Source organism: Clarias gariepinus, chromosome 1 (assembly GCF_024256425.1).
Source record: "Clarias gariepinus isolate MV-2021 ecotype Netherlands chromosome 1, CGAR_prim_01v2, whole genome shotgun sequence".
NCBI lineage: Eukaryota > Metazoa > Chordata > Actinopteri > Siluriformes > Clariidae > Clarias > Clarias gariepinus.
Genome location: NC_071100.1, coordinates 26,871,777 through 26,992,301, shown reverse-complemented (window position 1 = coordinate 26,992,301; position 120,525 = coordinate 26,871,777). Strand labels below are relative to the sequence as shown.

The following is a 120,525-nucleotide window of genomic DNA, read 5'->3' as shown; positions in this document are numbered from 1 at the left end:
AGACTAGGAACATCCAACAAGAGCTGCAGTTTTGGAGTTGCTCTGACTCAATTGTCTAGCCATTACAATTTGACCCTTCTCGCAGTAACTACATTTTAAATATCCGATTACAATGGTTCCTGCAAGTGGGTGGGGTATATTAGACAGGAAGTGAACCGTTATCCCTGAAGTTGATGTAATGAAAAAATGGACAAACATAAGGATTTCAGTGACTTTTACAATCTAGGTCTGAGGACTAGGTCAGAGCAACTCCAAACCTGCAGGTCTTGTGGGATGTTCCTGGTGTACAGTGGTCAGGACATACCAAAAGTAGTCCAAGAGGGAAAAACAGGTGAACTGGTGACTGGGTCATGGGTGGCCAAGGCTCATTGATGTACATGGGGAGTGAAGGCTGGTCCATAGTCTGATCCAATAGAATTGCTATTAAATCAAATTGAAGAAAAGGTTAATGCTGAATGTGACAGAAAGGGGTCAAAACACACATTGTATCTATTATATTACAAATATGCTGTTTTTTTTTTGTTTGTTTGTTTGTTTAGAAATCTAGCAAAATGCTGATGGAGTGCAAAAATTCTTTAATTAAGATACACAAGCCTGGTTTGACTATGGTGCTCATATGGTACCTCATGATAGCTGTGGTCACCAAACTGTATGCCTCATTGGTTTTATTGTGGTATTTAATAGGAATTGTGGTTAGCTAATGAACAGATTGATTTATCTTAAGTACTAACTGCTTTATCATGGTTATGGCAATGGGTTGAATCTGGCACACATCCAGGAAACATTGGATTAGAGGTAGGAATACAAACTGGATGCAAGGCACCATGAGCATGTGCATTCATACACTTTCCCATCCACTGTAGGAGTAAGGGCGTTGCCAACAAACTGATCAAAACAAAACAAAAAACTGAAGAAAAATCATATGTATCATTTACCCAATAATATATATATATATATATATATATATATATATACTTACTTACTTAGCATTTCATCTTCTGTACCATTTATCCTGTACAGGGAACTGGAGGAGCCTAAAGTCTATACCAGGAGACTTTGGCATAAGGCGAGGTAGTCCATTGATGAAGTGCCAATCCATTGCAGTGCACACATACACACAAACACACACACTACAGGCAATCTGAGAACACCAATTAGCCTAATATGCATTTCTTTGGACTGTGGGCGTACCCAGAGGAAATCTAACAAGCACAAGGAGTACATGCAAACTCCACACACAAGGACCTGCGGCGGGAATCAAACCGGAACCCTAGAGGTGCAAGGTAAAAGTGCTACCCACTGTGCAACTTATTTATTTATTTATTATTGTTTCCTAAAACATATACTTATTTGCCTGGCTAACTACATACAGTTGCAAGAACTAAAAAACTTAATGGGTTAATGTTGGTCTTACTAAGTGGCCTAAAACCAGTATTTCTTAACCCTGGTCCTGGAGGACCCCTCCACATTGTCATGTTTTCCCTGCTCTGTTACACCCACTTTATTTCAAAAAAGGCTATTAATTGGACGATTAGAAAAATAAAGTCAGCTGGGAGCTGACAAAACAGTAAAATGTGCAGGGCAGGTGGTCCTTCAGGAACCACTGCTTTAAAAATCTCTCCTTTAAGTGTAACTCTTTGCAGCATCGCTCATGAATACCCAAATTAGTCAGATAGTTTATGCTGTTTAATTATCCAGCCTAGTAGCCAAAATTGTAGTGTTCACGTCATGAATGCTGAAGAGGGCAACAAACACTGTAGCCTTAGACTTACTAGTACAGCGTATAATGTACTTAAAAGAAACTACATACAACTCACATGTGACCATACTTTATAACAGCCTAAAATAATTGTTGTAGGTGACATAACATTTTATTAAATTTGTCAGTATGTGTTTTTTTATGTAGCCAAAATGAACATACCAGATCCAGGCTGCAGCATAGCAGCTTGACTTCGTGGGGCATGTTTCCTGACCCTCTGATTTGAGTTGGCCATTATGACTCCATCCAGCTGGGAACATAATGGCCCAAACCTCAAGGTGTCCAAATCTCATGGGCTCATAGATCAGTGACAACCTGCTCCTGTGCACTGAATAGCTGGTTAAATATTGGCAAAGATATAAGATCAGTGACACTAATGCAAACTGAATCCTTAGCATGCACTTCTCTCCCTTTTAAAATGTTGACATATTAGACCAGTAGAATAAAGCACAGTAAATGTTGTTGAATGTGTAATTATCACCTGTCAAACTGTGATTGGTTTTAATAATATATCCTAACACAATAGCTAACACTTAAAATGTGCCTCTATCACAAAACAGTTATGTATTAACTGCCATTAAGTGCTGTGTTTTATATTAAATGCTGAAACATTTGTTCAAATTGTGCTGATATGATGTTATGGGGTTAACGGTAAAGTGTGACCCATGTTGTTTGAGATCAATGACCTGGCCGAAACCATACCCTTATTCTGGAAGGTGTTTGGATCACATAATTAGTCCTAAGGTAATAACTTAAAAATCAATAATGAATGGATTCAATTATTGCCACTTTGACAAACTTTAAACCACATACATATATACACACACACACAGACACAGACATACACGCACATTATAAGTGGGGTGTAGTAATATGAGTGATTTTTAGTGAATGCATTGATTTAATAGTCAATGATTGAAATGACTCGAGGCAATCATGAATCATAATCATGAATCAGTAATTATTCATTAGAAATACTGGGAAAAAAAGAAACGTCCCTTTTTCAGGACTGTGTATTTCAACAATAATGTTGTAAAAATCCAAATAACTTTACAGATCTTCATTGTAAAGGGTATAAACAATGTTTTCCATGCATGTTCAATTAACCATGATCAATTAATTAACATGCACCTGTGGAATGGTCGTTAAGACCTTAACAGCTTACAGAAAGTAGGCATTTAAAGTCACAGTTCTAAAAACGCAGGACACTAAAGAGACTTGTCTACCGACTGTGAAAAACACCCAAAGAAAGATGCCCAGGGTCCCTGCTCATCTGCGTGAACGTGCATTAGGCATGCTGCAGGGAGGCATGAGGACTGCTGATGTGGCTAGGGCAATAAATTGCCATGTCCGCACTGTGAGACGCCTAAGACAGCGCTACAGGGAGACAGGAAGGACAGCTGGTCATCCTCGCAGTGAAAGACCACGTGTAACAACACCTGCACAGGATCGTTACATCCGAATATCACACCTGCATGACAGGTACAGGATGGCCACAACAACAGCCCGAGTCACACCAGGAACACACAATCCCTCCATCAGTGCTTAGACTGTCCGCAATAGGCAGTCCATGAGGAGGAGATGCACTGCAGTACTGACTGGTACTTTTGATTTTAAGCCTCCCTTCATTCAGGGACACATTATGAAACATTTTTAGTTTATGTCTTATGGTGTTGACTCTTTTAGTGTTCATACAAATATTTACACATTAAGTTTACCGAAAGTAAAAACAGTTGAAAGTCAGAGGACGTGTCTTTTTTTTTTTGCTGAGTATATATAATTGCTCTTTGTGCAATTCTATCACAGCAGACAGAGAGTATCATTAAATATTGAATTATGGCCTTATGAATTGAAATCAAGTCATATTATGTAGAATTTTACACCCTAAGTGTATAACTGCTCTATTATGATGCCATAATAATATTAAATGCTATACAAATTACATTCCATATTATTTAGATAATATGATCCAGTGCAATGTACTGTCCATATTTTTCCTCTCCATTTTTTTGTTATCTAGGAATGACAGAAAGACAAACAGAGAAAAGGATTTTGCTGGCCCCAAACTCCTATGAATGCAAATCCACCTGCCTGGCAGGACAGCCTGTATCACTACATTTCATTCGGATGGCTAAAGATAGCATACCATCAGAGAAACATAGCATCAATGATGGTGAAATAACTCCCATCTAGCAATCTACCCGCCCTTTCATTACTGTTGGATGTGACAGTTAAATACACTCCACTGCACATGGGCCACATGTGATGATATGAAACCACATTACCACAGTAAAGGACACACCAAGGAAGGAAGAGATGGGAATAGAAAGAGGGCAGGTAATGACATAGGTTAGGACAGAAAGAATGAAAGACCTTCAGAGATCTCCCTGTAATCTTACAAGAACATGCATGGAGGTCTGACTGGGTGGAACCTTCCAGCCGCTTGAAAATTCAAACAAGCCTTGGCAGTTTAGTCTATGTGCCTAGTGTGTTAGATCTTATTCTGGGTTAACTTTAAATGCATATCAAGTGATTAATCCAATCCTCCAATGCATGTTTTAAATAATTCCATGATAGAGATCTTTTGATGCATTCAACATCCAATTTGATACGAATTGAAGGCAGCTTAACAGTTTTCTGCTCTAAGTGCGTTTTACTAACAGAATGAAGCAGGTCAGATTTCACAGCTACCGTAAGCATGGACTCAGCAGGAGGTTGGTCGTCTGCCACTGGATCCAGAAATATCTACGTTAAAGGCTACACTCTGAAAGGGTGAGGCAAGCTGCGTATGTGTATAAATGCCTGATAATTGCATGTGTCTAAAAGCAGTGAACATGGCAAGCTTTGCACTCAACCACAGACTGCAGACACATGAGAGAGAGAAGAGTGTTTCCAGCTCTGCAGCTCAAACTACATTTACTGAACCACAGAAACTAAAGTCTGTAGTTACGAAGAAAAAAATAGCATGTATTGGTTTAGACATGGGGCAACAGAGATTTGCAGAAAAGTATGAGGTGTGCAGCCAAGGGCATGAATAGTAAGTGGGTTAGTGTTCCTTAGGATTCTGTGTCAAAGCATGCAAGAAAGTCCTCTTTTCCTATTATTATAATGAGTTGCTTATTCATTTCTTTACAAATTAGCCATTATTTGTTTGTTAATTTACTGTTTAAAAAGGTGAGAATGTGAAGTGTAAAGTGGGAGTGTTATGATTTTCTTTTAATGAATTAATATGTAACTATAAAAAAGAAAAAAATTAAGGGCATTTAATAAACAAAAGTAGGTGCTAATTCTACTAATAGTGATTGAAGAATCCTAGGGTTAGGGTTGGTCAATTCATGTTGTTCATTTATGGGTAACAACTAAGAAGAGAAGTAACAGACTCTTGTTACATGAACTGTACTGTCCTTGTCATACAGTGACACCAAGTGGACACTGGGGAAACGGGGTCTACTTCTGACCTTTGTTGCATTTTTTCCAAGCTCTGGGTATCCTATACAGATACTAATAAGGTATTCTACAACTTTTTTATTAGTTGACTTAACTACCAGTAACTACCAGTTTAAATTATATACAATATCTAACTATTATTCTTTTTTTTTCTTCTTACAATTTTCTACCAGTTTGACCAGCTGGAAGCTGGGCATATTAAAATGGCTGGGTGGCTATTCAAATCAGATTATTCATATATGTGAGGATCATCCCCATTAGCCATATTGCCATTTTAGCCTGTAGAAGTCATCGAGGATCGTCCCCATTGGCTGTAGTGTTTTTGGCCAGTTGAAGGTATGCGGATTGTCCCCAGCAACCTTATTGTTTTACCTGGCGGAGCACTGTGAATTGTAATTACATTGGAAAAGGTGTTTTACTGTAAGAAACTTGCCAAAGCTTATTACTGTAATAGCCTTGGCAAAAGTGTATTACTCTAACAACCTATCCAAAAGCATATATTACTTAAATACCCCAGACATGAGGATCATCTCCTCAGGCCCTATTGTGTTTACCCAGGTGAGGGCGTTGAGAGTCATCCCCACCGGCTGTATTGTTATTGGGGACAATAACCTTGCCAAAGGTGTATTACTGTAATAACTTTATTAAAAGTGTAAGAGAGAGGAGTCATTTAGAAAGAGTAATCATTTGAAGAGAGGATTCTTGGAGGACTAATTTTGGGAGAAGACATGTTTAAAGAGAGAAGTTGTTTGGAGAAAGGAGTTATTGAGAAGAATTAGTCATTCAGGAAGAGAAGATGGGCTTTGGTGACTCAGGATAGGTTTCTCACCTCCCATGCGTAAGGCCTGGACCCAATTCCCACCCACTATCCAAATCTCAATCACTGGATGCAGCCCAGCATTTATTCAAAAAGAAAAGACATTCATGGACAGGAGTCATTTAGAAGAATAAGTAATTGTTAAGAGGGGGGAGTAAAATTACGGAGAGAAGTTTGTCATTTGGAAAAATGAAAAAGATTGGCTCATTCAGGAAGAGGAGATATTGAGGAAGAAGTTATTTGGGGAAAGGAGTCAATTAAAATAAGGAGTCATTTAGAAAAAAATACATTTAGAGAGAGGAGTTATTTAGAAGGAGGTGTCATTCAGAGAGAGAGATAGAGAGAGAGAGAGAGAGAGAGGGGGTAATTTAGGTAAATTAGTCATTTAAGAGAGGAGTTATTTGTACAAATTCTTCATTTAAGGAAAGAGGGGTCATTTAGGCAGAGGAACTGTTCAAAGGGAGGAGTCAGAGAAAAATGAAATTTAGAGAAAAATTTTAATTCAGAGAGATTATTCATTTATAAAGAAGTTTTATTCTCATGAGGAGGATTCATCGTTAGAAGTGTTGATCAGAGTAAAGAGTCATTTAGATCGAGAGAGATTATCTGGTTTTAAAGCAACTACCTATTTTTGCATTAAAACATTATTCAGTCTCTGTAAGATGGGTTTGTGAGTAAATACAAACTCTACACATGTACACAAGCTGTACAAATGTAATTTTATCCCTTAGAAATACAAATGCACTTTGGAGAATTGGAATACATTTTAGTTTATTGTAGGTTCTTGGTCACCTCCCTGACTGAGGCCCTTCTCCCCCGATTGCTCAGTTTAGATGGCCGGCCAGCTCTAGGAAGAGTCTAGCTCTGGAAGAAGCTTCGAACTTCTTCCACTTACGGATGATGTAGGCCACTGTGCTCATTGGGACCTTCAAAGCAGCAGAAATTTTTCTGTAACCTTCCCCAGATTTGTGCTCGAGACAATCCTGTGACATAACAGAATGTGGAAAAAGTGATGCGCTGTGAATACTTTCCGGATGCACTGTATGTGATGTGTACATTTAGTGTATAAGCTGCCCTTGGTATAGTAGTATGCAGATAAAAATCGAAATCCTATGAGTGTTCTAAGGAACAAGGAGCAGTGTTTATTTGCAGTTATACTGTACGCGTTTGATGTTTTCGATTTGTTAAACCTCTCCTTGGCATAGAAATGAGTGGACTCCGTATGCACAACTAAAATGTTTGTTCTCAGGAACAAGGTAGACAGTATATAGGTTCCCAAATGCATTGTTAATGTCAGTATTTGCGCATTTTAATGAACGTGTAAACCACCTATCCTAGGCACGGCAGATATATCAAGCAATATATCTTCTTCTTTTAATTAGTGTTAAACCTAACACTATAGCAGCATTAAATATGATTTTTAACATTTTTAGTAATACATTATTATATAGGTATTACTTTGTTAATGTTGGCAAAAATAAAACCTTCAATAAGCTTGGCAAAATGTTTATTTTCTTCATAACCCTACCAGAATTTTATTATTTTTATTAAGCATAGAATTTAACTAGCTGCAACACTAGCTACAAAAGTTGTATTAATGTTCTTATTGTTGTAGTTATGTTAGTGAGAAACGTTTGTATTCAAACAAAGTAGCCTCTTGAACCTTTTGAACTTAGAAAATTTAATGTTGAGGGATTACATAAAATAATAAAATGAATTTTTTTTTTTTGGTACGTATGCAACCATACACACTATGTTTAAAACTGTGGCAACCCCTCGATGGGAGCAGCCGAAAGACTTACAAAAATTTACAATTTAAATTTATTTTTAAATGAAAACAGAAACCTGGCTATCTGTCCTGCCAGAATTTGTCACAGCATCACAAAACTGGCTGGACAGAATTCAATAAAACTTAAAGTAAAAAATGCACCATAAATGAAATCAAAAGGTTGAGTAAAGGTGAAGTTATGAGCGGTTATGTGCTAAATTTGTGAACCTCAAGTTTTAACAGTTTACTAAAAAGCGCATGTGTCAAATTGTGGGTGCATCTTAAATTGAACACTTGATAGAATTTAATGAAACTGGCAGTACTGTACTTGGATATCTGATTTAACTTTAACCTGCACCATAAATAAAAAAATGATGAGTAAAAGCGATGTTATGAACAGTTATGTGCCAGATACAATACTCTACTTTACAACACTACTAATAAGCTACATGCGCAATGTAAACAAACACCAATAGGTATTAATAAGAAAATTAAATTGAATATTTTTACTGGGATGACTTAATATTTTCACCAGTAAATTAACAGTTTCTAAGTAGTATGAGTGAATTTTAACACGCTGGAGTAGACCAAAAAAGACAAAACCTCATCTTATCTGATTTACTTTACCTAAAAACTTTTTTTCTAATCAACGACAGGTATTAACGCTAGTCCAATCTAACCTTCCAGCATAATACTACTTGTTAACTTCGACAAGTACTACATTGCCCACCAGGTGGCAGTATACGCTTCAGTTTGCCTTAACTCGAAGAAGAAGAAGAGGAAGCTTGTTCTAGAGAGTTCCAAGTGCATTGTGGGAGCGTCACCCGGCACCGGCTCTTCCTCTTTAGCCTGCAAAAATGATGGTAAGTGTCTAGTCATGGCTGTTTTATCAACTAATCCTAATCCATCCGTGTTGAGAGCTTCTCACAAATCACTTTTCCGATACTATAACGCGTGGAGACGGTATGATGTCCAACCTTGTGGGTTCATTTTCTCCGTAAATGATTGGAATCGTTCATTAGATTGTGTTATATTCTCGCTCGCGCTGTCGCTCTTTATGTGCCTCTGTGTGTGTGTGTGTGTGTGTGTGTGTGTGTGTGTGTCTTTCGGGTTTGTAGTGTGATAATAAATACATTTACGCATATTTGCTTCTCAGTGTGTGTAAGTGATATCTATAATAGTGAGGTCTGTCGCTGAAGTGAGAGAAATGTCAGTTTATTGTGTGTTTTGTTTCTATTCTGATGCTGTGATGGGGATGAAAGCCCCACCTCTTCATGGTAACAGGCTAACGGGGAAGAGAGTGCTAACGGCTCCAGAAATCACTGGTGGGCTTCGGGCTTTATCCCTTAAGCTTATTCTCACTCTTTTATTTAGTCCAAATCTGAAGTTGGTTCGTACGGCTTGGAAGCTACAACTAAATTATGATGTTTCTCGGACAAAAGGCAATAGATTTACGTTGAGATTGATTCTGCATGTCAAACAACTGGACTATAATGTCCTGCAAGGTGTCCAGGAAGAACAAGGGACAGAACAGATGATTCTGAAGAGATCAGAAAGGTCGTCAATATAGTCAATGCAAATATTGCTATTATATAGACTCTGAGTTTTCAGTATTGTTCACTGTATCAAGTAATGGTCTCTTACAGGGTTTAAATACAGTAAAGGGGTGTTCAAATCAAACCAGGACTTTTGATGGCACAAAAGTTATGACAGTTAAAAACTACCTTTGTTTCTCTATATAATCTGCTGCTACACCACTAATGCAGTTATTCCAGTGTTTTACTGGTGCTTGGATACCATCAAGGTAGAACGTTTTTCTCAGTACATTGGAGTCCTAATCAGACTGCCTGTTTTGAAAGTCTAAAACCCAGGCCTCCCAGGAACCCCTTTTAATTTCCCAAATATGTGAAAATCTCTTGGACTGTACAAAATAGTGTGGCAATAACTCCCAGCCGAGGTCCCATACTGTGCAAGTGATGTTAGATTTATTGTATGGGCATTTCCCAAAGTGAGGTGCATCTCTTGTGCAAGGTGTCAATTTTCAAGGATCACTGTCTGAATGTTCACAGGAACAACTATAGTGGGCTTTGAGCCTTAATTTAGACATAAAATCTTCTTTAAAACGTTTGCACCAATCAAGATGTTTTACTGCGGCTAAGGGTGTTATCACCGCACTGTCCTTGAAGTCTCTTGTAAATGTCTAGCAGTTTTACACCTTTTGTTAATTAGTTTATCATGAGTCCCAGATTGACTTGGACACCTCTTTCTAAATAAATGTTCAAAATAAAATGTCAGCATTAGTTTACATTTCTTTGCTATGTTATGCTTGTTATCTTTCCCCCCTGCTCCAAAGTGCTTGCATTTCAAACATATGGTTTTTGTGTTTGAGAACATTGCCGAAGATTTCTAAGTCGGCCATATTGATATGATTGCTATGTGGGTCAAGCTGAGAGCGTCAGTGCAGTTTCCTTTATGAACATGATAGTTGGGCAGTAGCATTTCAAGGCACTATAATTTTGCTTACATTTCTGTGATCTCACTGTGGTCCTTGGACAGTAAGTGTGCACATCCCTTACACATTAGTAGAACTAAGGATAGGCGGGTCTAGATAAACAGTATGAATCAGATTGCTAGTTTATAGATGTTTAAATAACCTGCACTAAGTGTTAATAGATAATGTTTTTAGAAATCATAATTGCTGACAGAATTGATTGTCAAGTTGTGTTTGCATGTAGGCTTATACTGAAATCCTGTTACACAAGTCACATTGAGACCCCCATCACCCCCTGCCCTTTGTACCTTGCTGTTATAGCTATAATAACTTGTTTATTTCTTTCATCCCCACAGCCCACACCGGTAATCCTTTTGAAGGAGGGGACGGACACGTCCCAGGGCGTCCCCCAGCTTGTCAGCAACATTAATGCCTGCCAGGTGATTGCTGAGGCTGTGCGCACCACACTGGGTCCCCGCGGCATGGACAAGCTCATCGTGGACAACAGAGGTGAGAATGAGATGGGGACCCCCTGTGTATTTTTGCGAAGTTATCAAACCTGTCCTTGGCAGAGTTTAATTAAGGCAGAGTCACTTGCGTTTAACTAATACTAAAGCAATGATGAGAAATAGGAGCGTTGAACCTGTATGTTTGTTTTCAGGTAAAGCCACCATCTCTAACGATGGAGCTACTATCCTGAAGCTGCTGGATGTGGTTCACCCTGCAGCGAAAACCCTGGTGGACATTGCCAGGTCTCAGGATGCTGAGGTGCAGATTAAATATGACTCAAATTTTGATAATGCCTTATGATATTAGGAAAAGCTTATATTATTTTGTGTCTTTCTTCAGGTTGGGGATGGCACCACATCTGTAACACTGCTTGCAGCCGAGTTTCTCAAGCAGCTGAAGTCATATGTAGAGGAGGGATTACACCCACAGACCATCATTCGGGCTTTCCGCACCGCTACGCAGCTCGCCGTCAAAAAGATTAAAGAGATCGCGGTCACCGTCAAAAAGGATGACAAGCAGTGAGTCCGAACCCAAATGTGGTCATTAAGCTTATAAGTGCTAATATTCCCACACTGACATCCTGTGTGGTAGGAGTGAATAATTTTTTTTTTTATTATAATTTTTATTTTTTTTACAAAAAATCTTACATTTTATGTAAGTAAATGTTACTCTTGTATTTAAAATTTTGTGTTGTTTAAATGCTGCCCTTGGCTTTTAAATGAGAAAACTAATGCCATGAGAAATGGCCTACATTTAATTATTTATGTTTAATTCAGTTGTGAAGCTGCTGAATAACGCTAAGGTGTAAAACTTTTGAAAAGTTGTTATAAATCCAGCTTTGAGAATTGCAACAAAATCTTAAATCCACAATTTAATCAGGATGTTTATATATTTGTTATACTTACAGAATTAGGCCTTGTTTACACGGGCATAAAATTAAAAATTCGCTCTGAATGTCCTAGACGTTTATGTTGCGTTTTGTAGTGGCACTCGATTGACTTCTATACTGGCGTTTGTTTGGCTCTGTCTAACGCCAGCCTGCAGCCCAAATTGTAGTTTGTGTGTTAACCTGTAGACATTAATCTTTAAAAATTCTCGTAATACGGCGGCGTAGGGAGAGAGAAAACCGCAGCCGCTACTGGGTTCACCCTCTGACTGATTAACGTCGGATTAAAGAAAGTTTTTTTGTGGTTTATGAAGAAATGCAAAATTTTTATTTAGCTTTTTTTTCCCCGCAGTTCCCTATGTATAGCATGTAGGATCATGGGATATATCCGGTCCTCCGAAGCGTAAAATTACCCTGAAGAAAACATACTAGAAGCGTTTTCCTTGCGTTCGTTGGGATTTGAATGGCAAGAAAAAGCTGCATGCAACATTTTTTCGACGTCGTATAAACGCGCAGACGGACAAATGCACGTCACCAACGAACGCCAAAAAAACACTATTTTAACCATGTGAACAAGGCCTTATACATAATGCAGAACTATACATAATTGAATTATATTAGTATTATGTCATATCAGGTGGTGACTGATGATTCCCATCTCATGTTTAATTAGTTTTAGGACAGCTAGTAGTGGAATATAAGTAGCAAAATATAATTGTTTATCCTGCACCCTTTTCTCTCTGTCTGTCTTTTTCTCATTCTCTCTTTGTCTGTCTGTCAGGGAGCAGAGAGAGTTGTTGGAGAAATGTGCTGCCACAGCGATGAACTCGAAGCTGATTGCTGGCCAGAAGGACTTCTTTTCCAAGATGGTGGTGGATGCAGTGATGATGCTGGATGAGCTGCTGCCACTCAAGATGATTGGCATGAAGAAAGTTCAAGGTGGAGCTTTGGAGGTGAGAATTTTGTCGCTTCTTTTCCATAAATAAATAAGAAGCATATTGTTTAAATTGTCTATCACAGTTACATGGTGTTGCCAGATGACTGTTAGTTTGTGTGTTTAATAACTGATTAGTAAATTAACATGAATATGTTCAACAGGGTTTTTCAAAATAATCTCAGAGGGCTTACATTTCAAAACTGAAAAAAGCCAAATGCCTCCCTTTAGCTGTTTTAGCATCCACATGATTTTAATCAGTAGTTTTTGATTACATTTACAACAGTTATAGCCAAATCATTCAGCTGTATGTGTGTTGTGAGTAAACCTGTTTGTTTCTGTAGGACTCTCAGCTGGTGGCTGGTGTGGCCTTTAAAAAGACCTTCTCCTATGCTGGCTTTGAGATGCAGCCTAAACGTTACGAGAACCCAAAGATCGCCCTTCTCAACATCGAACTAGAGCTAAAGGCAGAGAAGGACAACGCTGAAGTTCGTGTTAACAATGTCGAGGTATTTATGCCCTTAAAATAAATGGTCCGTTATGTTTTTACAAAGAAGTTCAAGGATTGTCCTGGGGTATGAGAGGGATTGTTAACTTGGTCACTGTCTGAATCTACATCATTGCGTCCTCCAGGACTATCAGGCCATTGTCGACGCTGAATGGAACATCCTGTATGATAAACTAGAAAAGATCTACAAGTCTGGAGCCAAAGTGGTGTTGTCCAAACTGCCCATTGGGGATGTTGCTACACAGTACTTTGCTGATAGAGATCTGTTCTGCGCTGGCCGTGTCCAGGAGGAGGATCTGAAGAGAACCATGATGGTATGAAAGTTACATTTGTGCGTCTTGTCATTGGTCTTGTCACCAATACGTTGGTGGGTTTTTTTTTTTTTTTTTTTTTTTCTTCTAAATTGTATATTAAGATGTATCGTAATAACTTTAGATGTAGTCATTATGACTACATTTAGTCCTCGCCGGTGTAAAAGTACCTTGCAGGAGTAAAAGAATTAGTCAAAATGTTTAATGGACAGAAGGGCTCTACACGATGAATGCAGGGATAAATTTTATCTAAATTGTAAAAATTTGTGTGTGGCTTTCGAGTGTTCTTTTCTGCATCTTGTATAAATGACTTGATCCCAACGATTATTAGAAGGAAATGTATGTTTTGTTCAAATTTATTTAATGTAGTTTATTTAGACATTGGTCCCATTCTGATTGTCATTTATTTTTCGTGTTTGCATTTAAAATTGGTCTTAAGTCTTAACACAAATATTTGTTTACGGATTGATATAAAATAATGCTGAGTGGCTGTGGTTTCTCCTCCAGGCCTGCGGGGGCTCTATTCAAACAAGTGTCGGCTCCCTCACCAATGACGTCCTGGGTCAGTGCGAGCTTTTTGAAGAGGTGCAGGTTGGAGGAGAGAGGTAAAAATTGTTGATTCACGCCCTATGATTTGTACATTGTAAGTCATGTAGACGGTAACTTACCTACACCAGTGAGCTCCAACCATAAATTCATTAAAAACAAAGTAATATTGTAGGTCCACCAAAATAAGGCATCTGTAACTGTATACCAAAATAAAAACATGCAGGCGAAATTACTTTATGTCCATGTTCCTAGGTATAACTTTTTCAAAGGCTGTCCCAAGGCCACCACGTGCACCATCATCCTGAGGGGTGGAGCTGAACAGTTCATGGAGGAGACCGAGCGATCACTGCATGATGCCATTATGATCGTACGCAGAGCCATCAAGGTGTGTTATCACAGCTAACCCTAGCCTCATAACATAACCCGTAAAAAGTTTTAATAGATTTGAAAACACTACTGTTTACATCAACTTCAAATTATACAGTTTTGTTAAATTACACCTGCCTGTTTGGGCCCCAATTTTTAATCTCTTGGTTACAGAATGACTCCATTGTGGCTGGAGGTGGCGCCATAGAGATGGAGTTGTCAAAGTATTTAAGGGATTATTCCAGAACCATCCCAGGCAAGCAGCAGTTGTTGATTGGAGCCTACGCAAAAGCACTGGAGATCATTCCCAGACAGCTGTGTGACAATGCCGGCTTCGATGCAACTAATATCCTCAACAAGCTCCGGGCCAAACACGCTCAGGTGAGGGTGCTGACACACACACTCACACACACACACAAAATAAGCAATATGTGAGAAATAAACTGACTGAAGCTGTAAGTTAAATATTGGTGGTTTGATTACGTTTATCACCGTAAGAAGGTGATTATTGGAATGATGTTGCCAATAGGATTGAAGAATTGTTCTTTGGTTGGTCTTTTGCAAACACAGGGCTGGCTATATTATTGCTTAAATAACATTAAATTTTTAATAGAGCGATCTTGTGAATTCTTTTTTGTTTTGTTTTTTTAATGAAAACTGTGCACTGAAGTGCATAATTACTTAAATTCTGGTCAAATTTGTAGCAAAGAAAAAAAGCGTATAAAAAGATTACACACACCATGGATAATGGCTGAGATTGTGAGACTGATACATTGTTAATTACTGTCAGAAAAGCACCAGTGCAGACAAGAAAGTTTCCATTGTGGATCGTCCTCACCATAATAACCTTGATATCCATATAGTGTATGCAGGATTAATGCATTAACGAATTGTCTTTCTGTCAGGGTGGAATGTGGTACGGTGTGGACATAAACAACGAAGACATCGCTGACAATTTCCAGGCTTGTGTGTGGGAGCCAGCCATTGTGCGCATCAACGCTTTGACCGCTGCTTCCGAGGCTGCGTGTCTCATCCTCTCTGTGGATGAGACCATCAAAAACCCCCGCTCTAGTGCCGATGGCCCTCCAGGACCTGGCGGTAGAGGCAGAGGGCGTGGTAGGCCCCATGCCCACTAGAATGCTCCCATACACACACCACCCACCAACCATGGGCACAGCAGCTCTTTTTTTTTTTTTGTAGCTTCTGGACTGTTAAAAGATCAACAAGATGCAGTTGTGGTCCCATTTTACTTACTAACAGAATGTCTACAAGGTTATTAGCTGTGTTGTATTAGCTTCTGGCTGTAGATGCAAAACAAAGCGCAGTTTGCCCAAATGCATTACTAATGCTTATGTATGTGGTTTTGTAAGTAAAGTGGGATTTTAAATGGAAGTGTAGCTGCTTGTTTTGTAACAGTCTGATCACACACAAGGACTTTCTGATTTGTGAAATTGTAGAAGCACTGATCCTGGACGTGAGCCAGACTGCACGATGTTCCCATGTTGACATTCGTTGGGACTATTTATTGGACCATTAAAATCCATACTTTCACATTTCATCTCCTGTCTTTGTTTATTTATTTAATTCATTTATATGCTGATGCTTTAAGATTTACCAACATTTTATTCTTATGTTCTTCATATACCTATTGACTGCATGCATAGTACTGAATTTTAACATGCATGGGGGGGGGTTATAGCAACTCTTTGGACTGTGTCTACCAAAGAGGAATATTGGGTTAGATTTGTTTTGTTCATAATATGTATTGGGTACATATTCAAAGTAAATGCATAGGGAAAAAATACTATTCAAAGGAAATATTAGAAAGTCGGTTTGTGTTTGAGAGTCCTCTTTATGGTGAGTCTTCTTATTTATCGTCTTTATGATGAGTCCTTTTTAGTACATTCTGTGACGTCACTGACACTTTCTCCCCAAGCCACTAGGTGGCATTGTTGGTTTAAAACAAAAAAAAACATTTAAACAGCCAACAGTTTTGATAGGAAAACAATAACAGGACAATTTGGATAGTAATAATTCTCATCGATAGTAACAGTATACAAAAATAAAGTATTTATGTGGTTTCTTGTAAAGAAATAGCATGATAAACTGGGACAAAATGTGCCAAACTATTTCTGGACCACCAAAGACTGGATACTGAATTAGTCTTTTAAATTGTTCATATATTTGTCACTTCAGCATAAGAAATTTAGTTAGAGAGGAAGTCAATGGAAGCCTTAACCTGTCTCCCTGTGGCCATGTCAATTGCGGTCACTTTTATTTCGGTGTCACCAAACTGCATGGTTGCTTGTATCTCCCTGCGCTCAAGCGCTGCACTGTTTGCGGTGTTGTTAACGGCTCCTGCTTCTGTTTCAGGCAGATCCAGAGTTACAGTACCACACTTCCTAACTCCAGCATCTGTAATGTACACCACATCATCACTGGTGCAGCAGTAAATATTGATTATAATCTTCCTTTGGCCCACTCTGGCTGGAGTGTAGCTCCTTCTCACCACCTCCCCCAAGGCCACAGACTGGTCAGTGCAAACGAAGCGGTCAAGGATGTCTGTGCACCACTGCCGGCCATCTTTGATGAGAAGCTTCTCACTTGGATGACGACCCTCAACATAGCGGTTTAGGACCCCAACACCATAGGTTAATGGGCAGCGACGGACTCGCACCACTGTGGGGTCTAACCCAAACAGAACTGCCCCTTTCAGAATGGTTAGACCCACATCCTGAGGAATGATAATGCGGCAGTGCTGTCCCAGGACATTCTGGACCGCACGCTGGAGGATAGAAGACTCAGCGAAGCCACCCACCAAGAACAGGAAGCGCACATTCTTTACTTCCTCCTTCTCCATCAGGGCCTCTGTTGGACAAGAGTAAAATTCATTTCTTCAGGTGTACATTTGTTTTTCCTTTCAAAGTGTGAGTATGGAGTGTGTCTTACCAATGTGTTTGATGATCTTGCTGATGGTAGGTTGGAAAAGCTCATTTGTAGCCTCTGTTGTGAGCCTTAGCATGCCTTGAGAAGACCATTTTACTATATTCATACTGAAAAAAAATTAAAATGGACATTTCAATAAGCTGTGATTAAAACATCTTTGCAACCGTACAGAAATTACATTACATTAATCAAACCTACAATCTATATTTTAGGAGACATTTTTACATTTGTAAAAACTAGTTTTTTGGGGTTTTTTATTTGTTCCTATCACAACCTTCCTGACCAGTGAGACCAGCCGTACTTGCTCTTGCGTAGTGCCGTCTCCACGCTCTGTCCGCAGTGTCTCTTGTAGAAGTCGATGAAGGAAAAGGGTAGCGAGATGTTAAGGGTTCTGCTTGGGGCTGCCGTGCGTTTGCGAGCCTCGAAGGCGATGGTCAGGTCGACCCAGGCAGCCGGACGCTTGGCTTTAAATGTTTCGATGAAGTCTTTCCCAAATATCTTGCACAGCATGGCCTCGAAAGCCAGGTCTACACCTACTGCACCATACGGACCTCCTAAAAAACAAAAAAAATGCAATCACTTGACTGCTTACTGCAATCTATTTGATTGTAATATTTTCTATGAAAAATAGAAATAGTATGTTGGTTTATGGGTTAGTTGGCTGTTAGGAATATCACGATACTAAAAGAAAATCTCTTAATTTACAACACTTTTGACATTTGACAAATTTCTCTTTCTTAGGAAATGGACACAAACCTGTTAATTTTTATTCTCTTTTTTAACTTCTTTTATTTAAACCTGAAAAAACAATTTAACAATTAATTTTCCTAATGATGGTGCATGGATGCCATAAAATCTAAGAAAGGTATAAGTAACTAGAGAGTGTCTTTTCTGTATTGCAATAGTGTAAGAACAGCTTCAGCATGATTCTTATCTTATTAGTTAACAGTGTAGTGTTACTGTATAAATATCAGTACATAGCACATTTTAAACGTTGTATGAAATTCACCAGCTGGCCTAAGACCCCCATTGTACGCAAGCTTTGTAGTCGAGGTCTTTTTCCAAGTGCAGAAAAAAGTCAAATTCTTTTCTTCGGTAATAACAGTAGATTGAGATTAGATGAAAAACACTGAGGTATGTCTTTCATTTTTTGGTTGTTTAGTTTGAACAAATAAGTAGTACTGCCTTTTAAAAATTATATAAACATATTCTATATCTTTTTTTATTAATATAGAAATAAAGTACTAAAGCATAACATCCAATTAGCCACGCATTACTGACAAGACTGGATGTTCGTAAACAGGCTGTTTAACAGTAATCCTATATATAGTATATATATGTATACTCTGAAAAATCTACTGTGACACAATGCCTCTCAGTAACAATAAGCGTATCTTTCACTCATGCTCTCACCTGATGCTTTATACAGCTCTTTCAGTGTTCCCTGAGGCTGTTCGATCTGATGTACCGTGAGATCCACCGTCCCACCTCCGCAGTCTGCCACTATGTACTTATCACCTACAACACACACAAGGCATCATTTCTCTATAGTAAAGCATGATGTTTCATTTTGCACTGAAAATGCATTTAGTTTAAGGCTAAACTTATATGTAAAAGGGATTCTAGAGACACTGGCGAAAGCACTAATGGGAAGAAACATAACGGGTATAATGTGAAGGGATAAATCATGAAAAGAAGAGCGAGAGGAGCACGCTGCCTCTTATTTATGTGAATTTAGTCAATCCATTTTTTTTATATAGCTACCGTATCTTTCTTTTCTAAGTTTCTTTAAATGTTCTAATCATCTCACAAACATTTTTATGCTGCTTCACTTTAGAGGCCTCTATTCCTGGGGGACCACCCACATCCCTCTTACTAGGAGAGTGTCTTGAACAGAGCAGTCAAAAACTGTCTAATGGTCATTTATACTAGTATTTGGGGGTTTTGTGTGAGGAGCTGGCACTTAATCTGCATTTCTTTGTATGTGAGTCTCTCTCTCTCTTTTTTTTCCCTCTCTTTCTCGCTTTCTCCTCCTCTCTCTTGGCAGGAAACATCTGGACCCGAAGAACTGATTATTTTGACCTGGACCTCCTGAGCTTGCCTGCTGAGAAATAGCATACTTTAAAATGCACACACCCCCACAAAGCACCTCCATGGTGATACAGCAACCACAGCCAGGAATAACACACACGTGATTACCTACACATTCAAATGGGGGTTTGGAATTATAGCAGAGAAATATGTAGATGTACGGATCTAAAACAGCAGGAATCGCTTTTGTGTTCTAGTTCTCTCAGATTAAATATTGCATTAAACATCAGGTAAAGGAAGTGCAGGAAAAGCGATCGGCTTTTCGTGTCCCTTGTGCAATAGCTAGATATTGTTTACCACCAGGATATTACTGCGTTCTCAGGAAATGAAAAGCCATGTACTCTGGTGTGTGTTTGTGTGTGGGTTTGGTTTGGCTGGTTTTATATGTTGAAATAGTCATGGTTGGGAAATCTGATTTGTGTTTGTTGTATCGGTGTCAAACATGTCTGGTTACAGTTCTGTTCACTGGCTTTTTTTTTTTTTTTTTTAAATAAGCTGTTCCATCCCATGTATAAATGCCTCTCTCAAAACTACTGCAAATCTAAAACAGAGACTATGGAGCTGTAAGATGGCAAGAACACCAAAGGTACCACATCCTACAAATATATACGGTATGTTGCATATTTGTCAATTTATACATTTTATAATTATATATTATTAATTATATATTAATACTGTAGTGTATACGTGTTTGTGTGTGCGTGTTGTTTTACCAGTCTGCATCTCAGACCACAGTTCCCCAGTTCCACTCTCCACAAGGAACGTTCTGCTGTGTCTGGACCTGCGAAGCTGTTCACGTGCTGAAATACACAAACATACACTTTACTCTGTAATCTGCGATCCGTCGTTACTAATCAGCAGCACATGGCCTTCATTAGCAAAAACCACATTACAGCATGAAGTAAGGGATAAGGGGGGTGTTTGGGGGTAGTCAAGTCCAGAACCATAACAAGCCCACATTTTTCATGAACGTGAGCTCTTTTTCTTTAACACTCTCTAATGTTCAGCAGAGCTGACCTGGCTACATGGTATTTGTGTGGTTTATAAATCACAGCATTAGTTACAGTACATGTTTAATGATGACCTACTCAAGGGGGAATGATCTCTGATTCTCATTCGGGCTGAAGTAAATGAGTGCCTGTATTCCACGGGGAATGTTTTTAATGTTGCTGTAAAACAAAGCATTTCCTCACTTAACGCTCGTCATATTAACTGCGACCCTTCTTTTCAGTTGGACTTCAGCCAGTTCATTTAAGATACATCTAATCCAATTGTACTTTTATAGTTTACATAATAAAGTTGCAAGCCACGGAAATTACTTGCTGAAATCATGATGACAGAACAGAAACCCTTATCCAGAGCAGACTGCACAAGCTCTTGGGAGTCTCTATCAAAACATTTCCTCATGTACTGATAGGTCAGCGTATAAGAATAGCAAAGAGATTTTTTTTTTGTTTGTTTTGTTGCTTGTTGAAGACGGAGTGACCTGGGTCATGCAGTGATGTTGGGCTGCAGATCTGGGATGCATATGCCATTCAAATTGATCTCAAAGGTGTTCAGTGAGGTTGGTGGGTCAGGGCTTGTTGGTCATGTTGGTAGACCATGTCATTATGGATTTCGCTTTTTATGCACGAGCTTTAACAGCTTTAGGTCTCTTCTTTCCATTGAAGGGAAATTGTAAAGCAATAGCATACAAAGCGGTTCAAAAATAAAACGTGTCCTTATAACTTTGTTGCAATAACTTTTTTGCATTTGAAATTGCATATTGGTGTGATAGTCAGGTGTCCACAAACCTTTTTGGCATAAAGTGTACCTCCTTCTTGGATCCTAATGGACAGTGGGTCCAGTTGAGGTTTAAAGGCACTATGGTGCATTGCATAATAATTTGAACTTAATTATCCAAAAAAAAAAAAAAAAACCTCAAAAACCTTAAACCTTTAACATTCGACAATCAGATGTCTTGAGCATAGGATATAAATTATCGCAGTTGGGTCCCAAATTCTTTATACATTCCAGAGTTTCAGAACCAGGATGTTTTTACTACAGCACTAAGCTTTAGACCCAGTCTGGAAACCATTTACAGTATGATTTTTTCTTTTTTTTTTTTAAAGAAACAAGAGACGGGAAAAGAAAAGAAAACAAAAAAAAATCTATTTGAAAACTAATGACTTCCAATCCTGGCTGACATCACTGCAGCCAATAGCTGAGCAAATCTGTCAGTTTCACTAAATAAGGGTAGCCTGAATGTGTAATATAAGCATCTCAGTGTGTGTGAGTGTGAATGTAATGATAATCTGTATTGAGGATTATTCTGAATCATGGTAAAAATGTGTGCAATCAGACCAAGCACAGTGGAAGGTTATGAAGTGCACGCCTTCACGTGGTTGGTAGACTTTCCATTGTGCTTGGCGTACTCAGCTCTTTCTTTATACATGTCCCGTAATAGACAGCTCCAAAGACGTTTTCTTTTTTTTTTAAATTGAGAATGAAAGAGTTGGAAGAAAGGAAAGGGGGGATATCAGAGGGGTGCATGCAAACCTGGAATGGTTTCAATGTCAAATGTGTTTTTGGGACTGAAAGAGCAGGGAGCCATCATTCAAACGCTTGTGCAATTTAAAGGAAGAAAAGGCAGGGGCAGGGGTTTGAAGGAAAGGGCGGGTATAAAGAGAAAATGTTTGACTGAGCAGACTAAAGGAGGCTGAGATCATGGTCGGACTGCACCTTGTTCCAATTATGTGAGTGCTGTGGGGGGTATAAGCTTTTTGTCTGTATAACATGAGTGTGTTCTTAATCTTATGTAAGAGAGAAAGCTGAAAATACTACTAGTTTTGGAATGGCTGCATAAACAATACGCGATCCTATTTTTTTTGTAAGAAAGATGCTGATGGTGGTTTATTTGACAGATGCCTGATTTTAAAAGGGAAAATGAGTCGCCAATTTCTCTCTCTCACTCTCTTAATATAAACCACATGCTGTTTTACTATACCTCTCTGACTAAACCCCCTTTTGCGCTATCTGATCCTTCATTTACCCTGACACACACACCAAAGAACGACACCATGTTTTGTTTTTTTCCTAGAAGACCACAACCCCACCAAGGGATGAAAGCCCATCTTGATTTCCCAGATCCTGAAGATGTTTTGCATCCCATGTTAATGCGGGAAAGTGATCTGCTTTGTTGTGCTGGAGCTTTGCCTGGAGTGTTCTTTGCACAATCCTGTTTATCATTAAGAGTAACATTTTAAAAAAAGGAACAATATTCTGGGAAACTAAATGAGGTCCAGTACCTTGCCTGAAACTGGAGTCGAATGGACGAGAAGTGTCGAGATCGAGACCGTTGATCATTGGTCTCTGGCTGAGGTCAATGACTTGATGGAGGCGGAGCTTTCTACAATAGATTGAGGCGGCTTCGGGTTCAAGTGCAATGAGTAGCTGCTCAGCGGAGTCTCTGGGCACAAGACCCGCCTGCAGAAAGAGAGAACAAAAAGAGATGAAAGTTAAACAGTATCCATAGCCTTGAGTCGATGCTGTTTTACTGTTTTTCTGTGCTAGACTCACGAGTGCAAAAAAAATGCACTGCAATTATGAATAAGCCACAGCTATTAAGCAAGTGTCTTGTTTTTCTCCATCCTTCTTTCCCTTTTCTCCTTTTCTCTATCTCTCTGTCTCTCACATGCTTGGCCGGAGCAGGCGTGGTTTCCTGTATTTGTGCACCCGTCTCGTGTATTGTTCAAACATAGAGCCACCATCAGGAGGAAACTACGCCCCTCTCGAACCCTCAGAATCGAGCAGAGCTAAAAGGCAGTGGGGGTCAATAGGCTACCTCTATTTAAAACACCACCATGGAATCAAGTTACCACTTCGCGTAAGGAAAGTGGAGATGCATGAGGAAAAACAAACTGTACCAGTGGTAGTCGTTACTTAAGCTAGGGAAGATGAGCAGGAAAGTGCAAAGGATAGTAGGAAATCCTTAACACACCCTCTTCACACTCCGATTCTTGTGCGCATTCATTTCAACACACACACACACACTTTCTATTGTAGACTAGATTCTCAGGGGGTAAAGTCATCTTTATGTGTGGGCGTGTGTGAGAAAGAGTAAGAAACAAGCAGACAGGCATATCAGTGAGTTAAAGTGTTTCTGGCATTGATGAATGCCCTGTGGTCCTACACAGATGGTCTGAGTTCAAGTGGATTACCAGGTAAGCAGCCTCTCTCATGAACTGCTTGGCTGGTTGTCTCCACACAGCAGGAACCGTGATGACCCATCGCACTTCATCGCCTTCCAGGACCGACGAAGACTGGTCTTTCACCTCCTACACACACACACAGATTTAGGGATAGCGTTAAAATCTTCTTAAGCTTCAGGGAAAGCTCCACTTGCTTTTACATTTGTATTTAGTCTAGAGAAGGTTATAAAAAGTGCAAACAGCTGAGGGACTGAAGGATGCAAAGGTAAAATAAAAGGAAAAAGGAAAAAAACCTTAACCTAAATAAGTGGACAAAAATAAATGTTTGTGCAGGGAAAATACAAATACTGTGTAAAAGATACAGTCTGTGGTTCTTTTATAAAAAACACTTATGATAAAGAGTCGTTCACCATCAGAAGCTGGGATACTAAAGCGATGAGATCTTGTCTTATGAAGCAATGTTTTAACATCTATTGTGCTCAAGGAGAAAACCTTTAATTATTTCCTAAACATTTGCACTGATATCTAGATTATAACATATAGGATATTATAATCTCTATTTTTTTATGATCCAAAGTTGATCTCATATAAGCCACCCTGCCTTTAATAAACATGCACAAGTCTTCTTTACATAACTGGAAGTCTGAGTCACATAAGCTGCTCATACGTTAAAGAGATTAGATTTAATGCTGGCATTCAGAAACCACATGAAGAATAGTTGAGATGAGGTAGACAAGTCAGTGTGACCTTACTGTCTTCACCATCCTAGCTATGCATATCTCTCTGCACTTTTTTTTTTTACCTTTTATACTAACCTCTGTATAATATTCTATTTGCATGCTTTTTCTTCCCCACTATGAGCCTGATACTGCAGGTACTGAATAAAGATAATTGTATGTGACCATGGACTGTATGTATGGAATGTGATAACAGGCATGAAATAGAAAGAAAATTATCCTGGTTTTATACTTTACCTTTAAAGCATGCTCCCGGAAGAATCTCAAAGCATGAGCAAAAACCTCAATGGCACGAACTCTTCTTCCACTCACCGACTCCAGCTCTGTCAACATGGTGAGGTCCTACAAAACAGGACAAGGTGCCTACTTCTTATTCACCCTCTCATTCCTTAAATGAATGTTTCTAGTGGATTATCACGTGGTTACGTTTCCATAAAACAAACTTTAATAAGTTTATGTAATTCCATCCAGCACGTATGTTCATTTGTTGTGTGCCTGCATTCCTACACTAGTGCTATGAATCTTCATCTTGAACTTGTCAAAGTAGAGCCAGTGTGTAGCTTCTTCGGGATCCAAGTCATGGTAGCTGTCTCGTGCTGCAAAGCCAAAACTGTGGAAGCGTAGATCAGGAGTCAGCAGCAAGCAGGTCGGGCTCTTCTGATTGGCCACGCCTGGATCTCCACCTTCCCATCGCCTGTAAAGATTGGAAGATGACGCTGTAAAAAACAACTGAAATCCGCATCTGAAAAAGATGCTGCCGTACTGCATGACCAGAACTGCAGGATTGTCTCGTCTTTGGAGCTGTTTAAACTCATCTGCTATCCGTCTCTACAAGTAAAGTGCTGGTTGGAACGAAATAGTGAACAGTAAATATCGATGTGATCAATTACCTCATCATATGGATGACCTCTGGGTCCTCTGTGAAACTAAAGGCATAGCCACTGGAGGTGGTACCAAAATCGATAGCAACCACTACAGAAAACGGACGTGCTACAGGAGGCCTCTGGTCAGTCCTCTGCAGGAAGGGAGGGAGAGAATGTTTTAAACATGAGGTATGAGGAGGAACAGAGTAAAAATGTTCAGCTGAGAAACATGCAGTGAGGATGAGAAAAACATGGAGGGGAAAAAGGAGTCTCTCCATCCTGAACCCTTTGCTGTAACCCTTTCTCAAGAAGTTGTGGTTATCAGATTTGCAGCTCTGCCTGGTACTGATATAAACACCCTCCTATCTCTCTCACCTTCCATTCCTTTCTGTGACCCTTTTAAAAACCACATTTATGCAAAATGAACATTCCAGACTTGGTTTCACATTTAAAGGAGAGTTTCCTGGCTAAATAACATCTTAAAGCTTTCTAAAAGTACTGTAGACTCGAAGTGTCTGTTAGAGTCTACCACAGACTGCAGTGCGTATGAAGAAAGTGTGATCAACTCATGTGTTTTGTTTAAAAGCTTCATTGAGGGCACTAAGTAAAAAAAGATAATGGCAGAAATTGGAAATGCCGCTTTTTGTTTTACTGTAACTAGGCTGAGGACAGCACGGTGGAGTAGCACTGTCGCCTTGCACCTCCAGGGTCCGAGTTCGATTCCCGGCCAGGCTCGATTCCCGTCTCTGTGTGCATGGAGTTCACATGTTCTCCCCGTGCTTGGTGGGTTTCCTCCGGGTACTCCGGATTCCTCCCACAGTCCAAAGATGTTCAGGTTAGGCTAATTGGCATTCTCTAATTACCCTAAGTGTGTGAATGAGTGTGTATATGTGTGTGCCCTGCGATAGATTGGCACCCTGTCCAGGATGTGCCCTAAGCCTCCTGGGATAGGCTCCAGGTCTCCGCGACGGTGAATGCAGGATAAAGCGATATAGAGGAAGAGTGAGTGAGTGAGTGTAACTGGGCTCTAAACCAGTAGTCAGCTTTAGCTTTTGCACTATTATGGTTAACAACAAAAATGTGGATGTGGCACATGGTCTGAGATCATTATGTGGTGTTATACCGGAGAGGGCGAGGGAGTAAGAGGAGCGATGCTGCACTCGTTTCTGGACGGAGAAGGAGAACTGCTTGGAGATGTAGACCTGGATCTGTCCCCATCTGGAAAACAAGAGATGGAGAGGTTAACATTTAAAACCCAGAGTACTTCTATAGCGTGAGCACCTACTGAGCTATTATTATTATTATTATTATTATTATTATTATTATTATTATTATAATACAAAAATATATTGAAAAACTTTGCATTCCTTTTTAGTCCCCACACACACACACACACATGCATGCACACACAATAGCTCTTGATAGTTTCTTTAGTTTAGTGATAATCTTTTTCTGGCTCGCCTATATTTTTATTGTAGTTCTGCCACTTTAAAGCTGATATGCTACTGGGTTTATCACACCATGTGAAAGTGTTTATAGAGTGCATAATGGCTTTTCACACCTCCATATCAGCAAATGAATATTCTCTTACAATCTTTTCTAAACCACTTGTTGAATCTGCTTTCAACACCCTAATGATAAAAGAAAGAAAAAACTTTTAACACTAAACAGACCAACGTCAGCCTGAGGTCTTTTCCTGAGATTAATGAAATAAATGAATCCAAATGAACTTGAAACGCTGTGTGATCTTATGCCTTCATTATAATGCTTTACTGATCCCTATAGCTTTAAATTAACTACTGTATGTGAACCCAAAAATTCATACATGCGCACACTGACACATCCACACGACAAATAACCCACTCGTGAGAATTACTGGAATGTTATCACATACAAACATGCACACATATCACATGGGGGATGTTAGATAAGGATGTGCCACACCTATGCAAACCACAGCACAGCACTATTAAAATCTTTTTCATATCATTATTTATTTTTATTATATTTCATTAAATTCTCTTTACAATTGTTATATACCGTATTCATTTTTTTAGCAGCAATATCTGATAACTCTATACTTCAGATGGGCGCAACAGTTAACGTTGTGTTCATTTCATACAAGAAAGAAATACATTACCTCAATATCTTTACAGTATGTGCCAAATTATGATAAACTTATACAGTATATAAATGGTTGGTTATAATTAAGTGGTACGAACTGAGTAACATGTTTCATGGAAGAATCGTAAAAAAATGCTATAGAAAATTGCTAAATTTGCAAAATCAAATAAAATGTCTACTGTGGCCAAATTATTAAGAACAGCTGCTCCCCTTCTCATTCATGCAAATAGCTAATCAGATGTCAGCAGCACAATGCATAAAACATACATATACTGTACATTACACAATCATCAGTCACATTATCCATCAGAAAAAGGAAAAATTGGGACTCAGTTACTTGGCCATAGCATGGATGTTAGTGTAAGACAGCCTAGATTAAGTATCTCAGAAACTGACAGCCTTTAGAGTGCCAAAAAATATCAAGTGAGTAGCAGATTTGATTGTGGAGATGCTCATTCTTGCAAAATGCATAAAACAACAGGATGGTTACAGCAAGTCCAATAATCTATTACTTTTTACAACCACGGTGGGCAGTAAAGCATCTCTGATACATGCTGCACCTGGAGGCTGATGGACTATGAGAGCAAAAGCAGAATTATACCTGGGACCTGGAGACTGTTAGCGCTGGGCTGCAGGAGTTCTGCCATCATGAAGGAGACAGGGCTGTCACAGCCTGGTCAGGACAGAAGCATTATCAATACATTATCAGTACTACCTTTTATTTTGCACGCTCCTGGTCATTTCATTTTTGCATACTTTCTGGACATTTATATCCATTTCGTTTTGCACACTTTTGCACATTCTCCGCATTTTGCATATTTGTACAGCCATTACTGTGTATATTTTGTAGTGTTTTTTAAAATATATATTCTTTATATCCCATATTTTATATTATATTCTTTTCTCTGCAGTTTATCTTTATTCTAGAAAGAAGGTTTTTATATTTTTTTCTTTATTCCATTCCCTAATTTATTTTTAATTATATTGAAAATATAGATTTTAAGATCACGAGCAGTCGTATAAGCATTTCACTGCATATCGTACTGTGTATGACTGTTTATGACTATATATGTGACAAATTTGAATTTACAGTAGATCAATGTTAATTTGTTTCTATTGAGCAGAATGAAAGAAAGTATATCATTTACTCGTTTTTCTTTCCCCATGTGAATGAGATGAATATATATATATATATATATATTTATGAGGTAGGTAGATAATAGACTCTGTATATCTAAAGTCAAGTTAAAAAATCACACACATTGACATTAAAAGGGGTCATAATTCTGCATTCTGTTTGTTTGTTTATTTGTTTGTTTGTTTGTTTGTTTTATTTTCAAGGTCACATGTTCAGGTGATAGTGTAAGGTTTTGTGATGTAACTACTCTATCAATTATAATTCTATTGTCCCTTCAAGAGGGCCTTTCCCACAATTCAGACAGGTTGAAGTGATATCACTACAGAACATGGGAAAGCTATTAACCATGTCCTCCACATGATACACATGATACTAAATTTGGAATAGCATGCTAGTGGAGGAAGTGCTCCACCTTAAGGTCTCTCACTGCCCATCTTCCATTGTCCAGTTCTTTTCAACAACACACCCACAAAAAGATAGATATATACCAATATCACTATACCAAGCTTCAGAATCCCATCTTTAAGTCTGTCCATTCAAGACATTATACAGTACATTAAAGCACTACACAAAACAACACACATTACGCATTACTTTAATTCCAATTGGTCCCGAAGTTTTAATGCACTGCTCATATTAATGTTGCTTTAACACACCTGATTCAAGCTTTTGCATTAGTTTAGTATATTGTACAATAAGTATAATATTTTTCTTCTGGAACCTGGTGAATGCTTTAGAGTATCAACGTGTACTGTATAGTTACTACAGGATGAGAAAAGCTATCCAAGAACCCTTTTTTGTTATGGAACATATCAACTCACCCTTGTGTTGATGCAGCAACTCTCTGGGTTCTGTGACCAATCACTTAATCTTTTTAAATAAGGTAAAGAAAAAAAATCCCAGAGCCACAAAAAGTGATGTTTCTGAAGCCTTGGAATGATGAAATGTCCAACCGGAGATATCAATAAGTTGCATAAAATAATGGCACAAATAAGGTGTGCTTAAAGTTTGAGTTAAACATTGAATCCAGAGTAGAGAATTCCCTTTCACTCCCTGCTGGAGTGTTCCCTCCTGTGTCCGTATCCAGGCACTCAATCCCTGAACTGCACTGGAATGCCAGAGAGGAAAGGGTAATAGAGAGGGAGCCACACATACACATACGTTTTAGTTGGCTCTGGAGGCTCTCATAGTGCAGAAGAAAGGGGAGGGGAAAGTGACTTCATAGTGGATCATATTTAATAACCATGTGCATGTGCAAGTGTGTAGAGGGAGGAGAGTGTTTAGTGTGGCAGTACAGAGTGATTAAGTCATCTGCTCCCCCTTTCCTCTTCTTCCTCACTCCACACCCCCTGCATTAGACCCTCTGTTTTTCCTTCTATCCCGGCTCCCCCTGTCTTGCCTCGACTTTCTTCCTGTCTTCGACTTACTCTCTTTTATCTTTTGCCCTCCTCACTTCCTCATCCTAGCCCATCTGTTTCTTTCTGCATATCATCTAGTGTCATATTGCAGCTGTGCAATTTTACAGCCTTTGGCAAAATAAGGACGGATTGAGTTTAACTGCACCATTTGTACTCAAATTGGTTCTAAACATTTTTCTCCTTTTGGGTCACATGATGTATAAACTTTTATTAGTCGCAGTAACTGTCAGTTCTAAAATGCCAAAATCTGTGTTGTAACTTTAGCGGCTGGTCAAGCATAATGTAAATATTAGGAAAATGAAATAATTTAGTGTAGATGAAATTGCATTCTGTTCATATTAGCTTAATATGGTCATGATTAGATAAACGTATCTGACACATGAATAAAGTTAAAGTTTGTAAACTTAAACTTCAAGTTTAGGGCACATGTTTTTAATGCAGATAATAAGTAATACTTTTTTTTTGATGTATCATGCTCTGTAATACAATTTCTGCATTTAAGTGTATGTATGAGTGTATATATACTGTACTTAGAAATGTAAATAGATGGTCAAACTGATTTGTACAGATAGAACAGAAACAGAATAATGTATGTAATATATATGATCGATATTATAAATTAGACTATATTTATATACTATATGTCTGTCATTTTATGTCCTAGGAACCCTGTAGGTCATATACACACAAACACAAAGACCAACACACACATACACACAACCCTTATTACTATTTGCAAGTAGGTCATGGTAGTGTGCTGGAAGAGATTTTCGGTATTATACTCAAGCACACTCTAGCATAAGAAAAATCTCTTTGATTTGCACATTCCTGGTTTTGCCCCATTTCAAAATCAATTAATTTTGGCTAAGTCTGGAGACCATTACTAATGGCATCATGAGAGGCCCAGGTACAGGGACTCATACAAACCACTCATTTTACACTCTTTAACCACATCCAGATATATGCGGAGAACAAAGAAAGAGAGAAAGAAAGAAAGAATAATAGAAAGTGTGTGTGTGGGAACAGGGTCAAATGAATACATTAAAACCTATGACTTTTTTATGCTATTGGTGAATTTGGTGAAGTGGTTTTGGTCCTCATGTCTCTTTAATGAAACTTTTTGATGTGACTTTGAGTCACTTTAAATGAATGTAAACTTTTTCTGACTGATCACTTTTATCCTGATCTCTTTTACGATATGCTACTCCCTTCCACCGGTCATGAGAGCCACTGAATTGTTTGATGAGGTTAAAAATGATCGATGGCTTATGATGCCACGAAATGGCTTGCATAGTGACCAGATCTTAAAACAGTAGTTCATTTTGGATTCATAGTGTCCAACACCATCATTAATTTATCATTTATGGGAATATGATTAGATGGATAGATGCCATAAATGCGTTAGAGCTACACTTTGACAGGTCTGCTTTACTATGTTTATATTTAGTCATTTGGCAGATGCTGTTATCCAGAGCGACTTACATTTTTAAGGGCCTTGCTCAAGTGCCCAACAATGGCAACTTGGTGGGCGAGGGGCAGAAAGTTGGAACCTTCCAAACCGTAGTCCAATGCCTTAACTACTGAGCTACCCCTGACCCCATTTTTGTGTTGCATTTTTAGTGCATGGTCTCATGTGTGTGAAAAAGACAAAGTCAACACCCAAAGTCATAGTCAACTGGATGACACTTGTGACCCTCTCACTTGTGTTTTATCTATCTTCATCTATCAGCATGCAGACTTGTCCTCCCCACCTTTGGCTCAAATAGGAAGACAGTGAGTCAACTGACAGGAAGCGCACCGTATAGACCTCCTGAAAATTGTTCGTGCTGTACATCAAACCAGGAAGTGATTTGTCTCCGACCCAAAACCCTTCCTGTATTGTTTGCCACCCTTCCGTTTTCTAATGGTCAACACCCAGTGCAGAGCGAGAGCTGTCTGGGACATGATGTCCACAGTCTGTGAGAGCAGAGTGGGAAACAGTTGTAACTCCACTCCAATAGTGCTTTCACAGCTGCAGGAGCAAAAATCTGATTTTCTGATATCTCTGGGTGTGTTTATGTGTGAACAAATGCCTTGACATGGCAAGCAGATCTAAAGGTCTTTTTCCACTCTCAAGTGTTCCTTCCTGACCAGGTCGGTCTGTAGACTGTGCTTAAATTAAGAATCGTTCAGATTGTCCACACATATGTGTGTGGTGGTGTAATGTATTTTGTTCTCCCACCCTTCGGCTTTCCTGTCACAAATTTCCACATTTAATACATCCACACCCACAGAATCATGCAAATACACACATGTACAACTTTGTTCCAATAACAAAATCTCCTTTTCACCCGAACGAATGACTTAAAATTTTTGTTTGTGTGTGTGTGTGTGTGCGTGCGTATGTGTGTCTTTGCATAAGTGTGTGTGTGTGTGTGTGTGTGTGTGTGTGCGTGCGTGCGTGTGTGTGTCTTTGCATAAGTGTGTGTGTGTGAATATGTGTGTGGCAGCTCTGCACATGTTGGAGGAATGTATGTGTGTGAAAAGAGAGTACAGAGTCAACGTTTATTTGTTGACTTTTAGAATACGAGCTTTGTGTTGTTTGTGTATGTTACACGTGTGTGTGTGTATCACGCACATATACACACACAAACAATGCTCCAGAGAGTGACTATGATAAATAGCCCCTACAGTATGAGCATCTACTGAACATAACTACCCCCTCACCAGGCCTGTTCAGAATAAGGTTTCATAAGAATGGAAGCAAAAAGGTGCAGACAGTACGAAGCTTGCCATTTTACTCGTGTGCAGTCTGGGCCCCCTCAACAGAGACAGAATAAATCAGCAAAACACCGCCTTTCCTACCACTCTGGGAAACAACAAGAACTCTAGTGCAATTACAGCTGAGGTTTCACAGCGGGCTCCAGAAAGGTCTGCATTAAATCTCTTACGCATTACAGTACAAATGATATTTACATGTGGCTCGTGCGTCATTTTTACATTGTGGCTGCCCTGGCTTGCCCCCTAAACACTCTACAGTACAACCATTGAGAAAAAAAAAAAAAAACTCTCACGTAGAACTTTTTTGGGGTGTTAAGACCTGGCTGATTTCCTAAATTCTCTGTTAATTGCTATCTGATGATAGGATTTACTCCTCTTATTCATGACACACAGAGACATGCGGGGAGAATCACAACTTAAAATACAACTGGCTATGACGTCGATCTAATCAGCGAATGAGGGTCAAATAATTTCTATAACTTATTAGTAGCTAAGTGTTGAATTAAGTTATGATGCATTATATTTTTTATAACAGTTTCACTGTGCTTATTAAATTTCTCGCTCATACCAAAGTATTAGTTTACGCAGACATAGGTAGTTTTGTCTTAGTAGTCAGTTGCTTTGCTGCCTAAACACATACTTGTGAATGCTAGTGCAAGAAAAAGAATTTTCCGAATTCTGACCTCTCAAGCCCCTCTGATTGTTTGCGCATTAGCCACAATCCTGAGTAACTTGGAGTCTGGATTCAATTTGATCGCTGCACTTCTGTATACCAATTTTAAACTAACACTTTGTTGTACACGGTTGCAAAAAGAGACTGGTGTCAGGATAAAAGTAACACAGCACGATCATGTCACAAAATGACTGCAAAGTTTCTCAAGTTGTTATTATTGGTCCTGGTCAGTTTCTGGAGAAGTGTGAGATGTTTAGATCTGAAGGATTCCACATTGTCAGCCACAAAAATTCTGTTCCGTTAAACATACTAATCGAAAAAAAGTGTGATCCTTTGATTGGGGTAAATCGATACTTGTGCTTTGTTTGCTTCTTAGCATGGACGTATTGGTCAACTGTTACTGTATGTGTATGTGTGGAATTTCCTTTGGTTTCTTCCCACCTCTCATAGTTTCTTATACTGTACATATAATCAGAATAAGGCAAGGTGTTGCTTTTAAGATCTATAAAGAATACTGAAAAGAGACATCTGGTTTTTACGTTTATGCATTTGTGAATAAATAATTTTTTAAATAATTTTTTTAAGTTTATGATAAAATCAAACTTACTTTCATGCAGTGGTATACTAAAAATAATTTGATTACAAACAAAGAGCAGAAGGGCTGATATTCTCTTAGAGTATTCATGCATGTTATTCCAAAAGGTTAATGAAAAGTTGCAAAGTGCAAATAAATAGTCAGTTGATTCTAAATAATCGCTATTAAAAAATTACAAATAAAAATAGAAGAAGTGAGGTTGGGATGTCTTTTAAAGTACAATTGAAGTGGGATATTGGGCACTATAAGTTGAATGCAAAAATATTTGTGTGTTTACTGTTTATAGAGTTATTAGCATCCATCAAATGAAGAACAATCCAAAAACTTTCCCTCATTTCTTCATCGACATACAGAGATTTTTGTTGTCCTGTGAAGAGGACATCTGCTCTAGTATTTCATACTGTAGGTAATTTATATAAAGTAAAATTATGATTAAAGTGTGAGACAATTTACCTGGTAATTTGGGAGTATGAAAATCACACCGGCAGCACAGTGTCTTAGTGATTAGCTAAAGAACAAGCATGATAAACACATTTAGGCTTTCCCTATAAGTTAGACATATTCGCCTAAAAGCTGATAAAACTATTTGTACATTTTATTTTAATTAACTTGGATTTGCATTCTTCAGTTTTGCTCCAACACTATGTTTTTGCTTGTGGAGTTGTCATTGGGAGGGTTAAAGAGTTTTGGCAAGATATGTGATATATGGTTTCGTATGTATGTGGAACACATTCATTATGGTTACAGTTGTGAAGGTCGTCAATTCACACTTTGTCAAACCAAAGGATGGTAAAATTAAATTAAAGCTTGGGAAAGGATGAAAAAACTTAAAAGTAGAGTAAGACCAGTGTGCACAGTGCCCCACCTACAGGCCACAAAGAAAAATACACACTAAACACCATATAATTACAGTAGGAGTTAGTATTTTACATTAGCATTAAACATAATATTGCTATGCAGAAGTGAAATAAAACTAATAACTAATAAATAATAAAGAATATCTTGTTGTTTCATTTAATTTTTAAATAAACCTCTCCTGAACCCTGTTTTAAAAATGTTCCACCTAACATTACATCTTCAAATTATTTTTATACAAAACTGTTAGTATCAGACATATAATTTCTATCTAAATGTTAATCTTTCCTAGGAACATCTGCTCATTTATGCAATGATCTGATCAGTCAATCAGGAGGTGACAGTGCAGTGCATAACACCATGCAGATACCAGACAACAGCTTTCAGCAATGATATCAAAGCTATCAGAGTGGGTGTAAAAATGTTATTTTGGTGACCCTGACTGTAGCATAAAAAGATTTGCCTTTTCTGACTAACTGATAATCTTCTAGGAGTTTTTCGAGCCTTATTGCTGGTGACCATGGGCGTCCGTTTATCGGCAAAATGTAGCCATTGGCTAATAGCTAATCATCTTCAACTGGTTTCATGAACATTTAAATGAGTTTAGTGGCCTTCCAAGTCACCAGATCTGAATTCAACACCTTTGGGATGTAGTAGAACAGACTTACAGCGTGAAAGTACACCTGACTGAAAAATCAGCATTATATGATCTATTCATGTCAACATGGACCAGAATCTCAAAAGGGGAGTTTCCAACATCTTGTGAAATCTATGTCCTGAAGAACTGAAAGACTTGTCTGTGGGCATACGTCAGTTTTCACATAAACTATAACACACAATGAGGTTTAAAGTTTCCAGAATCTTCTCATCAACAGCACTGATTTTGTTAACCAAAATGGTAAACAAAGTTCAACAAGCCTCCTTTAATTGCACACACACGCAGTACACAGTTTTTTGTTTGTTTATTTGTTTTAATCTCACATGTAGATCTGTAGCCATTGTCTCTAACACTAATTTTCTCCAAGCATCATTAGGAGTGTTTATGTCTGAGGGAGCTCTGAGAGGTACTGTACAGCCAACAACCTCGATGCGAGCAAAGTATATATTCAACATAACCACCACTAGGGGGCGCGTTCAGACAACCGTCCCCGGAAGTCGTGTGAAGTACAAAAAAAAAAACGGAAATGAAAAACGCCCACTTTTGTTCCAGAGGTAAACAACTGCGGATGAGTGAATAGCAGGGGAAAGTGGTGGCTCAGTGGTTTCAACTTTGAGGGTTTCTTAAACCTTTATTCTTCAACTGCTCAGTTAGCCTATAGTTCACTTTGGATAACCGCCTTAGCCAAATTAGAGCATGTAAATGTGTGTAAATTCAAACAGACTGTTTGAAATATAAATGGTGCTGGTTTGATAAAACCAGAAAAAAAATCTTGTTGAAAGGTGGAAGAGATATTTCAGACTTTTAATATAAAATTCGGATTATATTACTATTATTATTATTATTATTACAACTATATGGCATAGTAGTTCTTGTTTGTCGTCTTGTGTTCATCTGTTCACACTGTCAGAACAGAACAAACAACGTTCTGTATGTTTGACTTTACAGGATCATAATTTATAAATAATAATAATAGGAAGAAGACATACACCAAACAGCCATAAGGTTATGACCACCCTCCTAATATTGTGTATGCCCCCCCTTCACCAATACAGTGATGAACTCTGTGTTCTGGACCCTTTTCTATCACAACTAGCATGAACCTTTTTCTAAACTTGAGCTCTGACCTAACTGTCTAGACATTACAATTTGGCCCTTGTTAAAGCTACTTAAATCCTTATGCTTGCCCACTTTTTCTGCTTCAAATGCATCAACTTCAGGAAAAAAGTAGACTCCCTGCCTAATATACCCCACCCAATTGCAGGCACCATTGTACTGAGATATTGAAAATATAACAGCTGTGAGAAGATCTAGATGGTAATTGCTAGACAACCGGGTCAGGAAAACTCCCAAACTGCAGCTCTTATGGGATGTTCCCAGTCTGCAGTGGTCAGGACCTAGCCAAGTGATCCAAGGAATCCAAGGAAGGAAAACCGGTGAACTGGTGACAGGGTCACGGGTGACCAAGGTTCACTGAACTGCACATGGGGTGCGAAGACTGGCCCTGTAGTCCCGATCCAATAGACGAGCTAGTGTCTAGTTTCCATAAATTGAGGAAGAGGTTAATGCTGGTTGTAATAGAAGGGTGCCAGAACACACAGTGCATGACTGTTTTGGTGGTTAAAGGGAGACTTACCTAATATTAATCAGGTGGTCATAATGTTATGGGTCTTCTGTGTATAGCAAAAGAACAAAACGTTCTGAAATCAAAATTTATGCATTTCTTCACACTTTATTATACACATAAATTATTCATGCAATTTTCACTATTCATTTATTTTGCCTAAGAACATAATTGCACACGTTGTCGTGAAGCATGTGCCATGATCCCCAGGATCTCCAAGCCACTGGGGGATTCAGCGTCCTCTTCAGAGCGCTAGTTAATGCCGCCGGGTGGTGCGCATGCGCAGTCAGGAGAAGGAGGGGGCTGTGTGTTTGTTTAATCCCACAGACCACATGACCATCGCGTCCCTGAGTGCATTTAGCCAACAGCAGTTAGTTATAGCTACACAACTACCGTGAGAGTGAAGGAATTATCTCTCTGCGCTTTGTGCACGATTGACTTCTGAGGATTTTGACGGACTAGAGAGAACGCCATGCCAGGTATATTATTCGAGACCTTTTACGTTTGTTGTTAAAGATTGGGTAAATAATTTTAGTCTGGATTAATTCTGTGCGTGCTATTGACTTGTGCCGCTCCATTTTTGCACACATTGTCCGCTACCAAAGCAGAGAATGTGGCGAAAACACATTGGCGTGCGCGCTCTCACTCACGGGAGCGCGCGTTTGTACAGTGAAGTGTTATATTTTCACCTCGTAATCTCTAACAAACATATATATATACTCGTATACGGAAGGAATCGATAGAGAAGAAATCATTCAAAGCCAAAACTCTCGCACATGTGACCGAACTTGCTCTGAATTTTTCTCAACAACAAAAAACAACAACAACCCATGAACATTAAAGTCTCATCTCTTTTTACTTGGTTTGACTCGACCTTTTGTCGGTTCACATTTACACCAAAAAATGCGTCTCGCTTTGTCTTTTTTTGTTGAAAATGCGTTCCTAGTTTAAACTAAATGATCATTATTGAGGTCTAAATTTCAGCTTATCGGCGTTACAAAGCGTATCGTGGTCCACAGTGTTACTGTCTCACATAACGGCAACAATGTCCTTCAGACAGGAAACACTCTAACACTGGGACACAAACATTAGCCAGCTAGCGTGCTCTTTGTTTTGGTGAGTCGTGTTTTCAGCAGACAGGGTTCAACCAAAACCGCCTGGCGTTTTACCCTCTTTACGCGTTTAATACTAACAAAAAAAAGCTACTCCTCACTGTGTCTGTGAGCGCGGAAGAGTCAGAGAAATGAGGACATTTTGTCTTTCATCTTGTTCTTTCCACTTGGCCTACACGCTGTGTGTTAGCATGTACTACATGCTACACGAGCTCCACTGGTCCATGTGTGAACATGTCGCCGTACCGTTTCAGTGCCACATTGTTTGTTTGAAGACGGACAGCAGCTAGAAGCAAATGGCTTCTCGGTTAGAGTTACATAACCACCACCATGTAGTTTACTATAAACAGATAGTGTTTTATACTCTCTCGTGTAAACTTTTTTTTTTTGTCTGAGTAAATGTTTTAGCTAGCATGTGCTGACACCAGAATTAGTTTAGCAGTGAAATCTGTCTGCTAATAACCTGTGTTTTACAAGTGATGTGTAACTTGCATGTCTCTTTCTGTTCATAAAAAGTAGTCATGTCACAAATAAATAAATCATGAGATTTTCAGTGATGCCCTTGTTATGACAAAAATGGGCTACAATACAGAATCAAGTTTGTCAGACATTTAAGGCCAGGTTTAAAAGAAAATGACTAAGTTGGTGTGTTTTTTTTTTTTTTTTTTTTTTTTTGGTAAGCCTTAGCACATTCATTTAGCACATGATCATTCCATTGAAATTATATAATCTGATACATTTTTCTCCAGCTATCAGAGGAACAAATCCAGACGTTGTGTAATGTGGTGCCACAATTCCTGCCATCTCTACCCAGCTCCTATCAGACACTTTCAATGCCATTTTTATATCCGAATGGTCTGGTGTAATGTGTGCATGTTCAGTCAGGTTTCCTTTCTTTCTGGGACTCATGATTTTGACCGTTTAAAAATAGTGTGTTCTTACAAAGTTATAAGATTTTTGTAGAAAAACTGATTTGCTTGATTTCCCTCCTGTCATCTAAAAAAATCTTAATCCAGCCATATCTGTGCCATTTATTTATTGTAATGGTTTATTTTCTCCCTGAGAATCCAGATGTTTAAAACAGCATTTTTATGTTTGTTCCTTGTCATGCTCCAAACAGCACGTAGTGAATATATTGCTTCACGTTGTGACTTAATGTATTGCAATGCCTTGCAAAACAGACTGGTGACGATTTTTGATTATGAATCATTTCAATGTTATACCCACAGAAACCTTATCTGGATTCTGGGGCTGATGTGGTTTGTTAGTAGAGATGGGCAAAAATCTGATTCAGTTATGTATTATAATTCTTTTGTGACTATTCATCTATTTCTCAGGTATTGCTGCACTGACCCCAATTATTTATTTTGAATAAAATTTTACATTTATATACACTGATCTGCGATAACGTTTATAAACACCTGCCTTAAATTGAGTAGGCCCCTGCTTCTTCAATCAAAATAGTGATTCACTGTGTGTTGTGGCACCTTTCAATGAGAACAAGGATTAACTTTTTCAGCAAATTAAGCTAGAGTAGCTCTTTTATTGAATCATGCTACATGTGCCAGCTTTCACTACCCAAGTGCATCAGTGCTCCTTGGCTGCCAATCACCCTGTCATGGGTTCACCGGTTTTCCTTCCTTGGAGCACCCTTGCTAGGTTCTGACGACTGCAGGCCAGGAACATCCTGCAGTTTTGGAGCTGCTCTGATTCAGTCAACTAGCAATCGTGGTTTGGCTTTTGTCAAAGTTGATATTCTGCTTGCCCATTTTCTGCAAATCAACTCAACAACAGTGTTGACTTGTTGACTAATAACCCCCCCCCCCCCCACACACACTGTAACATTGAGAAGGGTGTCAGAGCAATTGTAATCTGTAGCTCTTGTGGGATGTTTCCAGTGCATTTACAAGCACAAACCATTTAATCAGAATATAATTTTTATGACATCCCAGTGTTCTACTGTTGTGAAGTAGTAGTCTCATCTATGATTTAGATGCTCTGCTTTGAGCATGTGCATGAATACTGGGGCAATCGGTGCTCTTTCCTCAATCACAGACACAGTAAATGAATGTTCAAAGTAAACACAAGTAGGGATGTGTTCTTACAGGGCTTAATGATCAGGATTGAAAGCAATGTTACTAGAAATCGAATGATTTTCCCTCATGTGGGGCAAACATGCAAAGAAAGAATATATTTAGTTTTTCTCGTCAAAATATCAGGTCAAGTGTTTAAATGAATAATATTTACATATTAAAGGATTGGCTGAAGGCTTACAGAGCCACTCTCGTTCTGACAGAAAAATCATTCTGATTGTTCTTCGAGGCTCGGGACTGTTTAGATTGCGGTGTTTACATTATAAAGTTTTATTCCAATTGTTTGTGGAATGTTAGGGTCCACTTATTTAATTGCCCAAAAGTTTCCCTGCCTGACAGTTTGGTAAAACTGTTTCAGATTGACACAAGAATCTCCAGAGTGATTAAACCACCTGAGTCAACTTTTCTTTCTTGATTATGCAATAGTAGTCGGTAAGGTAATTGTAATTGGTTATGATTTCAGCCTTAAGAGGGAAAATCTCACTGTCTCTTCGAGTTACACACTGCAAAATAATTCATGGTTCATTGCTGAGTCACAATAATGAAAATCATATGGTTCACCAAAGATTGCCATGCTTGATTAAAAAATCAATAAATTCCCAAGTTTGATGCCTTTCATGGCAAGCTGTGAAAACAAGCACGGCAATGATAAACGGCACTTTGTTGTTGTATGCCGGATAGGTCTAATCACAAGTGTTACCACATTTTTAGTCCATAGTAACTATGACTCCCAACGAGAGTTGAGTTGGGTTTTAGGAAAAGGGTTAAAATAATAATAATAATAAAAGCTATGTCCGTCTGAAGCCAGGAAATGGCACCAGGAAGGCAATTAACACAGGCTCAAAGTGGCTTCATCTTGAATGTGGAAATGAGGCCATGTTCACACACCTGCCCTTCTGTAAGATGACGGCTAATCTTTAAGGAGTCAGACTAGTCATATTCATCCCGTGGGAATTGTCTTCAACAGTAATAGAAGGCTTTTTAAAATAGGACTGGGTGGTATGAGAGCATGTTACTTAAAGGCATTGATGTACACTGAATCGTGATGTACGCATTTATTCAGCTGCCAGCAAAACAGTAATGTTGCATACAAAACAAATTGAAACCATTTTCATTTATTTTAAATAAAAGTGCTTCATTTTTATACATTTACTGTTGTAAAGATTCAGCGAAAAAAATGTCAGATTAGCTGCTATTTTTCAGAGCTCATAATTGCTATTAAAATGATAAGGAATATCACAGTACAGGTGAAAACTGACACATTGCTAATTTTCCTGAGGCTACGTCATCGGATTAATACCATTCCTGATATTTTGATATCTTCTACTCATTTGACACTATGGATTTCTACCCAATGTTATTTACACAATAAGACAATCCCTTCCCTCAGGGCTCATCATAGCAGTCCGAAAACAGCCTCTGTTTCTCTGCAAAGAGGACACAACTGCACTGCAAACAGCTTTAAACAAAATTGTTCAACAGTGAGAGCCAGCAAAAGCATTAATGTTGGCTAGCTAAATTTTGCAACTAGATTTATACATGTACACATAATTGGATGTAAAAATCAAGAGAAATGTTTTCTTCTCCCCTTTCATTTTAATGTCAAGAGGAGAGGTGAAATGAATGAGGTGAAGGCAGAGCTTTAAGGGATTTTAATTATTTGTTTATTTTGTGGGTTTTTTTCCCCTTCATGTATAACATCAAGCTATAGCAACCTAAAATAGCCAAGCAGTTAGCAGCTAAATTTATCCACTCATGTTTAAAAGTCTGATTAGAGAACAACTCATGAGATCCCTTATTTCTACAACAACTTCATCAAGAAACATATGTAATGTTTTGCATATCCTGGCCAAAAGATTTAAGATTTGATAAAAAAATAAAAAATAAAAATTTCACAAGGTCTGTTGCCTCAGTGTTTTTAGATCTTGTCGGATGTTACAATGGTATACTGAAGTATAATTACAAGCATTGCATAAGTGTCAAAGGCTTTTTTAATGTTTATGCCAAGTGTTATTTGCAGTGTTGACTCTTCTTTTTCAAGCCGTCAGTAAAGTTGCTTATTGTACTTCAGTATACCATAGTAACATCGGCCGTATTTTATAAAAATAAAATTTATTGCCTGCTACATTGTAAATCCAGTATTATGAACCTAAAGATGTATTCAGCTTAAAAAAAACTTTTACATTTAGGTATTTTTGACAATTATCAGTTTCTTGACACAAAGTGAATGCGTTTTAAAATGTGTATGGCGTGTGAAACGAGGTATTGCTGAAGTTTTATTTAATCAAAGTGCATAGAAATAACATGATCGACTTCTTTCAAACTGCCGTCCTGTTTAAACTCTCCATTGATTGGAAAGTGTTTGCTGTCCTCTTTGCAGAATTTGTTACTGTTTGCTTGCGTCACATTCTTTTCCATTCTGTCAGACGTTTCTTCTCCAAATATTATTATAATAAGCACTAGTCACATGACTAAGCATGCCTTGTGGAATTATTTGTAAATTTTTAAAGAAAGAAAAATCTCAGTTTATTGTATGTTCCAGTTCTTTTAACCAAATATTTTTGTTAATTATTGCTTAATTGTTTAATTATTAGAATGATTGATTGTGGAGAATATTCTTATAGTTGACACAATTAAAATGATTCATAAGTGTGTTTTGCACAATTAGGGTACCCTTCTTTAAGCTGCTTCTGATGCATAAATCCATTGAACACTTATCTTTGTCTGTCTCTATCTTTGGTTCTGGTAGCCTAATCCCGAATGAATAATCCCCTGATGAGCTGCTGAATATTGGATTGGTTTTTGGTTTCAGACGTCATATCGACTTTAGATCCTTGGTTTCTGTTGGTATGATTTAATTCTGGAGTATTTTGAAAGATGATCTGCTCTGAGGCAAAACGTACATACTTTGAAACAGGTTTTTGTTCTGAGTGGGTGTGTGCGTCACCTTGCCCTGAGGAGGTTTAGATGGGCATGGAACATGCATGATTATTTTTTTACAAGTATATCTGATAAACGTTTTATAAATGACTGATTTGGATTGGACAGTTATAGAACACAAGTATAAGGCTACTATTTAGTCATTGTGATTTAAATCTGTATAAACCAATTTAAATTAATTTTATTTATGTTGGCGCTTAAGTGGGGTATTTGTCAAACCGGGACTTTTGATTGTACTTAAATACCATAAATATAGAATGATCAGACATCCTGTCCTTCCTTGTTAAAATATTCCTTTAACTCCGGAGGCAGAGGGCTCTTTCAGTACCCGATGTGTTCGCTCACCTTCCAGGAATGCAGGTGTGCGTGTGTACAGTTCCCACAGACGGATGCATCTCTTCCACAAACTGTCAACAAGTTATCTGCCAGCTCTCAAGAATCAGGCTTTCCACTTGCTGGATGTTTACAGGAATGACTGCAGTGGGCTCCGAACCACCTCAGTTGGGATTGTCGTTCACTGATGCACTGCCATCTTCAAAATGTTTGCACCACTTCAGATGTTTTATTGCAGCTAAGTGTCTCATCACCGTACTGCGCTTAAAATCTTCTGTGATACTTTGCCACATAAATACAGAAAACTACTGAGTTGTATCCACAAGTAGCATAAATCAAATAAAGCCCTCCTTCCTCAGTTCTCAGTCCCAGCTTTTGATCAAGTCTGATCATTTGAAAATACATTTTGTTGGGACATATACATAGCATCTGCCTGCAGCTAAATCAGTAGATTAGTGAAAATGGCTTCATGGATCATTAGAAATTCCAAACATAAATATATGGTGCTGCTGTACAGCTAGGGTTAGCGAGGCTTTATTCTTCCTTTGCCTGCACTGATCAGGGATAAGCTACACATCCACCCTGGCCCGGATCCAGTGGTTACTGAAGATAAATAAAAACACCTGTTCCTGCCGTCATTCTGACTTTATGTTCTGGCCCTTCCTTACGCAATAGTAATTGTTTATTAAATAAACCAGTTGTGCAACAAATAGTTTCCCTTCTTACCCAAAAATATAAGACACCAAGATATATTTACTGAAGCTAGAATAATGTGACTAACCTGTAAGTGATGTTTATAGGCCGTGCATTAATACTGTACCAGCTGCATGGCTTTAATCGGCCTGGAGCAAAATCTGGCAAGAGTTGAAAGATGATTCATGATTGCAGCCACCTCTGGTACGAACATTAAGGTGCGTGTGTGTGTGACACTGGTGTATGACTAGGGCTGAGTTGGCATCCATCACTCCACAGATTGCTTTAAAAACCCAACCCAAAAAATGCTCCCTGAAAACCATATGGACTGCTTTTTAAAATCTAGCATGACTAAATTAAAATGCAGTTTTTTTCCACTAAACAAGCAACAGAGCTTTGTCTTGGATCTCTGTGCTACTCTGACGACTGCATGTTTGCTTTTCATTCAGGTATTTTGTTGCCACCGGCTATACCTTTTTTTAGACATTGTGTAAGCAAGTAATAATATCTGTAAATAAACAATTTAAAGTAAGTCATACAAATAAAGAAATGGAGGTTTGTTTGTGTATATTGATCTAATTGTGTTTGGCAAAAATCAATAAAAAAATTACTTATTAATTACTTTGGTTTAAAGTAATAGGATATTATAGCTGATTTGTGTAGAGAGAGACTACACACTACCCAGCTCTGTGCTCTCGCAGCAGCTGTTCATGTTGCGGGTGCTTTATGATTTAGTGTCCGTGGTGGCGGAGGTCCCAGTATTTTAAAGCATGTTCGATTTTCTCCATCATGAATTGTTTGTCTTAAAAACCGGTTGCCAGTGCAGCATTTAGAAACTGAAAGAGAAGACACAAACTGCATTTCATCCTAGCATCATTTATAGCAGCTTCATCTACACTACATGTAAATAGTGCACTTGTCTACAAAAAAGTGGAAAAAAAATTGTCTAGAGTGTTTTAATATGCTCTAGTGTGACAGTTTCTCTTCACTAGAACCCAGATGCTTAGACTTGTCCTTGTGTGGCAGTGTCCAAGTGAAAAAGGCAAGGTCCATGAAGACGCGTTGTACCAAGTTTGTGTGAAGGAGAACCTGCATGGAGCAGTGACCTTAACCCCACTGAATGGTTATGGGATGAACTGAAACCCCAACTGCAAATCTTCTGTGAAGACCTTCTAACTCAACATTAGTCTCACAAATGCCCCAGTGGCCACATTTCAAACTCTAGTGTAATGTTGTCCTAGAAATTTGAAATGGAATGTTAAACAAGCAGTTTTGTATGCGACAGTATCATGCCCACAGACTTTTGGCCATTTTTTTTTATTATTGTGTGAGAATGTAAATGCAGTAATAATGCTATTCTGAGAAATAATTTATCATGCCCAATTGATTCAGGAACATGACGTGATTCCTTGTGGCACATAGTGTAAAAATAAGTTTCTTTACACTATGCCTGCAGTTCTCTTTGCAGCACAGCATGCCCCACCGCCCCCAGCCCCACACACACACACAACCAGTGATGACCAGCGCTTGCATATTTGTGAGAAACCTAGATTTTAGGATCATGCAACATTTTGGTGCATGTGCCTTGTCAATTAAATAAATAAATAAATAAATAAATAATACATTTTTATATATATATATATTATTATTTTTTTTTTTACTTTTCAGATCTCCTGTACTACACTGTTGTAGCAGGGTGTGTGTGCGTTTAAAGATGCGTGTATAATCTTTTTTTTTTTTTTTTTTTTTTTTACAGAGCCGACGGATCTGAACGGGACTGATCTGACAAAGACACTGGGGGGTGGGGCTCCAGGAAAAGACGGAAAAGACTCCGTGACCAATGGCCACGCAGAGGGAGACGTCAACCCTTTTGCAGAGTACATGTGGATGGAGAATGAGGAGGAATACAACCGACAGGTCTGTGCCTACATGCAAACACTGCAGCAGTATTGTTTGGTGCTCTGTGTACTAATATTGGATATAACAATGTGTTTCTAGCAAAGCTGATCTGCTCTAGTTCTCCTTCTTTGTCTTAAGCACATGTTGTTTTTATTAACCAGCTGTTTGCTCCAGGTGTGGCCTGTCCACAATACCTCAACTCATGTATGCTTATTTGTAAAAAGAAACACAACCTTAGGAGCGTTGAGGGTGGAGATCATGAAACATCAGTTAGGAACAGTCCCTCTCTCTCTCTCTCTCTCTCTCTCTCTCTCGATTCATTCTCTTAGTGCAGTCTTTCTTTACTCTTCCTCAGGTAGAGGAGGAGCTGTTGGAGCAGGAGTTTTTGGAGCGCTGTTTCCAGGAAATGTTGGATGAGGAGGATCAGGATTGGTTTATTCCAGCAAGAGACCTTCCTCCAGGCATGGGACAGATTCAGCAGCAGTTCAACGGCCTATCTGTCAGCGACAGCAACAGCAACACAGAGGAGATTGTGGTAAGATTTAAGACATGACGAGCCCGAGTTTTGCCTCAATGCCAGAGACCCAGAATGCCAGATTTTAGTACAAGTTTTAAAGGACCTTTTTCTGTAGAGATTCTTAACTTGAAAGAGAGAAGGGATGACCCTAGTGTTAAACATGTGTCTTTAGCATGTGTGACGACATAAGCCCATATTCACTAATCTACAGTAGCATTTAGGTACATGTGCGCTGTAATCTCCAATCATGTCTTCTATCTGTTTTATCTTCTCAGCGCAAGAGCAGCTTAAACCCTGAAGCCAAGGAGTTCGTCCCTGGAGTGAAATACTAGGGATCATCCTCACCCTCTGGAGTGGAGCCCTCTCACAAGCACATACAGAGACTTTTTTTGGCTGAAATTGACACAGCCATGTATATGCTCATAAATATGTACACACAGCTGTGAGGGGCTGGAGGAGGAGGGTGAGGGTTTTTGGGGTGGGGGGCGGGAGGAGGGTTTCTCTATAAGCTTTTTATTTTTCCATTTGTTACATGTAAACCAAGGGCAGGGAGTTTAGACGCAGCCTCTAGGAGGTGCCATGGCAACCTAACATTGTACTCGATTCAGAGCCGTTTTATTTCTTTCTATCGATAAGCCGAGAAGACCGATCACCCCAGCTCTCACTTAGAAGTCCGTGCCTGAATATGTATTTACTTTCTTCTTGCCTGATTTTCTTTCTTTTCTTTTTTTTAAACAACGGAGGTTTATGTTTGGCTGGGATAACCGTGCCTCCCTAACTGGGAGTGGATGTGGGTTTGGGGTGTGACTGGATGTAAAGTGGTTCACTGGATAACAGGCCAGTTTGAGTAGAATGGCAAGTAAAAGCTATGGAGGTTTTCACATGAAAACGTTATTTGACTTTGAGTAGGAATTCTTACAAGCAAAAATTACAGTTATTTGAAACAAAAAGAAAAAAAAAGTAAATAAAATTCAAAAATGTTCGTACTTTGCTGGGTGTTTGTTTCATGACGTTTTTAACTCAAGTTTCTGAAGGAAGCTGCTGCAGTGCATTTTGAAAAAAAAATAATATTGAGACTTCTTTTGTAATTTTAATCATAAAACTCATTCTAGATTCACTACGTGTAATGTAAAATATTTTAACCCCTTTTAATTTCAATTATGAAAATCCAATATCTCAATACATTTCCTTTGATCACACACTTAATGTCTATACCACTTTATTTATATATAATGATCTCAGAGGGGCCTGAAGCCAATCCCAATAGACTTGGATCATGAAGCAGGAAACACCCTGGATGTGTTACTGAAGACCAGGTTGCCTTCATTTTGTCTGTATTGGTGTATTTGTCTGTATCATCTTTTTCTTGACAATACACCAGAGAGAGTTGGGTCAGGACAGTTGGCTGTCCAGTCAAAAATGGTAATATCATAGTCAGCAAACCAATTAGTGATGGCATCTAAACCCACAGTGGGAAAGCGAAGTCATGCTGAAAAAGGAAATCTGCAACTCCATAAAGCTTGTCGGCAGACGGAAGCAAAGTGCTCTAAAATCTCCTGGTAGACTGCTGCATTGACTTTAAACCTGATAAAACTTGGTGACCCCAAATCATCATAGAATGTGTTAACTTTACACTGGACTTTAAACAACTTCTGCAAATTCTGTGCCTCTACACTCTTTCTTTAGACTCTGGGATCTTAATTTAAAAATGAAATGCAAAATCCATGTAAAGAGGACTTTAGACTACTGAATAACAGTTCAGTTTTTCTCCATAGCCAATGTCATCAGATGCTTCTGGTTGAGGAGTGGCTTGATATTAGAAATGCAACAGTTGTATCCCATCTCCTGAAAAGCTCTGTGTGGTGACACTTGGTGCATCGACTCCTGTCTCACACCACTCCTTGGGAAGCTTTCCCAACATCTTTGGAGATATATATATATATATATATATATAATAATGAATAATTTACTCCAACTTGAAATGAAATATTTTGAGATACTGGATTTTTGATTTTCATAAGCTGTAAGCCATTAAATAAAGCAAAATGGGTTTAAAATATTTCACTTTAAATGTAAAGAATTTAGAATAAGTTTCTTTTTTAAGTAAATTATGGAAAAATTTGCATTTTAATTTTCTTGAGATTCACTGTGTGTTTTTATAAAATGCAGGGTTTTGAAACATAAGCTTTGTGAGATGGAGTTTTCTAAACGATTTTATGCAGTCAGTTGGCTTGAATTTGTTGCCGTGGTAACCACTTGAACATGACTGTTCAGTACCTCCAGGGCCAGATGAGCCTAGCAGTGGTCTGTAATAGTGTTTTGTGTTTTCTCTAAGTCTAGTCTTGCACAGCTGGACATTAGGTATGCACAGGATGTTCCCATTTATATGAAACCCAGTTTTATGAATTTATTCTTCAAATGTGTCATACATAGTGACATCCCAAAATAAGTATTATGTTTCTGCTCCTGACCAGAGTTTGCCCGAACTAGCTACGCGATCGCACAAGTACATGGTCACATAATATAAAACACATTTTGTAGTGTATGTGTATATATACATGTCTGATACAAAATAAAGTATCTAATAATTTGATCAGTCCATCAAAGAAGAGGGAGGGAAAACGGAAGTAAAAAAAAAAAAAAAAAAAACTACTATTTTGAAGATGTACACACCCACACACTCATTATCATACACTCACCAGCCACTGGAAGAAAAGCTGTACAGTCGCTCATTTCAATGCTATTTTCCAGTCATGTGTAGCAGCAATACAATGCGAAAGATAAATACAAGTGGAACCAACTTTGGATAATTTTAACATCAAACATCAGCACAACATAGCAGGGTTCTTAGGAGAAAAATGTTTAGCTAATAGGAAAGGTCAGTGGACAACTGTCAGACAAGTTTGAACTTTAAAAAAGGCTACAATATCTCAACTAACCATTCTTTGGCAAACTTTGGGACAACCTGAGTACAACAGCAAAAATAACACATTGTGTTCCACTCCTGTCATCAAAAACAGGAATCTAGGGCTACATTGTGCATGGATCCTATGAAACTGTTCACTACTGTGAATTTTCTGCATCTGGGAAAAATGACAGTGGCTAACCTTTTCTGTGCCTTGGCCTTAGTAGGATTCTTAAGTGACATTTGATCAGGTCAGGGCTATAAACCATTAGGTTTAATCCTAGTTATGTTGCAAAGTTATAACTTCATCTTTATAAAATAACAAACTGAAAAAAGATGTCTCTTAAAAGAATATTATTTCTGTCTACATTTACTAATGAATTATTCAGTGGTTCTCTCCTCTGCAGGATAAGAAAATAAGTGACATTTCTTACAGGGACAAACAGACTTTTTTTTTTTTATTGTTTCCAGCTGGACAAGACCAGCTCAGTTTGTTTATTAATGAGGATTCTTAATATGTTTAAAAAAATCAGGATTTAAAATCAAGTCTTAGGCCTCTTAGATATTAATTTTTTATAAGAAGACTAAGATAATGTATAAAATGTGAAAAATTATGAAGGGCATTCAAGTTAAACTGGGACTTAGTTTCTTGTGAATGAAGGTGTAAAACTGCTTGACATTTACAGAAGACAGTACGCTGATGTGGCTGATGTTTGACAGGTGAAAACGTTTTAGAGAAGGCCTTGAGTCTATGAATGATAAACCTGGTCGATGTGACTCGGAGACTACTGCAGTCCTTGGAAGAGACACATCTGTCTGTGGGAAATGTACACAATCATTCATGAAGCTGGCAAGTGCATTAGTATAGCAGGGGATTATATAGAGAAATAAAGGGAGTTTCTACTCTCCTAACGGTGTTCTGTGCAATCAAAAATCCCAGTTTAACTTGAACACCCTTTGTACTATTTTACATTACTGAACAATTAGTGCAGAGATACATTTAAGAACATTAAGCGGAATAAAAAAAAAAAAGTAATTATATTTCAAGACCCTAATTGCAACAAAAAGTACAATAAACTCTCGCTCCCAGTAACGTCACTTTCTCTGTTCAATTGATCAGTGACTATATTGTGGCTGAAAAGCCGCTGTAAACTGGATGACATTATACAGAGGTATATAGATCTCTTGAAATACATATCTGAAGTTCAGTACAATTATAATCAACAACAGGAAGCAGAGTTTCCAGCTTGATTGGTCTTCAGTATTGTTGATCACTGCTCAGTGAACGAGTGGCTGAAGAACACGGTGGCACTAGTGGAGTAGTCCAGGGGTAAGGTGGCACCTGCATTCTGGGCTCCCAGCTTGGCCCCACCTACAGCACTTGACTGGCGCAGAGTGAGAAGGCTGTATTTTTGAAAATGGCTGTAATCAGACATTTTGGCCTGTGAGAGGACCTGAGTGAAACCTGCAAGAAGAAACAACCGCAGACTCACCACAGTGTCTTGTGTGGTTTTCACAGGTCTGATACAATAGCCACAATCACAAGTAAGAAAAACAAGAGAGAGAGAGAGACACTGTAGAGTACTACACTTCCCTAAGCAAGGGAGACAAAGCATGCGGCTCTGTTTTAACAGAGCTTGTACTCTTTAAAACATTGCTGTAATTCAGAATTTGAGTGCACTAATATCCTATGTTAATGGTTTTCCTGTCTATAAAGGGAATACTAAAAATAAATGCCAAGTTGTACCCTTTATGGCTTATGGACAACCTTGTATATCAATTAATTTGTGTGAATTTTGGTACGAAACTGGTGGAAAATAGTGTGTCAAAGCAACATAAGGTGAAGAAGCCGGGTTAAATTAAAAAGAACAGTGCTCACAGCAGTCAAGGCTTTAGTCTACTGACTGGAAGATGCTTAGGTGTATAACTCAGGATAAAAGTATCCAAATAAATGATTTACATCTATTTAAATGACTTCTGCTTTGGATGTTAAAACCAAATATTTATAAGAAAAGAACAAACATGGCTAATTTTGTCATCTGTTTTAGCCAAACTCACCATCCTTCAACAGCTCCCAGCTTAACCACACAGAGCCTACACACAGAATAGGCAGGCCAAGGTCACCCAAGAACAGCTCCTGGACAAAAAATAAAAAGGGGGTAAATGGAGCATAAACTGGGACTGAATGTGAGCAATGGAATTTGTGATATACAAGGGGGTATCAAAAGGGTTCGACATTTGTGTGCCACTGATCTGGTCACTTTCGCCATACGTCCTTTCCTCAGATGCCAAAACCTGGTAGTAGAATTCGCTATTGACAGTCTGGCCCCAGGGGCGAATTCTCGATGCACAATGCAGCAAATTTCGCTCGTGGAGATGATGGACTCTTTCACTGTGAAAACTTGCTTCGTCTGCGAGTAGTACCCATACACTCAAGTGTACAAGTTTCAGGGTGTTGAGAACTTTTTCTTTCTTTGTCGAATCAGAGACCAGGGGACATTGGGATATCTTTCAAGCAGAAGTTACTCTCTATTGAGAACTCGCAGAGCATCACTGTAGGCATCCAAGTCTGACCAAAACCTGGCTCTGGAAAGCCCACACCTCCAAAGAGGGATACAAAGAGGTGGAGACAACTCAAACCTGGTGCACTTTTTAAACAAAGCACAGTGCAGTACAGAAGTCAGCCTGGCAACGAAAGTTTCCCAGCCCTGATCCCATCAGCACAACAGTGGCCCCCAAATGCATAGGCGCCAGTCCAATCAGTCTGACAGCATCACCCAGACCCCCACACAACCACAGAGACAAAGGCCCAGCATCTACATCTATTTTGGGACCCCACCCAGTGGTCAGAAAGTACACAAAGACAAAAGGTTAATGTCTCAGACGCCTGGGCTACCAGACCCGATCTTCCTAGAACCTTACCTCAAAATGTAAAACCCAATGTACCCACCTCCCCCAATGTACCCACTTTATAAATTTGTAATCCTACAGGGGGTTTGAGCTCATTGAAGGTCTTTCTGACCTCCCGTCATCTTTATGTGATGTTCTTCTATCTTTGTAGTGCACATGCCACTCAAAACACCTTGAATGACTCATTGTAGCATCGCCGTAAAATTGACGAAAATCATGTCAAACGTCTCTGTGGCAGATTTGCCCTGTTTCACTCAAAATATCACGTTTAGTCTTTGTTCTATCCTGCTTTCCATGATGAAATAGAGGAAGCGAACATGGTCAGATTTTCATCAGTTGTGACCAATAGCTCTTGATTTACACAGGACGATGTCTTTTGGCACACTGACTTATGAGGGTCGGTGCTCCCTGTGACTGTGTCTTGTGCTCCCATCTTTTGGCCTGTTACAAAACTAGTCTCGAAACTTTTTGATACCACCTCGTATTCATATCCGTGTAGACAAGCAGTGTGTCGAACCTGGTGCACTTTGGGCAGCACTGCTACAATGTGCCGTGCTAGAACTTTACCGGCCTGTGCAAACACGTATCGACATAGAGCATCACCTGCGTTAGCACCTAAAACACAAACATTTAAAACATGAAGGCAGACAGCTTATGCACTGTAACACAAACACTTCATTTCCAAAATCATTCCCTCAATCTTCACATTACCTTCAGCCAGCTTTCTACAAAAGCCTGCAAAATATGATTTCTGGAAGTTTCTGTACAGGTGTGGGAGCATGCCCATCAGATCCGACACCTACAGGTGAACAGAAAGAAATCAATCACAACAACTATTTGAGGGACATCACAGAACAAGGACACTGAATCCTCACCTTGAAGTAGTCCTCCATGGCTTTTTTAACATAAGTGATATCATGTAGAGGTGTCACCAAGTTATCTTTGGAATCAAATACAGTTTTTACGGCAAGATGGGAAATCCAAAATGCTGAAGAGAATGGAAATCAGACATTTCTAGTAAACATACACACATTAAGCATGTTAACAATTCCACATAAAGGATAAAAGGTATAACAGTAGTGATAGTTACCGGAGCCTTCATCCCCCATCATATGACCCCATCCTCCACAGCCCACCTGACTGCCATCAGGATTTACCAGCTTACAGTTTGACCCAGTTCCTGATATCAGTACTATACCACCTGCAGCAAAAAAAAAGGGATCTACATCTTGCTTTTACCCCTTCCCAAGTCATACAAAGTTTGATTTGTCATCTAATGTTTAAGCACAATAAAGGTTAATGAATAATGTATTGTTTACTGCTAACATGAATAATTCAATACCGTAGTCACTTGCTGTCGCCATGGCACCGATGGCATCTGTGGTGATGTAATAACTCTGGCTTAGATTAGAAAATTTTTCCCTCATCTCGTCAATTAGTTTCTGAATGGCATGCTTCTGCTCTCCTCCACTCAGCGACATACCCTATATAAAAAAAAAACTTTTTTTTTTTTTTGTCCTTTCTGAAAAATTAGAATAGTGTAAGACACCTTTTCTTTGTTTGGTTTGTTTTAAGGGCACACGATCATGCTGAACATTAAAATAGTACTCATTAACAGACTTACCAGAGATTGAATAGGTGTGTCGGGATCCAGCCCTGCGCTGATCTTTGCCCTCTGGACCATATCGTTAATCCCCTCGATACACTTATCAACACCAACCAACTATAGGATTGCACAGATTGCTTTAAGTTTAAAACACACAATCATAACAGCACTGAATCACTGCTGCATTACACTGGATGTAGTGTAGTGTATACTGGATGTAGGTCAAGAATGAAAACGTTGCTTTTTAAAAAAAAAATTAAGTTATTAACGTGATATGAAACGTTGGGGTTTTACACCACTGTGATTAATTTCAGCCGCACAGTGGCTTAGTGGTTTTTATTGCCACCTTACACCTCTGTGTGCATGCAGTTTGTATGTTCTCCTCTGGGTACTCTGGTTTCCTCCCACAGTCCGAAGACATTGCGTTTCCCAACTTGTCCCGTAATGTGTGTGTTGACCACTGGCGTAAAATGGGAATAATAATAATAATAACAATAATAATAAAGGTTATCACCATTGCCCAGAACAGTCCCTAGTTGGAATACAGAGATTCCTAGATGGATGAATGGATGGATGGTGATTAATATCAGCTGCACCAGGATTGCTGACGTAATTGTGCTTAGTGACTGCACACAGGCAGGAATGAGAGCAGGTTCAAGGTGCACATGATTGTTGCACTTTCTACAAGAGAAAACACTACCACTTTCCTTACCCAGTGATTGGTGCTGGGTCCATCTGTCTCGGCGAGGATCTCCCCTGCAGCAGACAGCAGCACCGCTCTGGAGTGAGTTCCACCCCTGACACACACACACACACACACACACACACAGCAGAATTATTATCATCACAGCACCGACGCAGGACGCAGTAAACACATCCAGTCTACAAACTTTCATGTAAAAACACATCACACACACACACACACTGTCTCACCAACGTCTGCTGTCCCTTTCCTTAAACGCATTGTTAAACGTTACTATTTCTTTACAAATGGGAATAATAATTAGAGCCTCACCCTTCCACGCCACCGTACACAGCACTCATTCCTACCGCTTCCTGGTTCCTTTCCTCGTGACTCGCGCATGACGTTTCACGCAAAGCTCCCTTCCACCAATCAGAATTATATTACGCTCTTATCTCCTCACACCTGCTTCATTCCGGTGAGCCTACGTACAGAAAACAACTCACCTGTTCGTGTTTTCCCTGTTTCCATGTTTTTTTTTCTTTCCCAGATAAGGAGATTATCTTATGTTTATTTATATTCATTTATGTAGATATTTGTTTGGTTGCTGGCTTGCTTGTTTCGTCATCACCATGCCACCTCAACCTGTAACAGCAAAACATTGCTATAAAGCTGAACTCATCAATGCATAAATAAATCTAATTTGTAAATACTATGTCTTGTACAACGCAAATAAATCCACATTGTTTCCCATATTTGCCAGTAGATGGCAGTATATCTTTTTAAAATATTTGGTGTCCTCATTTTAGTAATAAGGAATGCCATTTTATTGCACAGTACTGGCAGACAAAATTACAACATTTTTACAAAATTACAATGAAATATTTGAACAGTGACATAGCTTTGATGCTTTGTTTAAAGGTTTCAGGTGAATCTGAAAAGAAGAAAAACATAAAAAAAAAAAGTGAAAACATTGAACAAGAACATGAACAAGCCATTCCACTGGTGCCCATGAAACATACTGTAATTTTACAAACAGTAATTCAGATTCAAGCTGATACAGTAGGGACACTCGTTGTGTGATAAATGTGGTTTTGATGTGATGGTTCCCTGCCTCTGCTTGTTGGCCCACCCTCTATTTTAAGGGGAGAATCATTTTCCATCAGCACATTGAAGAACTGCTGTCAGTATAAAGGCTGAAACTCACACTCATATCTTCAGCCTAGATGCTGTCTAAGATCTAACTGCATTACTCTTTGTGTATTGAACTTATGAAGAGATATCTGTTAATCTAGTAATATGTGGTTTGCTAACATCCTGGGTGGTGTGATGAGTTTACTGCTAAGGACCAATGAGCGCATTTTTGTCACAGAGATTATCGTCTGGGGGTGCAGAGGTTAGCCCTGTTGCCTCACACCCCAGGGTTGGGTGCTCAAATCTTGCCTCTGGTCTGTGTGCGGGGGGTTTACATGGTCCCCTGTGTTTTGTGGGTTTCCTCTGAGTACTCTGCAAACCTTCACAATTCCAAGACATGTTGCAATTATTTGTTCCATGTACCTTACAGCACAGATGCTTTTTTTTTGTTATGTCAGTTAGGATTCACCACCCCTGGAGCAGATAGGTTTACAGGCCTTGTTCAATGGCTTAACAGTGAAAGAATGGCAGAGCTGAGGCTTGAACCCCAGACCTCAGATCAGTAATCCAGTAGTCCAGAGCATTTACCATTTGAGCCCCAATACAGCCTTTTTGTAGACTGATTAGTGTTTCTGATTAACCCATGAACTATGATTGGATCTATAAGTGTGTGCCTGTGCCCTGTGATGGGTTGGCACCCCATTTAGTGTGTCCTTTACCTTGCGCTCTAAGCGGTGGAAATAAGTTTCAAGAACAGAAAGGGGGTATAGAAAATAAATGAATAAATCAAGGTTATAGGCATTAATAACTTGTATCCCTAGGTAACACTTGAACAGGTTTGATCTAAATCACAATAATAATCTACAGGAATAATGAATGTTGTAAATGCAATTTAGTAATACAAAATGTTTGAAAGATACAGTGCATAACTTTTGTGCTTATGTTCATCTTTCACTTATGGTAAGTTCATCTTGAAAAATGTGTTGCAATTTGTGCTAAATGAGGGTGGCGAAGTGTAAAAATGGCTGTTGAAAATGTACTAACACTATTAAAAATAGTCACTTCATGAGTTAAATGTGAAGTGGCAAGTTGTGAGCAGACAAGACACGTTTAGAGGTTAGGAAAGTTGAAAGATAGCTGCAAGATTGTAATAAACTTTTCGTACAGTTCTGTTTAAAACGTTTCACTATGGATCAGATACTTACCTGATAGTTGTTGTTGTTGTCAATGTTGATGTTTTTGTTGTTGTTGTTGTTGTTTTTTTGCTATTGGTTACCTCCTATGTTATTCTTTCATATTCGAAAGGTTTATAAAGTTTATGTATGTTTATAAATGCAGATTATTGTTATTTAAAATGTAACCAATCTTCTATAATTGCTTTAGCAAAAGTTGATATGTATTTTCTTAATATTCATGCCAGTGAAACTGAATGGTGTGATACGAAATCCCTCAATCTGGCAACCCCGCGGCTGGCTGATGGGAGTATGCAGCATGTGTACACACTGAGCTTCCTCACTTCACTTCAGACGCAGAGAGAAGTGAGAGAGAGACTCGTCTGTTATCGTCGAAGAGATACAACTCATTTTCCTTAATGTTGTGCTAAGATTAAATTCCATTTTATTTAAAACTCAGACTTTAAAATAAACCCTCATGTGACTGAAGTTTGGCAAGCGGAAGTTCATGCAGACTGAGAAAAAGTCAGAGACTGAGAAGGATTGGCTTGTTTGTCTTTAGAGAAGAAGGACCTAAAAATGGACACTCATATCAAAGAAGGACAACTTTACGTCCAGCACATGAAGTTTGGAAAGGTAAGCAGAGTTTTGGTTGTACAGAAGTTACTGTCGCTTCCTGGGTGAAATCTCACGCTAAATATCTCCTGCTTGAACCACTGAGTATTAACCGCTGGTGTGACGTCATTCGCCAAAAAAAAAAAAAAAGCATCATTTTTGTCCGACAAAAAAATGGTTGCGATTTACCTTGGTGTTCTGAAAAGTGAAGAGACAACATTCTGAGAACAGGGAAACTTTGTAACTTTCCTTTGCCATGAGCCAGTCACATGAAAGAACAGCAGAGTCATGAGGAGAAAACTTACACACTCGCTCAAAACAGAACAGTTAAAGAATCTCTCTGTGCAGATCAGATATTTATTTTACATACATTTCCATTTCATATAACACTGTAAGTGATCCAGTTATAGAAACACGTGTGACTGTAATCTCTTACACTTACACTTACACACACACACACACACACACACACACACACACACTGTTACTCTGTCACCTTTCACACAAGCTCTTCTTTTACATGTGATGGAAAAAGTGTAGCCTCGTTGTTTCACCAGAAGGCCTAACCACAAGACTGAGAAACTCAAATTAGCAGTCCCATGCAACTAACTAAGACAATCTGACTTGGACTGCTTCAGACCAGTTTGTGTTTTTTGAGAACTTTCATTTAGCTGGGTATTCTGAGCGAACATCATCTAAACACTAATTACATTAATCATAAACTGGGAAAAGTCTGCGTAGGACATGATGATAATGATGATGATAATAATTATAATAATGAAAAAACATTATCGAGTTTGTTATAGAAATAAATCGACCACATGGGTGTTTCTTTATCAATAACAGCACATTCTGATTTGTTTTATTCCTCTTACACCACAGGTATTTGCTGAAGCTTGCAATTTGTTGTTTATCATGCGTTTTATCTGTTTATAGTCACATTTTGTGACCATGTTGAGGAACGTCTTTAAAATAAGCTAGTTCCTTACTTATGACACAGCAGCTATAAACTGCTGTCCCCTCTTCAGCCTCTCTTTTTTCCCTACTTTATTGAAATTACTAAGAAATGCAGCTTGTCATTTCTTTCCTATGACTGGAGACATAAAGTGATAGCTTTAAAGCACTGACACGCAACACACTGTAAAAAGAACACCTCGACATTGCCATATCAGACATAACATAGTGTTAATTAGTCAGTGTGAAGTGTCTGTTGTTACAACAGAAATAATTAAAAATTAAAACATTAATAATATAAAGATCTTTTTCGCTTTTTCACAGGAACTACTGTTCCTATTTTCATAACATACTTTGAACTACTGTAAGATCCTGTTATAAATAAACAACAGTGGTATAAAATGAACCTATTGAAATGCTGTTTGTTTTATTTTGGGTGATGGAAATGATGTTCACTAACATATTTATGCAGTGTTTAATATATTCGAAGAGCATTATATCTCATGCTGTTACCCAATGTTCTTAATCATGCTCATAAAAAATATTCATAAAGCAGTGATTATAAAAATGTAAAAATTCCTTACAATTTACAGTTTTATATCCTCCAGATTAATGACAGATTTTGAAAAAAGAAAAATATGATGAATAAAATGATTAAATATTGTGAAAAAGTTAAAGTCTTCAGGAGGATCTGAATCTGAGCGTTTTGGTGCATACGTTTGGGAACGCATTTCAGTAAAATTAAAAAAAGGAAATATTCTTTGTTGCTTTCAAGTGTCACCTTTGTACATGTGTGCTACTAAAAACTGAGGTAAACCAGGACGTGTATTCGGTTACTCAGGAAGCTGGTGTAGGTGGTGTGTGTGAGAGGTAAAAATGTAAAAAATATATTGTAAAGTTACTCTTTGTGGTGTTACTCCATAGTGCTGCACAATTGACTGCATAAAAATTGAAATCGCAGTATGACCTGTGCAATTATTTAATTTCAAACAGCTGCAATTTTTTACAGTGTGTGTGTGTGTAGTATGTATGTATATCTATCTATCTATCTATCTATCTATCTATCTATCTATCTATCTATATATATATATATATATATATATATATATGTGTATATATATATATATATATATATATATATATATAAATATATATATATATATATATATATATATATATATATATATATAAACAGTATTTAGTTATATAGGTGATGTGTAAATATTGGCAAATGTCCTTTTTAATTAGATTATAGTTAGATAAATACATTTGAATACAAAATTGTATATTTACTGTACCAATTATATTGCAGTTTAAATGACTATCACAATATTTGCCAAAATAATTTGCAATTTTATTTTTATTTATTTATTCATTTTTTAATCTAATCCTTAAGCCCCAGACTACATTTGACTTTCATGTTGACCTTTAGGATCAAAACAGCAGAGTATGTGTGGGTTTGTGCTAGACAACCTTTACAGCCTTGACAAACTTTGCACTTTCTTCTAAGACCTCTGCTTAAGCATCTTGGAGTTAGGAGGGTTGTAGATTTTATCACACAGTGTACTGGGTCTAGGTCAGTGATGGATGTAAATCCTAATCTAAGCATGTAGCCCTTAGCCTACTGAGCGGTATAGTGCACAAGACACTCTCCATGGCATGACTTTTAGCAAAAGAGGAAGTGTAGATTTCTGAACAAGTGACTGAGCAGCGCTTTAATAAAGACCTTCAGACAGGGTTTTTACAGTGACACATTTTTTTTTAATTTTTTTTTTATCAGTAATACACACACACACACACACACACACACACACACACACACTTTTAAAGCTCTGAGGTGAAGAACTGATACCGAAGTAATCCAGAATAGAACGTGCTGTCTATTCACTTGAGTAACATACTTCTCTGTGTGTTTAGTCACAAACCTCAGAGCAGCGGTACTAACAGAAACAGAATTGCAAGATATTTTACTTTTGGGGCTTTTTGAGTAGTCATAAATTACACCACAATAGTCTTTTATTTCCGAAGGGACCAACAGCCAATACTTTAACACAATATTAAACCCCTATATCATTAACCTCTTCTTGAAGCACCACACACTCCTTCTGCCAAAGCCATTTTTCCATGGTGTTTCCATTTGTCATTATATAACAATATCATAGCTTGCCCTTAATTAGGAAGTATTGACACCCTTTCTTGCTTCGGCATGTAAGAGAAATCGTGGCTGCCGATGTTAAAACAGAAAGCTTCTTACAAAACGCTATAAAATGTGGTTACTTATTAACCTAAAAGCTAAGTGAAATAAGTGAAGTGTAGGTGTGCTACAAATATAACATTAAATATTACATCATACACTCATTCATATACACATATATGTAAATATATGTAAATTGTATAAGTATATATGCACAAAATATATATTTATTATAGATAATTTTTTAATATATTATTTTAATAAATAATTTGCTTAGCTTGTACCCAATATTCAGATTGTTTAAACAGTTAGGTGGCATTCACAGTCATAACCCAATGAAAGGCTTAAAGTAGAAAGGTGTGTGTCTATCATGCCTGTATTATACTTCTGATAAGACAAGGATGCAGATTTGAGGAAGTCAACTCTCTCTTGACTTATTTGCATAAGTTCCATCCTGTGTAACATATTCCACGGACCGACTATTGCCTTATATGGAACTGGTGGCGTAACTGTTCTGAAATCACATCTTAAAACTTGAGGTTTATTGCAAGTACATTTTCTAGGATCTGACAAGTTGACTTTTATTCTTGTTTCAGTTCTTGTTAGTGTTGTAGTGGATTGTAGATCATTCTTTGGTGCTATTGATTTGAAACATTCTTGTACCATATATATTTTTATGCCATCCAAGAAGAGTAAGCTTTTTTCCCATTTTCCCATCATTTTCCTAAATAACGTGATGTTTTGTGAGATGACTAGAAAAACATTTAGTCATGCTTCACCTTCATCTCTCACCACATAACCAAATATTTGGCAACATTATAGCAAAAATGTGTGTACCCTCGCACTTATATGTGCTTGTTAAACGTCCCATTCACCTTTAGTCCCACTCCTTTGCTGTTATAACCTCCAGTCTTGTGAGAAGGCTTTGCACTAGATTTTGGAGCATGGCTATGAGGATTTGTGTTACTTTAAGTACAAGTGCACCGGCAAGATGGGGCATTGATGTCTGTTGAGGAGGCCTGGGGCCCAGTTGACATTTAAATATATCCTAAAGATGTTCAGTGGTGTTGAGGTCGGGATTCTGAGCAACCTATGTCTGTGTGAAACTTAATTAATGTACACAGACTCTGTCAAGTTGGAAAAACTTTAGTGCCACTTAGTTCCAGTGAAGTGCAATTGTAGTGCAGTTATATAGACAGTTGCTTGCTTTCATTTTTAAGGCAGAAGTTTGGGGAAGACCCACAAACCTTTGCCAATACAGTGTACTTGATAAGACTTTGACTAGCCAAAGTAAGAAGGTATATGGTGATAATTTAACAATGACATGGATATATTAAAGGCTATTTGCAAATAAGAATTGTTCCAAAGGGAGGTTTGACAGAAACATTTGTAATTATTGTAATTATTATTTTTTGTAAAAAACTGAATATTTTGAGGAACAAATAAGAAAAAACTGAGCAAATTTGAGTGGAAAATACAATAGATCCAAAACCCTACATACTGTACTAAATGCTATTTCCTTTAAGAAAAGAAAAAATCTTGTCAAATATTTGCTCAGTTTCTTGCACAAATTTTAACAATGCCTGGTCTTGTATGGCACATTGCTTCATTTGTTTGTAGAAAGGTAAATCAGAAAGAGTAGTCCGTTAAGAATAGCCTTGTTAAAGTCTTATGGAAATTTGAGTCCAAATCTAAGTGGTGCACGTCTGTCAAATGAGCTGAGAAGAGACACATTGTGACGCCTGTCTGTAGGTTTTTATGACTCATAGATGTGGCTCAGTGTGTAGGGTGCTTTTCTTTTGTTAGTTACTCTGGTGGAAATCACAACACATCACTATTAAATTTATTGTACTTATTAAGTTTTTATATAGTAGATAGTAGTCTGTTTGACTGGTCACTTGAGGTAATTTTGTTTATACAAAATCTCAAAAATACAAAACAAGTTAAACATTAAACCCATAACATTAAAACCACCTAGGTGTTATGTCCCCCATGTAGCTGCTCTGGCCCTTAAGGCATGACTCCACAAGACCTCAGGGTGGTATGCTGTGGTGTCTGGTGCTTGAATGGATCAGGAACTCTGGAGTTCGGAGGCCGGGACAGGGGGTCTTGGATTCTTTCATTGCTGGGCCGTGTGGGGTAGGCTGTGGTGCACTGGGTGTTCTGGTGTCTTTCTATTGCAGCCAGCTTTGACTTTTTCTTTACTAATTTGTACTACATTGGTCTTTCTATGGGATTGAGTGGACAGGCTGATCTTTGGTCCACCAGGCCTTGGGTGGGCTTGGGTGCCCATGATCTTGAATAGTTGGATTTATGTCCATATATTTGTATTAATTAATCAGTGAAGCATTTTATACATCAAGCAAAATCAAATTTACAATTCAGTTTGTGTACTTAAGACGTAGTAGATGTAATAGTGTTGATTACAGCCTTCACTGTGGCATTGTTTCAGCATCCTTATGAAATGTCACAACATCCAGTGTTGCATTGCTTCTTGGCTGAGATGAGTGTCAAGAGAGTCAAAGCACTCAGAAGTCTTGTTCAGCACATCGCAAAGAGTTTTAGTGGTGTTAAGGTCAGGACCAGCTGACCAGTTCATGTGTGAAAATAATTCCTAAAGCTCTCAGACCTTTTTTCTTCCAAACTTTTAGTTCTGGAATATTACTCATGCTCTCAATAAGGGGAAAAAATGGTGTGATAACCTTATCATTCAGTACATTTAGATTTATGGCATTTGGCAGATGCCCATATTCAGAGTGACTTACCCATTTTATCATTTTATACATCTGAGCAGTTGAGGGTTAAGGGCCTTGTTCAAGGGTACAACAGTGGCAACTTAATGTTTGTGAGGTTTGAACCTGGGATCTTCCAAACCCTTAGTCCAATGCCTTAACTACTGAGCTACCCTTGACCCCCATACCGTCGGTATATTCAGGTCATCAGCTAACTTTATTTTATTGCCACATAACGTTGCTGAGCCTAGACCTGACAGAGTTTAGCAACCCAGGTCATACATAGTAAAATCCCCAGTGTTGATTAAACACTTTCAACACAGGGGTTTTTGTTGCATAACCCTGCCTCCAGAGGTTTGTACAGGGCACAATGCATGATGGGTGCATCAAGTGGTATTCTTATAGCTACATTGCCGTATGGTCCAGTTCTTGTCACATTGTGTGTGTAGAAATGCTTTTACTTTCACTATTAAACATGGCTGTGATTTCTACTGGTCATTCTGTATGATGAATCATCACCAAGCATTTAAGGAATCACTGATTTATGACAAAAAAATTAAAAAAAATTCCCAGCCATAATTTTTCATGGTTCAGCACTATCCTTTCAGGTTTTAATAATGTGCTGGACAATCCTTAACCCTATCCCAGTAGACCCTACTGAAACACAGTAACATCTTTTCCATTGTTTAAGAAATGGGAAATAACTTACGGCATCATTTAGGAGGGACGAAATAATTGTTTCCAACTGAAACATATAAATCACTGCAGTAATAATCCAATTAGGAGCTTTTAAGAATTTGTTAATTTAAATCCAATTGGTGACAAGCAGGATAAACATCAAATGTCCATGACCTCATAAATGACATGAAGATTTATAATAACATACCTGTAGCATTGCATCATTTATCAATGTGGCCACAGAATATAGCATAGTAACAGTCTTTATATTATCATTGCATTGTTAATTAATATGCTGTATACAATGATATTATTAAGCTTATAAACAATTACAGTAATGCATTTCCTTTGGAAGATTTTACCAGGGCAATGCCAGCACCCAATTTGCACCCTTTATACTCATGACGTGTGTTATCGGTAACTTTAATAAAGTTAATTTTGTTCATACTAATGATTCATGATAATGTGAAATAAGTTGTGGAGGACCGTGATGAGTCATATCTTATGTTGATAAGGCTTTTTTTTTGGGTACAGATTGTGCCTCATGTATATGCATACAGTATGTACCGTTTAAAAATAGTAGCTGCATCTGTTTGCTGGGTCACTTGATTATATTGAATTAAATTTTCTTTTCCAATGATAGTTTTACATACTTCTTCACATCTAGTTACTCTCGACATCAGCTACTATTAGATAATTTTAAACCATAACAAAGGACATGATTTTTAGCCATATGTACTACGAGATTTGTTTTTACCGTGGTACTTTCTGGGAAAGGAGTTTTAGATGAGTTTTACAGATGGAGATCTGCTGATTTTCTGTACACCTGCAGAGTGTTGGAGGAAGCAAAGCACACTGGGTAATCCCACACATTTCCTTTTTGCTGCACTGGCAGATGCACTTACTATTACTATCCTCACGTTACAGATTAATAAAGCAGATTCGTTACTCCCTGATGAGTTATGTGTGCGAGTGTGTTTTTTTTAAAAGTATTTTTTTCCTGTTAAATTTCATTAAGTCTTTTTAAGCAGCATCCACATATTCTACAACTTCTTCCAGTACATATTTACATGTAACGTTTGTTCATACTCTGTTGTTTAAGTGTTGTTATACCTTTTATTATTATTATTTATATTTTACAACTGTGGAATACGACTGGTTAATTCAGCCAAATACCGAATGACCTAACAAGTCTTTCACTAGGTCCAGCATGGTTTGACTTTATGTGTAATGTTGCAATAATGAAATGTTCTCTTTACATTAAACACTGACATGTCATAAATTTGGTTATCACATTTCATAATAAATCTCTTGACATTTGCATTTGGCAAGATTTGAATGAACATTTGAATGAAAGCTCTTTTTCGATTTTATGGCAAGGTATACAGTATATTATATAAATAATTATTGCAGAACTGATGTAAAAGGCTGAATTTATAAGTAGTAGTATATTTAATATAATATTATATATTAAATATGTAATATTAATATAATATTAAAGTAGACTAATATATATAAAATTTTGAGTAGACGCAGTTGATTAAAGGTAAGTCCTGTGTTCTTTCCCCCTGTTCAAAATAAATTAAAATGTATGTATGTCACGTGTCAAGTGATGCAGGTTGTGTTTGGAATGAATGTCTATAAGTATTACATTTTTGTCCTACTGTCAGCTGCCTATTTCAAACAAACCACAGTTATTCTTTATTTGGTTCTGTGGTCGTTGTGACCAGCCTCTGAGGTTCCTGGAAACAAATCTGTGGGTTGTTGAATAAAATGGGGCTTTGCCATAATTAAAACTAATAAAGACTGTAGTAGAAGTGTTCAATTAAATTGATAAAGACCAATATTAATCATAATACATCACTACTTCACCAGTTAGCGCAATCATAGTACAAGAAATATCGTTGATATTTAAGGCTTCTTTTTTTTTCTCATAAAATAATGTTGTTGGTCACTCTTTACATCTATCTGTTCCCGTGAAGAGTATTAGGAGCTTATAACTAAATCTTGTAACTCCATTGGATCCAAACTGTCTGCAGTTTTTTTTTCATTTCCTGAAAAGTATGTCTGAGGTTTCTGACAGACACTGACCTCATGTAGCATGACAATACTATTTATACTATACTATACTATAGCATGAAAATACTATTTTTGTCCACATCACATAGCCTGGTACTGTAGTATTCTAAAATTTTCACCTGTGTAGCGTATAACTTGTTTGTTCAAAACTGTAACATGGCGTATTTTCACTTTACATCAAGCCAAATTACCTAATGCTATTTATATTTTATTTTTTTTTAACTGACGTAAAGTATTGATAAACCCACAGTTTAGTAGATAACATCCCTCATTTTGACATTTTCTTTCCATAAAAATAATGGGGGAAAAATACTTTTGGAAATAGTCAGAAATAGAGTAATTGTTAAGAAAGCGAACAGAGAATGTGGTGAAGGGACGAAGTGAGCAAAGACTAAACAAAAATTGTAATATTAGTACATTATCAGTCCGGGTGAATGTCATATGCAAATGGGCAGCGTATTGTGGTGAGCTATATTACTGTTATACAAACACACACATGTACAGTACAAGTATCCTTGGTCACTTTGTTTATGCACACAACCACCCAGCTTTTCTTCCCTTTTTTGTGCATGTGGAGGACAGGCCTTCGTTCTCACTGGCAGCAGGGTTGGTAACCTCAGCCTAGTCACCTAATGCTAAAAATAAAGATGCTATGATGTATGCAAGATTTCTTAGACTTGTATTGCTAAACAGTGCCAAGCTATTTGGGGATGTAAAAAAGATGAAACGTTGCAGGTCCAGCCTCGGGTCATTGTGTATAAAAAGGACTTTTTAGTTGTAGATGATTTATGATGAGTCCACCAGCAAGTTTAACATTTATGACCCAATGTTGTGATCTTCTAGTAAAGGGCGTCACAAATCACTTTCTCCTTTGCCTAAACAATGGCTGAAAAGACTATGCCTGTTTAAGTGGTGTAATTCATCATGCCTAATTACTTTTGTGTGTGTGTGTGTGTGTATATACATCTTTGCATGCCGCAATAAATGTACCTGACATTCTCTCAAACCCTTCTTCCCTTGCCTCAAAGAACGTAAACTGTAATCATCTCTTCATCTTCTTATTAATCCTCTCAATCTGTTTTCAGAAATGGAAAAAAAATTGGTTTGTGCTGTATCCGGCGAGTCAAAACGGCATCGCACGCCTCGAGTTCTTCGACTGTGCGGGCAGTGGCACTGAAAAACCCAGCACGAAAAAACTCGACAAAAAGATCATCCGCCTGTCAGAGTGCATCAGCATCCTTCCTGCCGTCACCGAAAGCTGTCCTAAAGAGAACATGTCCGCCTTCTGTGTGGAGACCAACGATAAGACGCATGTGTTTGCAGCCGAAAAGCAAGTCACTAACGAGTGGGTGGAGAAGATGTGTGAAATTGCGTTTCAGGTGAGAACTCACAACCCGAGATAAAGCATGGTTTTCATAATCCCACTCTCACATGGCCTTCAGGAGGGCCACAGAGTCACACTTCACCACATTCCAAAATGAAAGCTGATGATATTTGATTGTTTCATATATATATCTTTGTGTGTGTGTGTATACACATGTGTATATATACAGAGAGGTCCAAAAAAATCTATATACACTTCAACAGTTGTTATCTATGCCATTTTTGTAATTTGAATTGAATTATGGCAGCAATGTGTTGTATTATGTTTCCTGTACAGATGTTCAGTAGTAGCATTACCTTTTAGCTTCTCACATTACCGTCAGAAGAAAGGCGTATAATTTTCATGTTATTGAAGTATGTAAATAAATCAGGCTTTATTAGCATTATGCCCATTGTGCCTATTGTTAAAGGGTGTTCATTAATTATCGAAGCACTCGGCTTAAATAAGTGTAAAATGCTACTCGTTGAAGAATTTAAGAAGTAAATAATTATAAAAGACTAAACTGCAGGATGTTGTTTCAGGTTGTTTGTGTACAGAATGAACAGGGAATGTCTAAGCATGTTCCGGACACATGCTGGGAATTTCCAAAGGCAAAAAGTTATTTGAGCCTTTATGAGAATCAAAAGGACGACACTGCACACTCAGCATCTCTTTCTCTTTCCCTTTCAGACTCTAACTTACTTTGTCTTTCTTTCAGGGAGGGGGTGGAACATTCAGCAGTATGGACTCAAATGGACAACAGGATCTTAAGATGTCTGAGAACATGATCTATTACTCCAGAGAGGAAGGTAATAAAATGGACAAATGACATTTTAAGATTCTTTCTTCTGTAAACAAATCGTGCACATGGCAAAAAGTCCAGGACAAAAGCACAGATGTCTGTTTGAGATTAAGTCAATTTTTTTTTCTGATGTTACATAATAACAGGTTTTTCAGCTGACTCTAGCCAAGAGAGGGATGTTTTTACTGACTTAAATAAATTTTTGATAGTAATGTTAATGAGATGCTTATTTTATTAAACTCTTGATTAAATTTGCTTGTGCATTGCCATGGCTCTATGTGCTTTGCGATAAAGTCTCCATCATTACAGGCAGGAGACAGAGATATGAATTATGTTTGTTTCTAATAAACAAGATCCCAAACAAGGATGTTTGTGACATCATTTCCTGCCCGGTGGTAACATACTCTTGGCTTGTTTTTTCATCCCTCACAATCATCACTTACTGTCGTCAAATGATTTAGTTTGGCTCAGTAGTTATACAGTATTTTAGACACGGAACATGATCCACTATGTCTTAGGGTCAAATTGGGTATATTAAATTTTTTGCTGAACTGAAACCATAACCATGGAATAGAAAAGTCAAAATGGGCCTCATATACCATACAAAGAACACTTCCTCTGATCACATGTCAGGCACACAGCTCTGGAAAAAAATTGGGCTTTAAATGTGTTTACACTAGACACTATAGAGGAGAGCTGCTTCCTTGCTGTGACAGAAATGTCGCGCACACACATGCACGCACATACACATGCACGCACATACACATGCACTTATTGACTGCCTTCTTTGCAATGGCAGGCTGCCTCAGTCGCCTCTAGTTTAACTTGATTAGGTAGAAGAAAAAAGTAAGCACAAAAATTCTCAGAGAGTAGCACAGAATCTTAGACATTCAGTCCCAGCTCCTTTTGGCACAGTCCATCTCTACACATGCCTTAAAGACGGACAGAGTGAGGGAGAGTGAGAGAGAGAAAGATATCCCAATTTACGAAAGCCTTTGTGTCTTTCTTTGAACAGAAGTTTTTTTTTTTTTTTAGGGAAATAGAGGTTATTAATACTTCTGTTTTTCATAAGGGCACCTGTGACTTCCTCAAAGAGTATGTGTGTGTCTGTGACACTGACATTAAGAGCCTTGTGACTTTGCAGTCTTAGTGTACACTCAGTCATATCTTCAGTGTGTAGGAGTACTAGAATGTATGTCATATGCTCTTTGGTGAATATATTTCACCAGCCTTTATTAAACACCTGTGTTTAATAATTATACTCAAAGCAACACGTCTATTCTAGAACACTGTCAGTTTTACAGATGTTTAATTTTTCATGGCTTTCCAACAAATTTAAAGTTTGTGAAATGTCAGGTATAAACCAGATGCTGATAAGCTTGAGTACCCGAAGCAGGTTCAGAAGACATCATAGACACTGTGCAGCAGTGTTATTTTTGTATTACCCCTAACCAAGATTACCTAAAATTTTTATTTCAATCTGATTTTAATTAGACATGAACCTGCATTATATGCAGAGTTAATAGCTACTATTTATTTATTTTACATTTATGTATTTTAGACCACTTATTTAAAAATAAGTGCTGCCCTGATACGACTCTGCACAGTTTTAAGTTCTTCTCATTAACACAGGCACAGTTGTTTCTGGCCCATAGTTAAACAAGGCTGAACTAATTTATTGTACTTGTACTTTACAGTCAATGAATTCTGGGTAAGTGTCCAAAGAACAGAAGCATCCGAACGTTGTGGTCTACTTGGTAATTACTGGCTAAAAGCAGATGGAGAGAGTTTGATATTAAAGGAGCCTAAGATGAAGAAGACATTGCTGGTGTGGCCCTACAAACTGCTACGGCGATATGGCAGAGACCGAGTGAGTTCTTATCTTTTACATTAAAATGCTGTACAACAGCAGGACCATTGTGTGGCTTTATATAGATTTACACAAGGCCTTGAATTATGTTTCACTTTCCTTTTTCTTTAATCAAAAAATGATTTACACATTCATTAATGCATAGAAACACATATAGTGTGCACCAGAAATACTTTTGTGGTTGTTCTCAGCCTTTATTTCTGGTGACATCTACCCTTTTACTAAAGCAGGAACTTGAGGCCACTGTTGTTTCCATCTCTGCTTCCTGTCATTACCATAGAAACCGTTTGATACAGGAAACTAGCCTTCCTCTCTCCCTCAAGTGTGGGTAGAGGGGCAGGTCTAGGTGACTGGAATCAGGTTAATGGTGTCTATCACAGATCTAAATAAACATGTGCTAATTCTTCTAAGCGGACAGACAAGCTTTACATTTTCAGTATATAATAATGAGCGTTCACTAGAAAGGTATTTGTATCAGCTCAGCATTGCGCTCAAAAGGCACCTTGTGGTAAAGTACCACAGGTTAACTCCTCCTGAATGGCTGATTCTTATTCAACAGTCTACATTATTCATATTAAATTAAATAATGTACATTAAATAAAAGAAATGTGAATAAAATGTTTTACTGCTCAGGCTGCAAATGTAACATCTGCAGCAACCTCATTTCCCCTCTTGTCTGTTCCAGCCACTCAGGATTCAGCATCAGCAGTATACTAATCACTGCCCTGATCATCTGCCATTATCTCCACCTGTTTCCCACTTGTTCATGCCATACATTGGATGCGCTTTTATGCTTAAATGATATATAGGAAACCAGGTGACTTAACAAACAAAAACATTCCTCAGGACTGGACAGAAAATGAGAGCCAAGAAATTCCTTTAAGAGGACAGGGGAATAATACCTCAAGACTACCTAAAAATACAAGTATATCTGGCTCTTTGGTAGCAAAATATGAAGAAATGAGGGGTGGTTCAGAACTTTTGCAGAGTACTGTACATATTGTTGTTTGTGTCGAAGGAAATAGGCAATCAAAATGAGAATTTACAGGTACATTGAAAAGTATATTTATTGTTCCTTATCTGCAATCTTTATTGCAGGTGATGTTCTCATTTGAGGCTGGGCGGCGTTGTGAATCTGGCCCAGGCAACTTCACCTTTGAGACAAAGCAAGGGAATGAGATCTTCCAGATTGTGGAGGCTGCCATTCGGGAGCAGAAGGCTCAGGCTGAGGAACAAAATCAGACCTCATCGTTTGATGGGGACTGTCCTGCTTTCCAACAGATCCGGGCTGCGATCGCCGATGGAATGAGCCGAGACACAGATGGAGACTCCGGTGGCAGTAAACCTGGATCTGCTGATGGAGTCATTGGCCGAAGGGAAGGAGAAAGTAAAAATCTTAAGGGGCGCACCTTACCAGAGCCCCCAGTTCCAGTTCCAAGCACATTGCCTCGTGGAACAAAAAGTGTAATGGACGATCAAGTGAATCTGTACTCTGAACCTGCTGACTCCGTCCGTCTGCCCAATATTTTGGGGGAATGTCTTTATTCTGACCCTGTAGACAGCATTAAACCTACACCAATGCAAAACCCCTGGCATCGTCCACCTGGTGATGAAGGTGGAGGCAGCAAGCAGGAACCTTTTTATGCAGATCTTTATGACAGAGTCACACTTGACCTGACTCCAAGAACAGGAGGACTGACGCTTGAACCCCGGAACAGACGTCCTCCTGATGTAACCCGGGCAGAGCACATCTATGATGAGCCCGAAGGACGGGCAGGTCTTCCAGGAATCCAGCCAGTCACCACTCTGTATGATGAGGCACGTCTGGATAGCCAGTCCTGGAAATCACGGGGAGTTGAAGAACCTCAGGGTCATGAAGTGGCTTACAATCCAAACATGGATGACGATGGTGTCCCTGCTTTGGGCAAGACACATCTACAATCAGCTGTGGCCAAGCCTAAAGGTCCCAAGCCACTCACAGCACCCAAACCAGGGAAGGGAGCCCTTCCTAGGAAAGAGCCACTTCCACTAACCCAAGGTAAAATTGGAGCTAACCTGAACAACAACAACAATAGCAGCAGTATATATTATGCTGTTGGAGAAGGATTTGGAAATGAAGTAACTGGTGGGGGAAAAGTAGAGAAGAACGCTGAGATTTATAGTAAAGTGTCTAAGCATAAGCCCCCAGCAACAGCATGGCACACTGCCATGCGTCCCCCAGACATCATCTATGACAACTTGGGTGACATTTGATTTTTGAAAGCCTTTTCAAGCAGTCAAAATGCACTCTAGGAATAGTTTTCTAAAGACACCAGAGTTTTTAAATGATCACAGGCTTTCTGGGGTATTGTTCGGGGCCACTGTAATATCTGGGATTACTACAGTAACTGGAAAACCAGACAGGTGTGCAGGTTAGTGTCATAGACAACTGGCGCTCTAGACAATGCACTGTGATCGATTCAGTGACACAACGTTCTTTTCTTTGGGAAGGACAATGAAACTACAAATTTTGCAGAATTTATTGTATGTGGGTTACTCACACGGTCTTATACTATGACAATTTTGCACATCTTTTGGCAGTTTCTCCTTTTTAGTAAATCATACTGAGTCTGTGACTTGTACAGTATATTAGAGGCTGTTAAGCCGTTAAATAACAAAAATTGGAACTGCCAGACAAGGGAATCTGCCGTTGTCTTACAATGCCAATTCACCTTTGGAGAGTCAAAAATAATAGACCATATGAACAATCATACACACCTACATATATTTTCTATGGAGATTTTAAATGCAGCAGTTTACTAATCACTTGCTATGTGTATGTGTGGGAGTAAGTCAAAAACAGCTGTGCTGTTGATGTTATGTGGTGATAATAAAAGATTTTTCAGAACCTCATAGTACTTTCTATTTCACGAAATATTTTTGTCCCCAAAACTAGTTTTGTTTCCTCAAGATTAAGAATCATTCCAAATATTTTTTTTCACCTCTTTCTCATCGTCCCCCTATTTACACCCTTATTCTGTCAAGCTTTTGCGGCTATTGAGGAATGCCAGAAAATATAAAAAGGCAGCCTGATGCTAAGTGAATATTAACCAGCTTTAAAAGAAAAAAGAAAAGAGCTTGAATTTAAATGGCTAGAATTCTGGCTAAGTTGAGCTGTGTCTGTCTGGCTCGGTGTGAAGGTACAGGCTGTTCCTAGTCCTGTTTTTGTCTCTCGTTCACCCCTTCACTCTTTCCTTTTCATTCTCCCCTCCTCTGTGTTTTCTTCCACTGTCTGATGTTTTTCTTCAATGACCAGCCTCTTGGCCTGCCAAAATCTGATCTATTCATCACATTGTGGTGCATTTTTAAGATGCTGTATTCTTAAGCTAAAAAGCAGACAGAACCCTGTCCTTTATAGTATTCCTAGGACCAAATGTAGTACCTTTTAATTCTAAATGACATCCCTGAAATAACTCTGTTCTTAACAAAAGTACAAATATGCTACTTTCTCTGTCCTATAAATATACTAATTTTAACATTTGCATGTGCAAAGTGATAGTTGTGATTGCATTCACTTATTTATTTATGTTCAGCAACTTGGTCAGGGTCACAGTGGATCTGGAGCCTATCCCAAGAACACAGGCATGTGGGAGGTATACACCCTAGTTAATCACAGAGCACCATGCACCTTCATACTTGTACATACTTATTTACCAACGCATATCACTTACTGGCACGTTTCTGAGAGGTGGAAGGGGAATTTGTGCAGACACACAATAACCTGAGTTCAAAGGCAGACTGGGAACCCTGAAGCTGTAAAGGAGCAGCTCTACCCACTGCACCACTTTGAAGTCATTAAGATGCCATTAAAGTCATTAACCTCTATAATTCCCCCATCCCTTTTGACACGTTTATAAACGTGCCCCAAACGCAGAGTTAGTGAGTGTGTGGTCACACTGTGACCATAATAACATGTATTCCTAATTCTCTACACCTTAAGCTGTATCATGGTTCTGTTGTTTAGTTTAAAAGAGGGAACTTACTTATAATACATGGTCTAAATGTGATCACCATGCCAATCTGCTTCACTGGTTACACATCTTTATTTACCAAGACAATTTTTTTTTTCTGGATTTGAGTGCAGTTATTGTGACCCAAAAAACATTCCACAGTTCCCCTGGGAAATGAAAGTACCTTCTGCCATCTTTGCGGAACCAAATGTGACTCTTAATTGTATCAATTTAATTGGAAACGTTTTCAGTGGTAACAGTATTGGCATTTCCCAGTCTATAAAAATAGCTACACAGGGGATGGATATCTCATCTTGCTTGAGTTCTCCTTTTCTAAAATCTACAGTTTCTGTTTTCATTTTAACCCCAGTTGTATGCCCCCATAACTGTAGTGTTAAAAAAAAAAAAAAAAAAAAAACAGAAGTGTGCCTTTGCTTACTGAATTGTCCGACAGAAGTACTTTTGGTACATGAAAGCGCTTATCATAGGCAAATTCTATATTTTTTATCACTAAACTGTCTACTTTATCCTTTTATTTTAACTCAGATATTTGACTGACCTTATATGTTTATTAATCTGTAAATAAAACATATCGGGCCTGGTTTTTAGTGACAAAAAGACAAAAAAAAGGGTGTTAAATGTACCGTAAATTAGTTACTAACCGCTATGTTTATAAAAAAGATATGCTGAGAGAGAAAATAAATATTACACATACATTTTGGAAAAGGTCATACTGACAGGATATTCTGTAAGTAACAACAGGAAAGCTGGAAAACTTACTTCATAAAAAATCTATTACGGTACTGCCAGAAACTAATCATTCCTATTTATGGAAACTTCTTGTAGTCTTTGCCAAACCACTGTTTCTAGCTTTCCACACACTTGCACACAGGTCAAGACAAAATAGATGAACTATGTAGGATGTATGTATATGTTTGTGTGAAAATTAAACTAAACTGCTTGGACGAGGGGAAAAACTCAATAACACATTTACTGGCTTTGAAGTACTGGGTATTAAACAATTACATAAAGCAATTTTTATTGAATGACAACATTTCAACCGAACAGTAATTATCAGAAGCATTAATGCACTGACCTCCTTTCCTCAATAGTGTTGTATGAGACTCTTAAAATAAAACACCTTCGCATGCCTGTTGTTCATGTGGACAAATGCCCAGACTCTGTAAGCTTTTAGTTAATTTTGTAGAATTACTTCTATGTGGAAAAGAGGTTATTGTGGACTTTGACTTGGAGTTTAAATAACACTTTACAGACATTACAAATCCACATGCGATTTGGCCCGAAAAGGACACGTGGTTATGCCATTAGGTAGATTCAGATGTGAAAGCAGTCTGGCCAAACCTTCAAATAATACAATCAGAAAAAAAAAAACCTGCTTTTTAAATGTTTAAGGCCTTTTCAAAATAATATATGAAACAGGAAACGGAGAGGAAGAACTTTTTTGCAAAATGCTTCTCATTTGTGAGGGGTTTTGCATAATGTCTAAACCCAAAATGAGGTCAGAGTGACACTGGTGTAGGCGGCATTGGGTGGGTGGAATGGCGGAAATGTTAATGAAGCAGCTCAGATGGGCCTCAGTCAGACAGTGACATTGAGTAATGCCATGGCCTTGACATCACTTCAGTTCCGTAAACCATTTCATTCCCTTTTGTCCACTCCAAACTATATTGCTGCGTAGCTTTACAATAGAAAGAGAGCCTCTCTTTCTCAGCTCGAGATCGAGCACAGTCCACTCTCATGCTTTATTTCATGCTTTCTTACCATCTAGGGGCGTTAAAGTGGTCTATAATCTTTTTTTCCTATTCTTTTTGCAAAGAATGAGGCATTTTATCTACTCTAATGTTTAACAGCTGTAGACACAAACAGCTGGAAGTGTGCTGTACTCTAAGGCTGCCATATTGTCCTCTAATAACTAAAAACCCTGTCTAATCACTGACTCATTGCAAACTGTAGTGTTTAGGAATTGTTTTGAAGTATTAATAAGTCATCTTGTCTGCAGTACTGATTTGATATAAAGTTTTGAAATTGAACATGCTTGTGTATTTTCCCCTACATGCTTTTGCGATGTACTAAGCACTGACTAGTGAATGAACACAAATCATCTATCTTTAGAATTTGGCTCCAGTTACTTCTGTCTGTTTATATCTGAAGGTATTTTGTGATACCAGTTAATTGCTGCAGATACTTAAAAAAGAAGAAGAAGAAAGAAACAGCTCAAGTTAGAACTGGAAACGATTAAAGGCTACAAATAGAAGTCTGGGTCTGCAGTGCACTGTGGTGTGGTCTGCCCTTCTATGCTAATGTGGGCCAGGTTTATGTATACATACATACCAAACCGAAACTCACAGCTCACTACTCATGTACTGTAGCGCTCTCACATCATCATTAGATGATCGCTATCCACATCATTGTCCACTAAGCAAAGGGGAGGGGTCAAGGTGTCGTGAACGGCTCAGGGTCAGGACGGGGCGGGACATCTTGGCTGGGGGTGCAGATGACAGAGGAGCAACCATTGCTCTGACACGACCTTGCTGCAACTATATACATAAAAAAAGACTTATTCAGCTCCTAAATACATTTCACTGTCTCAATAAAAGGCTGTTAGATATTCTTGTGATTAAACTACTGTAGGTTGCAAATACTTGGCAAGATCCAGAATGACTGTATAATTCTAATACTGTAAGAGAATGTAATAGTAATAGTAATAATAGTAATATAAACAACACAATGTGTTAATATTTTCCATAATTAGTTTTAAAAATGACTGCACAGTTTTCAGCTTGATCTCTATTTACTTTCATGGAGTATGATCAAAGGTTATGGACAAAAGACAGGAGAAAGACAACACATTTCCTTATACTAAAAAAAGAACAGAAACCTGTTTGCTCAAAAAATTGTGAAAGGAAGTCTTTGGTGTAACTCATAAACATTTATGTGAAACAGAAAGCTTTCAAGAATTCTTCTGTCAAATGTAGCCGTAAATTAAATCGGAATCTTTTTTCTTTCAGAGACTTTTTTAGAAGAAAGGATTTGTTCAATATCACAAGTGTTTCACACAAATTTAAAGGAATAAAAAAATACTATATCTTAAAGTGTTATTACAGTGTTGGAAAAAAAAAAAAAAGATTTTTTTATAGAAAGTATTTGCCTGTTGTTGAACAAATGCCCAGACTCTGTGAGCTTTTTAGTTTAGTACATTTTGTAGAATTACTTCAATTTTTTGTTTGTTCCTTCTTGTTTCACTAGATTTTAATATTATGTAATGGTATTACTTATAGTTTTTATGTTCTTTAAAGACAAACAGCATTTTACAGGTTGTGTCACATACATGAGTTTCAAATACATAAAAAAATATATATATATGAATTGTCGAAATTGACTTATGTAATCACTCGTAGGTTACAAAAGCAGTACCAGTTTTCCTTTAGGGTGTCTGTATGATCAGCATATTTAGATAAAACAAGTTTGTTTAGCCTTGTGTAGCATTAAAAAGAGACAAGTATGTCCATGTTGAGTTTAACGTTAAGGGAGTGCTTCTGTAGTGCATCTGACCTGCCGAGGTATGGAGCCCTCTGCTGCTCGGTTTGTGTCTCGACGCTGACCTCTTCCTTGGCTCTGAAGGCGAGAGCCATAGGAGCGAGACAGCAGGCCTCGCATCCTCAGGTACGGGTAGAGATTCCTGCCCAGATAGAGAGGGTTAAACACAGGATCCATCTCCAGTTGCTCCAGACACCTCTGGAACCAAAAGGGGAAAAAATGGCATACATTTAGCATAATCCACATTTGATTTGGAAAAATAAAGACTATGTTTTTGGTAGTTATGATATTATCATGTAGAAAGAATACAAAGAATATGAAAATTGAGGTGTTTAAGGAATGTACTCGCAAACAAATATGTTGTTCAGACCAAAAAAATCAAAAATATTTTTTTTTAGTATAAAATATTTTATTACTGCCATAAATGAGGAAATAAATATCCTGACATAACATAACTATTTGAGTGATCTGCTAAAAGGTTCAGAAGCACACTAAAGTCTAAAGTTTCTAAAGGTTTTTTTTGTTTTTTGTTTTATACATGGACAGAAGGGGAAATGACACATGCAGGAACAGGATGTTAGAACCCAAAAAGGACAGTATTTTATGAGTCATTTACCAACATTTCTACAGGGAAGAACACAAAACAGTTACATTATGCACCAGATTATGAAAGCTCATACAGCAATCCATTGAAGGTCACAGTGTTTCCTTGAAATGACAAAGTTTTTATTTAGACTAAAATACCTAAAATGTCACTATACATAGTTATTCATTTACTGTTTTAGATGTTCTATAGTGTATCAGATTAATTGTGATTAGAACTACAGCTACATTTATATTACTCATGTACTATATAGTACAGTATTTAAGGCCTACAGTGGTTATTGTATGGTAATTAACAAACTAACCTGCTCTCATTTCGCGTAATTTTTTCTTCCTAATAAGTGTTTGGTTACGCAATCTGTGAAGTACGCGATTAAAAGATGAAGTGAATTAAGGAATATTTCCCGGGCCTGTATAGAGGTTAAATATATGTAGGAGGTGGGTGGGATATTTATAATGTTTATTTCCATTACTTAAAACAAGGAACATTTCAATATATTAATTATAGTGTCTTTCAATTGTAGCCATTGGCAAATTACTCTAGCTTCAGCAATGGCATTATTGTACTCCTTTTCTACTTCAGTGCTACCTGAGCACTTCACATACCTTCCAATCTGTGAGTGTTTCGGCTGGAGCCAGGTGTTCCTGACTCCATATAAATTGAAGCCACATCATTTAAATATTGACCCATGTTTATGTTTGTTTTTGCATATTTTGTATTTACATACCTTCATCATATTGAGTGTGTTGAAGGGTGGCTCCTCGCTTGAGACAGGCAGATCGCAGGGCAGCATTAATTCTCTTGTAACGACAGGTTTCAGTAAGAGAGAGAGGGAAGCTGAAGACTGGAGCACGTAGTAGGAAAACGTGCTGGACGCAGAACGATACTCAGTCTCTGAACGCGCTAAGAGAAACCAATCACGGGTCTGGAGAAAGACAAAGACATGCAAAATTATATAACCTTTTAAAATCATTAGAAGTATTCTGTAAACATAGTGCAAAAAAAGATCTCATTTACATTATTTTCTCTTGACCCCAATATCACTAATTATGGCTAATATAGTTAAAAGTGTGCTACTGTGTATATGGGGCGCTCAAGTCAAACCAGAAGAACAGAACACAGTTCTATATTAAAACTAGTAAAGGTAAAAAAGAGTAAAAACTCACTTTATTTCTCCCTACAGTGAAACCTTAAATTGCGAGTCACTTGGCTTGTAAGTGTCCAGCAAGACACAAACACACACACACACACACACACACACACAAACACAGCGTCTGCGCGCACATATGAAAAAACTTATGTTTTTTTTAATGGTAAAATGCAGGTTAATTCGTTTTATTTTTTACTTTATAATTTGTATTATTGATTTTTAATATAGTTATTTTTTTGGGCTGTAGAATGAATAATTTGAGTTTCTATATTTCTTATGGGAAAATTTAATTTGGTTACGAGCCCGCTTCCTGAACGAATTATGCTCTAATCCAAGGTTTCACTAGTGATGGATACCATCAAGATAAAAAGTTTTTCTCAGTACATCAAAGTCATGTTCATATGTAATGCTGGCCTCCCAGGAACTCCAGCTAAGAGTCTCATCTCCGGACTGAGCCGAATTTCTCTGTAAATGTAAAAATCTATTTTACGAGACATTTCATCACAAGTCCTGGTTTGACTTCAATGCCCCTCCTAATTAGTTATTTTGGTTTGTGTTTTAACAGAGTGTAACAGAGTCTAATGTGGTCTATAAAAGCTTAGCCAAATATTTCTATAGATGTGTAAAATATCATTACACAATCTCATTTTAAATAAATGATTTTGTAAAACCTAACAGTCCATTTCTACACATTTAAGTGTGAAATTATAGTACAACCATTTTTTTTTACAGTTCATTTTCATAATTAAGACTAAAGTAAACTGAAGAAACAACTGACTTCACATGTACAGGACAGCTGCTTCCTTTATAATAAGCTTCCAGATGAAGTTTTGTTTATGTTTTATACATTCTAAATGACACATCTCCACAACACTGGATTACTGCAAAAATGATATCTTAATAAAATAAACAAATTGAATTAAACTAATAGTTTCCTTTGTTATACAGTAAAATAATCGTACTTTCTCTCGACGAGAGAAATTTGATAGCTTGTCTTTTATTTGAACATGCTTAGATAATTTTTGTCCTCAGCGATGCAGTTATAGAATTTATTAATTGAAAAGACTTAAGGTGAGACAATGGTAACCACATTAGCCAGACAGCACCAAAGCGAACCTAAAAAAGTAAAATGTCATCAGATATCAAATTGCAAAAAAGTGAAAAAATTTAAATAAGAGTTTTTTTTTTAAACACCTCTAATACTGTAATATGTTACATATTGCAATCAGTATGTTTCTGCTCCTATATTATGAAAATGAATTGAACTTTCTTCACTGACTCGAAGTGTGTGACAGAGAGCGTGGAAGGTCTGATGGTTGCTCTCCATCTCTTCCCAGTCCAGCTGCCAACAAGTTGTAGGTCTGATGATTAGTGGAAGGCCATACAAAACAGACTGACACACTCCTTCTGCATGCAGCACTCTGACACACACACAAACACATATATACATGTACACATTCAAGCTGTATCCATAATCAAGAAACAATAAACACACTAGTCATCTAGTAATGCTTCTTACGTATATTGAATAATTCTACCATACATGGCTTCCTAATAATTGCTGAATATAAACTGAATGATCAAAAAGTACAAGAAAAAAGAAAGACTACAGCAACATTGTGTTAACGATTGAAGTGGCTGGAAAGAGAGAGTGAGAGTGAAACCGAGATGACAGAAAGCAAAAAAAAGGAGAGAGAATGATACAGTGACGATTTTTCCTTTCACTGCACTACAAGGCGAGAATGCTCTCACTGTCTCTCTCTCTAAAATTCCCTGAAATCGATGACCTCATGGGCATGCAAAATGTATGCAAAATCCACAAGCTTCCACAATGCATGGCAGTGTGTGTGTGTGTGTGTGTGTGTGTGTGTGCTTATGACAGACAAAGTCTAGATGTTCCACACCACATTAAAGCATGACTCACGGCCATGTTTAACATGACACAAATGCCTTTTTTGCATAATCCATTTTTTTTTTTTTATCTCTATCTCATTCGGCCTCTCGTTTAGCATTTCAGTTTTTCGGTTTCTCTATTTATTTTTCCACAGGTCACATTTAATACTGCTGCACTTCTTGTAGCTGACGAGACATGCATAGCTCATCGGGTCTAAAAGTGCACCCAGTTGGAAAAAATGTATAAGAATATATGCGACCCCTGTACTTGGCATTTCCTAAATAAAAAACTGAGCAAAGTACATCTTTTATAGCTGGTAATGAATGAACAGGCCATTTTGAATCCTGTTGTTGACTGTTGCTGACAGTGCAGACATGTTCATGCTGTGTGTTTGATCTGTTAAAAGGGCTGTTATGAAAGCCCTTGTTCAAGACAGAAAACATGCGCTGTGTGCATGCCTCAGGCTCAACCATTATCATTACCCTGACACAGTTACAGCAGCCACGTTATCTATAGTGAAAATGTACTTGATGACTCGCAGTCTCTGCGGCCCTGAGCTCTGATCGCACGAGTTCTTGCTAGCTGGAGGGAAGTCCCGTGTGCTCTCGGTTTTCGTTCCAAGGTCAGGCGTGCAAGGGAGAAGAGCTGGACTCACAAGCCTTTCCTGCATGTCACACTTTATACACACTACATCAACACAAACACACACATACATGTTTGTTCACTTTTCATGAGTCAGAGTGTAAATGTAATGTGTTTGTGTAATTTGAATCAGGAGCACCAGGTCTATGAGCAGCAGTGGGTTTTGGACTGTCTGCTTGTACACATGCAGGTATCAGCAGCTGAAGGTGCTCTTGCTCTCCTGTTTGGTCATGAAGCCATGACTTCAGAAGGTTCTCTACAGCGATGACGCTGTTCTCCACTAGCTGCAAGTCCGTCTCAGCACTAAGCGTCAGATCAACTACAGAGTGAGAGAAAGAAAGTATAAGGGAAAGAAAAGCTAGTTAAAATACTACTTCCTGCACTTCCTGCACATGCATAAATTGCATGCAAATGGAATATGTCAGATATTAAGGGTAGGAACTGCACATTGTGTGTGTGTTTTTTTTTGTTTTGTTTTTTGCATGAGAATATATACCTTTTTATTTTTTGTAAAAAATCTTACTTAGGATAAAGTGAGTAGAACTGGTGTCTTCTGTGAAGCGTTTGAATGTGAAGGAATATTTTATAAATTTAATGCATAAACTACATCTCATGTTACCACTAGATGGTGGTGCAGAACTGGGAACCCAAATCGTACAAAGTTTTCATCAACTTTTAGTTAGTTTTTTTCTGTTAAATGATTTTGGCAACCATTATTGCATTTCAGAACCTTTATGAAAATATATATTAATAATAATAATAAAACCTAATTATTTTATACCTAGATTTATTTATGTAATGATTACTTGCTGAGATTAGCACACAAAGCAAAGAAATTAATTGGTTAAAATATAATAGATCCCCCCATGTATGTAGATATGTATGTAATTATGTATGTACTTATCTATTTATTTGCCATGTGGGTTACATTCTGGGTTCTCTAGTTTCTACCCCTTTGGTATCAAAAACGTACTAGATGAAGAATCTGTTACTGTAAATTGCCCCTTAAGTTGAACGAGTGCACATGAAACTCATCATGGGAACGGTGTCCAATCCAAGGGTGTACTCCTGGCTCATTCTCAGTCTTTCCAAAATACGCTCCAGATTCACTATGATCCTGACCAGAGCAAAGTAGTCACTAAAGATAAATGAATACATAAATATTTAGCTAATCAGATATTGTCCTGTCCTGCTTTCCAATGTTCAGGCTTATAGTACTTGGGCTTAATGTTTTTGTTTTTTTTACTCCTGACATAAATTTTTAATACGTTAAATACTGACACAGTAAAGCATACGATATGGTTATTTGACATAAGGAGTCTAAGTGTTTATGAATGTCATCCTGGACTTAAACCTCTGTAAGATAAGCCTTACGTACGCTTCCTCTGGAGTCGTCACATTCAATTATTCATGTATTCTGAGGGGCCCAAAGAGTCTAATGGGAGCCAAGTGGTCATGTTTAAACTTTTATTAAGTAGCAAAGAGAGTGGGGGGGAGAAAGGGTGGGAGCCAGGAAAGAAGAGAAAGATTGGAGAAAAAAGGAAGCAACTCTAGCATGCAATCACTGTCTTGGGATTTATGATGGGTGAGGCTAGAGTTCTATCACAGCAGAAACATGCACTACAGCAGTTTTGTGATCCTTTTCCAGGTTATCAATGAAGCAGAACTGCTAATCCAACAAGGACACAGAATTCTTTTGATGTCACTTAATATTTACATCTCAGCAGCTTTATGATCTTTTTTTATGCTTACATGAAAGAAAGTAAACATCACTTCAAAATCGAAAAAAAAGGAGAGATCGTATAAAAATGTTCTTGCTCTTTACTATTAGCGCTATTAAAAATGATAAGTACTTATAAAGCTGTACATTTCACCAAGAAGTCCTTTACGAAATATGTAAAAAACGATGAACACAGATCAGTTCTTTGTATTACGCGGAGTTAGCGACGTAACATGATTTGATTTACATCTCATTAGCTGTAGTTCTAATATTGAATCATAAATGAAGGCCAATGAATGTCATACACCAGTGCACACTGATAAGATTGAACATCTACTAAATGTCACCCAGATGGTGTGAGTGGGCTAAAAAGGTGAGGATGGAGAAGTGGGAAACGGAGAGCATGAGGAGTAACAGATGCAGAGCAACCCCCACATCACCTGTTAGCACAAAGATTACATCTCATTTCTCTCAGTCTGTCTCTTCTGACCCCCTCCGCTCCTCTCCACAACATCCCCACAGTCTTTAGTTTAATCTAATCGAATTGTCTGCTCTTCGCATGTTTGTTTCACGTCTTAACTACTTCCCCTAATCCTCATCTTTACATTTCCTCAATTCTTCTGGTTTAATCCTAATGGGTCTTTGTCTGTATGAAATGTGAAGTCTCCAAGCCTTTAACACAGACGCCTCATGACACTCTGATCCTCCCTCCTCCCTCCTGATCCATCTCTCGCTGTCTCTCACTAGCTGTCCATCTTGCAGTCTCTCATAGCTCTTTCCTAAGAGCAGATAGAGATCAGAGATGTTGTCTGTCCTGGAAACACTATCGAATTAGCCGCCTGTATGACCCTCTGTTCTTTGTCGTACTGAAACAAATGGACCATAATTGATCATTTTGCCATCACTCAGGTGTTCACTCAAGGTTCAACTTGACGTGAATTGTGCTTCTAATAGCTAGTGAGTCATTAGGACTTGTTACTCACTGGTTAATAATTACAGGCTTATTTCATACCTTATGAGGAAATGAAGTAAGGGTGATGTAAGAGTATGGATCTTTGGTAGTTCTAATAGTTTGGTAGTTCCAAAAGTGACTTTGTTTCCTAATGAGGACAAATGTTAAAAAGAGTGTCTAAGTGATACAGCCTCATAACCGCAGGAGAATTTTAGAGAAGCTTCATAAAATGTAAAACAAAAAGCTGTTTTCTGTTTGCTTTGAATGAAGCCTGAAGCCAAGAATCAATTTCACACCCTCCCTTCTGATTTCTCACAAAGGAACATGAATAAAAAAGAAGACATACTATGAGAGAACACTAATATAAAGTCTGCATTACTACAGTAGTAGTAGATGGGAGGCAGTGGTAGCTTGGTGGTGATCAGGAGGTTTCCGGGTTCGACACTACTGTGCTGCCACTGTTGGACCCTTAAACAAGGTGCTTCACCCAAATTTATAACAGTGCACAGATACAATCGAGCGTCGAGCTGACAACCCGATCCCGTAGGCAACTGCCACAGAATCGACATTTGGAACAGCTATTCTATCACTAGTACTGTATTTGAGAACTGACCTCTTGACTACCTGATGTTCTGCTCACATTGTGCATGATACACCTGCTGTGATTTTTATGTGACATTTTCTGCTACAACTGTCTCCCAAATAGCTATAGGGTCTGAATGGAAAATGTAAAGAACAACAACAACAAAAAAAAAAATTATCGAACTGCACTGTCCTGATTTTACGGGCCAGCCCTGGTTATTTGTAACCAGTAATACTAATAAGTTCCATTCTATGCCAGATGTCAGGTATCAAACGTAGGATACAACAAAGGGGGCTTGATAAGACAAGTTAAAGACAAGGACACACAAGTGTTACAGATGTGAAACGTTTCCACATCATCCCTGGTGGGCTGCCTCAGTTTATCTCCATAATTTATAAGAGCAAAATGCTTTTGTGATAAATATGACAGACATCATAGTGGTGGGAGTTCAGAATAAATAATTCCCCAATTTACTTATCAGTCAGGCTTGTGTTTTTAACAAAAATCTAATGTTTAAAGTCTGGCAATGGGATATGTTTTTACTAAGAAGCTTTTTTTTTTTATACTAAGAAATGAATGTATATTATTATACAGCGCTAACCGTTAGAGGACGATATATCCCCTGGTATAAATGCTCGTAATTGACAAAATGTAAAGTGAATAAATTATAAAAGGTGATTTGCCTCTGCAAAGTTTTCTTAAACAAACAAGTGCAGCAAAGTTTCTTCAGATAAGAACTTTACCAGTAAACCATAGGGGTTTTCTTTAATCATAACAGGATTAATGACGCTGAAGTAAAAATGTAACGAGATGAGTATACGCAGAGTGATCTTTAAAATGAAGTACTGTAAGATAGGAGACAGGCACAAATCATCTTAACTCCCCCTAGACAAAACCATTCAAGGCCAAATCCTTGACAGACCATACACCCTACGCATGCATACACACCCACATACAAGTGCACAAACACAAGGAAACGTTAAATCTTCAAGTGAGCAAGGGATCTCAGAAAGATGTGAAATAAGGCACAAAGAATGTCTTGTTTTTTTTCTTCCCCATTTTGTCCAAAGCCAAAAGCTAACTGAATACACAGAACAGAGCTTTTCAGATACCCTGTATTTATGTAAAACATCAGCTGCTTGTTTCATTCATTCTATAACCCCAAATGTCACAACGACAATTGGGTTTAATATTCCTAAAGTAATGTTTTTGTAATGTTATGTAATATTAAATATTCATAAAAGTGCAAAACACAGGGTGGGGTCTATGCAAGCCAAAGAATCCTCTGATGTTATTTTTTCAGCCTAACAGTTACAGTACTTTGAGACTGCCATTTGCATAGACAAATTAATACTACTAAGCGACAGCTATTAAATTAGCACAAGCTGAAGGGCAAAATTATACCATTTACCCAGTTTTAATACTGAGACGACCCAAAATATGCTTTAATATAAAAACAATCAGAATGCTTTTCAAAACGATGACTTCTTATTACCACTTACATTTACACTGTAAAAAAAATATATATATATATAATCAGCTACAAAAAATATTCTGATTATTATTACTTTTATTAATATTACAGTTCTAAACAAACTTTGCAAATTATTAGCTTAACCCACACAGGATGCTGTGTTGCCTGAAATTGCATGAATAGCACCTGTAGGATTACAGAGAAACTGCAGCATATTACATCCTCAAATGCAAACATAGAGGTCACATAAAGTCATTAATTATAACATAAATGTTTGACTCCTTTTTGAACCTTAATGAAAACAGAAATCACCTGAACAACACTAATCAAAAGTTTATATAGGCTCGAATGTTTGGCCACATTATAAACACTCAGGTTGACAATGACAGGTTTAAATGGCTATTAAAGGGACATTTCCACACCTGTAACTCATTGCAAATGTAGTTGCCGTGTCTGTGCATAAATAGTTAGTGTGTTTCTCAGCTCATGAGGTGATGCACTGACTTGCCTGGATGCTGCACCATGGGGAAGGCATGAGAACTGCCAATGCACCTGCTTAATAAGGTAGTGTTGAACTTTATAAAGCTGAAAAGATTATATAAAAAAACTCTCTCAACACTCAAAAATACCAGTCAGTACTGTTCAAACTCTGATAAAGTGGTGGAAAATAAGAGGTTCTGTTGATACTAAGCCAAGGTCAGGCAGACCAAGGAAGATTTCACCCACTACTGCCAGAAGAATTGTTCAGGACGTGAAGAAAAACACACAAACAACTTCAAGAGAAATACAGGCTGCTCTGGAAAAAAGTGGTGTTGTTGTTTCAAGGAGCACAATAAGGAGGTACTTTAACACAAATGATCTGCGTGGTCGACTTGCCAAGAGAAAGCCGCTACTGCGCCCATGCCACAAAAAGGCCCGCTTGCAGTACGCCAGCCAGCAGCTAGACAAGCCTTATACTGTAGCTCCTTATAGCTATAGTGACCTTATAGAGTCACTCAGAGTGATCCGGCCAAAATTTAGCTTTTATACTCATAACCATTAATGCTATGTTTATGGTGAAAAGCACACCATCCCTACTGTAAAGCATGGTGATGGATCTCTTATGTTTTGGGGCTGTGTGAGCTCCAGTGGAACAGGGAAGTCTGTCAAAATTGATGGCAAGATGAAAGCAGTATGTTATCAGAAAATACTGGCAGACAATTTGCATTCTACAGCACGAAAGCTGCGCATGGGACGCTCTTGGATGTTCCAACATGACAACGATCCAAAGCACAAGGCCAAGTTGACCCTCCAATGGCTAGAGCAGAAAAAGGTGAAGGTTCTGGACCATATGGCCATCACAGTCTCCTGGCCTCATTATCACAGAATTCCTTTGGGGAGATATTAAATGTGCAGTTTAGGCAAGAAATTTTTTTTAAAAGGAACTTGAGGCATTTTTCCAAGAAGAAGAATGGGCAGCTATACAACCTGAGAGAATTCAGCAGCTCATGCACAAATATTACAAAAGACTGCATATACCCTATGGGGGCACAAATATATACACACTTCAACAGTTGATATCTAAGTCCTTTATTAAAACTTGAATTGAATTATGGCAGCAATGTGTAGTATTATATTTCCTCTAAAGATGCCAGTAGTCACGCATCATCCTTGATGCTATGTGACCATGATTTTTGTGCATTCATTTGTTTTTTTGTATGTACAGTATGTTTATATGTATATATATATATATATATATATATATATATATATATATATATATATATATATATAATCTATATATATATAGACACACACCGTGGATGCAATGAACATGAATTTTGCATTCATATCATATTTCTTCATAGTAACTACTTTCTGTACCAGGGTTGTGGTGGATCCAGCAGAAACACTGAGTGCTAGGTGAGTGCACACCCTGGACAGGACACCATCCATCACAGAACACCATGCACACACATTCAAATACTCATTAACACCCAAGGGCAACTTAGAGGAGCCAAGACATCTACCAGCATATTTTTAGGACATGCCACAAGCAAAACATGCTAAACGCAACACAATCACCCAAACTCAGGGACCTGGGAGCTGTTATGCACTCTGCTACCTTGCCACTTCCCTACACGATATCAACTTTGGTGGTTACCGCTGTCGTCCCACACTTCTAGGGGTGGGGGTTAAATGTCTTCAATCCTGTGTGCATGGAGTTTTGCATGTTCATGTGTGTGTGTTTGTGGGTTGCAGGGAGTCAGGATATTCAGTAAAGTAACTTGAGCTTACAGCATTGACGACTGGCATAAAATCATTGGTCATTGTGAGCAACCACTGGTTGTAACGATGTAATAAATAAATAATAAAAGCTGCATGGTTTAACCTGTAGGTTTTTAGGTCAGGAATTGGGTTAAAAGCACTGCTCCTTAATCAGCCTACAATGATAACTGTCAAAGATGTTGACATGTTTAGAGAGCTCATGAGTCATTGGTTAATCCGCTATCCTACTCTGAACAAATATACCGGAGTTTGTGATGTTTCTAAGCTGCCTCTAGGGATAGGAACATTTCTGATTTGCCACATACTGTTCTCTTTTATTACACCCTCTATTGCTTTTAGAGCTTTTAGAGAGTTTATTGACTTGGCGTGGTTTTAATATCTACGCTTGTCAGTTGAGAATACAGCAGCTGATAACCCCACTTAAGGAGGTATCCCTTGGACAACTCCCACTTGCCTCACAAGCTGGTGAAACCAACCTTGAAATATGTTAATGATAGAGACCACTTTCCCCTGAACCAAACTGAGAATGCTGAAATATCACATACATACTAGAGCTAGTCGAAGATATGTGGCACTTACTAATATACCATAAAACAGAAATGGCCAGGTGATACTGAAACATGGCACCTTGAGAGAAGATGAGGGGGAAAAAGACAGGCACCATTTATCATTATTTTCCCCGCAGTTCTGTGACCACTATGAGACAAAGGCTTGTCCCCAGGTAGACAGACTAATCATGATAAATTTAGGCACAGTGTGTCTGCAGGTGTCTTCCAGATAAATTCATTTCCTGTTTAAAAAAAAAGAAAAAAAAAATTGAAAATCCCAATTAAATGTAATTGAAATCCAGCACTCAGAGTATGTTCTGTTCTGGGTTTATTGAGTCAGTCTGGGTTGATACTGATGTCTGTCTGTACCCTTAAGTTATTATTCAATGTGTGTGAGGTTATGTTGAATGTTCAATGAGATGGACAAAATAAAATAAATAAATAAATAAATAAATATATATATATATAAATAAATATATATATATATAAATATATATATATACAAATATTTTTAACATTTTTATTATATATATATATATATAATATATATATATATATACTGTATTTTATATATACATATAATACATTTTTCATTATTAAGAATAGACCAAGCGACAATAAACCATATATAATAATATTCCATTTAAGACCATATATTGTGATATTCCACTTAAGATATTGCTAAGGACTTCTAAAATGTCTTCTAAAACTCATAAAATGTTAAGACAAATTAAGACAAGACAGTGAGAGATTAATAAATGCATAGAAGATCATTTTACCTGTGAGGAAAAGGAAGCAATTTGATGCTTTTTTGAAGCTTGATTTTATGCCGTGAAAAAATGTATAGTGCATAAACAAATCTGATGTGTTACTTAGCACTGTGTAATTACCTGTCCAGGTTCAGAATGAAACAGTGATGTAGAATAGGGTCTAGAATGCAAGGATCTGATTTTCATGAGGAAAACACAAGCATACAAACCAACAAACAGACAAACTCTGAGCACGCTGCCCAAACCCATGCATCCACTGAGAAGTTCTCTGACGTCTAGCAGTATATTTAGATTACCCATACACACTTCATCTTATCCAGTGGCAGCCTGAGTGTCATTAATGTTTTCGCTGATCTGCACAAAGGCATGTTGCCTTGACCACTCTATCCCATTGCCATGGTGATGCCAAAGTGGTGAAAGAGAAAGAGAAATAGGGCACGACCTGTGGGCAGGTCTGTCTTGTACCCATAACAGTAAATCTGCCATCTCCAAAATAGTAAAGGCCAGAGTTAATGCCTCTGACAGCAAAATAGATGGAGAAGTTAAGAGTCAGACAGACAGACTGGGTGGCCTTGTTTTGACTCGTCATGCAGAAAATTCATGTTGGACCCTTCCAACATGAAACAAGTGCTGTCTAATTTCTAGCATAAGAAAACTGGAAATACAGCTAACAGGAATGCGTCATTGCTTCAAAATTCTCAATGCCATAGAGGGAAATGACTAATCGTCAACAACAAGGCTTTCGGCCCAATCAGAAGACAAAGCCCAATAAAAAAAACAGACATTAGAGTACAATAATGTTACTCAGATCACATCCCTGAACACAAGGTCACTGTTTTTTTCTGCATAATTTTCTGCTGTGTACCACCTGTCTCAGCTCACCAAGTACATAACAAGTTGCTATACTGTGCCCTGATCAGCCATGTGTAACAGAGCATTATAACTAGGCTATGAGATGTGAACTGAATTTATTTAAAAGTGCCTCATGGGTGATCGTCATGATAAGGGCTTGAAAACTTGCATTAATTACATTTACAGTTAATCATTTTACAAGCACTTTTATATCAAGTGTCTAGTTAAACCAGGATACAATTCAAGGGTCCCACGGTGGCTCTTCAGCAGTCCTTGAATTCACATTCACTGAGTTATCACTGACATTAGGATTGATATTGGACCATAATTTACCAAAATAGCAGCACAAATTTAGTCAGGTTTAGTTTTATGTTTCATGGTCATGTACAGTTTTTAACACTTGTGCATCTATATATACAGTGTATATATTGTTATATATAATTATTATTTTAATTTTGGTTTTGGATACAGTTATAAAATTATACAAATTACACAAATGCTTTTATATAATATATATAATTTCAGTTTTTCTTTTTGGTTTTATTTATATGCCCAGCCAAGATCTCAGACATACAGTAGTTTTAACATTAGTATTAGAGTGCTAAATTCCAGAGGTCTTCTCTTTGTGCATAAACGAAGCATATGAATTATGGGTAAACACACTCATTGCATATGCATTTAGCAGTAATGTCATGATAATGTAGTCTCTGAGTGGGCCATTGAACCCTCTTGGTATTGCTTAACAGTATTACATTGGAGACTGTCTCCAGAATCATGATTCATGCACGGAGCTTAAAGTCCTGATGGACATGCATGACGATACATTAAAAGCTCACCAGTAAGGCTTGTACTGCTCGCAGGCTTAGCGGGATAAAAGATATTCTGTCTATGGCTCAAACGAGTTTAAAAACAATTAGCCCTGATGAGCCTAAATATTGGGACACTGGTGATATAAAAAAAATTAAGACATGAATTCAAAGTTTATTATAGGATCCACACTTTCTGTTTTAACTTTACCACTTGCCAAATCTCTATTATTTACAGTGTACTGTACATATGCACACACTTTCATGCTTCCTTCCTGGAACGACTTCTATGACCCTGATCATGAGGCTGTCGGGCTGAAGTCTGTCTGCCGAAAGCAGAAAAACAGGATGCATGTGAAGGAGTGGTTTTGGCTCTCTTTCCACCCGGCCTACACTGTTATTGGGTCTGGATTCTGGGGCTCAGCATGAACTTGTGACTGAGTGTATGGATAAGTGTATGTCTAGCAGACGTGGAATTAGAATCACAGCACACATAAGAAAACATTAAACTATAATCCACATCAACCTCTTACAGTACATTTAGTAAATCCTTTTTTTTTTTTTTTTAAACAAGGCAGTGGTAAGCTGTCTTCGAGCAATGCAGTGAGAATAATCACTGATGTAGTTGAGACCATGGCGCGCCCATCTTTAAAATAATTATTCTTACATAACTGTCTTTTTAGAAATCCAGTGTGTCCTATCTGCACTGTACTGTGCTTTTTTAAAGTCAGATGACCTCAGGCACACACATCCTCTCTGTCCGTTTGTCTCACTAGAAATGTAATCCCACTCTTTAATTTTCAAGGCAATGAAATAATTTCTGTTTTTTAAATATTAGACGAAGCTAATTTGTCTTTTTTATCAGCAGTTATGCAATTTCCAGCTTGGCTGACTTTTTAAGAGTCAGACATCATTGAGACTGTGTGAGAATACACAAACTGTTTATTCCAACTAAACTTTGCTCCACCAACTGCATACACTATCTGTGGCCAAGCACAGGGAAAAGGCAAAGCCTGCTGGCACCTACTGTACATACTCACACATCTGGGATAAGGAATGCACAAACCAGCCAAATACAATACGTAAATTTCTGACTTCAGTATCATTCCAGCGCTCCTGTGCTTTGAGAATGTTGAAATACAGCTTGAGTTAATTGTGTGCCAAACACTCCAAGCACTGATCAACTTACAGTAGTCACTTAGATGAGGAGAGGTATCTGAGTATGTTTACTCACATAACTAAGTGTCAACAATGTTATGTGAAATGCTTTACTTGGACTTTTACCAGCAGTTGCAAAAAAACATCTTTACATCCTAACAGATTTTCACGTATTTTGTATTATTCTACCTCTCCCTACTTAATAAACTTGCAAGACAGTAGAAACAAATGAATCCACCAAATTAATTAATTGTATGCATGTGGTATGATCACTTATTTATGCTGATTACCAAGAAAGCTATCTGTTCTTAGCCCCATACAGAAATGTAAGATATGGACATGTATTAATTTCCAATATACCGTATGTAATATTTCAACAACTCAGAACTTGGGGGCGCCTGTCGATTGGACTTGTTTATCCAATGCATCTCATGGGTGCTCGATCAGATTGGGATCTGGGGAGTTTGGAGGCGGAGTCGGTGTCCTTGGTATCCTTGCCTGGTGGGCCCAGTGCATGGGTGGCTGTGGTGCACTGTGGTGGAGTGTTCTGGTGCCTGGTCGTGGCCAGCATTTACTTTTTTTTCAGCAAGTTGTGCTGCATTGGCTTTTCTGTGGGATTGGACCAAGAGATCAAGCTGGCTTTTGGCTTTTACATACAGTATATGTATATGTAGGTGTGTGTGTGTGTGTCTATGCATGTCATATAGCATAAATTACCTTGGAACAAGCTAGATAAAGGCCACATGTAAGCAATAAACTACATCTTACTCTTCTATGTATTTACATGTATGGATAACATACAATTTGGACCTATAGGTTCCACAAATACAGCACATCACCACATATCCAAATTGGTAATACATCTTTTTAACATATATGACTAAAGTATATATGTAACATATATGAATACCTTTCTAAGATATATGGGCATATATCACCTTTCTGTATGTCAAAATCAAATCAAGTTTCACTTTGTCTTTCCGTATGTGGTCTGTGCTATAACGGGCTATAAAATGCTAACTACATACATGAAGCAAATATGTACAGTACAGAGAGTTTATCTCTCTGGTTAGAAGTGTCCTATGATCAGAAGTAAACCTTATTCTTCTTCGGCTTTTAGATCAAAAATTACTTTAAAAGGATCTTCAGGAGTCAAATACACTGATGAGCTCAACTGTTCCTTGAATATTCTAGTGTATTTAATAAGCACACAGTGTTCCAGGAAGTCATGATAATAATTATCAGGAGTGTTCAAGTCAAACTGGGACTTTTGATTGTGCAGAATAACAGAACACAGTTATGAAAGTAATAACTCCTTTTATTTCTCTATATAACCCCCTGCTACATTAATGCATTTATCCCAGCATTTCATTAGGCCTCAGATACCATCAAGGTTGTTTTTTTTTGGTACACCAGAGCCATGACATGTCTGAATGGCCTGTTACATGTCTGAAACGCTGGCCTCCCAGGAACTCCTTTAATTGCCCGAACATGTGGAAATCGCTAGGAGTGATGTTGGTGAATGATTGTGTGTACAGACAGACGTTTCTCTTCCACAAGTTATACATTGATTTTCAAGCCTTCCACTTACTGTATGCTCACGGGAACGACTGAAGTGAGCTACAAGCCACCTCGGCTATGATTGTTATTTATGGATGTACAGCTTTTTTTTTTAAACGGTTGCACCATTCAAATGTTTTACTGCGGCTAAGAGTCTCATTACAATAATATGCTTGAATTATTCTGCAAATGTCAATTGGTTTTATGCCCTCATTCATGACAAATTTCAACACACGTCCCGGTTTGACTTGAATGCCTTTTATAATTAATATTGAAAATTGAAAAGAGTGTTGAAAGAGTTTCTTAGAATACACACTGCCTCTAAATTAAAAGTGCTGATGAAGTGAACAGAAGCTGACCGTCGGCTTGCTCCATGTCCTCTGTAGAACAGGACTCCGGGCTCCGGGCTGGCTCTCGGTCTGGAAGGTTCTGCTCCACGGCGATGTGGACAACCACTAGCCGTCGCAGACTGACCAAGTCACAGTCCTTCAGGCCACGTTCCAGCTGCCTGAGTACAGCATGGCCCGGCTCACTGCTCACTACCGTCACCTTTATACACACAAGTCTGATTATAACTCAATCAGTGGATAAGAAACAATTTTTGGAAATCTGTTATGGAAATCTGAAGTCCTGGTTAAATTATCTGAAGTTGTAAAAAGGAGGGGTCTGGACAATTTTTATGAATATTCTGAGATTGTACATAGTTCCTTATTTTGTCTATTATTTTTTAATAGTATGCTTATGTAAATTAAACTAATCTGTATTATGATTGTAAGAGTCTCTAAAGATTCCTATATTTTTCTATATGTTTTTTTTTCCATATTTTTATTTGTGAAGGGGTTCTGCATATTAAAGAACCCTGATCCAAAATGTTGATCATAATTTGGTTTATTTGGGGTCAGGTCACTTAAGCTATAAAACAGCAAAATAAAAAATAAAATAAAAAAACTTTTATATTTGTAGATGTTATCCTGTAAATAATGAGAAATTACATATATTTTGCAGATAATGTCACGCAGTCTCATGTCCAACCGTATTACATAGAGCATGCAGCTGTAGAAGGCTACTAGACCTTCCTCTGACACACAAAAATATCTACTTGAATTGCAGTCATTCTTATTACTCTAACGACTGTCTAAAATAATTGACATAAAAAAGGCACAAATGTAACATTAATCTCATTAAGGGCAAAATAAATATCGGACCAATCTGATTAAAAGCACTTGCGCTCTGCTTTGTTTCCTGTATGGAGAACATTTAAGTGTGGCCTGTGGAGTGCAGAAAGGAAACAGCAGGCCATGTGGTTTGTGTCAGAATGCTGATGGCTTCATTAACGATTGATAACAGGGGTTAATTCAGTGCCACATTCCATCAGCGGAGGATTTAAATATGAATGCTGGTGCTCTGAAAAAGTTGGCGAGATTATCTTCATGTAGCTCGACGGGTGGTTTCCAATGACGAGTGCACTCGAAGCACTTTAGACGTGAGGCAGAGGCCCTGCTCTCCAAATGAAATATTCATTTGTTTCCAGCAAGGCTTGAAAAATCGTAACATGCAGAAATCAGAAGAATTTACACCCACTTATCAATATATAGGAAATGTGGCCGTGGTGTATCTTTACCTCTACAGAGCTGCTGTGTTGTTTTTTTCCCAGACTGGCATGGCAGGTGTAGTGTTTGTACTGCTGCAGGCTGTCCAGCACTGCCTGTTTAAGAAGTTCGACCTGTGGCCGTGTACAGCCCTCCGTAGGCAGAGAGCGTAGCTCCTCCACACATGAGTGTAAACGCACAAGATTCCCCTTCACCTGCTGTCAAGTGATAAAATTAAGAAAACCAAAACAGGAAGGAGGTCCCGGAATATTGTAGCATGATATTTCATGATATGTGAATTATGTCATGACATTAGGGTTTGTTAATATCAGCAAAATAGCCCAGTGACATGAAAGCTACACTATAAGGAATTATGGGAGTATCACTTCTTAAAAAAATTAACAATTTCTGTTTAATTATCCAAATTTAACCCTTTTATTTACAGATTTAATTAGTCTCACTAACAAGTTGTTTTCTTATGACCAGACAGCTGTTCAGTCCCAATCACATTGTGTGTGTAAGGAAATTAAAAATAGCTATGTTTTTCACTGTTGATTTTTAGTTTTCTTACCCTGAAAATCTCACCATGTATTTATGTGATCAATTTATTTTTATTTTTTTTTAACCACATTTATTCTACAAAGTGTCCTGCACTATCCTTCTGGTTGTGATAATGTGTATGAATGCCAAAACCAATTTAAGTGCTACACCTTCACCAGCTCAAATCATCATTTGTAAAATCATAAGAATAATGAAAAAAAAAAAAAAAACATTATACAGCTTTTCTCTTACCACAAATGGCAGTAGACATTCCTGGTGCAGGTTTACTGCATAAAGGCTGAGCAGAGGTACTCGACTGGGTCCCTCTAAGCTGCTTGCCAGAGAGAGAAAGTTCTCAAGGGCCTCGCACAGGACCGAACGTGTCTCTGACCAGCAAGGTGGCGATGTGTCAACTATCAGCACGCGGGGTGGCTGATTAAAAAAGGACGAGGCACAACACATCTGGCTGGCTGAAGCACCTGACCGATTTCTGACACTCATGCTTCTGTGTATGCAGGAGAACATAGATTAAAAATAGTAATATTAGACAAATTATTAGCTATGTGAGTGAAGATGAGGTGGCAATGTAACCAGAGAACCTATTAATTTTTAACACAAAATGACTGGCAATAATTAAGCTAATGGACAATTACCAGTATTAGACCCGACCAAGAGCATTTCTTTCCTAGGATTTTTTCCATGGTTATTTAAAACAAGGCTGTTATTGTTGCTTACATCAAACAAGCAGGGCACTGGCAGAGAATGGTTAAATACGGCTATGATTCTCTGAAATCTTTGGGCTCATCAGTTCTGTTCTACTTCACAAGAGAGCCCTTTCACCAAGCCGAGGTTCTGGATCTTTCTGTGCCTCAGGCATTCACCCTCTATTTCAACATAACATGCACAACAAAAGACAGACTGTCTCATCTAAAATAGTCCAGTGGTTTAGACTGAAGGGCAGCACAGGCCAAATGTCATTAGATGAGCAAGCAGCCTGATCAAAACAAGAGGATGTGATGGGGAGATTTTAACAGGCATAAAATTCTCTACGGCCAAACTCTGTTTTTGACTTATTATTTCAATTGTCTTCAGAAAGCACTGAAAGACTGTATTATGGACAAGAACTTTCTGGTGCGCGCTTCAGCTATTGGCATTAAGTGATAGAACTTAATGCGTCACGATTTTGAGGGGGAAAAAAGCTATGCATTAACCTGTGATATGCTTTTTAACGTCTGTTGATTATTTTACAATTATGTCTTACAAGGTTGTCGTTTTTACAAATCAGCCGTGAACTGTAAATAATATATTATTTCAAAGCCAGGAATTACATTATTAAAGGACATATGATATAAGTCAAGGGAAAATGGGTCCAAACAACAGTCAGTAGAGTCCACATAGCAATGTTATGTTCACATTGACTTTCATAAAGGCTGAAACCAAGCCACAATACACCTCAAGTCAGCAAGAAAGAAGTTTGAGCATAAATTACTGTGAAACCAATGGACTTGAAAATATATTTGCAAACTCATACTTAAAGCACAAACAGCAGGTTTGGTGGTGAACCAGAAAATTTAACAGACTGACTAGAAACTGAAGAGGTAAAATCTTCATCATCAGTCAGTTCTCACAGACCAAGATGCTTTTACTCACACAGCAGAGGCAGATCTCCCAGAAACCTCATCTACCCTCCTGTACTGTCTCATTGTCCTGCACTGGTGGTAGGTGGGCTCTGGAACTGCCAATCTGCTGTAAATAAAGCAGACTTTATCTCTGCCCTAGCTACTCATTACTCTTTTGACTTTCTGGCACTAACTGAGACCTGGATATCTCCTCAGAACTCAGCTACACCGGCTGCCCTATCCTCTGCCTATGTATTCTCTCACACTCCACGAGAAACTGGCAGAGGTGGTGGTACGGGTCTCCTGTTGTCCAAGAGGTGGTCCTTCTCGCCCATCACCCTGTCTCATCTCAGTTTTTCATCATTTGAATTTCATGCAGTTAAGGTAACCTCTCCAATTAACCTCCACATCTTGGTTATTTACCGTCCTCCTGGCTCTCTAGGAAACTTTCTAGATGAAATGGACATACTTCTTAGTCTTTTTCCTTCTGCTAACACTCCTCTCACTGTTCTAGGAGATTTCAACCTTCCATCTGATAAACTCCAATCCTCTTTCCTTCTCCCTCTCCTTAACTCCTTCTCTTTAACCCTAAACAGCTGCCCTCCTACACACAAGGCAGGAAATTCTCTCGACCTTGTTTTCTGCCGCCCTTCCCCAGTCACAGATATCACTACTATTCCTCTTCATAAATCTGATCATTACCTGGTATCCTTCACTATACCCCTTCCCATTCTATGTAAACCTAACCACCAAAATGTCTCTTTTACCCGCAAAAACCTTCACTCTGTCTCCCCTTCCTCTGTGTCTTCATACACCCTATCATTCCTCCCAGACCCAGACTCCTTCTCCTCTTTACCACTAGAGACTGCGACTGAAACTTTCCTCTCCTCTCTCTCCTCATCCATAGATCTCCTTTGCCCGCTGTCATCTAAACCAAGGAAGAAATCTTGTCCTGCTCCTTGGCTATCTGATGTACTGCGCAACAACAGGAGAGAATTAAGAACTGCGGAGAGAAGATGGAAGAAATCACAGCTTGATGCAGATCTCATCTCTTACCAGACTCTTCTTTCCAAATTCTCATGTGATGTGACTTCTGCCAAAACTACCTTCTTCAGACAAAAGTTGGAAGCGTCTGCACATGATCCTGGCAAACTCCACAACATCTTCTCCTCACTACTCAACCCACCGACTCCTCCTGCCCCTTCCTCTCTGACTGCTGACGATTTTGCCACATTCTACGATGGGAAGATTGTAGCAATCCGCCAGTCCTTCGCTCTCAACCAAAGTCCTACGGCAGAACCTCAGGACCTTTCCTTCCCTCCTTTAGCAGAATTTTCCAACTTGTCATCTGACGAGATTCAACAGATCATCTCGTCATCTAACCCCACCACCTGTTCACTAGACCCAATCCCTTCCACAATGCTCCAGGCCATCTCACGTGACCTCCTTCCCTTCACCACAGCCATCATCAACCAATCCATATCATCTGGTCATGTTCCTGCCGCTTTTAAGAAGGCGAGGGTTATTCCCATCCTCAAGAAACCCTGCCTGGACCCATCAGAAGTTAACAACTATCGCCCGGTATCACTGCTCTCTTTTATTTCCAAAATTCTTGAAAGAACGGTTTATAATCAAATGTCTCTTTATCTCTCACAGAACAACCTTAATGACCCAAACCAATCTGGATTCAAAGTGGCACATTCCACAGAGACTGCCCTTCTGTCAGTCACTGAGAAGCTCCATGCTGCTAGATCTGCTAAACTTTCATCTGTCCTCATCCTCCTGGACCTGTCAGCTGCATTTGACACCGTGAACCACAAGATTCTATTATCTATTCTTAAAAGCCTTGGAATTTGTGGAACAGCGTGGCAATGGTTTGCTTCTTACCTTAAAGATAGGTCATATGAGGTAACATGGAGGGGATCTACATCTGCCCCACGTAGACTCTCTACTGGTGTCCCGCAGGGCTCAGTACTTGGTCCTCTTCTGTTCTCCCTCTATACCCGGTCTCTTGGTAAGGTCATATCATCGCATGGATTCTCATACCACTGTTATGCAGACGACACACAACTTGTCCTCTCCTTTCCTCCCTCTGACACTCAGGTTTCCACCCGGATCTCAGCATGTCTGGCAGACATCTCATTTTGGATGGCTGCTCATCAGCTGAAGCTCAATCTCAGTAAAACCGAACTGTTGTTTATCCCTTGTGACTCATCTCCAGGTCAAGACCTTGTGATATCCATGGACAACAACCAAATCACTCCCTCAACCACCGCCCGCAATCTTGGGGTAACCGTGGACAATCATCTGTCATTTTCCCCACACATCGCTAACCTTACTCGCTCTTGTCGATTTCTTCTTTACAATATCAGAAGAATTCGCCCATTTCTTTCTTCACAGGCTACTCAGGTGCTTGTTCAGTCCCTTGTTATTTCAAGACTGGACTACTGCAACTCACTCCTGGCAGGCCTGCCTCTGTCCACGATTCGTCCTCTGCAACTGATCCAGAATGCAGCAGCACGACTCGTTTTTAACCTTCCCAAGTTCTCCCACACCACCCCACTCCTCCGCTCCCTGCACTGGCTTCCTGTAGCTGCCCGCATCAAATTCAAAACACTGATGCTTGCCTACAAAGCCAAAAATGGCCCAGCACCCACTTACCTCTCTGCGCTAATTACACCACGCACTGCACCACGTTGCCTCCGATCCTCCAGCACTGCTCGCCTCATCCCACCATCTCTCAGGGATCGAGGGCGGCATTCATCCAGGCTCTTTTCTGTTCTGGCACCTAGATGGTGGAATGAACTTCCTCTAGATGTCCGTACATCTGAGACTTTGACTATCTTTAAACGACGACTCAAGACTCATCTGTTTCTCCAGTACTTAGACTAACCCCCCCCCCAAAAAAAAAAAAAAAAAAAAAAAAAACTCAGTTGTGTTGGACTAATGGTACTTAGTTATTAACTTAGTTAACCCAGTGTAAGTATGTATCCAATGTTGTAAACATTAAAGCACTTTTTGTAAGTCGCTCTGGATAAGAGCGTCTGCCAAATGCCTAAATGTAAATGTAAATGTAAATGTAAAATATTAAATAATAAATAAAAAATATTAAACAATAAATTATGAATTAATGCCGGCTTTATCTAGGTACAACAGCAACAAGTACACAGATACGTCTATAGATGATGCAGGGTTTGGAAAAGACCCAAAACCTAAGCAAAAAACAAAACTGATCAGAGGACAATGGGTTCTTAATAAGAGAGTGTAAAAAATCCAACATCAGATTGCAAAATTAAAAATATTTAAAATGTTATAGTTTGCATAATGAGCAGTCAGCAGTCACGTGGAAGAACTGCACAAAATGAAAGACCTTTAATTCGCCTTAACCTGTTTGTAAACACCATAGTAAAATACATCCTGACCATGTTCAAATAGACTCGCCAGCCCCAAACACACAGTATACATTATTATAGCATGCATACCCATGACCTAGTAATACTGGTTGGATTTTAGGTGCTTCATATTATTTTTGTTTCCAAATGTGGTGCCACAACAGGCAGCTTAAGTTCAGAATTGATGTTAAAAAAAAAAATTACCCAACAATTTCTTGTTTTGAAGATGAAAAGTGTGCATCTGTACAAAAGACAGACAGCAGATAGACAGATCTGCTCAAAGTGCAGCTGTACTGTACAAGTCATGAGTGTATATGCATATATGGTAAATATGTTCTCATATTTATGCATATGGTAGGAATATTTAGGCTATATTCAAATGGTAACTTGTTCCAAAGATGAAATGAAAATCCCTAAAATCTATTAATCCGAGGAAAATCCGATTGACAATGATGCTTACGAGAAAGTGCTTTTTGTTTTAAGGGACTTCTCTCTCTCTCTCTCTCTCTCTCATTACAGCGAGCACTGCATGAAGCCTGCAGTGTATAAACTTTTTAAAATGTTCTCAAACATAGTACACACTGGCCTGCCTAGGATTTCTTTCGCTTTCCTTGCTAAAAGTCCTGAACTGGTAGAGAAACTGGTCCAGTCCGAGGTTTGTGTGGAGTGATTGCTGCTGCTCAGTTATCTCACCTGCTAGTAGGTAGTTTAGGTGATCAGGTTTGTTTTCACAGGAGCGTTTTGGTTCTTGTAGTTAGCTAGCGGTCTATATTAGCTAACTTTCTTCATACCGTCAGCTAGCCCTGAGCCTTGTTTGTTCGTTTGTGTGTGTGTGTGTGTGTTTTCGCTAGGTTGTAATGCAACCGCAGTTCGTGAGTAACAGTTTTTCTCCGTCCCAGCACAAGGCTGTTACAGTAACTATAGCTGAACTCTATAACTCGCTGCTAGTTTACAGAGTGTCGTTTGGAGAACAGCCTGAGGTGTCTTGTCAGGCCGGTCTGCACGTGACACCGCGCGCGTGAAAAGAACACGCCATGGGCTTGATACCCGATACTTTCGATATCGATACCGGTACTTTCCATTAAGGCTTTTTAGAGCATTTGTTTTTCACACACAGTACCAGTCAAATCTTTGGACACATGTTTGGATTTTTTACCCCCCACATTCCAGAACAATGCTGTATTTTTTTTTTAAACTATGAAATAACACGTATGGCATTAGGTAATTAAACAACAACAACAACAATAGTCAGTTATTTTAAGACACGAATGTCAGCTGTTCTGGAATAGTTCTTGCAAGAACAGTATTATCAAGTGCATTTGCAAAACCCATCAAGCACCATGATGAAACTGGCTGTCATGAAGGAAAGCAAGACCAAGGCAGCAGCAGAGGAGAAGTTCAGAATTACCAGCCTCAAAAATCACCCTTTAACCTCACCTACGATTAGAGCCGTTATGAAGGCTTTACTGTAAGTAGCAGACACATACACACAACGAAGGCATTTAAAATTCTGGATGACTTCTCGATTCCTTTTTTTTTTTTTGTTGCTGTTTTGCAATAAAGAAAAAAATAAAAATCAATGGAATTAAAGTAGGAGTGTCCAAACGTTTAACTGGTAGTGTATAATTCTCCACATTTTTCATTTCATATTGTAGAAATAACGTTTAACCCACCGCTCACTTTAATAGAAACTCTGGCACACCTGCTCATCAGGCAGTCTCATGGAAGCAGCACCATGAGTTAACATAGATAATGCAGATACAGGTCAAGAGCTTCAAAAACAAATGTGGACAGTAGAAGACAATATTGGGTGACTTGTTTTATGATCTTCATCTGTCCATCTGGCCATAACTGATTTGGTCTTCTGATATTTCAGCTTAAGTTTTAATGTTTTCTGCATGCTGAGATGCTTTTCTGCTCACTTTGGTTATAAAACGCGATTATAATCGCATAGAAATCAAAATCGCAATATGGACCTATGTAATTAGGCAATTACAAAAGGCTGCAATTTCACTCACTCATCGTCTGTACCACTTTATAATGTGTACAGGGTCACTGGGAGCCTGGAACCTATCCCAGGAGACTTAGGTTACGAGGGAGGGTACATGGCGTGTACACACAAACGCTCCGGGCAATCTGGGAATGCCAAATAGCCTAATCTGCATGTATTTGGACTATGGAAGGAATCTCACCAAACAGGAAGAATACACAAACTTCATGCTCACAGACCAGAAGCCGGAATCAGACCCAGACTCTGAAGATACACGGCGACGTTGCGAACCACTGAAGCCACCATGAAGAATTTATTATTTGCTATTTGCATCTTAGATAAATATGTTTGAAAAAAAATAAATATATTTGTTTTATGTGTCAAATTAATCACACTATTATTTTTGATGAAATCATGCAGCCCTAGTTTAAACCAATCTGACAGTTTTTCTCTGACCTGTCTTATCGACAAGGTCTTTTCACTCACAGAACTGTCACTTACTCAATATTTATTTATTCATTTTTATTTATTTTTTGCTTTTTTTTTTTCACACCATTAGGTTGTGTGTAAAATATTGAGCATTAACTCCCCAGGAGATCAGCAGATTCTGTAATACTCAAATCTGCTCATGTCATACCAACAGCTATGCCACGAGCAAAGTCACAGAGATCACAACTTTTCTCATTCTGATGTTCGATGTGAACATCAGCTGAATCTTTCCAATCATATACTGTATTCATGATATTTGCATAGAGCTGCTACCGTGTGTGTGTGTGTTTGTTCGTGTGTGTTCAAAGTATCTGTATCAGGATACTAGCTTTGTGCTGCATTCAGCTACCATTTTTACTATTATTTCTGACCAGTGACTAGTTAAAACCCCCCAAAAAAGGTCCCTTTCTCCTTTTCGGATCATTGGCTGGTGACAGACAGGGTAGCCTCTGGAGTCAGTCCACTGCTGTGGGTGCCACTGGATTTTAAAGTCGCTGGTTTTTCAAGTCATCTTTAATTTGCGTGAACCTCATCTTTTTGGAGCACACCTTTGCATTTTCCAGCCCTTTAGATGTTGTCGCCAGAGAAGTAAGTGTGGTACGGCACTGATAAAGAAGGAACTGTATGAGCAAACATCAGGACTAACCATACAGTTAATTGTTTTGAGGACGTAGCTTCATCATACTGTACACCAATCAGTCATAACATTAACACCACATCACATTAACACTAATTATCCATTGTATAGCAGTTAATGGTAACAGGATCATGTAAACCCAAGTCTCAATTATGCCTCTGAGAAGCAAAGGCTAGGCTTCTGGTCTGATCCCAGAGTAAAGCTAATGTGGCACAAACTGCTGAAAATAGTCACTGCTGTTTATGATAGAAAAGTATAAGAACAGCCAGTGCATCACAGCCTGCTGTCTATGGGGTTTCCAGAAGTTCAAGGTCTGATACACAGAGATCCCACTTTACAACTTGCAGTGTTTAAAGGATCTGCTGCTAACGTCATGGTACCAGATACCACAACACAGCGCAGAGGTCCTGTGGAGTCATGCCACAAGGGGTTATAGGTGTTTTGGTAGCAGAAGGGCAACCTACACGATATTGGGCAAAATGTTTTATGGTTTAATGTTATGGCTGATCGCTACCAGGACTTTCTGAGAAGGCTCCATTTTTATCCACTTAAGAAAGTAGCTTGATTTCTCAAGCTTCCTCTAATTTATCTAAATTTTAAATGTAGGACTTTTAAGCATTAATTGTCATGACAATAGTTTTTGATTTGGCCCAACTTAGACTATCAGGGTTCGTAGAAAACTTTGATAGTAACATTAAAATCAGAGCGTTTGGATTAGTACAGTATGCCTTAAATATAAATGACTTGCTTATTTATTACACATATTCCTAGCAAACTCCTACCAAAGGATGGCCCAGCCCTGTGCATCCAGCCGTTCCTAAAGTTCTGCAAAGAAATTTTTACACCTACCACAACTTTCTGAAATATTACGAAATCAAAAGCTTTTCCCCCCCAAATACAGTTATTTAAGCACATCCACAGAGCCAGATTCATTTCTAAGCTTTAAGAGGCTTTGGCTGATGGCTGTGCTGTGAAATCAGACCTGACGTATGACGATGCGCGGCTCGTCCTGTGCAGGCGGGAATTGGCATGAAGCTGCCACATCTGTTCTGCGGAGATAAGGGAGAACGGACTAGCGCGCCGATCTGACGCGACTCGTCTGTCAAATTTCGCTAGGTGGAAGGTCTAGTGCTGGAATGCTTGCAAATGTTTCATCTCTATCTTCCTCTGTGGGTTTAATGTGTTTCCCTAGGCTTCTTTGGGTCATGCCGTTTAGAAAAAGTTGCCTGTGTTTAGATTTAGAACTGATATATTCTAGCAGGATCAATAACACATTCTATTTGTGGACTCTAGCAGTATTTTTATGTCCTGTTGATAAGACTGTCATTTTACGCTGGGCTTACCGATGGTAGATAAACAGTGATTAGTGACAGTGTGGTAAAGTAATAGCTGTTTAGCTTTTTCCCTTGCTGCTAGGCATTAGCCAGAAACCCACACTTAGATGAAACAAAGGTCTTGTGCCTGCATGTCGGCTTGTGAGCTTGTCTTATGATGTAACCCCTATCTGGAACAATCACTTGCAGAAATATCAGGATTTTCAATGTAATACCATCATCGAATAGAGCCAAAAATGCGCTTAAAACACTTTTAGGGAATTAACCCTAAATCTTATTGTTTTATTTGGCAGAAGCAGCATTGTAATTTTAGGATCACGATGCATACTTCATGGGAAAAACAGTACATCATACTCCTTTGGCATATAAGCAAACATGTATTTTTTTTTATGTACAAATGTATAATATAGTATAATATAATGTAAGATATCAGCTTCCTAAATATGGGAGCAGTGTAAAATGTAGTAATTGTTTTGGATGTGGTAAAGCTATAACAACATTCAAACAGTAAAATAGTGCCAGATTAAATACATTTTCTTTTCATTAAGCAGTTTTGTAGCAGGACGGAAATAACACAACCTTTCGTCTTTAAAATGTATTTCATGAATACAAAACTTCGCTTTAGCTATACTTTATTTATTCCCATCCTCAGTAGTGTTTGACTTCTTTAATTTATGTCAAAGCCTCTTAACTTTAAATCCATGCAGTTTTGAGCCCTCATACTGTTTCACAATAACAGGGGTAAACACTTGCTGTGTTTATGATTACTTTAGGACTTTAGGCTTGATTTTAGTAAGTGCTCACTGATTAATCTTTTCCCTGAAGACCACTCTTTCTGTAGCTGTTTTTCAACAAGGCAATATGGAGGCATTACACTGTAATGAGCACCAAATGCTTTGGCTCTGGATATGCTGGTTTGTGCGTAGAGTGCAATCCTCACATTAGCCTACCTTTTGGTGGAGAATTATATGTTGTACTATAAAAGTCAAACAGGGTAAAGTACAGTCATTTAGTAAAAAACAAAAAAAAAAAAAAAACAGTTATCAGCATTATACTGTATGTATTAAACAGGAACACTGATATAACACAGATTATCTTGTTGGATTTAAATATTAGATATTATATTAGAGACAGTATATTAGATATTATCAGCAAGTAAACAGTCATTTTAGGTGTGGAGGACATTAAGGCAGGCCAAATCGCGATGGCTAGATTACTCTGCCATAGCTTCTCCAAAACAGCAGCTTTTGTGGGATGTTCCCAGTATGCACTGGTTAGTACCTACCTAAAATTCCTCCAAGGAAGGACAACCGATAAATGTCAGGGTCATGAGCATCCAAGGATCACTGGTGCATGTGGGTAATGAAGTTTAGCTTGTCTGCTCCAATCTCACAGAAGAGCTACTGTAGCACGACTTGGTTAAAAGGCACACACTGTACCTCAGCATGCTGTGTATGGGGCCAGAGACAGGTCAGAGTGCCCATGCTGAGCCGTGTCCACCTCTAAAATCACCTACAGTTGGCATGTGAGCATCTAAACTGGAGCATGGAGCATGGAGCAGGGTGGCCTGTTCTGATAAGTCACTTTTTTTTTTTGTATCATGAGGATGGTTTGGTGCATGTTTGGTGTCCAATTAACTAGGAACGAGGTGTCACAAGGTTGCAATATGGGAAAAAGGCAAGCTGGCGGAGGCAGTGTGATGCTCTGGGAAATCTTGGCTCCTGCCATTCATGTGGATGTTACTTTGACATCTACCACCTACAGTACCTAAATGTTCTTGATAAAAAACTGTGTTCCCTGAATGCAGAGAAATCCTCCCTGTCACACTGCAAAATTATTCAGGAATGGCTTGAGTACCATGAAGTAGAGTCCAGGGTGTTGACTTGGCCTCCAAATTTCCAAGATCTCTACCCAACTAGGGATCTGTGCAATGTGCTAAACAAATAAGTCTGATCCATCAAGGCCCCACTTTACAACTTACAGGACTTAAAGGATCTACTGCTAATATATTGGGGCCTGATATCTCAGCATATCTTCAGAAGACTTGTAGAGTCGATGCCTTGATGACACAGAGCTTTTTTATTAGCACATAAGAGAGACAATATAAGGCAGGTGTTTTTAATGTTGTGACTGATAGGTGTTTATAGACATACTCATTATCTGTCTTTCTGAAGTTGATTCTGGAGTTGACTGAGTTTTTATTTTATTATTTTTTTTATAAATTCGTTGTGATTTCAGCTGGTTGCCAGTGTTCTGGTCGTCCTGCCTTTAGTAATGATAACACTTATATGACTGTGATCTGACTGTGACCTTTATCGTAACTCAGTAGTGCTGGCTTCATGGAACTGTGCAGTAAATCTGGTCCTGCTCATTATGGTTTACCTTGGTGTAATAAGGACAGACATTTATTTGGTGTCAATGTAAATCTGTCTCTAACCCTGTCCGAACTCCTCTCCGTTTAATCGTCTCTGAAGTTGAAGGTTTATTTGCTAGACACTCTGCTCAGTTCAGCTGCGTAACCCGCTGAGGGATTACATCATCAATCAGCATCGTAGGAAGGCTCCAGATTGAGTCACAGTCTGTCAAGGTTACAGCTGTTCCAAGACTGATATATCTGTCTACATTACAGTCCATATCTACGAACAGAGATAGATGATCTTTTTTTGAATAAGCAGGTTATGTGTGTCATTTTCACGATTTATGTACAGTCATGATCTGGGATGTCCTGCAGTGGTATCGCTTAGTGGCCTGCTTATTGGGTCTGGGATTTTTAATGGACTGAATAACAGCTGAGGTAGAGAACTTAAAACTGAGATGGAAGCAGAATTTTCCAAGCATAGCCACAAGACTTTTATATTTGCAAGCAATCTGTATGCACAAGACAGGCAGCCATTTAAGTCTCTTGGAGACTGAAAAGCTCATGAGGAGGTGCCAGACATCTGGTCACTCAATCTGCACACAGTTACCAAGAGATGATTTGGAGTTCCAGTAGTGGCCAGCGCAGAAAAGTGTAGCTTTGTACATGTGAAGTCTGGCACCATTTGCTTGTTTATGTACTTACTCTCACTAGACACACCAATTTATGCAATCATCTTATCCAATTTTTATCATTCAATCATGGGGAAAATGGCAAATGCATAAAATGATTTAATTAAAAGCTCCAGTTAATGTTCATAATCAGTCACCAGAACGAGGACAAATGTGACCTCTGTGACTTTTACATGTTAGTTGGGTCGGTTTTACTATTTTTAGAACATTCTCTAGAGTTTACACAGAATAGTGTAAAATAGCAAAACATCCACTGAGAAGCAGGTCTGCATAGAGAAACACCTTGTTGATGAGAAAGGTCGAAAGAAGGATGGCTAGAATCATTTGAGCTGACAGGAATCAACCATAATTTAAATCGCCACGCTTTACCACTGTGCTGCACAGAAAAGAACAACATAAAAAAAACTTCGAGTTGCATGGCCTACAACGACAGAGTACGTGGCTTGTGTCAATAGTTCAAGCTGCTTTTGGCGTTGTAATGGTGTGGAGAATGTTTCCTCGGCAAACAATTGTCCACTTCTTACCAACCAAGCAGTGTTTAAATCCCACAGCATCTGCTGAGTATTGTTGTTCACCACATACATCCTTTTATGACCCCAATTTACTCATCTTGTTATGGCCACTTCCAGCATGATAATGACCTGTGTTGTCTCAGCTGGTCACAAGACAATAAGTAGAGTGCTTCAATGGCTTGCTTAGTCACTAGATCTGAATCTAACTAAACTGTGCAGCTTTGGGAAGTGGTGAAAGTGAGAGGAGAGACACTGAATTAATTATATCTACATTAATTGTGTGATGCAATCATATCAACATGGACCAGAATATTAAAGGAATTCCTCCAATGAAGATCTGATGCTGATCCCACTCAGTGTTGGTATGTGCCTAATAAAGTGACTAGTAGCAGAATGCCCTTCTACACAGAGAGCATTAAATGACTGACGACACGAATGGAAAGCATAGCTAACAATGAGGCTGCAGGAGTGCGAATTCATTAACTTATTCATGAATGTCTGTCATGCTACTTGAATGTGCTTTAAAAAGAAATCAGGTGAAAAGCCAGAAACAAATGAAAATCGCTGCAAACCGTTTTTTTTACCCCCCCACAAAGGAAATTATCACATGCGCAGTAACAATAAATTATTTTTTGGATCATCTATTAAAAAAAAAAAAAAACAAGATTAAAAACCCTAAAATTGAAATGCTCGCATCAGTCATATCCTGAAATTTGCCAATGAATTTCACATGCTCTGCTACCCCCCCCCCTCCACCCCTCTGTTCTTTTGTTCTCCAGACCAGCCCATTTTCACAGAGAGCAGAAAAATCTTTAAGTGCTTTTCCCAATCAAGGGCCCACACAATCACAACCTAATCTAGTCCTGTTGTCATGGAAATAGCCCTCTCACACATAGCTGTTTGAATGCTCCCGTATGAAAGATTAATTTGAGGGTGCTGGATTTGAGTCCTAATCTCCTCATGTTGGGGAAAAAAAAGGGGGGGGAAGGAGGGAAAAAAATTGGAAAAGCTGACACCTTATTTTGAAAATGTGGTATTTGTAATTACTTTGTGGAGATCTGTGTAAGTGCCGGCCCAAAAGAGAGTGTTTATCTATATAACGTAGGCTATGGAAGATTCCTTTAGCTTCCACGCTGATGTGCAAATATTTCAACTTGACCTGTTGCCTGACCTGCACTTTCTTGGTAAGATGAAACCACCATTTTGTAAATTCATCACTTAGCCCCTACTGCAAAATGCGATTGTAGAAAGATAGGAGGAAAAACTAAATAGCTGATACTTGGGCTTCATTTACAAGCTATTAAAACACAGAATAAGCCGTATTTTAAATAGTAACCTTTAGAAATTTGGTGTGTACATGTTTAGCAACTAATTTGTATATATATTGCTGTGTGCTTGCATCTTCTGCACCCCAAGGTTTACAGCTCAACAACTATGAATTCCTTTATACTGCATTCTAGCTTCGCAGCTGAACTGCACCTCATCTAAAACATGTACATGTTCATGGCTCAAGAGACCCAGCATTCACTGTGAAACTCAGAAAGCTCATGAACTCCACGTGTGTTCTTGATCTCTGGATCAAGCCCTCTTTTTTCTTTTTTCTTCCTACTTACACCATGCTTTCATTGACCCGCTAGCATCTCTCTGTGGTGTGGATGTAGGCGTGTATTGGAATCTGTTTTTATGTGATTTTTTTTCTTCCCTTTTTACTGCATTTATTTACTCCTTCCTTCTACCAGACAGGAAACATCATAGATGAAGAATATTTCTCTTACTCGACACTGCTAGTTCTTTGTATATGTGTCTATGGGTAAAAGTGATTGCTTGTAAAGAACCGTGCTTAAACTATTCAGCCTCTCCTCCTACGCAACTACAGTTCTAAATTTCCAAAATGATGGTTCATATTACCAAGACAGTACAGGTCAAAGAACAGGTCAGGCTGAGGGATTTGCACTGGGAATAAAAAATAAAAAAAAAAAAAAATTGGGCTTTTAGTTCTTCATCTTCTTGTTTTTTTAAACACAAATGTGCAAGCTAAAGTTCAAATGCATTATAGGAACAGAGATGCTTTTTAGTGAAATTTAACTGGAGCTTGGAGCTCAGGACTCCTATTGTTCATGCTGTGGCCTTGATTTAGTAATTATTGTGAAGCTGTTTTTTTATGCACAGCAGGTGCATTATAAAAAAATAAGTGATGGGGGGAAAATGCTGAAGTGTATTTTGTATACACATGACTTTCTCAGAAGTGAAAATTTTATCTCTTTTGCCATCCTTTTACAATAACACCTATCTGTTTGGGAGCATTGAATGAGTGCTAGGATGAAAGCGGTTGCCAGGTGACCTCTTGACAGGCAGTGGTTTCCTCTGTTGCTGGAGGCACAGGAAGCAGGTAGAAGCAATGTGTGTGGACAGAGGGCAGGAAGAAGGGCAGCACACACACACACACCCCGCTCTTCCACTATAGCTGACCTCTTGTCAGAAACCAGAAGAACGGATACTTGAGTGTTAACCTTAATGTGCAATGTAAGCAGACTCGTTGTTGTTTCAGCATGTCTGTGACGCGTGCACTGTTGGCTCCCTGTTCACTTGCGTGGCAGGTGTAACCAATGGAAGCATCTCTGTGCTATAACGTAAAACCGTGTTCATGGACCAAACAAGTATATCTGTAAGAAAGAATTGGATTTTTTTTTTAGGAATTTTTAAAGACGTTTCTCAATGAAGTATTGGTATGATATAAAATAGTGGCCTCCTTTTCTTAGGTCCCAGCATAGGTGTATAAATGACTATAACATATACCATATTGTATGGCCCACTCTAATGCTCCTCACAACTTAGTAAGTAAAACATTTCTGATTTGTTCAAGTGGTGAAGTTTCTCAGTAAAGCTAAGTCCATGAAAGTTTGGGTTGTGGTCAAAGCTAAGCATAAGTTCCATGAAATTATAGTTCCACACTGTTTATTTCCAACACATCCGATGAAGATCTTGAAGATCTTGGAGTTGTATGTTTTTCTTTTCGTAATGTTTAACTTACGATTTGAATGCATGATTTTACAAAATCAATTTGAACCTGTCATTGCTGCAAGGTTTTTTACATCATGGTTTTGTAAATATCATTTGACTTTATACTGTATACATAAGAACGTTGAATGAAACATCAGTAATGTGGTCATGATGTTAGCCTTATTATGATGAACATATACTGTATGTGCTGTTTAATGGAGATGAATCTTGATGAAATGAATGATTAAATAATCTTAACGCTTAAACAAAATATGGTCATCATCTCAGAAGGGTTAAATTATTGGTCTGCATAAGGCAAAACAACAACAACAACAACTGTGGATGTTTAAATTAGTGGAATTGGGTTAAGAACTTTCCAAAGCATAATTAAAACCTGGAAGGCTAGTACTGAACTGTCAATTTTGTGGAAGAAATATGGTCAGGAACAAAAATAAGGGCAATCACTTGGGTGCATCAGGGTAAGAAGGAAGGTGTTACGTCCCTGATGTAAAAGTCTAGGGTAAAGGAGTAACAGTGAAAAGTAAAAATAAATTTGGTTGGGGTGAGTGCGTACCCGTCCCCTGCCTCACACAACAGACACAGTATATTTCAAATTTATTTGTTCTTTTTATTGACAAAGGGTATGATTAACAAAGTAGAAACTGGAAGCAAAAATAGACTTCAGGAGGGGGAAAGGCCAAAACAACAAACAAAAAGACCCTCTAACTAGTTAGGGAGTAAAACTGTCTAAACTGACAACATAAAAGAAAATTAACAACAGAAATGTACACTAACTCCCTAACTAAACCAAAACAGGAGAAAAGAGATTCACAGAAATAAAATGGCACCCACCTCCTTACAGCTTCCCATACACACAAACCTAAACAACAGATCAAAGAGGGCTACAATAAGCCGTAACTTGTAATTCTTGGACAAGACCAAAGTCTGTGACCCAACAAACAGCAACACAAGGCAGGAACAGCACTCTGGAAGGCAAGCTTCAATGTGGCTGGCACGCCGAGCAACCTTTGTTTGCAACCTCAGCCCAGTAACGAGCAGCAGGTGAGAGCGATCACCTCCCTCTCTTCCACACCTGGTTGAGCAGACAAACAGGAGAAAAGAGAGAGAGAGAAGCACACCACAGCACATAGCATCCAACAATATACAAAGTAACCACGGAACGTAACAAAGGCACATGAAGTAATGCACCCATCATGCATAGTGCCCATTGTACAAACCTCTGAAGGCAGTTTTATGATCTGGGGTTGCTTTAAGGTATTTGGCAATAAATGAAGTCAGCTGATGACCTGAATGTACTTAATAACCTGCGTATTGCATCTATGGAGTTTTTCTTCCCTGATAGCGCAGACATATTCCAGGACTCAAATTGTAAAAGAATGGTTTTGGGAGCACAAGAAATAATTTTCACTACCACATTGTGCACCATAATCACAGCTAAAAACAGTCTAATAAGCGTGTGACTTCTTATGGCCAGCCACTGTATTTAGTAAAAGGTGGTATATTTTGTATATTTTATGGGAGATTAAGCCATGCAGGTGCAGTGAAAGTAATATGGCTTCAATCTGGGATGCTTAATCTGATCCCTGCGTACTGTAAAACATCTGTTGCCAGTTGTAGGCCAGGTTTCAGAAAGTGGATGTGCACATGTCACTGGAAATGGAAAAAAGCTATCAGGCCTGTTTAGCTCTTTCTCAGAAATTACATGTTTGAGTGTTTGTATAATTGCTTGACACATTGTAATTGTATAAAATGCATGTTTGTAAAAACTAAATAGCAAAGTATATAAAATGCAGCTGTAAAAATAAATATAAATATACACTTCTTGCATGGGGTTGAATAAAAAGTAAACTTGAGTATTGAAGAAAAGATAAAAATGCAACCAATAAAGAGAGAATTTAAAGAAAGAGAGGAAACCGGAGTACCCGAAGGAAACCCACCAAGCACAGGGAGAACATGCAAACTCCATGCACACAGAAGGAATCGAACCCTTGACTCTAGAATTGTGAAACCATGTTGCTAACCATTGCACCGCTGTGCCACAATTAAAGATACAATACTATTCAAATATAGATCAATTTACAGAAGCAAGAGAGGTATTTTCTTTCAATTTTTATTCTTTATACTCATATTTTTTGTTATGCCTTCACGTTTTCAGGCTTTCATTCCTTTTGAGATTCTCCTTTGTGTTATTTCTAGAAACGGTTAGTTTTATTTGGAATTACCAACCCTGTGATTCATTTTAAAATAGATATAAACAGTCAAGGACACAGCAAGAACTAAAGCTTCAAATCGTTTTTTTTTTCCTCAGTAGCTTACTTCATGTTTAAAATATATTTTAACGCTAATTCATACAAATTAGTAACAAGAAGGACTTGTTTATGCATATTCTAAATCTATTGTTGTTAATGGGCTGATTTACATTACATTTTCCTTATTGTAATGTAGAAAAGAGGAGGACAATTCCCTAGCCTGGGCAAATTACTATCCAGGCTTTTTCATTATTAGTTGCTCCGAGGACACATAGGTCGAACAACCAGAGAGAAAATCACATAATGATTTTCCTAAAACAAAAGTATGCAGTTGGTATATTTAACACTGTAATATGCATGTGGTGAGTGGTGTGATGCATCTCAGTGCTCTTATTATAGCATGCACTGATCCTTCAGACTCTAACTGCTAAATCACCCTTCTCTAGTTATTTAGTCAGACTCTAGTTTTAGACACGTTGTCAAGACAGAATGTCCTAGATGAAATAGTCGGCAACTACTTGACCTATTTATCAATGACACAAACGTGAAGTGCTATATAACTGAATATGCATTTTCCATGGTATCAATGCTAGCTCATTACATTAGCAAACACATTTCAACCTCATCTGTTAGGTTTACAGCCAACTGCAGGACTGGCCGAGTGCATTGGAGCATTACTTGCCCAAGGGGCTAGCTAATGGATTTATTATTTGTCCTCTGCTGTAAACTCTAGTATTTTGCTTCTGCAGCATTTGCTTATGCATTTCCTGAACTGCTTAAAATCTTGAAATAAAACTTGTGTTACATTATATGATAGTAACCCTATCAATTTATTGCGGCTTGCATGTTTGATCACAAATTGCCTTCAACACTTTTGTCTTGCTCTTTTCCTTATTTGTATTGTAAGGAAGTGATACAAGATAAAAGTTATTCTAAAAAAGGGAACCTGGGTATCTCCTTCCTCTTTGGTGTGATTATACTGTGACCACCTCTGAGTCATAAGTAAAACTGCCCATAAGTGACTTCCCAGAAATCCTTGTTCCTGTCAGATGTCTTTTCATACTAAAGGCAGATGGCCCGCCACAGTGCTCTGGAGAACTCAAGTCATGCTTGGCACACACACTCAATGATCCGAGTTACCTCAAAGCAAAGAGAAAGTCAAACTTTTTTAAAATATGCACTTCTGTCATGGGTACAGTGAAACGTGACGGAGGGGAAAGGCTGCCAACGGGTGCTGAGCATTCTAATGCAGCATGACATCACACCATTCTGCGTTCAAGCTGCGCAGCCTTATGGCCTTTTCAAGGAGAGATGCAGGCTGTTCAGGCTCGGCTGCACAGATGGAGGCAGGAACGAGGGAGGCGGTGGAAGCTGCCATTCTGTCACGTGTCACACACATAGAGGCTGAGGCTGGACTCACTCGCTAGTTGACGCACAGTGTTCGGAAAAGTGAATCGGAAAAGCGGCTCCCTGTTCTTTATAAAGTGCAGTGCGTAAATGATAAAAGCTATTAGCTAGTGCTCCTTTTCATTCTCTTTATAGCCCATCAGTGAGCCATTTTCAAATTATAGCTGCTCAAGCGTTTTTACTCTAATTTGTTTGAACACAAATTGCCTTCAACATTTTTGTCTTGTTCTTTTTCTTATCCGTAGTGTAAGGAAGAGATACAGTCTGGTAACTTTTTAACATCTTTGTTTATTTTCCCTAATAGTGTATTAGTGTATAAAGAAAGTGAAAAGTCTTATCTTCATTTTTTCGTTCAAATATCATAACCTTTCTTTTCAGGCTCTTAGGAAGGAAAGGGTGTTACAAGACTGGATTTGGCCTCACTGTATGTTATGTAATTTACCTTCAATGTCCAAACCATTAGGGTGCCCTGATGTCAATGTAAAAAATGAATGGTATGTACTTATATCATTAAATGTAATCTCTCTCATGTAAACTCTCACTTATTTCTTCCCCTGAAGAAAAATATGAGTTTGAAGTGTCAGTGATGAGGCCTCACTTAAAGGCTGAACACTTTGAAGACTTATAGCAAGTAGTGAGAGTGTCTTGTGATCATGTTAGCCTGAGGGTCGATGAGTTCAGAACCAGCCCTTTTTTCTCCCTCTCTCTCTCTCACACACACATACAGACTTAAGTTGTAGTGGTTCCAGTTCCACTTGGTGCCATATCAATTTGTCATCCTGGCTTCTAAAGTTCAAAGTGAATGTAAAATGAAAGCTTTCTGAGGGAAGCCGCCATACTGCCATAGTCCAACAGGTAGGGCAAATCCAGAACTCGTCCTTAGATCAGCCTTACTGAGCTCTGTCTGCGGTTTGCGCTGTTCCAAATTGAAATTTTTGAACAGTTTAAATATGCTATCCCCCCCCCCCCCCCCCCCAAAAAAAAAAAAAAAAAACCAACAACCACAATTGCATTATGGATTAATTAAACCAATACTTAAAAAAAAAAAAAAAAAAAAAAAAAAAATATATATATATATATATATATATATATATATATATATATAAAGGACTCTTTGGAGTCTCTTGAACCTATTAGCCTCTTAGTGGTGACCTGATTTAGAGAGATGACATCATCGAGCAGAGGTCACTATTGTCTCCAGGGTGACAGACACGTCTGTGGTCTGATTGTGTTCAATGATTGTGTCAGGTCTCCCTCTGGGTTTGCCTTTATTACCTTCCTCTTTATGCAGCAGAACCTGCTGCTTGCCTCAATAGACCAGCACTCTGTCCTTTTTCCCGCTCTTTTTTACTCTTCATCCATGTGCATTCCTTTGGTCTTTTTTTTCCCGTGCTGACTATTATTTTATATTAATTTTTGTTTTCTCTCTGTAAATGATTAAATATTGCAGCAGATGCTCTGACCTGCATTTTTAGGATTTTAATTTCTTTGTGTGTGTGTGTGTTTTTATTCTGCATATATTAGAGCTGGAGAGATATGTTACCTAAATTTTTCTCATAACTCAGTGTTTTTATGTTTAACATTGATACACGGTATAGACTATATTAACAGTATACTGTACATTAACATTTAACCATTAATATTATAACCATATGGGCTTTTGGTTCCCCTTGTGCCACAGAGGAGGCTCTGGACATTGGCAGCAAATTCTTTTGTGCTATTGGTTGTGAGGTGAGGCCTCAGCACTTTCTTCGACGCATCCCATGGGTGTTTGATCGGATGTAGGATCTGGAGAATTTGGAATGTGGTGCACTGAAGATTGTGGTGCCAAGGTTCTATTGGGGCCAATGATTGGTACTACATTGTCTTTTCTTTGGAATCGAATTGGACAGACTGGCCTTTGGTTCCCACAGCTGGTATTATTTAAACATAGGCCAGTCTCTAATTATGCTCCTTCAGTTGGTTTCAACAACAGTAAGAGAGTGATTTAAATAAAGATAAATACAACAATAAAAATGTAAACGGAAGAAAATTATGACAAGGCCTACTTGCTCTGATGAAGTAGTTTTCTACTAAGGTAAACTTCCATTCTCCAAGAATTGTCATAAAGAAAACAGAATATATATTAAGAGCATATGAAATGAACTTTCTTTTGGACCTGAAGATTTTTTGAGCTGTAAAGACTTCTATGAAGATATAACACTCTTTTTGTGCTGTAGTTATTTTATAATATTATTATATTGCAGTGGTGAAAAATTTGTTCCACATCATATTTCCATTGCAATTTATTTTACTTTTAAATGTAACTCTATCTATAAGTGCAAGCAGCCTGGTATGTTCTAACAAGGCTGTTTGGACTGTGCAAAAGTGGAGAGATAGAAAAATAAAATGCCAGGAAAAAATGGCAACAAAATAAATTGTTGAAGAAATGCCATTTAGCGTGGTATAAAAATATATTAATATAAACTTTATTGTCTTATCCTATATCCTGTTTCAAAATATAATAACATACCTTAAGTAGTCAATAAACTGGCCAGCTAAAGCATGTGCCTAAGTCTTGATGCTTGCATACAGACAGTTACAAAACGTGCACTTGGTAAAAGCAGATGAAAACACTAGCAAATCTTAGTTTTTTGTTGTATACTTGGTATAAGTTTAGAATTATCACTCTTTTACCTATATCCCTCTGAGTGAAAGCCTTAAATATCTGGATTGGTTACGTTCCCATTTGAAAGAAAACAGAATATAAAAATTGGCCTGTTAACCATGTTGTTAGAAAAGAGTACTGAAGGGAATAGGTTTGTGAGTGCTATTATCTCTCCATCAGATAACGAAGGTCGGCTTTTCAGAGACAGAGAAGAACTTATGTCCATTTGTCCTTTATTTTAAGCAGTTACTTCACTCCACTGCATAACTCCTTATTTGATATATTTGAATGTTTCATTTTGACTGATATTTTGTGCTTAACATGCATCCTTTGGCATCATCCCTACCATAATTTATGTAAAATTTGGCAAACTGCCTTCAAAGACACACACAAGGAGACAGATTTTTTTTTAAACTAGTTTTAAAGAATATAAGCAAATACAACACATAACATTCTGCAATATAATGCTGTTCATTTGTAGCAATAGACTAATCATTTGAATGGTTCGTATGGTCGTATGCTTTCAAACTGCTTATTATCTGTCAGAGTACACAGTAGAGCTGACAGGATAATATTGTAATCTGTAAAGTTGATGAATGTGTAATGGATTAATTGAGTGTTGTGTGATTAGATAATTCACACATGGATTATCTGGTCTAATTTTAAATCCAACAAGAAAGCATTGTTCTATTCCATATATTTAATGTGTAGAATTCATAACCAAATCATTCCGCTGAGGATGATATGGGATTTAGGTGTAATGGTTTTGTAAGCCAATTAACTTGTCCCAGTATAAATTTCCAAAAAAATCACACCCAGAATTTACTCAATGCACCCAATGTTTGTTGTCCTTGACTATGGGAATGTCATTGTTATGTTCTGTGTGGACATCAAGCCGAAATGGCAACCCCTAAGTCTGATGAACCAGTTTTATAATAAATTACATTTGTCCGATTAACCTTTTGATATTGTAGAGTACTGAAACCCATACTCATTCAAATATTTTGGTAAATTAAGTCCTGCTTCAGGTTATTCATTTACTAATCTAATGATCTTCTTTCAACTGCTTCTATCAGAGGCCTCCGCGGTGCATCGTTTGATCCACAGCGTGTTTGTATTTATTTATTTATTCATTTAAATAAAATCCTTGTGGGCTTGGGACCGGCAGTAGGGGTAACCCAATTACAACCCCATTGTCTTATTGTACAGCACTAGCAGGATA

The 120,525-nt window shown here is 38.3% G+C and overlaps 6 protein-coding genes across 6 annotated transcripts; 3 read left to right on the top strand and 3 right to left on the bottom strand.

Moving 5' to 3' along the window:
* The first annotated feature begins 8,571 nt into the window (after positions 1–8,571).
* Positions 8,572–15,904, top strand: cct7 (chaperonin containing TCP1, subunit 7 (eta)). Its single transcript, XM_053493473.1, has 11 exons — positions 8,572–8,654; positions 10,639–10,792; positions 10,944–11,050; positions 11,132–11,310; positions 12,460–12,631; positions 12,957–13,121; positions 13,246–13,434; positions 13,939–14,036; positions 14,233–14,365; positions 14,521–14,727; positions 15,252–15,904. Exons 1-11 carry the CDS (start codon positions 8,649–8,651, stop codon positions 15,480–15,482), a joined length of 1,641 nt encoding a protein of 546 aa, XP_053349448.1. The 5' UTR covers positions 8,572–8,648; the 3' UTR covers positions 15,483–15,904.
* Positions 15,905–16,178: 274 nt separating this feature from the next.
* On the bottom strand, positions 16,179–29,576 carry hspa12b (heat shock protein 12B). The gene is made up of 13 exons (XM_053493461.1): positions 29,257–29,576; positions 27,899–27,970; positions 26,297–26,391; positions 25,201–25,325; positions 24,818–25,004; positions 24,548–24,652; positions 23,583–23,699; positions 22,671–22,848; positions 20,097–20,183; positions 18,706–18,810; positions 17,594–17,846; positions 17,296–17,399; positions 16,179–17,214 (listed from the first exon to the last, which is right to left on the bottom strand). Exons 2-13 carry the CDS (start codon positions 27,945–27,947, stop codon positions 16,553–16,555), a joined length of 2,067 nt encoding a protein of 688 aa, XP_053349436.1. The 5' UTR covers positions 27,948–27,970; positions 29,257–29,576; the 3' UTR covers positions 16,179–16,552.
* Positions 29,577–37,337: 7,761 nt separating this feature from the next.
* LOC128529363 (polyadenylate-binding protein-interacting protein 2B-like) lies at positions 37,338–47,587 on the top strand. The gene is made up of 4 exons (XM_053502831.1): positions 37,338–37,497; positions 45,946–46,106; positions 46,444–46,623; positions 46,881–47,587. Exons 1-4 carry the CDS (start codon positions 37,491–37,493, stop codon positions 46,935–46,937), a joined length of 405 nt encoding a protein of 134 aa, XP_053358806.1. The 5' UTR covers positions 37,338–37,490; the 3' UTR covers positions 46,938–47,587.
* Positions 47,588–50,107: 2,520 nt separating this feature from the next.
* On the bottom strand, positions 50,108–55,123 carry nagk (N-acetylglucosamine kinase). Its single transcript, XM_053495816.1, has 10 exons — positions 55,042–55,123; positions 54,739–54,823; positions 54,045–54,143; positions 53,763–53,904; positions 53,511–53,621; positions 53,296–53,408; positions 53,132–53,219; positions 52,938–53,035; positions 51,569–51,647; positions 50,108–50,975 (listed from the first exon to the last, which is right to left on the bottom strand). Exons 1-10 carry the CDS (start codon positions 55,068–55,070, stop codon positions 50,782–50,784), a joined length of 1,038 nt encoding a protein of 345 aa, XP_053351791.1. The 5' UTR covers positions 55,071–55,123; the 3' UTR covers positions 50,108–50,781.
* Positions 55,124–57,332: 2,209 nt separating this feature from the next.
* On the top strand, positions 57,333–73,193 carry dok1b (docking protein 1b). The gene is made up of 5 exons (XM_053500443.1): positions 57,333–57,650; positions 67,352–67,645; positions 68,348–68,438; positions 70,129–70,301; positions 71,400–73,193. The coding sequence occupies exons 1-5, from the start codon at positions 57,594–57,596 to the stop codon at positions 72,552–72,554; spliced, it is 1,770 nt and encodes a 589-aa protein (XP_053356418.1). The 5' UTR covers positions 57,333–57,593; the 3' UTR covers positions 72,555–73,193.
* A 3,492-nt stretch (positions 73,194–76,685) lies between these two features.
* m1ap (meiosis 1 associated protein) lies at positions 76,686–102,852 on the bottom strand. Its single transcript, XM_053495286.1, is given in 11 exon segments — positions 76,686–76,736; positions 76,738–76,848; positions 77,864–78,046; positions 79,180–79,377; positions 80,882–81,023; positions 82,024–82,183; positions 82,278–82,457; positions 95,189–95,378; positions 96,451–96,636; positions 97,211–97,463; positions 102,663–102,852. Coding segments are annotated over 10 exon segments (1,650 nt in total). The 5' UTR covers positions 97,460–97,463; positions 102,663–102,852.
* Between the last annotated feature and the right edge of the window lie 17,673 nt (positions 102,853–120,525).

Bases quoted from the DNA above. Each gene is read 5' to 3' on its own strand.
- LOC128529363 (XM_053502831.1), top strand. The intron at 46,107-46,443 runs GTCTGTGCCTAC...ACTCTTCCTCAG, and splicing joins AGGAGGAATACAACCGACAG to GTAGAGGAGGAGCTGTTGGA. The intron at 46,624-46,880 runs GTAAGATTTAAG...TTATCTTCTCAG, and splicing joins GCAACACAGAGGAGATTGTG to CGCAAGAGCAGCTTAAACCC.
- cct7 (XM_053493473.1), top strand. The intron at 11,051-11,131 runs GTGCAGATTAAA...GTCTTTCTTCAG, and splicing joins CCAGGTCTCAGGATGCTGAG to GTTGGGGATGGCACCACATC. The intron at 13,122-13,245 runs GTATTTATGCCC...TGCGTCCTCCAG, and splicing joins TTCGTGTTAACAATGTCGAG to GACTATCAGGCCATTGTCGA.
- dok1b (XM_053500443.1), top strand. From the start codon at position 57,594: ATGGACACTCATATCAAAGAAGGACAACTTTACGTCCAGCACATGAAG. The intron at 57,651-67,351 runs GTAAGCAGAGTT...ATCTGTTTTCAG, and splicing joins AGCACATGAAGTTTGGAAAG to AAATGGAAAAAAAATTGGTT. The intron at 70,302-71,399 runs GTGAGTTCTTAT...TCTTTATTGCAG, and splicing joins GGCGATATGGCAGAGACCGA to GTGATGTTCTCATTTGAGGC.
- hspa12b (XM_053493461.1), bottom strand. From the start codon at position 27,947: ATGATGGCAGAACTCCTGCAGCCCAGCGCTAACAGTCTCCAGGTCCCA. The intron at 24,653-24,817 runs GTAGGAATGCAG...CCTGTTTTGTAG, and splicing joins TGAAGATTCATAGCACTAGT to GACCTCACCATGTTGACAGA. The intron at 22,849-23,582 runs GTAATCCACTTG...CTCTTTCTGCAG, and splicing joins TGAGAGAGGCTGCTTACCTG to GCGGGTCTTGTGCCCAGAGA.
- nagk (XM_053495816.1), bottom strand. From the start codon at position 55,070: ATGAGTGCTGTGTACGGTGGCGTGGAAGG. The intron at 53,220-53,295 runs GTGAGGATTCAG...GTTCACCTGTAG, and splicing joins CCATGGAGGACTACTTCAAG to GTGTCGGATCTGATGGGCAT. The intron at 50,976-51,568 runs GTGAGTTTGGCT...TTCTTCTTGCAG, and splicing joins CTGGGAGCTGTTGAAGGATG to GTTTCACTCAGGTCCTCTCA.